The 144,179-nt window shown below is 39.5% G+C and overlaps 1 protein-coding gene across 2 annotated transcripts; it reads right to left on the bottom strand.

Moving 5' to 3' along the window:
* Positions 1–86,461: 86,461 nt before the first annotated feature.
* SLC36A4 (solute carrier family 36 member 4) lies at positions 86,462–137,825 on the bottom strand. Of its 2 annotated transcripts, none has more exons than XM_039222362.1 (11): positions 137,693–137,825; positions 122,926–123,049; positions 121,434–121,524; positions 120,164–120,252; positions 119,020–119,115; positions 116,854–116,938; positions 111,437–111,664; positions 109,441–109,539; positions 103,056–103,225; positions 94,189–94,358; positions 86,462–87,755 (listed from the first exon to the last, which is right to left on the bottom strand). In XM_039222362.1, exons 1-11 carry the CDS (start codon positions 137,742–137,744, stop codon positions 87,448–87,450), a joined length of 1,512 nt encoding a protein of 503 aa, XP_039078293.1. In that variant the 5' UTR covers positions 137,745–137,825; the 3' UTR covers positions 86,462–87,447. The 2 variants fall into 2 exon arrangements, with proteins under 2 accessions (XP_039078293.1, XP_039078294.1); XM_039222363.1 differs by lacking the exon at positions 137,693–137,825 and adding an exon at positions 137,441–137,521.
* Positions 137,826–144,179: the final 6,354 nt, after the last annotated feature.

Raw genomic sequence — 144,179 nt, 5'->3', positions numbered from 1 at the left:
AAGGATATGAACACTGTCATTCACTATTGTACAAATGCAAGTTTTTAGAAAATATTTGTAAGATAATTTTTTAGCACTTATCAAAATTTTATACATATATGTCTAACAATTTAATTTGTGGAATTATCTGTAGCATTTGATATAATAATGTATAATATCTTCTTATGTGTAGTGCTAAAAAATTGGATTCAGGTTAAATATATATCAACAGAATCATGGTAACATAGAAAGCTGTACCTACAAATTATGGGATACTGTGTTGGTGTTCAAAAGCATAGGTAGATCTATATACAACATGGATTATTACATAGAGTGAAGTGAAAAACAACAGATTGAAGTTCCCTGTATATTATATCTTCTATGTACATACATATGTTCATCTATTTATAATGTGTATGTACGTGATACAAAGTATGAAGGTACATTTACCCAACTTTTGCCTTTGGGGAAAGGGATGGATTGTAATTGTACGGAGAGACCCTCCATGTTTGACTTTATCTACTTCTTTATTGTTTTTTCTTTCCAGCTTGAACATGTCTTATGTGGGGGAATAACAGCTAAAGACAAAAACAAAGTTTGTAAGTGTACCACTAGCTAGGACTCTTGTGATCTATCATGGTCTCACTGAACAAAGACGGCTTAGCCACAGCCAAAGAAGACAGAGAGAACAGGGCCTGGATGAACTCCCCAAGGCCACCTGTGCTCATGGGGAGGGGGGGCGCGCAGAACAAGGCAGACGTTGTTGCATTAATAAGACTGGCAGGAAGTACACTCAACGCCTAGAACCAAGTATTCAGGAACAATGGTGAGAGGTACAGGTCAAGGCTAAGAGCCAGTGTCCACAGTCCCAGAGATTTACAGAATATCCTCACCCCAAGTGGACAGGAAACTCGAATGTGGTTGGCAGTAGAAATCAGAGGCCCAGGCAAAAAAGTAGGGGGTAGGCCTGAGCCCCTATGTTGGGCCATTGGAAATAGCAAGAACAAAAGAGAACCTTCAGAGCGCTCATCAACCTGAATCAGGCATGGCAAAGCCACAGCTATGGACCCATCAAGAGAAACCCCGGGGTGCCTGGGTGGTTCAGTCAGTTAAGCCCCTAACTTTGGTTGAGGTCATGATCTCACAGTTTGTGGGTTTGAGCCCCATGTCAGGCTCTGTGCTGACATCTCTGAAGCCTGGAGCCTGCCTCAGATTCTGTGTCTCCCTCTCTCTCTGCCCCTCCCCCACTCACACTCTGTCACTCTGTCTCTCAAAAATGAAGAAAAGTTAAATTTTTTAAAAAAAAAAGAGAGAGAAAGGCAGACCCCATTGTAGAACAGTGGTAAGATATCCCTTCACATAAATCATGACCACTGACCAGTGTATGGGGCAGGGCCAGGCCTACATCTGAGTGTCACGTGTTCTGAACTCTGGGAAAGAAGGCTGTGGACAGGGCACACAGGCAGGTGCTGGTGCCATTCAGGGTAATGGAGAAAGTGCTACAGACCTCAGCCTCCTAGGAGGATCTCTTAAGTTGTACAGTCAGAAGGTGTTGGTCTAGATTGTGGATCAAACACAGGACTCCGCAACACAATCTGAAGAAATATGAGAAATAGTGCTGATGCAAACTGAGGGTTTCTAGAATTCCTGATAAATATTCCTCAGAAAAGGCTTCTTATGTTGTGGGTTGTTAGGAATTGAAAGATGGGTCACACATCTCCACCTGTGGTCTAAGCCCATCGATCTTGGCGGTTCTGTCTCCTGAACTTTCCGGAAGCCAGTATCTACCTGTAATTGATGGAGTAGCAAACAAGAGGAAGAGACATTGGTGCTGTCTTAGATTTATGACCTCTTTTTTCACTCAAGGTAAGAACTCCAGAATTCAGAATGCTATATTCTTATCTGATGCACGGGACTAGATTAAATGTTGAACTACATGATAGATGAAGCTGAATTAATTAATGTCAATCCTCATATAAATTGCTTATGATGAGAAACAATGAAATTAAGGAAAGTAGATGTGATTCATCATTATTCCTCTTCATTTAACCCAGCTGAGAGGTGGGCCAGAGGAAGATGTGTCGCATCAGTGAGAAAAAAATGGACAGACTTGGTGATACATTTACATTCATTTCCTTCTCAGAGCTGTGAGGAGTTGTTCTCATGAACCTAAAGTTCATATTTCGTGTACACACAAGCTCCATGCTTTCATTTAAAAACAATTTGACTTGTTTTGTCTGGTTCATTTTTGACTTGTTTTGTCTGGTTCATTTTAGCAACACAAATTTGCATGGAAAATCAGGGGGAGTTTTCTATGACTGAAATATTAAAGCTTGAACACCTATCTGGGTAGGTCCTGATGGGATGAGGTCCCCTGAAGCCTGGAACACAGGACAACATGGGATTCAGTCTTCTTCCAACTTTGCTCACGTGCATTCAGAAATCAAAGCCAGACCATTCCCAGGAAACACAGAGTCCGGTCTGATGATCAAGTCCACGGTTCTTTCCTACTCACCATCTTCCTGTTCTCTGTAAGGAATGGGTGTGCTCAGTGGCAAAGCAAAGGAACATCCTGACTTAGAGAGGTTCCAGTGTGCAAGACATCACCCAGGAATGTCAGAGAGGAGAAATTCCTTCAGAATGCAAAATTGTAGTTTGCCGATTTTGTCGCCAAATGATATGCAACCGAAATATTTTTTAAATTCATTAAATGAGTACATACAGGTTAGGTCTGTTGGGTGTAGAAGACACCAAAGTGAGTAAGTCAGGATTCCGGTGCTAGAGAGATTAATGATCAGGGCGATAGACATCTGAACAAATTATATGGAAAGTGAAAAACAGAGAAAAATTAAAACGTTGTGGGATCATATGCTTGTGGGAAGTGGAGATGTCGTCCCAGAGAGAATGCCTTCAGGCAGTGCTCAGGTTAGATAAAAAGTCACTGGTCAGAGGGAGAAGGGTGTGTGAGACAGATTGAAATGAAAAAGAAAGGCATAGAAGCCTGGAATGTATAGTCTGATTTTATGCCTATCAGATTGTCAATGATTAAAAAATGTATATGATACTGTGTGGGCAGCAGTGTTGGAAATAAGCTGTTTCAGGTCTGCTGGTACAAGCCCTACTGAGGACAGCGGGGCAGATCACTCATGATCACGAATGCACCTATGTGTAATCTAGCAATTCCTCCTTCAGGAAGTTGTCCTAAGGACACACTCATGTAAACTGTGATAGGTCAGTTACCGTAGCGTAGGTTGTGATAGCAAACTATGGGAAACAGTTTCAGCGTATATCACAGGGGACCAGAGAAATAAACTTCAGCACAGTTTCACAATGCAACACTACAGTGATATGAAAGAGTGAGAAGGTTCTGGGGCACCTGGGTGGCTCAGTTAGTTACGCATCTGACTCAATCTCAGCTCAGGTCATGATCTCATGGCTTGTGAGATGGAGCCCCACATCAGGCTCTGTGCTGACATTGTAGAGCCTGCTTGGGATCCTCTCTCTCCCTCTATCTCTGCCCTTCCCCCACTTGCACATGCTCTCTTTCTCAATAAAAATAAACATTAAAAAAATAAAAATTTAAAAAAGAACGAAAAGGCTCTTTATAATCAACATTGGAATGATCTCTAAGATGTGTTACTAAGGAAAAGAACAAACTATAGAACAACAGGTATAGAAGACGACTATTTATGTAAATAAAGTGGACAAAATAAAGAATAAATACAAACATTCAGTAATGCATGTATATAACATTTCTGAGAAAGCATAGGAAACTTATAAATGTGTTGCCTCAGAGTGAAACTGGAAGGTATGTTCCTTTTACTACCCCTTCTCCTCCTCCTCCGCCTCTTCTTCTTCCTCCTTCTTTTTCTTCTTCTCCTTCTCCTTTGTGTGTGTGGTGAGAATACTTAAGATCTACAGTCTTAGAAAATTTCATGTGTGTAAAACAGGATTGTTAATTATAGTCACATTTCTGTATGTTAGATTTCCAGAAGTTATTCATTGTGCATAACTGAAACTGTACCCATGACCAACATGTCCCCATTTCCCCCTCCCCCTAACCACCATTCTACTCTCTATTTCAATGAGTTTGATTATTTTAGGTTCCATATAAAAGGAGGACCATTCAGTATTTCTTTCTGTGTCTGGCTTACTTCACCTGGCGTAATGTTCTCTAGACTCATCCTTGGTGTCCCAATGGTAGGATTTCCTTTTTTTAGGCCAAATAATATCCTGTTGTGTATATATAGAACATTTCCTTATCTATTAGTCCATCAGCAGAAATTTAAATTGTTTCCATGTCTTGGCTGGTGTGAGTAGGCTGCTGTGAATGTGAGAATACAGCTATTTACTTGATGCCCTAATTTCATTTTCTTTATATATATCTATATATTTATTATATATCTATTACATATATAGATGTATATGTATGTATGTATGTATATATATGTGTATGTGTATATATAGATAGATGTATATGTATGTGTATATATATAGGGAGAGATGTATATGTATGTATATATATGTATATATACATACACACACACACACACACACCGTTCCATGACTTTGGGTTTTTAGAGAGTAGTCTACTGCAGGTGGGGCTGTGGGAGATGAGCCCGAAAAGGTTGGAGATGAAAGCATGTTACCCCAGCTTAAGAAGAGAGGCCTACTAGAGTGGTGTGTTGCGTTCAGGACATTGGCTTTGGTGGCAGAGAGACCTAGATTTAGAATCCCACCCAGCACTTCCTGGCTGCCTAGGGAACAACACCTGGCCCAGTTCTGGCCAAAGTAGGCTCTCAATAAATCCCTCTCCTCTTCCCTTTTTCCTTTCTTCTTTCTACTATGTCCTGGCTTAGCTGGATGATAGGGTGTTCACTGAGGCCGACTTGAAGAGGAGGGCATTTACCTCTATGGTTCCCAGTGCTTTCCCAAGCCCTTTTCTTGTAGTAGAAAAGGCAGTTAAAAAATGAGAACTGTTGTTTTAATTATTTGTTCACCAGGGGACACATTACCACAGTTTCATGCATCTCAGAGGGAGGTCTCATGAATCAATACGGCACAGAGAAAATAAAGTGAAAATGGAATTAAATGTGAGAAGGTAATTCTGAACACAGAAGTGCACTCAGATTAGCTCAGGCAATTCCATTTCCCACGGCCCTCATCATCAGGAAAATATCATTATCCTGTACTTTACTTCTTTCCTGGAATGACTAAGTGGATGAGCAAGGCTCAAGTTACCATGCAAGCAGTTTATCATCATGGTACAAAGAAGGACAGTTTGGTTCAGAATGTAGAGTGCTTTCTAAGGGGCCAAGGAGATGGGAGCCAGGTCTCGGGAGCCAGAGCCCTTCCTTGGTGGCAGAACATGGAGACCACAGGAATAGAAGCCCCTAACACCACCCTGAGAGGGGAATGAGAAAGGCTGAGAGTCCCAGGGACTTCCTCATTTATTCTGGTGGAAAGTAATAGTTTGGTTTCTATATTTTTATAAATTAGAAAGTGCCTCTCTGCTTCTCTGATTTCTTTCCTTTTGGTTTGTTCTTTCATTTACCCAACACATATTCATCAACTGCCTATTATTTGTTCAACATTGTGAAAGGCAACCAGGATACATACAAAAATAAGACAGTTCCCATCCTCGGGGGGTTCATTCCTTTGTATGTCCTTTATGTCCACTCCATCAAATTTTCATTCTTGAGTTCAGAATATCTTTCAGTATCAGCATCAAATATGCACACACAAGCAGACACACACACACAGCTGTTGCTGCTAAAAGTTTGCTAGTGTAAAAATAAAACCTTCAGCTTTTCTCTGGAGAAATAATCCCAAACCTCAACATGTGATAATAGTGGATCCAAGACTTGGTATGCATACCAGACTACCTGAACTAAGTGGTCGAATTTAGCATGATTGATAACCGAACAAACCGACAGGATGCACCTCTTGGTATAATTCAATGGGAAATACACTTTATCTGCATCTGAGACAAACCCAGAACCTGGGCATCCCACAAGACAACTGGTCTGGCCTTTCCAAAAATGGTAATGTCAAATGCGGTAACTGCCTTCCAAGATGGCCCCCAAGGATCCCAGCATCCTCGTGCTCATGCCCTTGCGTAGTTCCCTCCCACATTGAACAGGGTGTTGCAGAATTAACTGCATATGGTATCTGAGGCTTGATCATAAAAGACATTGCGGCTTCTGCCTTGTACCTAATCTGATCATGATTAGGAAGCTAATCATCATGACCTGAGAAGGATGCATAAATATTCCTATGGAGAGGTCTTTCGGTGAGGAACTTCCTGCCAGCCATTAGAACCATCTTGTCAGCCACATGAGTAAGCCATCTTGGGAGTGATCCCCCAAACAAGCCTTCAAATCACTGCATTCTCAGCTGAAATATTGACTATCTCATGTCAGACTCCAAATCAGAAGTGTACAACTAAGTCATTTTCAAATCCCTAATCCACAGCAACTACAAGATAATAAATGTTTGGAGTTGTTTTCAGCCAGTAAGTTTTGCGGTTATACAGCAATTTATTATTGTATTATACAGCAATAGATGACTAATACATCGTGAAAGAAAATAAAAGGCAAAGATTTAAAGGAGACCAAAGGAACAAGACAATCAAAAGTGAGACATAGCTTTTCACGGAATCCCGGAAGGGGGTTGGGGTACCTCTAGCACCATATTTGGAGGATGATTGGGAAAACTTGGATGACATTGAATCAACATTAAAGTTTTTGGGTGTGATAATGGCATTGTGGCTAAGCAGGTTAATGGTGTTGTTCTTAGTAGATGCAGGCTGAAATAGGTGAATTGTCATGACATTGCTAGTACTTCATACTTTCCAGTATAAATTTATAGAAAGGGATAAAGTAAATGTGATTAAATGAATTCTGGTGAAAGTTATGTATTTATTGTTCTATTCCTTTGATTTTTTTTATACACTTGAATATTTTCAAGGTAAAAATTTGGGAGGAAATGTGCACACCACTTAAGCCAGTAATTACTTGCCAAGGACTTATCCTAGTGATGTAACTAGAGTTAAGCACGAAGATGTAACTGTAAGAATTTTTACCATCTTTTTATAGTAGTCAAAATGTAATTTTTACATGGAATTTTTGTGTGATTCTTTATATTTTTAGCTCTACTTTAAATATGCCCCCAAATTTAAAAATTCATTTATCAACTCTCTAAATATTTAACCAATAGAAGGCTCTTTAAATTATATCAATAATACGGAATACTCTTTCACCATCAAAAATGATGTTGGAAATGAATATTATCAATATTTTTTTAAAACCTAGTCAAGTGAATAAAAAGCACATAATAAATCAGCACGGGTAGCATGACCTTATTTTTGGAAAATGTGTGTGTAGAAAAATCTGTAGAAGGCTAATTCCACGAGAAATTCCACCACAGGGTTGTTTCTGGGTCATGCAATAGTGGATTTTTTTTTCCTTCTTTTTACTTGTCTGCATTTCCTGATTTTCTTCAATGAACATGCACTGACTTTGTTATAAGGGGGAAAAAAAGGATTACTGGTGTTTTGAAAAGATGGAAGTGGTGTTTCATTTTGGGGTCCTATACTCGTACACAAACTGGCTGCTATCTCCCCAGGAAAATCAGGTTAACTTCTGTCATGTTGAGGACACGAAGTGTAGACATAGAGGGAACCTTGGTGAGGTTAGAAAGAAAAGTCCATTTTCCTTAACAAACTGACATACAGGTGAGTCCTCACCAACCCCAATGAGTAGAATTTCTTCTCCATAGTTAAGCTGGACAGTTCAATCCAAAGGTGACCCTTCCGTCCTACCTGTGACCTTGCCCCAGACGCTGCTGTCTCAAGGGTCCCCTTTTGGGGGTCCCTAATGGGGTCCTAGGTTTATTCTACGTTCACTCCCTCTGTACTTCCTCCTGGAGGGCCCCCATCCTGCTGACCCCTCTCCTGGACCACTGTAATTCCTGGCGCCCCCTCGTTTGCACACTGTCCTTGGCTTTCACTGCTGCTACTGCCTTCTCCCGAAGACTACAGGGCCCTCTCTCCCCCTTTCCCAGAAAGAAAAAAAAAATAACTTTCACCAAGGCTCAGACTCAGATCCTTTTCACACCAGCTCTATCCCAGCTTCTTAGCCCAGGAGCTGAGCCAAGAAGGGCTCTGAGTCACTGAGATTTCCAGTCTTCGGGCTGAGATACATCCATAGCTGGTACAAAGGCGCGCAAACCTGACAGTGTCCCTCACTTTGCCCAGTCCATGGGGAACTTGCCTTTCAATTCTAAATCGTGGCACAAGTTTCCAGCCACTGGAGACACATGCAGATTCCCTGGAGTTAACATCCCTGACCTCCTGTGTGCAGTTCAGGCCTGAGAGCTTTGGAGTTGTCAAAATCCCTTCATGTACACTCTCACCTTTCGTCATCATGACTACTGGGAGGTCAGGTACTCCCATTTGAGAGAGGAGGCACTCTGGGCTCAGCAAGTGGTGGTGATGAGACCCTCCTTGAAGGAGCCTCTGGATGCAAGCATATGGGCTTTTCAGCTGGACCTGAGTGCAAATCCTGACTCTGACATCTATTCACCACTGGGCATTGGGTGAGTTGTTTCATTATCCAAGTCTCGCTGTTTCCTTAGCAGTAAAATGAAGATAAAAGTATGTAGCTACTGGGGTTGTGATGAAGATTACTGGAAAAGGGTAGGTGCTCAGTAAATTTTAGCTTTCACCCCTCCGTTCAGAGTTCTGGCTACACCATACAGTTTCTCTTAACAGAAACATTCCAGGCCCTTCAAGCCCGGAGAACACCACTCTCATTTTTGATGAGATATGTTAATGACAGAACAGTTCATTGCTGGGAAATGCAGTCACAGTTTGAATTCCTATGAACGCTCCTTAATTCTAGCACGAGCATATGCTGCTCACAGCGGAAGTCACCTGGAAGCCGGGGGCGCAGCTGTGTGGACCATTAGTTAGCTGAGCTGCCAAGCTGTGGGATGTCAAGAGCAGAGGCAAGGCTGACTTTGAAACGGGCGGGCGCAGGCTTGTCATCCATCAGAGAGCAGTTGAAGGACGACAAGCAGGGATCCAACAGGTTCTCTGTCTCACGCAGGTCCTGGAATACTGCTAACACCACCATTAAATTGCTGTGCATTTGCATAGGTTATTTCCTGAGGGGAATTCAGAGAGACCACCCACTCTGCCCTTGGGGGTCCTGGGAGGTCTGTGAGGAGGCCTTCAGGTGGTGTTGGCTGAGGGATGGGTGGGTGATGGGAGGGCCTTGCAAGTTGACATATCCCCCGAGGTTTGCCCTCTGTCCCTTCCTGGGGGGTGAGGGGGAGGGGAGGCTGCTGGCTGGCCCTGCAATGACCCAGGTTTGGGTTCAGCTGGCCTGCAGAACAGCAGGTGGGGCAGAGAGGCAACCACTAGATGCAGCATTCTCCGGGCTTCCGGGCCAGAGCCTAGGTAGCAGTCTGAGTCTCATCTATAAATCAGATGAGAATGGATAAGGGATTAAAAAACCAAGCAGGTGGGGAATTTCAGAGAACTGACATGTGATGGTGCAGTGGATGGAGAGAAGAGGAGCTTAGAGAAATTGAGCCAGAATTCAGGGATGAGCTGTAACTTTTTAAGGGTCAAGACTGAGCCTTTTTAAGGGTCAAGACTGAGCCATGACCAGTTAAGGAACACAAAAGAAAGGGCATTATTTATTTTTATGTTCCCAGCGTGGTGCCTCATACATGGCCGTGACTCACCAAATTCTGTTAAATGAATGGATTCGTTTAGGGAAGCCAAAGAAAAAACCTTATGTTTCTCCTGAGACCTGGTGAAAGGGGCCACTGTGAGAAAGTCTTGTCCTTCCTCACCTCTGTAGGCATAAAGAAAGAAATTCAAGAGATTATTTTTATTCTTTTCTCTGAGCATTGGGGTCTGTCGTTAATCTTCCCAGATAAAAGAATAATCTAAAAAAAATATCTCTGGTCCTCACCAAGGATAAGTTCTTACTTCTTTAAAGTGGGGCCAGAATTCTCCTAAAATATGCTCAGAGCATTGAAGAGAATGGATTAGGGAAAACAGGATAAATACTTCCCCCTTGCTCATCTCGGGGCTGTAAATTACTATGTAGACCGTGGGCTCTGCCTCTCCAACACTGCCATGAAGCCACGGCTAGAGGAGAAATACCACCTACTCGTGTTGTTGGGGCAGTGTAAGGTCACGTGACATATGGGGGTTTTGCTTTTGATGAAAAGCTCCCAGTTTCCCCATGGGATCTGCTTTGGCTAAAAAGGGGTGCACAGAATGAAGCATCGGAGTCCGGCACAGACAGGTTTGTAGAGAGAGCTATCCCCGAGGCTTTTCCTCCCTGGACTCTGGCAATTTCTTTTTGTTTATTTATTTTTTATTTGTTTTAACCAAATTCCAAATTATTACACAAAACCGTCTTGCGTTACTGTATTAGATCTGATTCATCTCCGGCCTGCCTAATCTTTTCTGATCTGAAGTATGCAATAAAATATCCAACCTTTATAGAGTGTCGACTCCATGCCAGGTGCTTTGTGGATTGCCTTTCATTTCATTACAAGCCTGAAGATAAGTATTATTAACATCTTCATTTTATAGGTTATGGAAGTAAGGTTCATCAATCGCTTGCCCAAGATGATATGCTAGTACATGGGCAGAAAGAGTTGGACACCAGTATATTTCACTCCCAGCCCATGTCTTGTCCAGATTATAACATACTGCATTAGCCATTTGATGAGAGGGTGCCTTTGAGGCCTTCACCAAAGTCGCTAATGGAGATGCTGAGCTTGGGGCCAGGGCCTGGGACCCAGCACCAGTTCTGCCAGCTCTGAATCTCCCTCTGGGTCACCTTCTTGGCCTAAGGCAAATGGTCTGAATGTCCCTGGTGCTTTGCTCCTAGTACAGCTTTCTCCATGCTGATGACAAAGATATCACAGCACTTTATGCAGGATCTTGCCCTAACAGATGTCCCTGTTCCCCCTACCTTCCTTATCCATTGGTTCAACTTAACTCCTTTGTTAAAGAAGGATGTTAGATTTGCCCACTATGACTTGTTACTTAAAGAAATCCTGTTAAAACCTGTCATCAGGTTTCCTCTTCCGGGTTTATATCCCCGGCTTCCCTTTCTCTTCCTTGTCTCATTTTACTAAGGATTTGAGGTGTCTTACAGGGAAAACCTATAACATAACGGGAAGCACAAATAAAGACTATTAAGCAGGACCATGGAGTAAATCAGAATAGGAAGACCAACCAGGGGCAGAAAATACAATCCAATGCATACTATAAAGGTTTTCATAGTTGATCTAGTTGAGCCTGAAGCGCTTTGAGACAGTCCATGACAAAATTCTTACCACAGTGGGAAAAAAAAGTTGCTTCTGGATTCTCAGGAGGGAAAAAAGCTTTGTTTAGTATTTAGTTTTACCAGAAAACGTTCACACTCTTGTTTTGTTCAGAGTACTAAAAGCAAATATGCTTACATTTGACTCTTTCCAGAATCCTGCTTGGAATTGACTTTATCCTTACCTGCTGGAGGCTTGCATAATCCACTTTCTTCCTCTTTATAAAAGAAAAATGGAATTAATTCATCTGGTTTCCAGTACTTTCAACAATGTTTACAAGTCTGCAAAGTGGCTTCTGGTGCTCCTTAAAATCAAGGGGGACATTTCCTATAAAAGAAAAGAGAGTGACTCTTCTGACTGAAAAGGATTGTACGATTGGGATATGCATCCATTCTACAAATCTGAGCACCTGTTATATGTGGAATTAAATGATAAGCACAAACTTTGTATTAGTCTTTGAAAATAAAAGAGAACTTATCTTACCATCATATTTTATAGAGAAAATCATTTATTGCTTCGATTGGAAACACTGCAAATCTGCTTCTCTTTCAATTGTGAAATGTAACACATGCGACACACTGCTTAAAGTACACATGCGTGACTGAGTTATAATTATAAGGCAAATATCCGTGTAACTACTACTCTAGTCAAGAAAAAAATCTTGGGGCACAGGGCAGCTCAGTTGGTTCAATGTCCAGCTCTTGATTTTGGCTCAGGTCATGGTCTCCCAATTCATGAATTCAAGACCCCTGCATCTGGCTCTGTGCTGACAACACGGACCTGCTTAGGGTTCTCCCTCTCCCACTCTCTCTGCTCCTCCCCTGCTCATGCATGCACCCCCCCTTCTCTCTCTCAAAATAAATACATAAAATAAATAAACATTTTTTAAAAAGGAAAAAAATCTTGTCAACACCCCGGAAGCTCCCCACGCGCCTATCTATCTATTCTCCATCACAAATGTCTCCACCCAAAGAGTTAACTACTACATTAGATTGTATAATAATCATTTCCTTGCTTTTATCATTTTATGACCAATGTATGTAACCTGAATAACATTACTTAGTTTTGCCTCTTTTCAATCTAATGCGAAAGGAATCATACTGTGTGTCTTCCTTTATGCCACGATCATCCATGCATCCTGGTGCGCATGTGCACATATTTTGCTAGGAGCAGAGCTGTGGGGACTTTGGTTATGCGCATCTTCAAATTTCCTAAATAGTATCCAGTTGTTTTTCAAAGTAGTGGTGCTAGTTTATACTCCCTCTCCTGGCCACCGTTTGGTAATGTAAGATACTTTAATTTTGCCAATCAGGAAGGTATGCAATGTTATCTCCTTAATTTGCATTTCCCTAAAAACTAACTTGTTGAGCGTCTTTTATATGGTTATTATACATTTGGATCTTCTCTTTTATATACTACCTATGGAGGATTTTTATCTAATCTTCTATTGGGTTGTTGTTTATCTTTTCTTACTGACTTGTAGGAGTTTGCCAAATATTCTGCATTCCGGTATGTTCTTGGTTTTATGTGATAAGAATAACTTTTTTCTCTCTTTGGCTTGGCTTTTTATTCTCCTTAGGGTATGTCTTCTTTCCCCCCCTGTTTATTGTTGTTGTGGTAGTGGTTTGTTGTTGTGTTCGTTTTTTGAGGAACACAAGTTCTTCATGTGATGTGGTCCAATTTTTCAACCTTTTCCTTTATTATTACTTTTTCACCTCTTGAAAAGAATCATCCTATATTCCTTAGAATCTTGCTTTCCCCCGTGGAATCAACTTTGTGTATGGTATAAGGTAGGAGTGCAACCCCATTTCTATTCATATCAGCATCTTGCTGTCTCAGCACCATTTTTTGTACAGACTGACATGAACTTGCAGTGCCTCTTCTGTAGTATCAGTGTTTCTCTGCCCACATATTAATAGATTTATTTCAGAGTTCTCTACTGTTTTACTGACCGATTTATCTATCTCTGCACTAAACCACATTTTCTTAAATATTGTAGCTTTAAAATTAGCCTTGATTTCTGGTAGATCAAATTCTCTACACTATTCTTGACCATTTTGGGCTCTCAGCAGTTTCCATAAAAATCTTAGAATCATCTTGTTGAATCCTACAAAAATCTTGTTAGGAATTTGGAATTACAAAAGTCTCTAGACAAATATACAGAAAAATTTGCATCGTAACAATACCGAGTCTTTGAATTATGATTATTTGATGTATTTAGATTTATTTTAATTTCTTTCAGTAACATTTATTCTTTCCTCTGTAAGTTCTTGAACATAATTTATTAGGTTTTTGTTTTTTTTTTTTAAGACACTTCATGTTTTTGAAGTAGGAAAACCCAGAAAATCCTGCTCCATGTGTCCTTTGTACCTTTGTGGTTCACAAGTTGGAGCCCCGTGTTGGTCTCTGTGCTGACAGCTTGGAGCCTGGAATCTGCTTCAGATTCTGTGTCTCCCTCTCTCTGTGCCCCTCCCCAGCTTGCGCTCTGTCTCTCTATCTCTCAAAAATAAATAAAAACATTAAAAGGGAGAGAGAGATAGACAGAATCTGAGGCAGAATCTGAGCTCTCAGCACAGAGCCTGAGGTGGGGCTTAAACTTGGGAACTATGAGATCATGATCTGAGCCAAAGTTGGAAGCTTAACCAACTGAGCCAACCAGGCGCCCCACAGTATCATTAGCTATAGTCACTACACTGTATGTTATCTCCCCATGATTTTTTTTATAACTAGTAAGTTCATACTTTTTGCCCCCACTTGATGCATTTCACCACCACCCCCATCCCCTGCTTCTGGTAACCACCAATCTATTCTTCCTATCTATGAGTTTGGTTTGTTTGTTTGTTTGTTTGTTTTATTTCACGTATCAGTGAAGATCATTTGCCTTTGTCTTTCTGACTTAGTACAATACCTCACAGTCCATCCATGTTCTTGCAAATGGCAAGATTTCCTTCTTTTGTACCTTCTCTCTTTTTTACTTTATGAATCTTGTTAGGAATTTGTCAGTTCTATTAGTTTTACCAAAAAAAATCTTTCTGTTATATGTGTGTTTTCTATTTTATTAGAGTTTTTAATATCTCTTTTTAAAATTCCTTTGGGTTTATTTGACAGTTTTTTTTTTAATGTTTATTTACTTTTGAGAGAGAGAGCAGGAGAGGAACAGAGAGAGAAGGAGACCAAGAATCTGAGAATCTGAAGTAGGATTCGCACTGACATCAGAGAGCTTGACTCAGGGATCATACTAACAACACCGAGATCATGACCTAAGCTGAAATCAGACGCTTACCTAAGTAACCCAGGTGCCCCTATTTTGCTGTTTGAATGCTTAGATCTTTAATTTTTCAGTTCCTTTATTTTCTGAAATTCACATGAAAAGAATAAGTTTTCCTTTGAGTCTTTTTTTAGCTGCATCTGAAGTTCACTTTGTTGTATTCTTCAATTTTCAGTGTAAAATATTTTCTAATTTCTGTTATGATTTCTTTGACTCATGAGTTATATGCAATATTTACAATTAGAAGGAAAGTTGGTCCACATAATCCTTTGTCTGTATTATATTCCCTTTTTAGTGCCTTCTGAAATCCAACAAGTATTGGTTGTCTCTCTCTCGATTAAAGTATCTTTCTGTCTCACCAATAGTCTCAGGGTGTTGAATAGCAAATTGTTGGTTCTCCAAGATATTTAGTTATTTAACTACAAAAATTTCATTTACTTTCATAGAAGTGCAAAAGTTAATCATGTATTTGTTAAAACTATAAAACTTGTTAAATATTTATCTTAAGGAACGTCATTTGTTTACTTAGATTGTTGGATATATTTGTTAAGAAAATTGATTTTGGGGGTTCCTGGGTGGCTCAGTTGGTTAAGCATCCAACTTCAGCTCAGGTCATGATCTCGTGGCTCATGAGTTCTAGCCCCATGTCAGGCTCTGTGCTTGCAGCTCAGAGCCTGGAGCCTGCTTTGGATTCTATATCTCCATCCCTCTCTCCTTCTCCCCTTCTCTCTCTCTCTCAAAAATAAATAAATGTTAAAAATTTTTTCAAAAAAAAAAAACTGATTTTGCTCCAAGCCTTAAATGCACTCAGCAAGTCTACTATTAATTAACTCACTATTTTGTATATACTGAGTGGTTTCTCTCATTAGCAAGAAAATAGCAGATTCCAGTGAAGATCTTTCTGCATCCTGTTTGAAATAAAGAGCACCACTGGCAGACTGCAGTTCAAACACAATATGAAAATTCTTTCTTCCCCAAGAAGGTCAGTACATTTGAACAACAGGAGATAGAGAGTGAACATGACAGGGAGGCCCCTGACCTTACAGAGCCGACATTCTCGAGCAAGGCTGGCAAACTACAGGCTGCAGGCCAGATCTGCTCTTTCTGCTCTTGTTGGCTGCCTGGACAGGCACGCACAGGGTGACCTTGGAAGCCCTACGTGACCATGGCATCTCTCTGTTTGGGCCCTTGGTTGATGGAAAGGAGACACCCTCCCCCCTTCCCATGAATGCAAAGCAAAACTCTATTCCGTTATGCTGTTTACATTTTAGTAGTGTGGACACACCAGAGTGTGGGTTCCAGATGGCAGATGATATAACAACACAATGGGTAGGGCAGATGCGGGGGAGGGGGGGCAGCAGCAACAGGTTTTGGGGGACATAATGGTGACCATGTGTGAGACAATGCAGCTGGTAGACAACAGAGAGGTCTGTCGGGAGCTCAGGTGAGAGTTCCTGGCTGGAGAGAATTGATGCGGAGTTGTCGTTATTCTAAAGATAATGAAAGCCCTTGGTGAGTGGGAAGGCCCACAGGGCGGGAGCACATTTCTTCTCTCTCTAGATACAGAGCCGACGTGCAGCCTCCTATTGTGGCGTTCTGGGTCTTTAATTCTGCAAGTGCTCTCTATTCTGGAAAAGGCTTTTTGCCGCCCTCTGAATTGTACGAAAAGGTACATATCTCCTTTGGAAATGTGGAGTGACTCTTCTCCTTCATTACCAGGGCCTGAGCAAACAGGTGAAGCAGTAGCTCTGACTCGAATCCCCCCTAGGAAGGACTAATGAAAACAGCTGCCTTCAAACACTAGGAGATGCATAAACCGCCAGTGGGCAGTACTGCCTGGTGGAGCGAGGGAATCGGGCTCAGGCATCCACCAAACTCATGAAGATAGTCTTCTTCCCAGTGGGGTCGGGGTGGCGGGGGAGTTCTGCTGGTGGGCTGCTGGACTGAGCAACACTGTCAGGTAAACACATTTTTCTGACTGATCAACAAGGTTAACCTGCAAATGGATTTATTCCATATTGTTAATACTGAAGGATTTTAAAATAAATCATCATATGGAAAATATACTGGATTTTTTAGAAGTATAAAGTTTTCACAAAGTTCTCAGCACTGACCTTTGAGATTCTGACCACTGCTGGTGATGCAAATATGTGTCTCCCTGTTCCTAAACCACTAAAAATTATAAATGTCCCAAAAGAGAGAATAGTACTTAAAACCCAACAAAACGTTCCATCAGCATACTTATCAGTCATTTTGGACGTGATTTTTAGAATGAAAGGCCTTGTATCTATAGATCCCAGACATAGAAATCCATCAGCAAGATTATTGTGGGAAGGTTTAAAATAAGTACCAAGAGTCTCATTTTTGCTACAGTCTAAGTACTGAAAACAGTCTAAGTACTGTTTTCATCAACTTTTGGGGGGAAGGAGTAGCAATTTTTATTACTCTGTTTTGTCAACCGTATGTAGGGGTACCTTGTAGCATGTGAGGATAGAATCCTTTGATTCAAAAAAAAAATAACGGATAAAGGTTTTCCAGCACTACCATGGGTAGCGTAGTTCTAAAGACATATCCTGTTAACCACTTACTAGGGCAATGTCCTTGTTATCAGGATCATAAGTTGTATTAAAAGTCAGAGAGTGTAATGTTGGTCTCCCCTGCAGCATTTAAGAAAGAAGCTTTCTGGGTGGGCTGTGTCTCTGGACCTTATAGCGCGACTCCAACAGGGTTCAAATCTTCAGAAAGAAAACAAGCCAAACAGACCCCTGGGGGGTGGGGGTGGTGATCTTATTTGGGGACATTAGAATGAGGGGCACTCTGCTGGCTTGAAATTGCTCAGATGCTTCCTTATTGCTCAGGCCATGGTAGAGGGGTCCATTTCTGACAACGTAGCTAAGACTCACAAAGATATAAACGGTTCGGGTGGTAACTAAGCTGGTTTTGGGAAGGAGAGATGTGCCTCTCAATGTATGATTCATGTTTGCCTTCATGGGGCTGACTGGAGCCCAATTCCTTTCTCTTCACTGTAGGGCCACATGCCCAACTCATAGCCCCACCACGTCACCCCAAGTGATTCCTGCACCTCACCTTACCTGGGCCTCACAGCAACCTGAGGCAAGCATTTTGGGAGTGAATATGGTGGCAGTCCGTACGTGTTTGAATCACGCATGGTGGGAAAGTGTGGAAGGTTTTTCACTCCGTCTGATTACACCTACCACACAAAGAAAAGTAAAAACATATTATTTTTGAAGGTCAGTAGGAAAGTATGCCTAAAATTGGCTATGTATACTTAAAACATTTTTTAATGTTTATTTTTGAGAGAGAGATAGGATGTGAGCAGGGAAGGGGCAGAGAGAGAGGGAGACACAGAATCCGAAGCAGGTTCCAGGCTCTGAGCTGTCAGCACAGAGCCTGATGTGGAGCCTGAACCCGTGAACTTTGAGATCATGACCTGAACCAAAGTCGGACACTTAACCAACTGAGCCACCCAGGCACCCCTGTGTACCTTTTTTTTTTTTTAAAGAAAACATATTTTTTGACATATACTCCTGTCATCTATATGATAGTGGCGGTTAGCGTACAAATACACAAGAAGCCATAATAAAACAAGGGACAGTTGCCAACACCACCTCAAATCCTCCCCTAGGTGCACAAAAATGTGCAAGTTGATAAGTCTGCTAAGAGTTGGAAATTGTGACACAGGCATGTGTTATTGGAAATTTATATATAATGTATGTATGTAGATTGTGACATTGGTGTACTATGGCTGAAATAAAAAACAAAGAATGAAAAAAAAAACCCAGCCACTATACTGTTAACATAGCATGGCTACCATCCATCTTTTTTTTTTTTTTTTTAAGTTTATTTATTTATTTTGAGAGAGAGAGTGAGAGAATGAGCATGCCCAAGTGGGGGTGGGGCAGAGAGAGAGAGGGAGACAGAATCCCAAGCAGGCTCCACACTGTCACCTCAGAGCCCAAAATGGGGCTTCAACTCACAAACTATGAAATCATGACCTGAGCCAAACCAAGTGTAGGACATTTAACTGCCTGAGCCACCCAGGCACCCCCTGTCTTGAAGGGAGTGTGTAGATGCTTAAAATAATAGAACTGAAGTTAGAGACACAGACTTTTAGGAAGATAGCAGATGATGTTAAAAGGAAAATGCTTAACAATAGTCAAAGTATGGAAAGAGCCCTAATGTCCATTGACAGATGAATGGAAAAAGAAGATGTGGTACACACACACACACACACACACACACACACATACACACACACTGGAATATTATTCAGTGATCAAAAAGAATGAAGGGGCACCTGGGTGGCTCAGTTGGTTAAGCATTCAACTTTGGCTCAGGTCATGATCTCGAGATTCGTGGGTTCGAGCCCCATGTTGACAACTCAGAGCCTGGAGCCTGCTTCAGATTCTGTGTCTCCCTCTCTCTCTGCCCCTCCCCCACTCATGCTCGATCTCTATCTCAAAAAATAAATAAACATTAAAAAAATTTAAAGAAAGAATGAAATCTTGCCATTTGCAACAACATGGATGGAACTAGAGGGTATTACGCTAAATAAATTTAGTCAGAGAAAGACAAATATCATATGACTGCACTCACATGTGGAATTTAAGATACAAAACAAATGAACATAGGGGAAGGGAAGCAAAAATAATATAAAAACAGGAAAGGAGACAAAACATAACAGACTCTTAAATATAGAGAACAAACTGAGGGTTGCTGGTGGGGGGAAGGGCTAAATGGATGAGGGGCACTAAGGAGGGCACTTGTTGGGATGAGCGTTGGGTGTTATATGTAGGAGATGAATCACTGCTTTCTACTCCTGAAATCATGATTGCACTATATGCTCACTAACTTGGATGAAAATTAAAAAATAAAAATAAATAATCATAAAAGGACAATGTTGGGGCGCCTGGGTGGCTTAGTCGGTTAAGCGTCCGACTTTCGCTTAGGTCATGATCTCGCGGTTCGTGAGTTCGAGCCCCGCGTCAGGCTCTGTGCTGACTGCCAGCTCAGAGCCTGGAGCCCGTTTCAGTCTGTGACTCCCTCTCTCTCTGACCCTCCCCTGCTCACGCTGTCTCTCTCTCTCCTAGAAATGAATAAAAAAACATTTAAAAAAAATCTTTAATAAAAGGACAATGTTTAGGAAGTGTGTGTCCACCAGCCCCGAGGATTTGGTTGGGGCACAGCTCCTGCCTACTTTATTTTATTTTATGTTTTGCTCCCCGAGAGCCATTCCCAGAACAAAGAGCATGTCTCTGAATCACAGAGATCATTCTTCAGACGGACACAGCCTGTCGTGGCACCTACTGCCAGGGGTTGGCCAGCCTTCCTGAGACCCTGAGGACATGGTCCATGCAGTTCCCATGGAGAAAGCAGCGGAAACACAGGGATCTGAGAACATGCAGGATCTGTGCTAGGGAGTCCAAAGTAGCAAAGAGGAAGGATGGGGAAGTTTAAACGATTTTCCTTTTTTTTTTTTTATTTTTATTTTATTTTATTATTTTATTTTTTTTATAGTTTATTGTCAAGTTGGTTTCCATATAACACTCAGTGCTCATCCCAACAAGTGCCCTCCTCCATGCCCATCACCCCTCTTCCCCTCTCCCCTACCCCCAACAGCCCTCAGTTTGTTCTCAGCATTCAAGAGTCTCTCATGGTTTGCCTCCCTCCCTCTCCCCACTATTTTTCCCCTTCCCCTTCCCCATCGTCCTCTGTTAAGTTTCTCCTATTCTACATATGAGTCAAAACATATGGTTAAACGATCTTCCTTTTTAAGGGAACTGAGCATTTCTATGTGAAACTTTTATAGTGTTGAATATAATCACGAATTCCATCCTCTAAAGCAGACACTATACTTTACAGAGCCCATTGGGAGTTTTTAGAGACTCACTGCAGAGCTGAGCCTAGAAGTTTATACCCAGTTCCAATTGTCAAGAGAAGTGAAACAGCCACTGTCCTCACGCAAGCCAGAATGCTGTGAGGTTCCTTGTTGCAGAGTCACATCTTGTTGGTTTTAGATTATGAAGATATCGTAATGGTGGTTAAGAGTAAGAGGAGAAGGGGCATCGAAATTTTAAATCTGTCCTTTGTCCTAAGGTGAGTCATTAAATGTAGCCACCAAGACATGCACTAAAGTCATTAATAATCACACACAGGGGCGCTTGGGTGGTTCAGTCAGATAAGCATTGACTCTTGATCCAGTTCAGGTCATGATCTCACGATCCTGAGATAAAGCCCCTCATCTGGCTCTGTGCTGACAGCGCAGAGCCTGCTGGGGATTCTCTCTCTCTCCCTCCCTCTCCCTCTGCCCCTCCCCAAGCTTGCACTCTCACTCTCTCTCTCAAAATAAACATTAAAGAAATTTTTAAAAAATAATCGCACACATGTGGCCACTTTGAAGTTTCTTTTCCACCTTTTTCTTTGTCCCTCACAGTCTTCATTACAAATGTTTGCCTATTGCTGCACTGCAAACCTTGAGAATTCATTTTCCCTTTTTTCAGTAAGTAAACCTGGGTCCTCTTACCTGTCAAAGTTAACATGGCCGCTCTTCCCAGCATTCAGTGCGGTACCGTTGGTTTGAACACTGTCCTGTCTTACAGCTGTAAAACTTGGGGCCTGCAGAAATAAACGCTGAGTGTGATGCCCAGGCACCAATTCACTACAACGTTCACCTGAGTAAATTACCTTCAGATGAATCTTCCTTAAGAAGCTGAAGACCTCAGGGCCACACATGTCAAAGACATCTGCTCTAACTCATGTCGTGGGACAGCCAGGTCTAAAGATGTTTGCTCTAGTCCATGTGGGGCATTTGGCATTCTTCCAACACCTCTGAATTTTCAAGGGGACATGCCCTAAGGAGGTGAAGCCTGATAGTTACAAGCTCCCAGACTTCTCACTCAAGTTGGTATTGGAAGGATTGGACCATGTTCAAGTGTACCTCTCCAGCAGCAATCTTATTAATATGCTGGGGGTTCAAAGCAAATACTCTTTAAAGCAACAGTCCTAAATATATTGTATTTACTGTCTAATAATCTCACCTCAGCCTCCTGCTTACAGCAGACATGGGGAACACGATCTTCACAAAACTCTGAGGGAATGCCTTATGCCTTTAAAATGCCAAATTTCAGGGGCGCCTGCATGGCTCAGTCAGTTAAGTGACTAACTCTAAATTTCAGCTCGGGTCATGATCTCCTGATTGTGAGATTAAGCCCCATGTTGGGCTCTGTGTGACAATGCAGAGTTTGCTTGGGATTCTCTCTGTCCTTTGCTCTCTGCCCATCCCCCCCACCTCAAAAGAAGTGAATAAATAAATATTTAAAAAAATAAAAAAGTAAAATGCCACACTTCACGTCTCGGGAGCTTTATCTGTCACTTCGAAAGTGGCATTTACTCCTGCACTATCCTACAGTACACCAAGTCCCTTCTATGGCTTTATATACATAGAGGGGTAGGTTGGTTGATCTCAGCCTGGGTGCAGTAAAGCGCAAATATTAGCTTTCCACTCCTCTGCAAGAGCAGGGCAGGAAAACATGTCCATTACCGTGAACATAGTTTGGCCTTTTTCAGATCAAACTTTGATAGGCAGCGATACACTAGCTAGTCCCTTTAATTCTGGGAAAAACTGTGTGTGTGTGTGAGATAAAACTAGTGGAACAGAGAGTTAGGATGTTATCAGAAGTCTCTAAGAGATCTGTCCGGAACTGGCAGTCTTTCCACAGTGAGCATCCCAGTCTTTCCCAATCATCCGATCTGTGGACCTGCAATATTAAATGTGGCGAGGCAGGGGCTCTGTGAGCATGTTGGCATGGGCCCTAGTGAAGGTCAAAAAAGGCCTCATCAAATATGTCATGCTAGCTACCGTCACAATCCTTAAACTTACTCAAAACGTATTCTGACCAGGGCAAGAAAAACTACCTGTCAGTATCATCACCAGATACATAGTTCTTTTTATTACCTGCCTGAGACAAATTACAGACACCTATGTAGGCCAGATCGGTGTACTCCATCCATGCGTGCTTCCTTCTGGAAGCTTCCATGGTCTTGACTAGTTGTCGCTGCAGAGGCCTCTGGGTGAAGTAGATGCACTTGAAACTCCTCAACATATTGAGCAGGTGTCTGTACCCAGCTGGCTGCTTCTGAGAATCTCAAGGACGTGCTCATTCTGGGACGCCGAAAGCAAGGTAATCTTGCAGCAATCTGTGGTCATACACTTCTGTACTCAGCCATGCCTGATGGCATGGAAATTACTTATGTGGGCATCCCCCAGACAAAGCAAAACTACAAATCATTTAGCTCTGGTCATCTTGGAGACTGTCCTGGAGACACCGAGGGATAAAATACTTCTAGCAATCCAACCGGATCTGCATTTTATTTTATTAATGTTTATTTTTGTGGAGGAGGGGCAGACAGAGGGGGGCAGAGGACTGGAAGGGGGTTCTAAGCTGACAGTAGCGACCCTCATGTGGGGCTCGAACTCATGAACCACGAGATCATGACCTGAGCTGAAGTCAGACACCTAACTGACTGAGCCACCCAGGTGCCTCCAGATCTGTATTTTAAATAAAGGTGGGTGCTGACTAAAAGTATAATAAATAAGACTCCTTAATGTTAGATGCTTAACGTTAGCATGTTCTGTTATTTCTCTGGTTCTGAGAATTCTGACCAGCTGTTAGTGGAATATAATAAGAAGTTGTATCTGGTGAACTGCCATCGGATGAAGCAAATGAAGAATATACCTCTACTTCCTCTTCAGAGGAAAATATGATTACTAGTTGTGTCTACTGTGTAGACCTGTGCTGGCCAGTGCAGTAGCTACTTGCCACGTGGGACCCCTGAGCGCTTGGAATGTGGCTGCTACAAGGTGAGATGTGACATAAGTGTAAAATACACACCAGATTACAATAATATAGTTTGTTAAAAGTATAAAATGTCCCACTAATTAATTTTTACATTTATTATATGTCCAACTAATATTTGGGGTATATTTTTAAATTAGACTATATCATTACACTTAATTACCTGTTTCTTTTTGCTTTACACATTTGTTTCCTTCTTTTGCTTTTAAAATATGGCACTTAGCAAATTTTAAATTACAAATATCACTTGCATTTGCAGCTCACATTAAATTTTACTGCACAGCACCAATAAAGAAATCCCATCCTGCTCTGATTGAATAGCAGGGGGAAGAGACACTCCGCAGCTGTGTTCTAATATGTGCTTTGGTCTAACAGTGTGGGCCAAAAGAGGAGATGCTTAGACTTGTCTTTCCCAAGGGCCAGTGTACCTCCTGCCCAGAGTTGTATAGTAGAAGCACCACACACGGCTTACACATCCAGAAACCTCAGACGATGTGAGTTGTTGCTGCAGAAAAAGCTTGTGCTTCTGCTGAATTAGATGCAGCAGTGTAAGCAAGGTGAGCAAAGTAAGCTGGGAGGCCCGAGGAGGGTGAGGGGCGTGCATCCGGTATGTTATTAAGGACTTGGGCTGCTTTGCCATGAGACCTGGCACAGGCAGCTCCTGTCCCAGGTGGGGACATTTCCATCATGGCTTTATCATCTGACAAATTCCATCGTTTGTCCTGAGGAAACACAGAGGCATGGAAGGATGGGCGGCTTCCCACACAGGCTCAGCTGTTGAATCTGGGGAATTAAAAATGATTCTAATGTTGAATCAGTATAGCTGCTAATATAAGAAAAGCCTGACATTCTATAAAAGGAAAGAGAGAATCTTTATGCATCCTGATTTTCTTTTTTTTTTTTAAACAAAGTGAAATAACATGGGGGAATATGTGAGCATGAGGAAAGAGAGGAAAAGCACCCATAAAGAAACACGAGCAAAATACCATGAGTCAGCTTGTGACGGACCGATTAGAATCTCCTTTATTATGATGGTTGATGGAACTCCTGTCTGGAGGTAGATGTCTGTAGGGAGTGGAAGATTGGCAGTAGTAGTCTATTTTTTGCGCCAAAACCACTTGTTCTATTTAAAAATAAATAAACCATTCTGTTATTCAGAGAGGAAAATGCAATATATTTTTACATTCTGGGTAATAAAAGATAATTCCTGCCAATGTTAGTATAAGAAATAAACATTGTTAAAAACAACTGTGATATAGCCATGTGTTGCAGATTGTGAAATATTTCTGTTCTGAAATGTTAACTTCAGAATGCTTGAACACAGATTATGAAGGCTTTGGGAAAGCTATTATTTAGGCAAGTGTCCAAATAAGTGAAGAAACAAACTGACCCACTGCCTTATAGAAATGAGCTTGCAGGGGCTAAAATTTGCAACCAATATGAAAAACCAATGAACCACAACACATCAGATAAAAAAAAAAAAATCTGCAAACCATAATGACCCTCAAAAAGGGGGAGGGACAGAGGAAGTTCTTCTTTACAAAGTTAATGAATATAAAAGGAATCATGGAATTAGAATCAGTAGTTTCCAGCCTCCATTATAAAAACTGATTAAGGCAACCACCCACTGGCAGGGGTTACTGAAACGAGGAGGTGAAGTTTGGTTGAGGAAAAGGAAATCTGCGTGGTGCTGGCGTGTCAGCCCACAGATTTCTCACTAATGTAACGATGAGAATATGACTTTGTAATGAAAGAATCTGATGACTGCCCCCTCAATCAAATGATAAAACTCACTAGTCATGGGACGCTGTGGTACACTGGGTATGCGATGTGAAGTATAAAGTATGAGGAAGACAACACTGTCTATGAAGTATTCTGGCCAAAAATGTTTATATCCAATTGAGCCTAGAACCGCACCATCCACTCCTGCCCCGTGTGGCTATTGAGCAATTGAGATGAGACTGGTCTGACCTGAGATGTGCCATAATGTAAAATCCTGGATTTTGAAGACTTTAGCTAAGAGTATAAAATCTCATATTGATTACATGTTAAAATGGTAGTATTTTGGATACACTGGGTTAAATGAAACATATTATTAAAATAAATTTCATCTGCTTATTTTGCTTTTTAAAGGAGTAGCCCGAATGTTTTCACAGCTGTATCAAACTTCAATACTTCAAAAGTCTTACCAAATTAAAATTGGAGAAATTGACATTTGTGCCTTTCTCCCCACTCGTGCTTGAACAGACCTGGACATAGACGATCACTGTAATTAAGTGACAGCTCGATACAGGTCCCTTAAGGGTGGCAAATGTTGCTTTGCCTGATAGGTCAGGCTCACATTTAATTAAGAGATGGAGTTATTGACTAGGCCCCCAGAAGCTCCTCCATTAAGATCTCCCTTCCTGATCTTACCAGACAAGAAGAACAGATCGCCATTGCGATAAACCTTTATCGTTGCCAGTTACATACAGTTCAGGGGGGAAGGATCAGATATTCCTGCGAGTTGTACTTTGTCACAGATGCTTTTCCTCGATGCACATGTGTGTGTGCTATCTCAGAGATGGCCCTCTGACATGGTTCATTTACTGGGCTGTAGCACATTTAAAGGTCATTGTCACTATCTGTGATGTGTGTGTATATGTGTGCCCAAAACATCCTGAGAAAAGTCCATGGAGTGATGGTGTGGCCCTCCATGGGAATTCTCTACAGCTTACTATCATCTTCTCCTTTTGCTGATGCAATGTTTGAGTCTTTTTTTTTTTATATAAAGTCCCCTTCTAAGTTTCCTCTTAAATTCTGTAGAAGTTCCATCCGACTTTGATCAATTTCTTTACTGAACACAGTCCTTTAGAAATTCCTCAATCCTACATCCACAGTCATACTTTCTAATTGTCCTCCTGTGCGACCTAAAAATAACATTCCTTTCCAAAGAGATACGGCCTTTCAAAATAAGCCTGGAGGCTTCTCCCCACCCTTGCCTCAATCACCCCTGAGGCTCTGTAAAGTTGTATCAATCCCAAACCAACATGAGTCCTTTCTCGCCTTTCTACAGTTTTCAATCCCTGTCCTCTTTTCAGAAAACCATTTGTTTCTCTTGAATAGACTCCTCGCTCAGGAGTCACAGGTGCATCTTCACAATGAAAATGAGAAAGAAGAGTTTGTCTATTCAGCACTGACCTGGGGCTCCTAGCTGATGCAGCAAGACAAGGGAAATATATGCACAGTGTGAAGATCATAAAGGAAGAAGTAAAGCTTTCATTATCACAGATCAAATAATTCTTTATAAAAATCCAAAATGCATATATGATTAGACAAGTTATCAGAATTACATAGTGATTTTAGCATGGTCATTGAACACAGGACAGTATATAAAAATTGTTTTTCTATGTACCAGCAATGAAGAGTTGGGAAATGAAAATGCCATTTACAATAGCATTGAAACCCACCAAATAAATAGGAATAAATCTAACGAAAGATACACAATACCACTGTACTGAAAACTATTGACCAATACAGAGAGAAATGTCCATTTCTAAATCAATGGAGAGATTCCCTCCAAAAAGGTGGAGAGAGGGGTAAGATAGGCTCTTCTTTACATATATAAAGTTAATAAAGATGAAAGAAATAATGAAATTAGAACCAGTAGTTTCCAGCCCCCATTACAATAATTGCTTCAGGAGAGAGCATCAGCACACATTGCTAAAATCAGTAGGTGAGATTTGGTTGGGGAACACGATATTTGCATGGTGCCAAAGTATCAGCAAATGGGAAGATTTCAATATTTTCAAGATGTTAATTATCTTCAAATTGATCTATAGGTTCAACGCAAACTTTGTCAAAATCTCAGCAGGTATTTTATTGAAAATTTAAAAGTTGATTCTAAAGTATTTAGGGAAATGCAGTGATCTAGAATTGCCAAGAATTCTTTGAAAAAATAAAGGACTTGCCTACCACCTTTCAAAGCTCATTATAAAACTATAATAATCAAACAGTCTGTATTGCTGTGAGGATAGACAAACCAATGGAATAGACCAGAATAGAATAGAGAGTTCAGAAACAAATCTATCCTTATACAATCACTTTATAATAAAGACACTGCTGCAGTTCAGGAGAAAATATGGTCCTTTCAATAAATGTTCCTGGATATTTGATCTATTCTTTACACTGTACACAAAAATTAACTTCATATGGATCATAGTACTAAATGCTAAAGGTAAAACAATAAAAATTTTGGAAGAAAATAACTTTGTGACCTTGGGGTAGACAAAATTTTCTTAAATAATACATAGGAAGACTAACCATAGAAGAAAAGATTTATTAGTGCAACATCCTTACAATTAAGAACTTTTGTTTCTTAAAAAAACACTATTAACGTGAAAAGTCCTGATGAGGGGTAGAAGCAGAAAAATGTTCACCTCTAGCCAGGAAGGCTAACTTACAGAGTCCATAGTTTGGGTAAAGATCAAATATGTACTGGTTCCTACATTCTTTTTTTTCTTTTCTTTTTTAATGTTTTTTTTTTTTTTTTTTTTTTTTGAGAGAGAGAGAGAGAGAGAGGAAGGGAGAGAAGGAGACAGAGAATCCGAAGCAGGCTGGGCATTGTCAGCACAGAGCCCAACATGGGGCTTGAACTCACAACTGTGAGATCTTGATCTGAGCCGAAATCAAGAGTCGGATGCTTAACCGACTGAGCCATCCAGGAGCCCCTGGTTGCCACGTTCTTAAAGGTCTCACGACTGCCGCTACAACTCACCAAGAGTTAATATCAAAGTGAGTGATAAGCACCAGGGAAATCTTGAGAAAGTAGTTTTACAAGTAGAAATTCTGAGACATTTATCATCTAATAGTCTCTGCCCATCCCCTCCCCCTTGAGCACTAAGCCTAGAACCACCATCTCCACACAGCAGAAGGGTAACTCTTTCTGCCCACAGGTCCTGTCCCTGTGCTGCTTAAATGAATGTGCCAAGTTGCACCATGAAACATCTTCAGAATTCTTTCCCGGGGTGTCTGGTTGGCTCAGTTGGTAGAGCACGTGCCTCTTGATTTCAGGTTTGTGAGTTCAAGCCCCATGTTGGGTGTGGAGCCTACTCAGAAAGGAAAAAAGAATTCTTTCTTAACCATCTTGCTCAATGATCCCAGAAGAAGGTATTTGCAATAATTATATCCAATCAAAGACTTATATCCAGAATACATAAAGAACCCCTAGGAATCAAAAAGGAAAAGACAAACATCTCAATATAATAAATGAGCCAAGACTTAGGCTCTTCACAAGAAGAGGATATCCAGATGGCCAAAGAGCATTCAAAAAAGAGTCAGTTTCATGACTTTTCAGAGAAATGCACATTAAAGCCACAAGATACAACTACACATCCAGCACAATAATGCAAACAAACAAACAAGGAAACCTGAGAATTTCCAGTGTTGATGAAGATGTAGAGCAACCGGAACACTCCTATTTCCCCAAACTGGAAACAATACACATGTTCATCATCAGGGAAAAGGATAATTGTGTACATTCATACTGTGGAATACTACATAGTGAAGGAAAAACCAATGAGGGCTACACACAACATGGAAAAATCTCATAGACAAGAGAATAAGACAAGCCAAACTAAAAACAAACAAACAAACACACAACAGGATTTCGTTTAGATGAAGTTCAAGAACAGGTGAAATTAATAAATGCTTATAGCATTCAGAACAATGGCACTGCCTGCAGGAGGGTGGATTGACTGGGGCACCTGGGCGGCTCAGTCGGTTGAGCGTCGGACTTCTCACAGTTCGTGGGTTCTAGCCGCGCATCGGGCTCTGTGCTGAAAACTCAAGAGCCTGGAGCCTCCTTTGGATTCTGTGTCTCCCTCTCTCTGCCCCTCCCCTGCTCACTCACACACACTCTCTCTCTCAAGAATGAGTAAACTTAAAAAAAAAAAGAACAATGGAATTTCACTGAGCGCTGAAAATTTTTTATATCTTGATCTAAATGGTGGCTACATGAGCATTTACGTGTGGAATAATTCCATGAACTATACACCTAAGATGAGTGCATTTTACTATGTTCTTTGTACCTGTAATACAAAATATTTTTTTTAAAAAGCAATAAAAATCTACATGGTGGAGTTGGTGCCTACCAGGGGAAATTTTTGCATATACAGAAACATTTTAAAGACTGTCTTCATTTTGCTGTAACTCTCCAGAAACACAATTCGTCTAAAGTCAGAACAAACTCACTTGTTTTTAAACAAGCTTAAGCCTGTTTAATAACCATCTAATTGAAGTATTTCCCAAAGAGAAGGACATTGGAGACTGTCTACATGGACAGCTTCTCTCTTAAAGACTGTATTTTTGTTGTGGCCTAAATGCTATGGCAAATACTGCCGTTAGAAAATGCCTTTTGGCATTTTGCCTTTATTTGCCTTTATTTCTTGCTAGTGGAACCTCAATTTTGCTTGGTGTCCACCCGTTCTCAATCTGACTTCTGAGAGGGGGATTCCATTTCCTGCTCCAAGACAAATCCTGGTTCTCTGAATTATGGAAAATTCCCATTCCCTTGGCAGGATCTGCTGTAGCGGTGAGCATGTGATATAGTTCAGTTCCATCATGTGTGAGAAGAGAGGTGCTTTGTGTGTGTGTGTGCGTGCGTGTGTGTGTCTGTGCATGTGTGTACGTGAGTGCATGTGTGTGTGTGTGTGTTGGAGAGGTGATTCTAAGAAAGATTTATTGTTCCTAAGAAGATCCCAGAAGGGGAGTTCATTTCTGTCTCTAGATGGTGTTTCTGGGACTGAGTATAGCTTGGAGCTGTTAGTAGCAACCTTGGTGAGACCCAGTCCTGAAAGAAAACTGATGTGGAGGATGTGGATATAAGGTCTCTGAGGCTTTATGAACTTAAAGCTTGAGTCATGCCTCCTGTTCTATCTCTGAACTTTTTTTTTTTAATATTTTTTATTTATTTCTAGGAGAGAGAGAGAAAGACAGCATGAGCAGGGGAGGGTCAGAGAGACAGGGAGATACAGACTCTGAAATAGGCTCCAGGCTCCAAGCTGGCAGTCAGCACAGCCCGACGCGGGGCTCGAACCCATGAACCGCGAGATCATGACCTAAGCGAAAGTCGGACGCTTAACCGACTAAGCCACCCAGGCGCCCCCTATCTCTGAACTTTTTTGTTACTTGCAGCCAAAGTCGCCGTCGTTGACAATGAGAACTATCTGCCATTTTAGATTTGTCTCTTTAGGTGTTGGTCATTAGATTCCAGCCACCCTGGCCATTTTAAGTGCCTCAAACTTTTTATTCTTCTTTTCGCATTAGGACCTTTGCATATGCTTTGGCTTTTGCCTGGAATATTCTCCACCCTCCCTTACCCCTTTTGCTACTTAGCACATACTCATCCTTCAGATACCAGCCCAAGCATCATTTCCTCAGATAAAGAGCCCTGATTCCTCAGAGTAGGTCATGTGCCTTCTGATCCCCTTTTCTCTCACCCTGTATAGTCCTTCATACACCTTACCATGTCCCAGTTTTCACACAGAACCTTGTTCAGGTTGTAGTTGTGCATATAAAGGAGTATGTCCTGTGGGTGAAGCATGAGGTATTTGGCAACATACTGTTCATATTTGACTTGTTTTCTCACTCTTAAATTGTTCCAATTATTATTTAAGAGCTGAGATGAGTTTTGTCAGAGCCCTCACAGACTCTAAGCCAATCAATCACCTTATACTGTTACAGGAATCATGATGTGATGCATGTTTTGATTGCATGTGAACATGAATTCTTTTTTTGTAATGTTTATTTATTTTTGAGAGAGAGTGCACACCAGCGGGGAGGGGCAGAGAGAGAGGGAGACAGAGGATGTGCGCCGAGAAAGCATAGTCTGCCGTGGGGCTCAAATTCATGAATTGTGAGATTATGACCTGAGCCAAAGTCAGAAGCTTAACCGACTAAGCTTCCCAGGTGCCCCCGAACATAAATTCTCTACAGCCTTGAACCCTTGCATCAAGATTCCTTAGGGGCGCCTGGGTGGCTCAGTCAGTTATGTGTTCGATGCCTGATTTCGGCTCAGGTCATGATCTCACAGCTGATGAGATCAAGCCCCATGATCTCACAGCTGATGAGAGATTGGGCTCTGTGCTGACAGCATGGAGCCTACTTGGGATCCTCTCTCTCTCTCTCTCTCTCTCTCTTTCTTTGCACCTTCCCTGCTTGCACACACTCTTGCTCTCTCTCTCTCTCTCAACATAAATAAATTAAAAAAAAAAAAAAAGATTCTCCAGATGTGTGCATCTTCCTGGAGCCTCGCAGCAAAACCTCTGCCAAAAGGGCGGCTGAGGTTGCTTGCTGATTACAAACCATAAGCCATTGGATGGAACTGGCACTTTGACAAAGCCTTGAGTCTGGACCTCAGGAGGGCTCCACTGCACAGCTAGAAGAGCAGCTCTGTGAGACCCAAAACAGACAGAACAGCATTTTTCTCTTTTCAGCTTGCTACACGACTTCCTCGATTCCGGGACTTTCACCTCTGTTCTACTTCGTTCAGCTACTTCCTTTCAGCCTATGGCTCCATTTTCTTCTGAAACTGGTCCTCTCTATTATCTCAAATTGCATCCCCTTCCTAATTAAACACAACTTCTGACCTTCCCCCTCAAACACTCATAGGCCCCCCAGGGAACTGGACCACATTCCCTCCATCTGACAGCTTCCCTCTGACAGTACAGCCTTCTCCTTTCCCTCCTCTCCTGCCTGTGAGGTATATGTGGATTGGTGCATGGATTGCAGATGGGTGACTTGTTGACTGAGAGACTCATTTGCTGATTTAAGAAAATATTTAAAAATTATAAATACAGGGGTGCCTGGGTGGCTCAGTCAGTTAGGTGTCCAACCTCGGCTCATGTCACGGTCTTACCGTTTGTGGGTTCGAGCCCCACATTGGACTCTGTGTCGACAGCTCAGAGCCTGGAGCTTCACATTCAGTGTCTCCCTCGCTCTCTGCCCCTCCCCCACTCACACTTTGTTCTCTCTCTCAAAAATATTAAAAAAATTTTTTAAAAATCTATAAATACATATCTGTAGATGGTGATGGTTGTTGCATAATATGCACATATTTCCACCAAACTGTACACTTAAAAAGGGTTAAAATAGTAAGTTTTATGTTATGTGTATTTTACAGCAATAAAAAAATGAAAAAAAAAAAGAAATAGGATGTAACAGAAGTAAATGGTAATAGACCAGATGAGGGGCACCTGGGTGGCTCAGTCAGTTAAACATCCAACTTCACTTCAGGTCATGATCTTGTGGTTTGTGGGTTCAAGCTCCATGTCCAGTTCTATGCTGACAGCTCAGAGCCTGGAGCCTGCCTCGGAATCTGTGTTCCCCTCTCTCTCTGCCCCTCTCCTGCTCGCACTCTGTCTCTCTCTCTCAAAAATAGATGAACATTAAAAAAATAAAAATAATAGAACGGAAGAGAGAACATGTTTACAAATTATGTTTGTTTTTAGAATGCTTTTATTACAAGTAAATGAACCCAAAATTAAGATGGTTTTTTAAAAAAAAACAAATAAAAATAAAAACTAAGCAAAAAATAGTAAAAGCACCACTCAGCTCTTTGTTAAAATGCTCAAACCAATTTCATATGCGGGCAGTTTCTAACCGTGGCTTTCAGGTGGTTGGTTGTGTTCCCTGTGGAGTGGAATACAGTGGCTTAGAAGGCTTGATTCGAAACACAAACGGGCACTGGCGAGTTCATCAGCTGGGCAGGAATTTCATTTTGTGCAGAGACAAAGACGAAAAAGAAACTTGTGTTAGAAACTGCACTACAGGTCAGTCTGCCTTCAGCCTTCGGAGTATTGGGAGAGACCACGGGTCGGGAAGGATGTCAGAATATGTACTCCCGGTGTGTCCTGGGAGAAAAAAGACTGTATGAGCAAATTACATTAGTTTCCTCGTTGGCACCTGAAGTCTGTAGTTCAGTCATTTTTAGAAGAAAGGAAATTTTGCTGTATTTACAAATGCCGAAACTGTTCTTGCCTCTGGAACCCCAGAGGCTATTATTAAAATGATAAATTCCCAGCCTAGTAAAGTAACATGACACACTGGGTCATAATAAGGAATGTGTTTTCAGAATAATGCATAACACGAACTTGTTTACTCCTGAATCTGGTATCAAGACTGTTTTTTTTTTTTTCTTCCTGGGTTTAAATCCTGCCTGTTTTCTGGGGAAGACTTTGTCCTACACTCCTGAAGATATTTTAATTCATACTTTCTTGGATCCCATGGTTCCCTTGAGGGATCGATCAGCCTTTGTTCCAAGAACCCCTCAGGACCCTGACCAGATGAAGGAAGTGACGAAGAGACTGAAGTTTGACCCCCAGTCTTGCCCTAGACCTGGCCTCTGCCCCTCTCTGGGCTTGCTGTCCTACGGAAGGGTGGTGGTGATCCTTACTCAGCCTGCAGGTGCGGTGAGCAGAAAATGCGGTGCAGATGAAAGCACACTGCCCAGGGGATGATCTGAATACCCAGGAGCTGCTTTGTATGGAAGAAGTGCTCCAGCTCCCCTCTGCAGCCCTTGGGCCCAACTGAACATCCCCAAGGGCAATCATAGTAAACCACTAGGGTGTGACAGATATTGGGGGAGCGGCGGGGGGACACATGGCTCCTGCATTCAAGGAGCTTAGAGTTTAGCTGAGGAACGATGACACATGTATGTGAAAAGTTTCTGGCAGGAGGAATATGATTGATGCCTTTGCCAGGTGTATTACTTTGCGAGAGCTGTCATAACAAAGTACCGCCGTCTGGGTGATTTAAACAAGAGAAACTGACTTTCTCACAACTCATTTAAGGTCCTCATTTTAACTTAATCATGTCTTTAAAGACCCTGCCTCCAAACACAGTCACATTCTGAACACTTGGAGGTGGGGAACTCGACCTGAGAATTCTGGGGTGGGGTAGACAATTTATCCTACAACACTTCGTTTCCAAAAGTTATAGAATCTCTAAAGAAATTGCCTAATCGCATCTCTTCCATGGATGTCTAACAGGCAAACTGAACCTGACTTATCTAAAACCAAGCCCCTGCTTCTCTGCCCTGCTTCTCCGTTTCTGCTCTTCCTTGAGTCTCTTTCTTCACTCTAAATGGTACCACTCACCCCCATTCACTATCCTCTCGGTGGGCCTGATTACATCTGAAGTCGTCTTTTTATTTCCTTATGTGCTTTTTGCCCGAATCCATGAACTTGAATGCCTGATGCATAATAGGCACTTGGAACATGTTTGCTTAAATGAATTGTCAAAATAGCTGGTGTGTGCATGGAGAAGGAGATTCCTGTGGGCTAGGGAAAGGAATGTAGGGTCCGTGCAGGGGTGTGCCGGAGCTGGCTTCACCCAGCTCACAAGCGCCTATTGTCCAATTTTCAGTTGTTAAATACAGCTGTGATTAAAAAGTAAGTTGAATAAAGTTATAGCTAAACTATACTGAAAATAATGGTGATAAATATTTGACTCACCATTTCTTAGCTATTTCACTGTCTTTTACTATTATCTATGCTCTGGAGGTTGCTTAACTTCATCGTATCTAATGATAGAAATAATTTAGAACTGTGTGCAACTGCTCGTCCCTTCCAACGATTCATCCAGGGACGTCACATGGGTAGACTGAAATTGGCCATGGTGGGAATATTTACTCTATGGAAATCGGTAAATGCCACAGATCAGTTTGCCTGCTTGCTGTGTGTGTGTGTGTGTGTGTGTGTGTGTGTGTGTGTGTGTTGGTAGGAATTGAGGGAAGATGGGGAATGGAACCACCCTAGAGGGCTTACAGTCCTAGGCTCAGGGGTTTGGATTCTATAAGCAATGGAAGACCACCAAGGAATTTTTGGTAGGTATGTGATGTGATAGGGCAGATAGTAAATGCTGAGTGAACATCCAGAGAATAGAATGAAAGGGGTAATTTTAGTATAGGAAACACTATCCAGGGGCGCCTGGGGGGCTCAGTCAGTTCAGTGTCCGACTGGCTCAGGTCATGATCTCATGGCTTGTGGGTCTGAGCCCCGTGTCAGGCTCGACAGCTCAGAGCCTGGGGCCTGCTCTGGGTTTTGTGTCTCTCTCTCTCTCTCTCTCAAAAATAAACATTAAAAAATATTTTTAAAGAAAACAATCTTCATAATTCTTTCTATGCTTTACCAAGTCTTAAAGAATCTATGCAATCATTTCAAATGTGTGGGTGAAGGTGCTCACCAGGGAGGAAAGTTATTCTTTCAGCTAAAACTTCACCAGATCTTTTTGAACTGAATGAAATCAAACCAAGTCTACCTTTAGGCTGTAGATTGAGAACTCCTCTGTGAAGAGAGAAAACTCATGGAAAAACTAGAGCCAAAATGTGGGGCAAAAATGATCAGTTTCATAACATTTCAATGTGATTAACCATATTCACTAGAGAAAAGTCAGCATGACTTTTGCTGCCAATAAACCTGTGACTATAACTCCTCCACTGACCTGAAAAGGTGAGCTACTGTGGTTTTCAGTATATTTACGAAGGGGGTGTATGTGTGTGTTTCTTTCCACAGTTGAAGCTCATTAGCAGCAGCTGAAAGTAATTAGAGGGCTAATTAAAACAGAGTAATGAGGTGACTAAGCACAAATGATATGGTCCTCATTGTTACCCATTCAATGATGTTCTTTGTGTCTCATCTGTGGTTGGGGAAGAGCATGTGCTCTGCTCAGTACAAAGGGGTCCTGCCATTTTTATTATAAAAACATCACAATTATGCACCTAGAAAGAAACTGCTGGAAGAAGGTAAACTTGCTGTCTCTCCCTTTCCATAAAGTGAATGATAAATCTGACAGTGGGAGTGGTACCTGGGCCCTAATGGCCAATAGTCCCTTTCTGTTATAAAGACAGGCATATATGGAAAGATAACAAGTTAAAAGCTAAGGGAAGGACACAAAGACCTTAAAAATTACACAAGTGTATTTTTGAAAGGAAAAAGAAAACATAAAAGCAATATGAACGCCTTTGTCCAGAAGGACATGTTCCATCTCAAAATAATGAGAAACTAAGAAACTGTTTTTGGTTACTTTTCAGCTGAGCCCATTTGGTAATATTGAAAGGGCCTGGTAAGAAGGGATTATATTGCAAACATTGTTTTTCTGAAAATGATGAGTGTAGTAGAGAAAATCACACCATGAGTTCAAATTTCAAAACCAGTGTTCACATATACATTTCGATAAAAACCTGCCAGGCAGTTTGATGGTGATGATGAAGAGGATGTTCCTATTAAGATGTCCGTGGAAATGTATAGAATATGACCTAAATACAGAAACCTACCTGTTGTAAGACTCATTCAAAACCAGTAAACACACTGCCGATAGGGAACTCTGATGGAAATACCAACGAATAGTGTCTCTTGAGTTCAGCCAAATATGCCCAGTTATTAATCTACTACAAGGTGTTTTGAGTCTTAAATTGTCTTGACAAGCAGAGTAATCCCTGATGAATGGTTAATTTAATCTATCTAACATAGTTCAGGAGACCTGATAGATTAGGAAGATTGTCATCTGCTCTCACTATCAGCAGAAACTGTGCCTAATCACACTCTCTGCCTCCCATTCGGCCCCAGCTTTTTTCCTCATGGCTGTCAGTAAAAGCTTTGTCACATCCCCATGACACAGCTCTTTGGTTTGCTTCCCATTCCTTGATCATTGTCAGCCAGTAGGCACGCAAGTCTCGCTCTCTTCCTTGGCCCTTCGCTCACAGTATCTTCTGACATCTTCCCTCCAGTTTCTCTTCCCAGCCAGAGCGAAACTATGCCAAACTGCGGTTTTTAAAAGAACTTTGTTCTTTCGTGCTTTTGCATACCTACTAGTCTATTCAGAAAGGCTTCCCCCTTGAGGCGCCTGGGTGTCTCAGTCAGTTAGGCGTCTGAGTCTTCACTTCAGCTCAGGTCACGATCTCATGGTCTGTGAGGCCCATGCGTTCGAGCCCCACACCAGGCTCTGCACTGACAGTGTGGAGCCTGCTTGGGACTCTCTCTCTCTCTCATTGTCTCTCTGACCCTCCCCCACTTGCTCACTCTCTCAAAGAGTAAATTTTCTAAAAAAGGCTTTTCATTTACTTTTTCCCATGCAAACTCCTACTCATACTACAAGACTCAGCTCAAGTAACATCTCGTCAAGCCTTCCCTTATTTTGCCCTCTCTCTAGCCTGAATTCTCAAGCACCTAACTCTCCCTGTGTTTTCTGTCTCTGGCCCTAGGTTGTTGAAGACTTGAGATCTTTCAAAATTCAACAAAAAGTATTTACTAAATGCCTCCTCCCATCTAAGAATTACTCTGGGTGCTGAGGATACAGCCATGAATAAAGCAAAACCCTGTCCTCACAGAGTCTCCGTTTTCCCCAGGAAAGGCAGTTTAGAACAAACAACCAAATACAATGTTAGCATTTCCTAACATTAGTAAACAAAGATCTAGGAACATTAGATTCAGAAAAGAAGCAAGATAAAACCTTCAAGATTTACACCCTAAATTAACCTAAGACACCTTTCCCAATGATCCTATTTTCACTGTAAGGAAAACGAAGGCAGAGAGATGTGTGTGGCTTTGTTGGAGGGAAGTCACACAGTTTGTTGGTGGCAGAGTTGGATCCTCAGCCTCATTCCCTGACTCCTGGCTGAGTGTTGTCTCAATTCTTCTAAAACATGACAACTCTCGGGCCACTCATTTATGGTACAACCTTGACTGTGATCAGGATCTTTTTTTCCTTTCAGCTTTATTGAGATATAACTGACATATAACATTGTGTCTGTTTAAGGCATACAACATGTTGATTTGATATTTACGTGTTGCAAAGTGATGATCCCTGTGGCATTAGCTTATACTTTGATTGATGTCACATTATTATCGTTTCTTTGTTGGGTGAGAAGATTTAATACGTACTCTTCGAGGAACTTTCAAGTTTATGATACAGGATTATAAATGACAATGACCATGATCTACATTAGACCACTAGAACTTATTAATCATACAGCTGGAACTTTGTATTCTTTGATCAAAATCTCCCTATTTTCTCCCTGGCCAGCCTTAAATAACCACCTCCCCATCACCGTTAGTAATCTCTACGTCTATGAGTTTGGCTTTTTTTGATTCCACATTTAATTGATATCATGGTATTTGTCTTTCTCTGACTTGTTTCAGTTAACATAAAGCCCTTTAGTTGTATTCATGTTGTGGCAAATGGCAGGGTTACCTTCTTTCTCATAGCTGAATAATACTCCACTGTTACATATATACTGCAGCTTCTTTGTTCATTTGTCCTTTGTTGGGCACTTAGGTTGTTTCCATATTCTGGCCATTGTGAAAGATGCCACCCTGAACAAGGTGGTGCCTATAAAATCAAGTCAAAGTGGATTAAAGACTTGAACATGACACCTGAAACAATAAAACTCCTAAAAGAAAAGATAGGGAACAATCTTTTTGACATTGGTCTTGGCAGTGACTTTTTGGACGTGACACCAAAAGCAAAGGCAACAAAAGCAAAAATAAACAAACAAGACTAAGTCTTTTCAATACTAACTGTGTAAGGTTATTTGCATGAGTTCAAGTATGCAGACCAAAGCCCAGCTGATTTGCTGAGCTGTGGTTTAGCCAGAATGATTGGCTTTGTGTTAAATCCACTGCTCTAGAAGGTCACCTAGTTTCTAGGGGAGAAACTAAGCTAGAAGGTAGCACTCTGAAAAGGTAGCTGCGTTTGCTGTGTCTACCCTTTTCCTGACTTTAGTTTTGGTTGTGAAAAATGCTGACATGACAGATAAGTCAGAGATATATATCTTGCAGGGATATCTTTTTCCTCATAACAATGAGAGGTGGTTGTGAGAGACTTCTCACATGGTGGAAATGAAACCTGAATGGAGACTCATACTCGGCATTCCCTTTCTGAGTCAGTGATTTACATCATCTCTGTGAGGGTTTGGATGTGCAACTTAGTAATAAAGGTAGAGAAGGAGATAAGCTCTCAGGGCACCTGGCTGGATTTTTTGGTGGAGGGTGTGACTCTTGGATCTCAGGATAGGGAGTTCCAGCCCCACACTGGGTGTAGAGATTAGTTAAAAAAGCAAAATCTTTGGGGCACCTGGGTGGTTCAGCTTGAGCTGAACTCTTGATTTTGGTTCAGGTCATGATCTCACCATTGTGAGATCGAGCTTGTGTCTGGCTCCATGCTTAGCATGGAGCCTGCTTAAGAGTCTCTCCTCTCTCGGGCCCTCCCCCACTCACACTCTCTCTCTCAAAAACAAATTTAAAAAGTAAATGCAAGAAGGAGGAGGAGGAGGAGGAGGAGGAGGAGGAGGAGGAAGAAGCAGCAGCAGCAGCAGCAGCAGCGACAAGGTCTCACCGTGAAGCTCTTGCTGTGTCATGTCTCTGCTTGGAATACCCTCCTTACTCTGCTCATTGAGCCAAATGTATTCATCCTTCCAGCCCCTCCTCCACAGTGTGCTCAAACTACTCTAGTCTTCACTAAGCCTTCCTCCCTCTGAATTACTGATCCTTCCTAGTTCTTAGAACATAGTTTTTGTTTTTATTTAAAACAAGGTGTCTTAACTTCAGCGCTGTTCACGGTTTTGGCCAGATAATTCTTTGCTGTCCTGTGCCTTATAGGATGCTTAGCAGCATCCTTGACCTCTGTCCACTAGATCCCAGAGCTCTGCTCCCAAGTCATGATGATCAAAAACATTTCCAAGCATTTCTGAATATCCCACGGAGAACAGAATCATACCAGATTGAGAAGCGTTGACTAAAATGCTCATACACTGGGACACCTGGCTGGCTCAGTCAGTAGAGTGTTCAACTCTTGATCTCGGGGTTGTGAGTTCAAGCCCCACGTTGGGTGTAGAGATTACTTAAAATAAAATCTTTTAAAAAATGAATTAACTTAAACTCTCATACCTTTATTAATAGCAACAGCTGCAACAGGTCCATGGGAGCTTATGTACTAGGTACTTTGCTAAGCACTTTACATAGACTCCTGATCCTTAGATAAGGAATATCAGATAAAGAATACTAGCCCCATTTTATGTAAGAGAACACTGAGACAACTTGCTCTAGGTCACAGAGCTAAAAAGTGCTAGAGCGGGGATGCAAAGCAGTCATTCTGACTTTAGGACCATTGCTAATCCCAGAAATGCCAGGACCAGCTGAGTAATGCCCCTTCCTCAGAGATCTAAGTTACTGTTTAATAGGAGCTCTTCCTTAAATTCCTAAATTTTAATAATCCCAACCTCTCTCCGTGGTTTCCCCAGCCCCAGGTAATAGCTACTTCCTGCATTTGCTACCTCTGTGATATCTTATTGCTCTTTTTCTGACTTTCAGCTACCTAGTTAACAATTCTTGATGCCTAGCTAACAATCCTTTATATAAAACCCTGTTAGAAAAAATAACTGGTGTGATTCCTATATCGTGACTGGACCCTGATCAATACAGACATTCCCAAGTGCTTGTCAAAGTTCATTGCTAAGTACCCCCAGAGGAAAGAGCAGAACAGAGCATATTTATTTTACATAACTCAGATGATTATCGTATATATTCAGAGCTTTGAGTATACCTTCTGGATTTGGAACATTTATCAAGAATGTTAACATATCTGACTTTTTGTATGTGTATGACAAGATCATGGAGGGAAAGAAGAGACTCTGGTACAAGCAATGATGGAAATGATTTATCATCCAATTTTATCCTGCTTTTCATGTGGGGCCTCTGAATATGCAGGCAACAGGCAAACACAATATACTGAAGAGGTCAACTGAATGTGTATGAAATGAATTTTAAAGAAAGGTACATTTCATACGGCAATAAACTACTGGCAAGAAATTAAATGGAACTAGGAGCATGGGAGCTCCTCAGGGGAGCTTTGGATCAGCACACGAGGGAATTTCTTTAAGAAAAGAAATCAATGGGGAAGAGTCTAGGATGATAAATCCCACCAGTCCGTTTTGATTAACAAATGCTGAACAAACGTGAGAGGATGTGAACGTTAATGAGTTTTAGTCATGGAAAGAGCACACTTCATGCTTCTATCCCCAGTGTGACAGTTTTGATATCTTTTCCAGGTACTGCGCTGTGCCTCTGGAAGGTCTGAGGGCTTCAAGCACACAGTTTTTGTAATAATCCCCAACTCGATTCAAAAGGCAAAACGTATGCCCAGAACATCCTAAATTATCTTGAGCCATTCTTATGTTAGCTGCTCCCAGGGGTTTTCACAGCTCCCTGTAGGACTAAGTACCTTGTGTCGGAGAACCTGAGGCTGACACAGAGAGCCAGCTTCCTGAGGGGGGCCCCAGTCTCTCTGACTTGAGTCTCAGGATCTCCACTGCCCTGACAGAGACTGTATACCCATCAGGGGCCCTTTGCTGCTCGCACAACTATTTGGACTCCCACAGGGACCCTGTTTCTCTGAAAAAGGACACTTCTCGGTGGATTAGCCAAGGTTTCCCCCACTCTTCTCAATATTTCCATAATATTTATTCTTCGCCTTTAGAGTGTGACATTCACTAGGTTTCACTGTTCACAACTCGACAATTCTCAGGGATGTCTCTGGGCTTCTATACTAAGGACAAAGGTCTGTGGAAATCTGGGCTTACTTGAATTTTCTGCACAGATTCTAATAAGATTCATTAAATAAACAGATAAAAATCATGGTCTAGGGGCGCCTGGGTGGCTCAGTCGGTTAAGCGTCCGACTTTCGCTTAGGTCATGATCTCGCGGTTCGTGGGTTCGAGCCCCGCGTCGGGCTCTGTGCTGACTGCCAGCTCAGAGCCTGGAGCCTGTTTCAGTCTGTGACTCCCTCTCTCTCTGACCCTCCCCTGCTCGCGCTGTCTCTCTCTCTCTCTCCTAGAAATAAATAAAACATTAAAAAAAATTAAAAAAAAAATCATGGTCTAGAGGAAAGGGCCTTGGGATCTTGTACTAACACTATCACCCGTTAGTTCTGGAGACTACCTAATCTGCCCCAATTATCTCAGTTGTAAAGTGGGAGAAACACTATCTTAAAAGTCCTGAGCTCCTCCTTGGAGAAATGGCTGATTCTTGAGCTGGAGTAGGTTATAAGATGAGCCTGTAACATTTCATAGTACCAGCAAATAAGAAAGTAGTAAGAAACAAACAAACAGATTCCTTTTCATGTGAAAAGAAGCAAACAGTTTTTTCGGTTTGTTTGTTTGTTTTTATGGAGAGAGGACAGGACTATTTGGATAAGTTGTGTCCCTGTTATATGCAACCAGATGTGTCAGCAGAAATGAGTATATGGTTCTGATCACATCAAATGAGTTGGTCAGTTCACTTCAGCCCAAAAACACAAACAAAAAAAATCCCATCAACTAAATGTACAAAACAAATTTGTTGTGTGAGCACCACATTGAGCAGTTATACACACTTTTTTTGCTTCAGTCTTTGGCCATATTGTGCGGGGTTGGTTGTGAGCCATTGCTCAGGGATTGTATTTGAACTTCCAGGACTGATGAGGGGATGCGAAGGTCCAGCCCAGAGCACCATGCAGTCATCAGTGGCTTCTTCCATTCTTCAATTCTAACAGCCCTACAATGGGTCTTTTTTTCTTTTTTTTTTTTTTTTTTGAGAGAGAGAGAGAGAGAGCGAGCGAGCAAGAGTGCAACCAGAGGAGGGGCAGAGGAAGAGAGAAAAAGGGAGAGAGAGAATCCGAAGCAAGCTTCTGCCCAGTGCACAGCCTGACACAGGGCTCGATCCCATAACCCTGAGACCATGCACTGAGCCAAAATCAAGAGTTAGGCACTCAGGGTGCCTTGGGGACTCAGTCGGTTAAGTGTCTGACTTCAGCTCAGGTCATGTCTCACAGTTTGAAGGTTCAAGCCCTGCATCGGGCTCTGTGCTGACAGCTTAGAGCCTGGGGTCTGCTTCAAGTTCTGTGTCTCCCTCTCTCTTTGCCCCTTCCCCACTTGCTCTCGGTCTGCCTCTCTCTCTCTCTCTCTCTAATGAACATTAAAAAAATAAAAAAATAATCAAGCACTCAACGGAATGAGCTACCCAGTCACCCCTGAGCTACTTTAAAATCCTTTAAAGAAATAGGTGGAGTATAACTACATTTTTTTCATACAGTTTGGTTAAAATTACATAATATTTTGAGGTGACGGTGTCTGTCCTGAAGGATTACTTCAAAATAATAAGAACCGTTCTTATTACTCTGGGGAATTTCCCTTTTACACCATCTGTTTTACGTTTGTCATTCAGGAGACAGCATCGCAAACTTCTCCAGAAGTGATGAAGTGAGATGACGAGGAGCTTCCCTGCAGAGTTGTGCTCCCAGATTTTTATGTGATTTTTCTAGAGAACAAGCATATCCTAACATCAATAAATGGCATTTATTTTCCCAGCTCAGGAATGAATCAAATATATTGCTGTTGGTGATGATCCAACTGTCAAATACTGTTTCAAATATTTCTTGGTCTTCTTCTATGTTTTTTTTTTTTTATTCACGGTTTTATATTTGAAAACAAGATGATGGTAATCCAAGCTTTGAAACTCCATAAGGGCCTTGACACAGCCAAATAAATGTCTTTAAAAAACAAGCTTTAGAGCTCATAGTTAGAAAGGTAGAGAAGTGGAATGACCCACTTCCCCGAGAAACTAAAAGGTAGTGGCTACGAATACAGAATCATCTTTGTGTTCCTTCTGGTAGAAAGTTAATAGTTTGGTTTCCAGACAAGTATAATGATTATAAGATTTATTGTTTTTTCATTGCCAGCCATTGCGCTAAGAGTTTTGCCAAGTTAGTTCAAACTTCATTCGACGTACTTCATACAGATTCTATGTTCTACCAGCCTCACCGAGTGCTGCCACGCAGCTGAATCTGAACCAGTTACACCATCACCTCTGTCACACAGACACTCGGCCCTCATGCTCTCTTGCTCCCTTTATTAAAAAATCTGCCCTTAAAAAAAAACAACTGCCCTTATCTATGTTTGACTAGATGTCAAGAATTGTAGAACCCTTTTTAATAGTTCTAAGAAGTCATTAATATGTTGTATATATGATCACTTAGTTTAGATGTAACAGAACTTAAACTGAATTTATTGGGTGTTTTTTTTCCCTCTGTCTCTGTCTCTCTTTCCCTTTCTCCCTATTTCTCCCTTTCATTTGTTGCCGAAAGCCAAACTCATTGTTAAATTGTATTTTACAAAAAGAAAGAGAGGGGGGCACCTGGGTGGCTCAGTCGGTTAAGCTTCCGACTGTGGCTCAGGTCATGATCTCACAGTCCATGGGTTCGAGCCCCACATCAGGCTCTGTGCTGACAGCTCAGAGCCTGGAGCCTGCTTCAGATTCTGTGTCTCCCTCTCTCTCTACCCCTTGCCAGCTCACACTCTGTCTCTCTCTCTCAAAAATAAATAAACATTCAAAAATTAAAAAACAGAAAGAGAGAGAGCAGGGGAGAGGGGCAGAGAGAGAATCTCAAGCAGGCTCCCCACCTAGTGTGGAGCCTGATGCAGGACCCAATCCCATGACCTTGGGAACATGACCTGAACCAAAATCAAGAGTCAGTTACTTACCGTCTGCCTAACCGACAGAGTCACCGAGGTGCCCCAATTCTGATATTTTAGATAAACCACCATTTTGTTATCTCTGGCCTGTACTGGTTCAAAATAGATATGTTCTGGTAATCTTTAAAAATCTAAAGCAGAGGGGCATCTGGGTGGCTCAGTCTGTTGACTGTCCATGATCTTGTGATTTTTGGGATCACACCCTGCATTAGGCTCCAAACTGCTTGGGATTCTGTCTCTCTTTCTCTCTGCCCCTCCCTTGCTTGTGCTCTAAACAAACAAACAAACAAACCTAGAAAAATCTAAAACAGCACAAAGTTTTGTTTATTCTTTTTTTCTTTTTTCTCTTTTAAAGGTTTGTTTATTCTTAAACAGAGTTAAGATTATCCAATTGAACAAGCTAAGACCTTAGCTTGTTGAGACATTCACACAGTTAGTAGCTGACAGATGTGTAACTCAAACCCAGATCAGCCTGATTAGGACACCTATGTTTCTGACCAAAAAAAGCAAAACCTACATTTTACAGAATTTATCATTTGTAAATGTATCATTTATCATTTTACAAATGGGATGATAACAATAAATAACAACACTGAGAGCTAACAACTGTTATAGCACAATGTCTTATCCCAATGAAGTCATTCCAAGTTCTTCAGTTAATCTCTTGGGCAAGTCACAGGAGGGCTGAGTTACCCGCCAGCTGCAAATCAGGGAACAATGATTTAGAAGTAGTCGGATTTACTATACCAAAGAAAACCGTCATCACTTATGCACTTCTATCTGTCTCTGTTTCCCGTTTCTTTCTTTGTCAGTTTTTTATGTTGACCTCTTAAAATTTTTTATTATGTTTTTAAAATTTTAATTCTAGTGTAGTTAGACTACATATATCACTACATATATCACTATATTGTAGTGATTCAAAACTTCCATACATCACCCAGCGCTCATCAGTGACAAGTGTCCTCCTTACTCCCCATCACCTATTTCCCCCATCCCTCTACCCACCTCCTCTCTGGTGGCCATGAATTCGTCCTTTGTTGTTAAGAGTCTGTTTCTTGCTTCTCTCTCTCTCTTTCCCCGCTTTGTTCCTTTGTTTTGTTTCTTAAATTCCACATATGACTGAAATCATATATTTCTCTTTCCCTGACTTATTTTGCTTAGCATTATACTATTTAGCCCCATCCATGTTGTTCCAAATGACAAGATTTCATTCTTTTCTTATGGATGAGTAACATTGCATTATATATGTATATACACCACAACTTCTTCTTTCCATTTATCAACTGATGGACACTTGGGCTGCTTTCATATCTTGGCTATTGTAAATAATGCTGCAATAAACGTAGGGGTTTGTGTATCCCTTTGAATTAGTGTTTTCACTAATTGGGGCAAATAGCCAGTAGTGCGATTGTTGGATCATAGTGTAGTTAGGTATTTAATTTCCACACTGGAACTTCCACACTGTCCTCCACAGTAGCTGCACCAGATTGCATCCCTACCAACAGTGCACGAGTGTTACTTTATCTCCACATTCTCGCCAACACCTGTTGTGTCTTGTGTTTTTGAATTTAGCCATTCTCACAGGTGTGAGATGATATCTCACCATAGTGAAATTTGCATTCCCCTGATGATAAGTGATGTTGAGCATCCTTTTATGTGTCTGATAACCCTCTGTATGTCTTCTTTGGAGAAATGTCTGTTCATGTCTTCTGCCCATATTTTAACTGGATTATTTGTTGGTGGTTTTTGTTGTTGTTGTTGTTGTTTGGTGTTGAGTTGTGTGAGTTCTTCACATATTTTGGATACTAACCCTTTATCAGATATGTCATTTGCAAATACCTTCTCTCATTCAGTAGGTTGTCTTTTAGTTTTGTCGGTTGTTTCCTTTGCTGTGCAGAGCTTTTTATTTTCATGTGTTCCTAGTACTTTTACTTTTGCTTTTATTTCCCTTGCCTCAGGAGACATGTATCTAGAAAAATGCTGCTAAGGCAAATGTCAAAAAAAATCACTGCCTGTGCTCTCTTCTAGGATTTATATGATGTCAGGACTCACATTTAGGTTTTTAATACATTTTGAGTTTATTTTTGTGTTTGGTGTAAGCAAATGGCCCAGTTTTATCCATTTGCATGTAGCTGCCCAGTGCTCCCAACACCATTTGTTGAAGAGGCTGGGTTTTTTTCCCCCATCGCATACTGGTGCCTCTTTTGTCAAAGATAAATTGACCATATAATCAATGGCTTGTTTCTGGGCTCTCTATCCTGTTACATTCATCTATGTGTCTATTTTTGTATCAGTACCATATTGTTTGGATTACTATAGCTTTGTAATATAACTTAAAATCTGTAATTGTGATAGCTCAAGCTTTTTGTTTGTTTGTTTTGTTTTGTTTTTGAGAGAAAGAGAGAATGTGCACTGGGAAGTGGGGGGCAGAGATAGAGGGAGACACAGAATCTGAAGCAGGCTCCAGGCTCCAAGCTGTCAGTGCAGAGCCAGACACAGGTCTTAAACTCACAAACTGAGATCATGACCTGAGCCAAAGTCAGACGCTTAACTGACTGAGCCACCCAGGTGCCCCTGTTTTTCTTTTCCAAGGTTGTTTTGACTCTTCAGGGTCCTTTGTAGTGCTGTACAAATTTTAGGATAATTCGTTCCAGTTCTGTAACAAATGCTATTGGTATTTTGATAGGGATTGCATTAAATCTGTAGATTGTTTCGGGTAATATAGACATTTTAACAATATTTGTTCTTCCACTCCATGAGCATGGAATATCTCTCCATTTGTTTATGCTGTCTTCAATTTCTTTATTCAATGCTTTATGGTTTTCAGAGTCTAGTACTTTATTATACAGTATTTATTATTATACAGTATTTTATTATTTTTGGTGCAACTGTAAATGGTATTGGTTTCTTAATTTCTTTTTCTGTTCCTTCATTATTAGTGTATAGAAATGGAACAGATTTTGTATCTTGCAAACTTACTGAATTCATTTATCAGTTCTAGTAGTTTTTTGGTGAAATCTTTAGACTTTTCTGTGCATAATATCATGTCATCTGCATATAGTGAAAATTTTATTTTTCACTTTTTTTAAATCAGTTTGGATGGATTTTATTTCCTTTTCTTGTTCTATGGCTGTATCTAGGACCTCCAGTACTATGCTGAATAAAAGTGGTGAGAGTGGACATCCGTGTCTTGTTTCTGATCTTAGGGGGAGAGTTCTCAGTTTTTCACCTTTAAGTATGATGTTATCTGTGGGATTTTCATATATGGCCTTTATAATGTTGAGGTATGTTACCTCTGAAACTACTTTGTTGAGGATTTTTTTTTTTCATCATGAATGGATGTTGTACTTTGCCAAATGCTTTTGTCTGCATCTATTGAAATGATCACATGGCTTTATCCTTTCTCTTATTGATGTGATGTATCACATTGATTGATTTGCTAATATTGAACCACTTTTGCATCCTGGGAATAAATCCCACTTGATTATAGTGAATGATTTTTTAAATTGCATTGTTGAATTCAGTTTACTAATATTTTGTTGAGGAGATTTGCATCTATATACATCAGAGATATTGGCCTCTAGTTCTCTATTTTTTAGTATCTTTATCAGGTTTTGGTATCAGGGTAATGCAGGCCTCATAGAATGAATTTGGAAGCTTTCCTTCCTCTTCTATATTTTGAAATGGTTTGAGAAGAATTGGTATTAACTTTTCTTGAAATGTTTGGTAGAATTCACCTATGGAGATATCTGGTCTTAGACTTTTGTTTGTTGAAGTTTTTTGATTACTAATTTAATTTAATTGCTGTTAAATGGTCTCTTCAAATTTTCTATTTCTTCCTGGTACAATTTTGGGAGGTTATATGTTTCTAGGAATTTATCCATTTCTTCTAGGTTGTCCAATTTTTTGGCATGTAATTTTCCATAATATCCTCTTATAATCCTTTGTATTTCTGGGTGCCAGTTTTTATTTCTCTTCTTTCATTTCTGATGTTGTTTAGTTGAGTACCCCCCCATTTTTGTTTTTGTTTTTGTTTTTTTTTTATGAGTTTGGCTAGAGGTTTACCAAAGAACCAGCTTCTGGTTGCATTGATCTGTTCTATTTTTTTTTTTTTAATTCTCTATCACTTATTTCTGCTCTAGTCTTTATTATTTCCTTCCTTCTGCAGTGTTAGTGTTTTGTTTGTTCTTTTCCTAGCTCTTTTAGGTGCAAGGTTAAGATGTTTATTTGGAATTTTTCTTGCTTCTGGAAGTAGAACTGTATTGCTATAAACTTCCTTCTTAGAACTGCTTTTGCTGCTGCATCTCAAACATTTAGGACTATTGGGTTCTCATTTTCATTTGTCTTCCATATTTGTTAAATTTCCTCTTTGGTTTTTTTGGTTGATGCATTCATTGTTTAGTAGAATGTTATTTAACCTCCATGTATTTGTGCTCTTTCCAGATTTTTCTTGTGTTTGATTTCCCATTTCGTACCATTGTGGTCAGAAAAGATGCATGGTGTGACATTGATCTTTTTGAATTTGTTGAGACTGGTTTTATGACCTCATATATGATCTATTCTGGAGAATGTTCCATGTGTGCTTGAAAAGAATGTGTAGTCTGCTGCTTTTGGATGGAGTGTTCTGAAAATATGTGTTAGATCCATCTGGTCCAGTATGTCATTCAAAGCCACTGTTTTCTTAATTGATTTTCTGTTTGTATGCTCTGTCTGTTGTTGTAAGTGGGGTGGTAAAGTCCCCTAATATTGTTGTATTATTATTGAGTGCATCTTTTATGGTGTTAATTGTTCTAAGTATTTGGGTGCTTTCATGCCGGGTTTGTAAATGTCTACAATTGTTATATCTTCTTGTTGGATCGTCCCTTGGATGATTGTATAGTGTCCTTTGTCCCTTACTACAGACTGTGTTTTAAAGTTGATTTCTCTGATATTGCTAACCAGGCTTTCTTTTCACATCCATTTGTGTGACATCCACCACCTCACTTTCAACTGCACACATCTTTAGGTCTGAAATGAGTCTCTTATAGGTAGCATATAGATGGGTCTTCATTTTTAGTCCTTTCCATCACCTGATGTCTTTTGATGGGAACATTTAGTCCATTTACCTTCATAGTAACCATTGATAGGTATGCATTTATTGCCATTTTATTACTTGTTTTCGTAGTTATTCTCTGCTCCTTCCTTCTCTTGCTCTCTTCTCTCATGATTAGTTGGGTTTCTTTAGTGGTACACTTGGATTCTTTTCTCATTATTCTTTGCATATCTATTACCTTGCATATCTGTTTTTGCTTTGTGGTAACTATTCAATTTGTATATAACATCTTCTGTATATAGCAGTGTGTATGAAGTTGATGGTCACTTAAATCTGAACCCATTCTTTACCCCTCTCTTGCCCACATTTTAGGTATATGGTGTCGTATTTTATATCCTTTTGTTTTGAGTCTCTTAGCTGATTTTTACAGATATACTTATTTTTACTGCTTTTGTGCTTCCTACTTTCCTTACTCTTACTTATGGTCTTTTCTTTCCACTAAAAGAACCTGATTTAACATTTCTGGTAGGGCAGATTTATATGTCATGAATTCTTTTAACTTTTGTTTGCCTGGGAAACTATTTAGCTATCCTTCTATTCTTAATGATAGCCTTGTTGTATGGAATATTCTTAGTTGAAGATTTTTTTTCCTGTCAGCACTTTGAATATATCATGCCATTTTCTTCTGGCGTACAAAGTATTTGCTGAAAAATCCACTTATAAGCTTATGAGTTTTCCCTTGTATGTGACTACTTTCTTTTCTCTTGCTGCTTTGAAAATTCTCTATCACTATTTTTTTTTTTTTTTTGCCATCTTAATTACTCTGTGTCTTGGTGTGGACCTTCTTAGTTGTTTTTGCTGGGGGATCTCTGTGCCTTCTGAATCTGTATTTCTGTTTTCTTCTTCAGATTTGGGAAGTTTTCTGCTATTATTTCATCAAAGAAGTTTTTTGCCCCTTTTCTTTCTCTTCTCCTTCTGGGATCCCTATAGTGCAAATGTTATTATGTTTGATAATGTCATTTAGTTCTCAAAGTATATTTTCATTTTATTTATTTATTTAAAAGTTTATTTACTTAGAAAAAGAGATGGGGGGAGGGACAGAAAGAGAGACAAAGAAAGACTATCCCAAGCAGGCTCTCTGCTGTGAGTGTGGAGCCAAACATGGACCTGGATCTCATGAACCATGAGATAGATCATGACCTGAGCAGAAACCAAGAGTCAGATGCTCAACTGACTGATTGACTCATGTGTCCTTTTTTAGGGTATCTATTTATTTACTTATTTTTATTTAAAAAAATGTTTTTAATAGTTTATTTTTGAGACAGAGAGAGACAGAACATGAGCTGGGTAGGGGCAGAGAGAGAGGGAGACACAGAATCTGAAACAGACTCCAGGCTTTGAGCTGCCAGCACAGAACCTGATGCAGGGCTTGAACCCACAAACTGCAAGATCATGACCTGAGCTGAAGTCAGACGCTTAATTGACTGAGCCATTAAGGTGCCCCTATTTATTTACTTATTTTTAAATTTTATTTATTTATCTTGAGAGAGAGATTGCGGAGGGGCAGAGAGAGAGGGAGAGAGTTGAAATATATTCTCATTTTGCATAATTGTTTTTTCTCTCACCGCAGTTGGAATACTTTCCATTACTCTGTCCTCCAGGTCACTGATTTGTTTTTCTGCTTTGTCTAGTCTGCTATTGATTCCATCTAGTGTATTTTTAATTTCATTTATTGTGATCTTCGTCTCTGACTGGTTCTTTTTTATCTCATTGTTAAGGGTCTCACTCACTCACTTTTCTTAAGTCCAGTGAGTTTCTTTATGATCATTACTTTAAATTCTCTGTCAGGTATATATAACTTATTTCCTTATTTAGGTCTCTTTCTATGATTTTCTCCTGTTCTTCTATTTGAGACATATTCCTCTGTCTCCTTATTTTATCTAACTGTCTGTGTCTGTTTCTGTGTAGGAAAGACAGCTACACCCCCTGTGCTTGAAAGCAATGGCCGTATGAAGAACTCCTGAAATGCCCTGCCATGCAGTGTCCCTTGTTCACCAGAATCTAGCACTTCCGCTGAGTCTCCTATACGATGCACGTGCCCTGCTATTATGGGTGAGGTACTTTTTCCTTCCGTCCAGTCATTTCCAATGGCTCTCTTTGCCTGTTGTTGGCCGTGTTGGATCCCTGTGGTTTCAGTGGGCCAGTCTGGGGCCACCTTGGCCTTGGGCTGAGTCAGACCAAGCATTTGCCAGACATAGTGGTACCAGACTACAGGGTGCTTTCCTTGTGTTATCTCCTGAAAAGCTTTCATGGCTGGGCAGGGCCTGTAGTCTGGCCAGTTGTCTGCCTCCAGCCTAGTGCTGGGTCCTCCATCTGACTGGTGTCTGTGGTTATCTTTCCAACCCCTCAAAGCAGGAGTCACTTTCGAGTGGTGCTGGCCACTGTAGGGGCTGCCTGCAGCACCGCCCTCTGTGGGCTCTGGCCAAGGTAGTATTGGACAGGGCGATTCCCTGAAGTACAGGATGGAGAACAGGGTATGGGGCAGGGGTGCTAGAGAGTTTTGAGTACTGCTGTTTCTCTGCAGGAGGGGCTCTGCGGCACTGGGACTGGGGCGGGTTACCCCGAGGCATGGACTGTGGAAGCACAGCATGAGAGGTGGAGTGGCTATGCCAGCAAGTAAGGTAGTGAGTCCCGTAGGTGGCCTTGTGTTTATGCTGGGGGCCGTGGAAGGGAAACGCTAGTTCCTTTGTTCCCAGAAGACTTACCGGGTGATTTCTGTCCCTCTAGACACGTTCTGAGATTAGCAAATAATTCATCCTAGGTCTGCCCCGGGTGCCTTTCAAATTGCTGCTTCCATGCGCTAACGCTGTGGGCTGTTTGCTGTGCTGTCTCTTTAAGGGTGGGTATACAGTTTTCTCCAGCTCACGAGCTCGAGCTCTCCCAGAACTGAGATGCTGACTTTTTTTTTTTAAGTCCAGGTTTTAAGTCCCACTGTTTGTAAGAACCCCAACATTTGGCCCTTCTCATTTTCAAAGCCAAATATTATGGGGATTCATCTTCATTGTGTGGGTTTCCCAGCGTTGGGGGCTATTTCTCTCCCCTCTCTGAGCCCACGGTCTGCCTCACTCCTTCAGGCAGCCTCACCAATACCTTTAGCTCCCAACCACATCTCTGCCCTCCTACCCTCTTATGTGCCCTCTTCTCTACATTTAGTTGTGGAGTTTATTCTGCCACTCTTTAGGTCGTTTTCTGGGTTATTTACCCTGATATGAGTCTTATCTAGTTGTATCCATGGAACTAGGTGAGCTTTAGGGTCCTCCATCTCCGCCATTTCCCCAAAGTCATACAGTAACCATCTCCCATACTTTGCTCTGAACTTTGAAACTTTCCAGCAAAATATATCCCCAAAGGGCCAGCTCATTTGACTCTCATTTCAGATTGTAAGTTCATAAACAAGCATTGTTTTAGATCATTTGCCTTCAAAAATTAACAATGACTCTTTTCTCTCCCATTTATTTTTCTTCTTTCTACTGGTAACTATTATTCACTTATGAACTATTATTCACTTATCCATTTGAGTTTTCTTCACCCAGGGAAAACATCAGGTACTTGATGCCATGAGGCTGTTGGCTTAAGAGACCTATTTACTATCCTTTGATATTAGTGATATTGCTGGCTACACAGTAGAAATGCTGTAACTTAGGGGCACCTGGGTAGCTCAGTCAGTTAAGAGTCTGACTTTGGTTCAGGCCATGATCTTGCCGTTTGTGAGTTTGAGCCCCGTTTCTGGCTCTGTGCTGACAGCTCGGAGCCTGGAGCCTGAAGCCTGCTTCAGGTTCTGTATCTTCCTCTCTCACTGGCCCTGCCCTGCTCATTCTCTCTCTCTTTTTCTCTCTCTCTCTCTGAAAAATAATCATTAAAAAAAAAGAATGTGGTAATGTAATAGTTTATGTAGCATTTAATTAAGAAATAAAGTGTAATGAAATGTGGTTTATAATACTCATTAAACATGCCCTGCAGAGTCTAGCTGGTCTTCTGATATGCATTTTCATCTCATAATACATGTCTTTTTAATGAACTCCAGCCCCCGAAAATGTTTGTCAAACTTTTTTTTTTTTTTTTTTTTTTCAATTTTAATTTCCTAGTGAATTAGTATTTCATTAATTGTGTTTATCCTTGAATAAAATTCCAGCTTCTGGGTAATTTTTTTATTTTTTTTTTTTTTTTTTTTTACTTCAGCTCAGGTCATGATCTTATGGTTAGTGAGTTTGAGTCCCGCATGGGACTCTGTGCTGACAGCTTGGAGCCTGGAGCCTGCTTCGTATTCTGTCTCGCTCTCTCTCTGCCCCTCCTCCACTTGTGCTCTGTCTCTCTCTGTCTCTCAAAAATAAATAAGTGTAAAAAAAATAAAAATAAACAATACTGTCAATAAAGAAAAAACAACCCACAGAATGGGAAAAAATATTTGCAAATCATATATCTAACAAGCGACACGCTTCCAGGATATATAAAGAAGCCTTCCAACTCAAGAAATAAAAACACACATCTACAAAAACTTGTACGTGAGTGTCCACAGTGGCATTATTTATAAGAGCCAGAAAGTGCAAACAAGCCAAATGTTCTTCAACTGATGAAAAGATACACTGGGCGCCTGGGTGGCTCAGTCAGCTGGGTGTCCAGATCTTGATCTGGGCGCAGGTCATGATCTCATGGTTCCTACAGTGGAGCCCCGCATTGGCTCCCGGAGGTCAAGGGTAAGACTGAAAACTCCAATCCTCTAATCTGTGGTTGGCTCCACCAGCAACCAGCCCCTATCCTTAGCTACTTTCCAAAAGTCACTTCAATAACGTAACAAAAGACATCTTATATCACTCTCAACTCTTAGGAAATTCTCTAGGCTTCAGAAGCAGAGTTTCCAGGAACCCTGGGGGAAGAACATATATCACAATATTGCGGTATGGTTTCCACTTTAAAGTTTGTTGCAACTTGCTATATTACCCATTAGATCTATCTGCAGCTGTGATGTGCAATGTTCCGGATATGTCCCTTAAATCATTTATCATGTGCAAATCTCTGATAGCCGTAGTAATTAGTGTGTAACTATTCTGTTACTGAGATCGGTATTCTAAATCTTCCATCATAATTGTAAAGTTATCAATTTCTGCTTGTAGTTCTATCAGTGTTTGCTTTATGTGTTTTGGGGTCATGTTATTTCATCCATACAAATTTAGAATCATTACATTCTCCTGGTAAATTGAACCTTCTATCATTATAAAATGTCTCTCTTTCATCTCTAGTAATGCTTGTAGCCTTAAAATCTATTTTGTCTGATATTAGTATGCCACATCTTTTTTCTATTTTTTGTTTGTTTGTTTTTATGTTCAGCCTTCAGCCTCTGTGCATTAAGCTATGCCACTGGTAAGCAGCATGTGTTTGAATGGTTTCTTTAACGTCCGATTTTTCTGGTCTTTTTTTTAGTGTACTTACATTCAATGTACTTACTGATATATTCAAATTTATATCTATCCCATATATATTTGTACACACATATGCATGTATGTTTATTTGTCCCATCTATTTAATATTACATCTTATTTTTTTCCTTTTTAAAGTTCATTCTTTTTTATAATTCTTTTGTTTTCCGATGTTCATTTAGTAGTAATATATTCCTTTGCTAGTCTCTCAGAAACTATACAATGAATCCTTGAATTATCAAAATCAAGTGTTAATTACTAGTTATCTTCTTCCCCAGTAAAGCAAGGATCTTAAAATAATTTAACATTATTTACCTCTCTCAACTTCTGTGCTTTTGCTGATGTATATGCTAATATATGTTTAAACTTTTTCTATCAATCCTCCTTTCTCCTCCCTCCCCTCTCTCTTTCCGTCCCTCCCTTTTAGCTTTCCTCTCCATTCTCTAACACATGGTTATTTGTCACAACATATTACTATTATTTTTACTTTATACAAACAATATTCATTTACTGATATATTTGCCTTTTTCCATTGCTCACTATTTTTTCCAGCATTTGTAGACTTCGTGAAAGGACAATAGTCTTTTTGCCTTTAGAGTCTGCTGATGATTAATTCTTTCCGTCTTGTATATCTGAAATGCCTTTGTGTCACTTTCATTCTTGAAGTAAATTTTTGTTAGATATAGAATGCTGGTTGATGGCTTTTCTTTCTGCCAAATTGCCTATTTTGACTTTCATTGTTTTTTTGTTTTTTTTTTTTTGAGAAGTCAACTCACAGTCTTAGGCCCACTAATTCCCTGTTTGGGCAACTCCCCATCGCCTTCAGGAGAGGACTTTATTTTCATGACTTTTTTTATTTAAAAAAATTTTTTTTCTTTCTAAATGCTTATTCAGTTGAGAGAGAGAAAGAGAGAGAAGGGGAGGGGCAGACAGAGAGGGAGACAGAGAATTCAAAACAGGCTTCACGCTATCAGTGCAAAGCCCATCATGGGGCTCAAACCCACAATCCATGAGATCATGACCCCAGCCAAAGTCGCACGCTCAATTGACAGAGCCACCTAAATGACTCTTGAATTGTATCTTTGTTTCCTACTTCTGGATGGAGCTGCTGGTCTACTGATAGTTATTTCATCCTGCCCCAACGCAGAGGTCCTTTTTAAGAGGTCATGTCACTTTTTATTGTTCCCAGGTCTTGGTGGAAAGTGTCAAACTTGTCTTTTCTCTTTGTGAATGTAGTAAGTATGGCTTATTTTAAAGTTTGGATTATTATTAAATTAGTAATATTGTCTGGAGTCACTGCCTGTCTGTTTCTATTGTCTATTGTTTCTGCTGGCGTTTGTTCTCATGGTCTCATGTTCTCGAATGCCTGGTTAGCAATGATTTTGTGCCAGGCATAGTATTTGAAAAAAAAATGTTTGAGTCATATTTTAAAGCCTAGAATTGTGTTATCTTCCTCCCGAGAAGATTTTGGTTTGCTTCTGACAAGTGCTAAGTGACCTTACTAATCAGGATCATTTTAATCCAGCTCCAAAGACTAAGATACCTTTGTCATCCAGTTATTTGGACTTGGTGTTCAAGCCCTGCAAGGACTGGCTTGCTTCTTCCTTATTCTTATGCTTGTGGAGTTTTCCTAACTGGATTCAGAAATGAACACAAATCCCTTCCCGTGAAAGAAATAATAAGATATAAAGCCCAAAAGCTATCAGTAGCAGTATTTCCTGCCATGTAGGAAAAGCAATTCTCACCAGAAAATGAGGTTGACGTGATGTCAGCCACATAGTAATCATAATAATAGCTAATGCTTGTATGGTGTTTACTACAGACTTGTCTGTTTAAAACACTGCTTACATCAACTCATTTATTCTAACCACAACCTCGAGACAAAGATGGCAAGTCCTTCTCTTGTCTGAGGCCCCGGCTCGAGACGCTTCGAGTGCCAGAGACCCCTGCTCTTCCTGTAAGAGTCAGCGACACTGAAAGGTGAGTTTCCTCATCTTGCAGCCTTGTGTTTGCTCAGACGTTATAAGCTGCCTCAGGAGTGACCCCTAATGTCCCTTGTCCTATCTCTGCGTCTTATGGCTGCCAGCTCTATCTTTTTCGTAAATAATGGCATTGCCTGCCAACCTCTTCATTTCTGTCTGTCGAACTAGCTGCCCCTGGCTGCAGACGCTGCTGCAAACCTTTCCGGAGAGCACACTCAGAGACCTTGTTGGGTTTTGTTTGTCTGTTTGTTTTGAAGAGGTAAGTGGTCCTGACTTATACAACACCCCCAGAAAGGCACTTTATAATTCATATTTATGGCACATAACACAGTATGCTAATCATAAATGAAATTATAAAGACACGAAATCCCTCATGATCCCATTACCTTAACAGTTCTCGCACTTTTTCTGTCATTCTTACAAATCGTTTTGAAAACATGGCTGCCATCATTCCACGGATGCATTAACTGTGCTTTCCAATGAATTTCTATTTCTCAAGTCACTGATTAGGAGCCTCCAGTAAAAAAGTGGTGGGTACATATCAAAGAGCCATGAGAATTGGTCCTTCTTAAGGGTGGATTAAAGAAAGTGAAGAAGTGAAGTCTGCAAAGGAATCAAAACTCATCCAGTCTCTGCAATCTGTCAAGAGCCTAATTTACTTCACCTGGTGTATGACCGTCAGTCTGGCCCAAGCAGCCCCAATCTGTGGCACACTCATGCTCAATTATTTTTTCACTCCATTTCATATTTTATTTTTGGAACAAAGCAGGATGTAAATAATATCTAATTGCTTTTAATTAATAAGAGATGAATCCCATTTAGACATTGACATTCAGAAAGTTACACACTTATGAGTGGCAAACCTGGGGTCTGCCGCCTAGACAGAAAGACAAAAAAGAGTGCTGTTTAATCATTATCACTTCCTCGGCCCCCAAAGTAGACTCCTTTAGAGTGCCCCCAAACAAGGCTGTCAGACTTAGCAAAGAAAAATACAGATCACCCAGTTAAATTTGAATTTCAGGTGAATAAGAAGTTAGTTTTTAGTACAAGTATGTCCTGAATACTGCATGACAATCGTATCCCCACAGCCCACATTGAAAAGATGGGCCAAAGCATTGTGCCAGGAGATGCCACCCTGGCCACACAGCAGTTCATTCTCTGGCTTTCTATAACTAGCTAGCTAGCTAACTGACTAACTAACGGCATGGGAAGTGTGGGCAGAGGGACTTGAGCATCAGAGCTGGGATCAGAGGCTGCACCATGATGCACCAAACCGTATCCAAGCTTTATCTATGGGAGTGTAAACAATGTTTTTGCAAAGAGGAGCAGAAGCGCAGAGAGAACTCAGGGTAAGAGGGTGTGAGGTCGCAGAGAGCAAGGCAGAGAGGGCAGTGCCCAGCAGCTTCCCAGCCCCCACACGGCACAGCTGTCTATGTTATAGTCAGCTCCAGAAGATCCCTCTTTATTTATGCTAACATGAGAGAGTTCCTGTTCCTTGCAAGCTGAGTCCTGACTCGACCTCCTCCCTACCTCATGGGAGCTCATGTCGGTGCCATGGCTCAGCTTTCCAGTGGGTCTGAAAGGTGGGAGCCTCCACGGCCTTTGTGAAGGACTGCGGTAGGCATTGTGTGCATGTGGGCACCATGGGGAACACCATCTGCTTCTTTTCTGCTCACCCTTCTAGAAATTTAAAGTTCAAGGCACTCAGACCTGCAAACCAGATTTGTCAGATAGACAGAAGAGGACCAAGGAAACACAAAAGGCCAGGGAACTTTCTGGAATGTGCCTAGAAGTAGATCCCAAGGAGTCATTTATCAATCCATCTCTATTGGTCCAATCACACGCATATGCACTCACACATGCATGCATCTGCACAGGCACACATGCACACACAGTGTACACCTAAGTGTTACACTCTCTTGCATGCGCAGTGGCACACACACACACACTTAACACACATACACAAACACAGGTGCACATGTCAGCACATGCTCCAGCCATTCTTTCCCCTCCTTTGCTTCATGTTTATATGTTTATTACCATTCCTACCCCTCCCCCCCCCCGCCCTGCAACACACACACACCAGCTCCTCCGCATGTATTAGTGAAGGACAACGAAGAAACCCAGGAGTCATGACAAGATGAAGTCCTTCTCAGGACGCAAAATGGTCCAAAGCAGAGAGGTGCACACCGGTTGGAGGAGGCTGGAACTTCTTTTAAAAATGCCTATCCTGGCGCGTCTGGGTGGCTCAGTCGGTTAAGCATCTGACTTTGGCTCAGGTCATGATCCCATGGTTGGTGAGTTCAAGCCTCGCGTGGGGCTCTGTGCTGACATTGTGGAGCCTGCTTGGACCCTCCCTCTCTCTCTCTCTCTTTCTGCTCCTCAACCCCCTCCTTAAAAATAAATAAGCATTTAAAAAAACATGCCTTCCCCAAGGTCAGGTCAGGGGTTCTTTTCCAGGGTCAGGATATCAGCAGACACTTAGCATATGCACTTCTCTGACCACTAAGGTCTCCTTAGAAGTGTCTTCACTGCAAAGAGGCAGGATCTCAAGTTATTTTCTCTCTGTCCCAAGAATGCAAATCAGCCAACACAGATAGCATCAAAGCCCCAGGAGCACAGTGTTCTTTTTCTTCCTTGCTTTCATCCAAGGTGCTTAAAACCCAGGGGCAAACTACCGCACCAGGGGAAAAGTTCATGCTCAGCTAGCAATCGATTTCAGATCTGACTCCTAAAACTGAAGCTTTTGCTCTCTGACTGAAGATAAACAGGCCTTCCCACTAGTAACTGCCCTTAGCTCTAGGAAGAAATGCTCACAAAACTCACAGCCAGCATCATTCTCTTTTATTTATTTATTTATTTATTTATTTATTTATTTATTTATTTATTTGTGTTTGTTTATTTTTGAGACAGAGAGAGAGAGAGAGAGAGCGAGCGAGCAGGGGAGGGTCAGAGAGAGAGGGAGACACAGAATCCAAAGCAGGCTCCAGGCTCTGAGCTGTCAGCACAGAGCCTGATGCAGGGCTCAAACTCACAGACCGTGAGATCATGACCTGAGCCGAAGTCAGACTCCTAACCGACTGAGCTACTCAGGCGCCTCAGCATCTTTCCATTTATACTCAGGGCTTCACTCAGTCACTCCTAGATCTATGATCTCACTTGACCTCACAGTTTCCATACAGGTGACTTAGTAGACATGTAAAGGGCCCCCAGCACCTGCTGTAGACCCTCTCTCTTGCTTACTGTACCTAGGTTTCTACTCCAGCCCTTGCGGACGCTGTACTTGCAGAGACTCGCCTCCAGGACACAAGCCCAGATAACAAGAGCTGAGCAGCACATGCAACCATGAGACTCTGCATCGTGCTCATTTGCTTGAGACTTGGCACATGCTCTAAGGGACACCGATCTGGATTCCTGCTGCAGTGCTGGGGCGGAAGCCATGCCTTCCCTCCTTCAAGTCTTGAATCAGAGGTCACACAGCTTCCGGCCCTTTGTGATCCATTCATCAATAGGACAGGTACTCCTCCCCGCAGAGCAGGAAGAGGTGCAGAGAAAGTGCAGGAACACTACTGAGCTGCTGGATCAGTCACCCCAATGCCTAGTCTCTGGATTTTCCAGGTGCACAGACTAGCAAATCCCCCTGCCTGTTTATCCTGGTTTGCACTGCATTTTCTATTACGTGCAACTCAAGACACATGAATGTGAAATAGTGAAACAATGAGCAAATATTCTAGTGTGGCCATTCCAAAATTGCTGGTGTGTATGCATGATACACCTTAACATTGTGCAGTGTGCAACCTGCACAATGACACCGCATGGGCCCTGGCATTGAAGCAGTTATCTACGTTAAAGCTGCATTCAGAAAGCAAATACATGTTTATATTTAGACTACTTATATTTGAGTGATTTCAGCAGTGGACTCATAGAGATTATATCCCCATTCATTCATTTATTCATTCATTTAATCATTTAATACAATATTATTATTGAATGCCTAAGATATGCAAGTCCCTGACAAGCAACGAGACAAGGTATTGCCCTCAAACTTTTATTTTTAAGAGAGAGAGAGTGAGCGGTGGAGAGGTGTAGAGAGAGTGAGAGAGAGAGAATCTTAAGCAGCCTCCATGCTCAGTGTGGACCCCGATACAAGGCCTGATCCTACAACCCTGGCTTCATGACCTCAGCTGAAATCAAGACTCAGATGCTTAACCAACTGAACCATTCAGGCACCCTTGCCCTCAAACGTTTATACGAGGGAAATTAATCATAAAGAAATTAATATATAACATAAGGGCAAATGATGACATCTGACTCTCGATATCAGCTCAGGTCACCATCATGTCTGTGCTGACAACTTGGAGCTTGCTTGGGATTCTCTCTTTCCTTCTGTCTCTGCTCCTCCCTCCTCTGAGCACATGTGTTCTCTCTCTCTCTCTCTCTTTCAAAATAAATAAATAAATAAATAAATGTAAAAAAAAATCCAAGCGAGTGGAGATGATGGCTTCTGCAGTAGCAGTGGGCACGTGGCACTCTGTGCTGACAGTGAGGAGCCTGCTTGGGATTCTCTGTCTCTCTGTCTCTCTCTCTCTCCTTCCCCTGCTTTCTCTCTCTCTTAAATAAATAAATAAATCTTTTTAAAAACTATAAAGTGGAGTTAATAGGAACTGCATATGCATTGGGCAGAGGCCCCGAAATAAAAAGAAATGGAGATGGGACAAAGCTAAGGGAGAAGCCGGGCTGCTTGAGAGGCAGGGGAGGCTGGTCTTTCCAGATCCTTCCCGCCCTGCGGCGCCTGTGCCCTGAGGTTGGAAGAGGTCTCCGGGAGGGTCTTCGAGGCAAGCTTGGAGAATCTGTGTACGACGGACTAGAAAAGAAGCCCGGCTTCCCTGGGCTCCAGCTCCACAGACCGTCTCAGTGCCTTGCCCTCCAGCAGTCCTAGGAGCCGAGTGAGCTCCTCCCTGTGCAGAGGGTTTCTGCTCTGACTGCTCATTCCGAGGACACTGGGGTGGAAACAGAGGAGAAAATGAAGATATGGGAACCAGGGGCGGAAAAAGAATCCTTTGCTTTTACTAATAAATAATTCACTTCTTAACGATTTTTAAGTAGCACAAGCAGAGAAAGGAAGAGTAAGAGCCAAAACAAACCCTCCAGAGCAACACAACTAAACAACTTCAGGAGGGGAAGAGAGGCTCTCTCACCTGGAGAACTGCTTGGCCAAGGTCAAAGCCACTCTAAGGCCGTCTGAGGGTGCCCTGACTCCTCCTTCGTCGGGAGGGCCAGTTCTGATCATCTGGCTGCTACAATGGGAGCCAAATGAGGGCCACATCCCTGCTCCCACCCAATACCTACTACAGAAGGAGGCAGCCCTCAGCACTGTGGCTTCTCCCCCTTCCCATGGAGCAGTCAGGAGGGCTCCTCATAGGCCATGACTCTGGGAGCGGGGTGATGCTGGGGTCCTAATATAAAGCTGAAGGCATGGGGCGCCTGGGTGGCTCAGTGGTTGAGCATCTGACTTCGGCTCAGGTCATGATCTCACAGCTTGAGAGTTTGAGCCCCGTGTTGGGCTTCTGTGCTGACAGCTCAGAGCCTGGAGCCTGCTTCCGAATCTGTGTGTTTGTGTCTCCCCGTCCCCCTCAAAAATAAGCATTGAAAGAAAAAAAAAAAAAACAGAAAGCGAAGACAACCACGGTTCTTATGGGGATCGTTAGAACAGATTTTGTGTATGTGTGTGAGGACTGTAATGTTGAAGCTCTTTCTCCCTGGACACTCATTTCCTAAATCACACTAAACTAATAACGTGATCAACCCTAATGATAGCTACTCTTCCTACATTTAGTGACCACTGTCTATGTGCCAGGCACAGTTAAGTCATTTCCTTACATCAGTTCATTTTGTCATCCTGGCAATTTTGTGAAGTGAGTGTCATTATCTTTATTTCACACATACTAATGCTGGCCTACATGTATCCGAATCTTCCCACCTGCCAGGCACTTTGCAAAGGCCGTGAGCTATAGCTCACTACAGCGAAAGTATTACTCCGCTCCCCAGATCACAGAGGAGGAAACATACTCAGAGAAGTGAAGTGACCTGTCCGAGGTCTTATAAGCATCCGGATTGGGCCTGAGATGCCCAGCAGGGTTCCCCGGAAGGGCTCACATCCTGGGACTTCCCGGCCATCACAGGCCAGAATGAAGGTGCCCAGGAGGCCTCCTCACGGGCTTTGTGGAATTATAACTCACATACCATCCATTTCACCCATTTACAGCATAGCATTCCAAGGCTGTTAGCATATTCACAGAGTTCTAAAACCAGCCGTTTAGCGGGTTTTAGAGCATTTGCATTTCTCCCAAATAAGCCTCCCGTACACGCCCCTGCCCCCGGGGTTCTGTAACCCCACAGATCCAGGCCACTGCTAGCCTGCTACTTTCTTTTCTGTGAGTCTCTGTGTTGGATACTTCCTACATGCGGAATCATACAATAGGTGACTTTTTATAAATAGCAACGAATAGTAACAAAATAGTAACAGAAGTTTAGGCACCAAAAAGAACATGATGTCCTTTAATGTTTGTGGAACTGACATGAATTTTTGTTTTAAATTCCATTTTACCAAAGCTGGCTGAAAACTTTCATCGACTTTAAAGAATACACCCTTCAGGTGGAAATCTTTTTTTTCTTTTTTTCAATGTTTATTTACTTTTGAGAGACAGAGACAGAGTGTGAGTAGGGGAGGAGCAGAGAGAGAGGGAGACACAGAATCCAAAGCAGGCTCCAGGCTCTGAGCTGTCAGCACAGAGTCCATTATGGGACTTGAACTCACTAACCGTGAGATCATGAACTGAGCCGAACTCAGATGCTTAACCGACTGAGCCACCCAGGCGCCCCTGGAAATCTTGTTGAAATGAAGATTCCAATTCAGTAGGCCTGAGGCAGAACCTGAGATTCTGCATTTCTAATAGGCTCCCAGCTGATGCTGCTGTGACGTCTGGCCCTGGGATGGCAGCTAGAGACGCGCCTGAATCCTGAATCCACATCCTCCATAGACCCAGCAGGCTACACCTATGTATAGAACAATCGCTCCCGAAGAATGGAAGAAGAAACAAGGGCTGACCAAACAACTTCTGCACAACAGAAGATAGGAGACCACCTAGAGAAGGGAGAAAGAGACGCGCCAGGTGAGGAAGAGAACCCGCCCCTGACACTGCTGACTGCAGTGGAAAGGGATAGTACTGAGGGTCTGGGAGTAGATTCGTCCATCCTGGGGCACAGAAAAAAAGATGAGGTTTGAAAGGACAGCTAGAATATAAAGAACTGGCTCACCACCAAACAGTGGGCGCTAGAACTCTCTCTAGGGCAGACGGGGCTGGCGAGCGCCAGGTTTCCCTCCCTTTCCACCTTAATAACATGAATTGGAGCAGGGGTCCAGGGCCCCTGGCCCTGGAACCTCCCTGATGCCCTGGGGCACAGAAAAAGCAACTAGGATATAGAGGAACTAGACCTGGAATCTTGCCAGTGGCTGGGAGCTGCTGGAACTCTCTGTGGGGTGGAGACACTGGCGAACACCGCAGTTTATGTCCCCCTCCGCCTTGGTAGCATGGACCGGAGCAGGGTCCAGGCAGCATAGTCCCTGCTGCCTCAGTGAGCCCCGGGCCCCCGGCCCACCCAGCTCACACCATCCCACCAAGATGGCTTCAGCACAGTGCACACCAGGACACCCCCCATCAGCACAGCACACCCCTACAGCTCCAGCGGTTCACCAAGGGGACAAGGGCAAAGCACCTGGCACACTCCAGGCCCACACCACTGAGGCACCAGCTGCCCCCCATAGGGTGCCCTCTGCACAGAGCACCCTCAGGCAGCCCATGCCTGCCTCCGTTCCAGTCACCCCACCAGGGCACACTTTCTGCCGAGCACTGCAGGACACCCCAGCCTGCACCCACTTCAGCTTGAGTTGTCCTGTCAGGGTGCCCTCTGTGCAGAGAGCCCCCCACAGGCATGGCCTCCCCATGATCAACACTCGATGAACTTGCATTGACACATCACCAACGTGCAAAGTCCGTGTTTACGTTAACGTTCACTCTCTGTGTTGTACATTGTATGGGCTTTGTGAATGTGTAAATGACATGTATCATCATTATGATATCATACAGAGTCAAAAATCCTCTGAGCTCTGCCTGTTCTTCTCCCTCAATCCCCAAAGTCTGGCAACCACTGATCTTTTTACTGTCTCCATAGTTTTGGCCTTTTCCAGAATGTCACATGGTTGAAATCATACAGCCTTTTCAGACTGGCTTCTCTCACTTAGTAACATGCATTTAAAGTTTCTCTGTGTCTTTTCATGCCCTGATGGCTCATTTCTTTTGTTGTTGTTGTTGTGTTATTACTTTTATTTATTTTGAGAGAGAGAGAATTGGGGAGGGACAGAGAGAGAGAGAACCCCAAGAAAATCCCATTCCAAACGCACGGCTCAAAATCATGAACCATGAGATCATGACCTGAGCCTAAGTCAAGAGCCTGATGCTTAACCAACTGGGCCACCCAGGTGCCCCAATAACTCATTTCATTTTAGTGCTAAACAATACCCATTGCCTGGATGTACCTCAGTTTATTTATCTATTCACCTACCGAAGGACATCTTGGTTGCACGATTCAGCATTTTTCATGTCTATAACTGTATATGCACATCCAGGAGGGAAAGAAACGCAATGGGCGCTGCTGTGAGGAGCACTAAGGAGCCAGAAGCGGGGTCCTGGGGGAGTTCCCATTCATTATCTCTGTGCTGTTGGTGGAATCAGAGACAAGTCTGCCTGAGAGACACAAACTGACAATTCAGTTCAGTTCTGCTCACAGAAAAGGGGGCTCCTTTTCCAGTATGTCATTCTTGCCCTTCCTGCTGGATGACATACCCACCTACCTGCACCTCCCGCAAGTGACAGAAATCACGGGAAGGAGAAGAGTCCAGAGAATCCGTCCCTCACACAGGCTCCAAGATCTGGTCTTCCCTGGCCTCCTTGACCCCCCCTAGTTAGGATGAGAGGTTGATGAGTAATAGTGAAATGTTCTTTCATTATAGCTGGGATCAGTTTTCCAAAAGTGGAAATGGCCCCCCATCAAACAGTGAGAAATGGCAAGTAGGTAAGTGGCAGAGCTATGAAGGAAAGGAGATTGTTTCTCAAAAGTTTTCCACCTCCGGGGGCCTGGGAGGCTCAGTCCGTTAAGCATTCGACTATTGGTTTTGGCTCAGGTCATGATCTTGCGGCTTCATGGATTCAAGCCCCGTGTCAGGCTGTCTGCTGACAGAGCAGAGCCTGCTTGAGATTCCCTCTCTCTCTCTTTCTCTCTCACTCTCTCTCCCTCACTTGCACTGTCTCCGTCTCTCTCAAAATAAATAAATAAACTTAAAAAATAAGTCTCCCACCTCTCTCTCACACACACCGCTTGGCACATCAGCCCTGAACTCAGAAACCCCATCTTTAACCTTCCCCAGGCTCTTCTATCAAAATGTCCAATGTCTTCTTGACTTTACCTGGGTGTTAGAAAAGAATTACTTGGTTCATCAGTCACTGATGAACCTCTGATTTCCTCTAAGAAGTTAGGGTTTTTAGTGAGGTATTTTATTTAATAATCCAGAATTGTTTATTTTTTTCAATTTGTTATTTCTTCTTTTTCTTAATTCTTCGGTCAAAAACCACTCTGAGTACCTACCATATGCTAAGTTACTCTAGGTGCTAAGAATATACACAGGTGCATATGTAGGTGCAAGATGCAAACCTTGCTGTCAAAACAGGTCAGTGTAGTAGGGAAGGATGTTAGAGGAGGTAGTGGTGGGATTCAGGCCATGGAAATGAATGTAATAAGATTTGGAGTTCTGTTTTGGTACAATTGTGGAAAAGTGAATAAACATTTGTCTGAACTATACAAAGAACTTTTTGTAACTTGTGACCTTGTATGTCGGGATAGCAGCAGACATTGATGCCTTTAGGATATCTGAAGCCAAGAAGTAAGCATTTCCCAGATCTGCCTTCCCCATTTGGCTTTCTCACTAGCTGAGCTAAAACAAAACAAAACAAAACAAAACAAAAAACAAACAAAAAAAAACTATGCCTTGATCTTAGCTCTTACAGGCCTCCTGCTCATGTCTGAAGTCTAAGTTATGCTTACAATCTGATTTAATAGTAGGATTTTTAAGAGTAGTGAATGATAGAATATAATGCTACTTAGCATGGTTTGGGGCACATAGTAAAGACATAAATAAAAGCTGGCTGAGCAAATTACTGTTTGTTAATTAGGGGTGCCTGGGTGGCTCAGTGGGTTAAGGGTCCAACCCCCACATTGGGCTCTGTGCTGAAAGCTCAGACAGAGCCTGAAGCCTGCTTCAGATTCCGTGTCTCCCTCTCTCTCTCTGCCCCTCCCCTCCCTCAAAATTAAATAAATATTTTAAAAAATGTTTTTAAAAAGAAAAGGAAATTAAAATGCATGGAACTTGTATTGCAGACAAAAGAATAAATTCATCCTAAAGCAAGTAAGTCAACCACATGTCAATAGTTTAAGGAAATTGCTTCTCAGGTGCCCCTGAATGTCCTCTTTAGGCTACTTGCATTAAACCAGAAGAGGTCACCTTCCCAGTCATCTTCCTAGGCTACTATGGCTTGACTCACTGAAATGGGAGAGCATGTTTTTTTCATTACAGAGGTAAATAATTGATGGGAATAATTCATATCTTTAAAAAAAATCCCCGTTTTCATTTGCTACAGTATATTCTCTTTGTATGTAAGCAAAACACATTTACCACATTTCCATTTAGTTAATAGTTACTGCATTTCTATTTGTTGCCTTAGATAACCAAAATGAAGTGATATTTACAATATCATCCTCATGATTATGAAAACTTATCTGTTTCATTTTATGTGGTAAAAAAAAAAACACAACTAAACACAAGCTAAGAAAGAGATGTGATTTCTCAGAGGGGAGGTGGGAAGGGTGGCTGGGTGAAATAGATGATGAGGCGTAAAGAGTGCACTTGTGCTGAGCACTGGGTGACGTATAGAATTGCTGAATCACCATATTGTACACCTGAAACTAATATAACATTGTGTATTAACTATACCAGAATTAAAATTAAAATTAAAGAGATGTGATTTCTTTCTGTGTACTTTCAGCAAATAGGTTCTTTATTCCGCCTTCCATAATTGTGCTAAGGCTGCATTATAGTTTTTATTACTGTATAGAAAACCTTAAGATTTTGGAATGAGGGAGAGATTACTGAATATCCTTTCAATGGAAGGCTGAAGGCTCCAGAATTATTTAATTCCATATAGAGGTGACTCTATCTAGGCTCTTTTACAACTCTGTAGAGGTAGAGGTTAACTTAATAGCAAACTGACAGCAATGCAAAAAATTCTTGTCTATAAAAATGTAAATTAGATGTGCTCCATTGTAATAAAACCAACTATTGCTCTATGCACAAAACAAGTTTTGCAAATTCATTTCAACATTTGTTTGCTGCATTATAATTTGTGCATACAATGAGTTAAAATCTTTGACACATGTTCATTTTCTATCTGAAAGTCATGATTCTTACCAATTCTTGAAAATTACCCTTTGACATCCCATTTAATCTGCACAATTTTCAATTAGTTAGTAATTGTACTGAATTGTAAATTCAGCAATTAGTAAGATGTGGAATAGAAATGTGGCCTTTTGCCATTTTTGTTGGCATAGCAAGACAGGCACAAAATAAGCTGGAAAATGCTGGCCTAAAATCCAACCCAAGTAGTGATAAGTTTCTTTCACCCAAATTTCCAATTTCTTTGATAGTAATTCATGGGCTTGTCTGCTCAGCCTGTTGAGAGTGGTTAACAGGTAAGCAGGCAGCAATTGTCATGGGGTGCTAGAAAGAGCTTATATAATAAAAAGCCATTTAGAATGAGACCGATATCAGTGAGTAGCTGAATAACTACAAGGCTTTGCAAAAAAACAAAAAAGACAAAAATTAACTATTAGGTAAGCTTGGTTACAAAACATTGTATGGTACATAGCAAAATGGCTTTTACCATACAAAAAGATGTATAACACTTCCAAAAACAAAACCAAAGAAACTAAGTTCTCACCAGATATATAGCAAGCTGTACTCTGGTAAGCTGATGGTGGTCAGTGCCGAGGGGAGACATTTCCTAGAACATCAGAACACACCAGACAGATTGCCAAATGGTCAGGTTCAATGCAGAAATCCTGCTGTAACACAGCACTTCATAGTATGTTGGCCAGAATGAGGAAACGGGAAGTATTTGTTGAATGAAGAACAAATGAATAAACCTGGTGACCATCCTCAGGAGTCAGAGCTTCGTGATCAGGTCTGCAAGCCATGGAGTATATCAACTATGGTTTGGAAGGCTAAGTGTTTCATGCATGTACCCATGTCTGCTAATATCCAGGGTAGTTGTGAAAACATGATACGAATTTGCCTAAAAGGGCTTAAGTTATTGTATTTTTTTTTTTTTGGTATTTGCATTTTTCCTATGGATAAAAGTAAGAAGTATGGCAACTATAATGAGGTAACGTCATTATAGTTTTAAAAGAGAAATGTCATGTTCAAAAAAGTCTGAATTATCATTATTTCTTCAAATATGCTAAGCCCCACTCTTCCTACTCACCTTTTAGGTCTCTATTATACAAACGTTAGATTTATTGTTCCACTAGCCCCTGACATCCTGTTAACTTCTTTTCCACCTCTTTTCTTTCCTTTGTTCAGGTTCGCCATTTCTGTTCTGTCATCAAGTTCACTGATTCTTTCCTCTGTCGTATTCATTCTGCTATTGAGTCCACCCAGTGAGTTTTCCAAATGTCCGTTATATTTTTCTGTTCTAAAATTTCCATTTTACTCCTATATCTTCTATTTCTTTGCTGAAGCTGTTTTATCTTTTGTTTCAAGAATGGTTGTAATTGCTCATTTTATGGTAGCTTAAAAATCCCTCTCAGCTAATGCCAATATCTGTATTATCTCAGTGTGTCATTTGTTGACTGTCTTTCCTAATACAAGTTGAGATGGTTCTCGGTTTCACAAGTGATTTTTTATTGCATCCCAGACAGTTTGGACATTATGTTGTGAGATCCTGGATCCAACTTTTCTTTTCTGCAGGTAGTCATCTTGTTTAGGTGTAGCATACAGGTCTGGATGGGGCTGGAAGGTTAGTTCCCTGTTTAGTCCCACTAATACCTTCTGGTGAAACTGAAGCAGTAACTCTCACTGTCTCATTGCCTTTGGCAAAGCGTGGAGATTCTGCTCCCCATTGGGCCTCTCTGATGGGGGTGAGGATGGAGGGATCAAGAATGTCAACTAGCTCTACCTTGTTCAGTCTCAGGTTCCCTGGTGGGGTAAGCAGAGTGCCCTTGGATAAATTCTCTTATATCTTTTATTTTTTTTCTCTTATATTTCCCATATTCTTATCCTCTTTTTCTTCATGGTCTGGGAGATTTACTTGACTTTAGCAATTCTTCTGTTGAATTATTTTATTTTTGACAATTATTTTTAATTTGTATACTTTGTCATTTTTCACAACATCTTATTATCGGTTTGTAGCAGCAGTATATTAACAAATCTTCCTAAATAACACTGACTAGATTTTTTTTTAAAGTACAATCTGTTCTCAGAATTATGTCTATTTTTTCTGGGCTCATTCCTGCCCACTCTATATGTTGTTTACATCTCACAGCCATATAAGAGAGACAGCATTACTATCCCAATTCACAAAAGAGGAAACTGAGTCCTAAGAGAGTTAAGGAAGTAACCTTAGGAGACAATGCTTGTAAGTAGTGAAGCCAGGTTGAAAACCCAGGTCTAACCAACATGAAACCCCATGCTCCCAACTAATATAGGACATATTATATTTGATTGCTTCTTTGTGGAGGGAAATGACACTGACCAGTTAAGGATCAAATTAATTATCAACCTATGACAGTATTCAACTTTAATGAATATAGCTTTTGGCATTTTTCAAAAGTCAGACAATGAAGTAGCAACTTCTTAGGTAATTATGTGAATGCTTCCAGGCAGTTCTACTCTCCTTAAAAAATGTCAGGAGACAAAAGAAAGGAGAGAAGCTCAAAGTGGAGCAGGTCAGATGTAAAAGAGAAATTCCCACTTGTGTAATAGACATGGAAATGCTTTACTGGAAGAGGGAGTGCATAATCTTAAGATGTCCACAAAAGGTTTAAAGATTTCAGCCCAGAGCAAGAGGATTGAGTTAATTACTTATGAAAATCTTAAAGGATTTTCATTATTAAGGACATTTTGAACCAAAGTTCAGATCCTTGAAAATATATGCCTAAAATCGTTTTGGCTATAATAAGGGAAGACCAAATTTGAAAACAATAACGGGGATTTTGTTTATTTATTTACTTTAGAAAATATTTCTTTCCATCCAGAAGCAGAGAGTATGTGTTGAATGTCTTTATAAAGTTTAAGCAACTTTTATTCTCAATTACTTCTGGCTTTGTTCATTTCATAGAAGTCAGGTGACCTTAAGTCTTGCTAAGCCTCACTGTGAAAGACCTTCAGACAATGATGCTTGTGGGTGGCAATGGTCAGCTACCATTGGCAAAATGGCAATCAGAAGTAATTTGAATAATTCTAGAGTATTTTTTTCTCCGCATTGGATGTCCATTAATGGAGTCTAGTAGAAAGGCAAAGTAGCACAGTAGAGCAGCCAGCAAGATATAAATCCAAGGAATGAGACAGCACTATCGTCAGCTTGCCAAAGGACACAAGTTCTCAGGGGTGAGAAGCTGTTGGAAGTAAGAATGGGGACCTCCATCTGTTTCTGCTAGTGCCACTCTGGGCTCTCACATAGAGAGCTGCTTATGTTAGGCTACCGAGCTTGGACACCAAAGGATGAAACTGGAACCCTCCAGAAATAAAGCAGCATAATCAACGTAAACATAAAATGATTGCACAATGACCTCTTACATTTGTTGTTTCTGAAATTGCAAGCAGATCACTAAGCTAAAAAGTCTACTAAAAGATTTTTAGGAGACACAAGCTTATTCTAAAATTTGTATGATAAAGTAAAGGTACTAAAATAGCTAAAACAATTTTGTACAAGGAAAATAAAATTGTAGAAATCAGTATACCAAGTTTCAAGATGTATTCTTTTTTTAAAACGTTTATTTATTTTTGAGAGAGCACAAGTGGAGGAGGGGCGGAGAGAGGAGGACCGAGGATCTGAAGTGGGCTCTGTGATGACAGTCTGATGCAAGCTCGATGCAGGGCTCGAGCTCATGAACCCTGACAGCATGAACTGAGCCAAAGTTGGACACTCAACTGACTGAGCCACCCAAGCACAACTCAAGACATATTCTATAGCTACAATAATCAGGGCAGTGTGGGTGTTGGTGGAGGAACAGAATCATAGATTAGTGACCAGAATAGAGAGCCCAGAAATAGACCCACAGATAATCCCAAATGATTTTTAACAAAGGCGCAAAAGCAGTTCAATGGAGGAAAAATAGGCTTTTCATGAAATGGTGCCAGAGTAATTGAACATCATGGCAGGGTGGGGGTCCAGGGGTGGGGGTGGAATGGATCTTGACCTAAGTGTTGCACCTTAAATGAAAACTAACTCAGAATAGATCATGGACTTAAACGTAAAATATAAAAATATAAAACTTTTTTAAGAAGTAAGAGAAAGTCCTTAGGGTCTAGGTCTAGGCAAGGAGTTCTTAGATCTGAAACCAGAAGCATGATCTATAAAAGAAAAGATTTATAAATAAGACTTCATGAAAATAAAAACTTTGCTCTGCAAAATACTCTGTTAGAAGGATGAAAAAGCAATGTACAGTCTGGGGAAAACCACATCAGGTGCAATCCACAGAGGGTTAATCTGTGATTTGGTGAGGTCTGAACTCTGATAGCTATTTTCTTGGTTTGGTAGTTTTTTGGTTTTTAACTATTATCTCCAGAGGCTTTTATTCTCATACTGTACTAAACTATGCTTTTTACTTAAAAATATGAAGCTTTCGGTATTTACTTATACTCCTATCATAACTACATATTTAATGCTATTGTAATTTCAGGAGATTATTTCTCCTTAAGTAAGCGTGGAGACTCAAAATGGCAAGTTTAATTGCTGACTATCTTTTTAATGAAAAACGATAGCAGGTTCTATTTAGGAGTTGTCAGTATTGAGTATCATTCTTTACCTCTACTTCTCAATTCATCAAATGTTTCTTAATACATTGCTGTGTTCAGAAGGGACTTTTAAAAATTAGTTGTGGCTGCATTCCATGGATGTTGCTTTCTTGGTTCTGACCCTTAAGGTTCAAAGAGGAAAAGTACATGCAAATTTCAGGAGTGAAATATCGTTCTATTTTCTCTCCATTGCTGATGCTTCTCCTCTCTTTGTTTGAATGGTAAAAGCTGAACAGACTGAATTCCTTTCGACTTTTTTATAATAACAGTTGATCTTCAATCATTGCCTCCTTTTAGTTTCCCACGTTGAGGCCCCTCAGTCCTGATCATAGTGCTAGTGAGATCAGCAGTCCAGCTTTCCGTCTCTCATATGAGTCAATTGTCTCCATGAAGGGAATAGGGAGGAATCTGTGGGAAGAAATTTTGTCCTAAATGTGAAGATTGCATATCTGACTCTCTCTGATGGTGACTGCCGAGCTGAAAATGACAATGTGTGGCTAGCTCAGTCCAAAAGCATGGCTACCAACTTCTCTGTCTTGTTTTTATTTATTTATTATCATTATTATTATTTTGAGAGAGAGAAGGACAAAGGGAGAGGCAGAGAGAAAGAGAGAGAGAGAAGATCCCAAGCAGACTATCAGCACGGAGCCTGATGCAGGGCTTGAACTCATGAACTGTGAGATCATGACCTGAGCTGAAATCAAAAGTCAGACACTTAACCGACTGAGCGACCCGGGTGCCCCCTCCATCTTCTTTACCAAGCAAGATACCTTTTAGGACAGCAGAGTGTGACTGTGTTTTCTCACGTGTCTGTAGTTTAACCCAATTTGAAATCCTTAAATTCAAAATTGCTTGAATGTATTGTGCTATATTTTAAAAATTCACATGCTTTTTGGATCTTATAGCAAAACTGTTTCTTGTTATTTTGTTTTTTAGTATAAAATCATACTTTTTGTTACTGTCTCCAGCTGAGACTTGCCAGATGCGTACCAATGCTGTTTTATCTTCTTGGGCATACACAATGCCTCTACAGTAAAACCTTGGATTACAAGTAACTTGTTCTGCAAGTGTGCTGCAAGAGAGCAAACATTTCTAATTAATTTTAACTTGATAATTGATATCAATAAAAGATATCAATCTTGCAACACGAGTAGTATGGAAAGCTGAACATCACATGATCACAACTGAGCCAATGACTCTTCTCTTTCTCTCACTGCAAGATTGTGGGTGATTGTCTCCCACGATCAGGACACGATGTTTGGCAGAAATTAGTAATTTTTCAGGTGCTGGAAGGTGCCCACAACTGGCACTAGTGTCTTTTTTGTCACTTCAAGCACCTATGGACAGTCCTTTGCTTTTCCATACAAGAGTGAGCTTAGGAATGCTTTGCTTCATTCTAGGTGAGGCTGCCTGCAGATATGGACCTTTCCTCTGCTGCCTTATTGCCAGTTACATTAAATACAGTATGTGGCAAGAGTTTATTAACACTGTGCTGTAGTCAGCATCTGTGCAAACTATAAATATACAATGGCCCCCATGCAGAAATAGATTCTATTAAGCCAATAGATAACAGCGATTCCGTTAGTGATAGTGAAAGTCATCTGACACAGTAACTCTCCTCTCTCTTGTCCCCCTCACACCAGCCATGAAGGTTTGTAAAGCTAAGTGCAAGTTGTTTCTTTTTCTTTATATTTTGTATTTTCTTCATTATTTTGTGTTATATTACCTTATTGTAATCATTTTTATATGAATATTTTTGGGTTGTGGAATGAATCATCTGAGTCTCCATTAATTTTATGCGGAAATTTGCTTTGATACACAAGTGCTTTGGATTATAAGCATGTTTGTGGAACGAATTATGCTTGCAGACCAAGGTTTTACTGCATTTCCAAGCTTTTCTTTCTTGCAATTAGTAACATGGGGCCAATTGATTAGGTTCTAGGTGAGGGGACGTGGGTGGCAGTGATGTACCCCTCTTGTAGGCCTGGCCACAAAACTCCATACACAGTAGCCTGTGCTTCTTTCCCTTCCAAGGTGACCACGGAGGTTATGTGTTTAGTATGGTAGTGACACAAGATGCATTGAGCCGGGATCCCAGTATTTCCACCTGGAGAAGAGGGGCCCAATGTACAGCACTTTGTGACTTTGGCAAGAAATAAACTTTTATTATGTGAAGTCACTAAGACCTTAGGGGTGGTTTGTTACAGCAGCTGTATTACTTGCCCTGACTAAAGCACCTTTAGAGCAATATTTTCCTACCAGCTACTCATCATGATGTAGTTTCATGGACTTAAGTTTGAAATGGACTGATTTGAAGATAATCAGATTTAGTATCTAGGTCATCTCTCTCTTCTTTCTTGTTGTTATAATATTTCTAGTCCTCAGGCTCACAAAAATATGTGGATACCAAAAATAGTTGTCCCTTTTTTTTCTTTTTTTTCCCCCTCAAAGTTCAGTGAGCTCTATTAGGGTAATCATGAGAGAAGATGTCCACAATACTGTGCAAAAATGCAATATCTGGGGCCCAGTTTGGGTTGAACTTTTGGCAGGCGAATCTTCTTGCTGAGAGGAAACTCTGTGTTTCATTTGGCAGATTTAAAGGTTTCTGACCTCTTGTTAAACTAACCTGTCTTGGTTTTTATGGAAAATGGTGATCAATGATCCAATTTATTTTATGCTAATATGATCGTTTCCCTCCTTTATATAGTTGTCCCCTCTTGTTCGCGAGTTCACTTTCCAGTGTTTCAGTTCCCCGCAATCTAGGATGTCCTGGAGGCAGGTCACCCTCCTGATATATGGTATGAAGGTCAGAGTAGCCGAGCACTACCTCACCATGCCTACGTCATTCACCTCGCTTCATCTCAACACAAAGGCGTCATCACAAGAAGGGCGAGTACAGCACAATAAAATATTTTGAGAAGGGGCACCTGGGTGACTCAGTCAGTTAAGTGTCTGACTTTGGCTCAAGTCATGATTTCACCGTTCCCAAGTTCGAGCCCTGCGTCAGGCTCTTTGCTGACAGCTCAGAGCCGGGAGCCTGTTTCAGATTCTGTGTCTCCCTCTCTGTCTCTGCCCCTCCCCAGCTCGTGTTCTTTCTCTCTTGCAAAAACGAATAAACATTAAACATTTTTTTAAAAAATATTTAGAGACAGAGAAACTACAGTCACATAACTTTTATTACAGTATGTTGTTGTAATTGTTCTATTTTTTCATTAGCTATTGTTAATCTCTTACTGTGCCTATCTTACAAATTAAACTTGATTTATATATACTATATGCACATATAGAAAAAACTATGTGTATATATATATATGCATATATATATATGTATGTATGTATAGGATTCGTTACTTTCCACAGTTTCAGGCATCCCTTGGGGGTCTTGCAATGTATCTTCCTTGGATAAGGAGTGGGGGTCCTATTGTATTTTAAGAGTCTTAAAAGATTCAATCCTCAGGGGCACCTGGGTGGCTCAGTCAGTTAAACATCAGACTCTTGATTTCAGCTCAAGTCAGGATTTCATGGTTGTGAGATCGAACCCCTGTTGGGCTCTGTGCTGGGTATGGAGCCTGCTTGGGATTTTCTCTTTCCCTCTTTCTCTGTCCCTGCTTGCATGCACACTCTCTTTCGCTCTCTCAAAAAAGTAAACTTAAAAAAAAAAAAGATCCAATCATCTCCATATTTGTCTTCATCAAATGCGAATCCTAGGATTTGTAACACTCCCTCCTTTGTACCAGTTCTCAATATTTATTTCCAATTTTCCATGGCCTTGGCAAGAAAGAAACCCTGGAGGGTTCTCTTTTGCCACTGTCAGGCTTTGTGTATCCTAGACAATTCCCGTGACACCCATCCCACCCACAATCTCTCACCAGAGCTTCTCAAATTTTTATCTCCAAACTACTTAATGGTTTCCTCAGTGTACTCTTGGACCATTAACTTTTAGTCAATAGAAAGACACATAAGCATTTAAATCATAAAAGTGGAACATAATATTGATGGTAAAAATAATTGTTTCATGTCAGTGGGAGAGAGATATCTCATTGCTAACCTTTCACTAAGCTTTGGCTCAATTAATTCAAACATTAACTTCTGTATGCGGTTATGTGTCTTCACTGCCTCTTCATTGCTACTAAATTGGAGGATTAAAATTAAAATTATAGATGATTGGGAATTTCAGCAAGTATGTGATGGCTATGTCTGATAATTCTGGATGTTCAGGTCAAACATGAACCCAGAACTAATAGAGAGATTTAATAAGGTGTGCCTTGAAAACTCTTCAGTCCACAGGGGGATTGAAACCTGGCAGTTTGGGTCCAGTTATGGGAAGTGACAAATATATTCCTAATCCACTCTTTGCATTGCATTCTGTTGAACAATTCTTTATGTTTTATTGTAGCATCTTGATGTGGCTCTTCAACATGCCTAAGATTTTGTTGCTTTGTTTTTTCTAACGAGAAAGTGACCAAGGCATTTGTACCATATCTTGTTTTGTTTTGTTTTCATCCTGACACCTTACCTGCACCATTGAAAATTGGCAATAGTTCATCCCCGCAGTGATAAATTCAGGCTTGTCAAGATAATGGAGGCTATTGCCGAGATAGCACACATATTCGAAATGACAGAAATGGTCATTATTGGCATTACCAATGTCATGGAAGAATTTCCCCACCCCTTAGTTCACAGCTCCTGAGAGCAAATTTCCCTCTGCCAGCCAGCATTTGTCAGTGGGGAAAGCAGTGTCTTCTAGTCACTATGCACTCCTTGGCAGAATGTGCTAAAGATGTGTACAGGCAATAACTGTAAGCTGATCCTACTATAATTTTCACTATTTCCTCAAACATAAAATTGCAATCAGGAGGCACTATGATAGACGGCTAATTAATCTCTGAAAACCAAGCAAGGGTGTGGATTTGCATTTAGAGGCTACTCTTCTAATCTTGTAAGAATCTGGGCCTCTGTCAGAATGGAGCACAACACATGTCCAGTCTATATAATGGTTCCAAACTAACTTAAAAATCTCTTCTCCCGTTATGGCTTTTTTGTATTACAATAACCAACAGTCATTGAGCACGTCCTTCATATATGTACTATACATATATACTATACAGCATTAGCTGAATGGTGAAATTGCTCCCAGCATGCCTGTTTGATGAGTATCTTCCACATCATGTACCACTGATATTATGTGATTTACGACACTTTTATTATTTATTTATTTAGAGAGTGTGCAAGCCGGGGAGAGGGGCAAAGGGAGAGAGAGAATTTTAAGTAGGCTCCACACTCAGCATGGAGCCTGACATGAGGCTCTATCCCACAACCTTGGGATCATGACCTGAGCCGAAATCAAGAGTCGGATGCTAAACCAAATAAGCCACCCAGGCATCCCCCAAAACTGTCTTTTAAAAAAAATTTTTTTGGGGGCGCCTGGGTGGCTTAGTCGGTTAAGGGTCCGACTTTCGCTTAGGTCACGATCTCGCGGTTCGTGGGTTCGAGCCCCGCGTCGGGCTCTGTGCTGATTGCCAGCTCAGAGCCTGGAGCCTGTTTCAGATTCTGTGTCTCCCTCTCTCTCTGACCCTCCCCTGCTCACGCTGTCTCTCTCTCTCTCTCTCCTAGAAATAAAATAAAAATATTAAAAAAAAAATTTTTTTTAATGTTTATTTTTGAGAAACAGAGATAGTACAAGTTGGAGAGGGGCAGAGAGAGACAAAGATAAAGAATCCGAAACAGGCTCCAGGCTCTGAGCTGTCAGCACAGAGCCCGACGTCAGGCCCACACTCACAAACTCCGAGATCGTGACCTGAGCTGAAGTCAGATGCTTAGCTGACTGAGCCACCCAGGTGCCCCCAAACTGTCTTTTAATATAGATACTGACTAGTCATTAACATTGGGTGACTACTCTTACAAACCTATCCTAAAGAAGGTGACCTGAATTGTGTGAGGAATGCAATCTTGAGACCTCTTGTCTTTTCCAAGTGGCAAAATTCATCTATTATGTACTGAAAATTCTGATGGTGGTCCTAGAGCACACTCTGTTTTCTGTGCAAATAACACACATGGGTGAGGTCTCATGAAAGAGAATGTATGAAAAAAATGAATCTTCAGTTAAATTAATTTTGATTTCCAGATATCCATCGCTTTTCTTATTTTCACTTTTCATTTTGAGCTATTCTACAAAACGATCATCTTGACAGTAACTTTCCCCAACACTTATAGATTCCCATTCTTTTTTATTTTTTTAAAAAATATTTTTTAATGTTTATTTTTGAGAGACAGAGTGAGTGAGACAGCGTGAGCGTGGGAGGAGCAGAGAGAGAGGGAGACACAGAATCTGAAGCAGGCTGTAGGCTCTGAGCTATCAGCCCAGAGCCCAATATTGGGCTCGAACTCACGAGCCATGAGATTATGATGTGAGACGAAATCAGACACTTAACTGAGCCACCAGGCGCCCCTTGTTTTTATTTTCTTTTCAAGTTTTTATTTAAATTCTAGCTAACATACAGTGTAATGTTGGTTTCAGGAGTAGAATTCAGTGATTCATCACTTGCATAAACCACCCAGTGCTCATCATAACAAGTGCCCTCCGTAGTACCCAGCATCCATCTACCTCATCTCCCACCCACCTCCCTCCATCAACCCTGAGTTTGTTCTCAATCTTTAAGAATCTTTTATGGCTTGTTTTTCTCTCTTTCTCTTTTTTCCCCTCCTCCCATATGTTCATCTGTTTTGTTTCTTAAATTCCACGAGTGAAATCATATGGTATTTGTTCTTCTCTAACTTATTTCACTTAGCATAATACACTCTAGCTCCATCCACGTTGTTACAAATGGCAAGATTTCACTATTTTTAATGGCTGAGTAATATATTTTACATATTATAATATTATACTATATACTATATATATATGCGCCACATCTTCTTTATTAATCAGTGAATGGACATTTGGGCTCTCTCCATAGTTTGGCTATTGTTGATAATGCTGCTATAAGGTGCAAGTACCCCTTCATAGATTTCCATTCTTGATTTTTACTCGGGTCTATATATGGCATATACTGTGATGCACTTGACAATAGGCAGCTTCTCAGAATAGCCAAAGAATACTCTCCTTTGTGAGAGGGTTCCCCCAAATTACTGAACACATGACTCTTACAAACAGGGAACCTTTAGGCGTCAGAAGTTCAGGAAAGTACTCTCAGATATCAAGACTAGATGTCATACTTTAGACAGATACTTCTCTTTATACTTTTTTAGACAGAAATGGACTACTTGCATTGTAGGTCATACGTAATCTTTTAAACAATGAGTAAAAAGTATAACCTCTAATTTTTTTCCTACAAAAGCCAATCTGTTCATGTAAAACATGAAGACATCAAAGCTTGTGAGGAAGGGTTTTCAGCCTTTTCCTGCTTATTAAACTTCACATGTACTACCAGGAAGTCCTGAATGTGTTCTTAAGGTTTGACAGCGTCATAGGATTTTCTATAAGACACTCAGAATTGGGGCTCTTTGCTTATAGTAGTGCAGCCTGCTGGGTTAGCATACAGAAGAGGGTTGGCTACAGCCATTAAACAAATAGGCATGGGGTACAGGGGACAGTATATAAAGCGTGACTTTTCCCTTCTGCTTGGAGACGTTATTATGTGCCATACCTCCAATACGGGCTTTTCCTTGTTATTTTTTTCAATTCATACGTTCATTCAAGAAATAATTTTTAGGCATCTACTATGTGCCCAGCCCTCCTCTAGGCACTGGATTTTCAGTACTGAAGACAACTAACAAAATCACCTCCTTCGAGGAGCTTATATTCTCTAAGGGTGAGCAGAGAAGAAACCAAACAATGAATACATATAGCATACTTATAGAACCCCCAGGGTAGTGGAGAGACACTGGACTATCAAACCATGTGGAAAGTGTGATAATAATCCCAAGGTCATTTGCTAGCGTGACAGAAGACACAACTCACGTTGGACAGGGGAGAGGATGGATAGGAAGGCTTGCTGATAGAAGAGACACACAGACTGAGTCTTACCGGTAGCTAAGTGTTGGCCAGGAAAACACAGTGGTGGAAGTAGAAGGAAACTGTATCAGCATGACGTGGTGGAGTCGTGCAGGTGGAAACAGAATACGTGCTGCATGTTTGTGGGGCAACCAGCACGTGGGGGTTACTGTAACTTGTAGGGGAGGCAGGGAGACCTGCTGGTGAACCACATTAAGGAGTGTGGTCTCTGAATAGTTGAGATTGGGGAAGGAGAGAAGATTTAAGGTAGGAGAGTGATGATTTCCAATTTCCTAGTACCTATTCTCTGCGCTTTAGAGCACTGTGAAGAGCTCCACCTAAGAACCTGTGGGTCTGTGATCTGAAGGCTCTCCTTCTGCACTGTCCAGTTTTTTTTTTTGTTTTTTGTTTTTTTTTTTTTGGTTTACGTTCTTGTTCTGCTCTAGACCTGTGCAGCGTGATCAACACTCGACTCCCCTTTCCTCTCTGCTTAGTGCAGATTAGGCAGGATGTGTGTAGGGGGCAGGGGGAGTCCTGTGTTCACTCCTCATTCTTTAACCCAGATCAAGATCCAGGATGGAGGAAAACGAAATTACTCCCTAATTCCTTGGCAAGACTAATGTTTCAGCTTTCGTTTGAGGAGCATTCTGCCATCTGGTACCAGTGAGTTCTGTGCTTCATGGCACCAGAAAATTCTGAAGACCAAAAGACCTGATTCCCTCCTGCCATTTTAAGCCTTCCAACAAATTTACACTTAAAAGGAAACTTCAAATCAAACCAGTCCTTTGACATGTGAACCCCGTCAATTTATGTGCAAAATCTTGAGGCCACGGTGCATATGTTAGAGCCACCACTCTAAATCTTTTGCGTTAAAAAACCTAAAATTAATTTTACAAAGTGGTCATATTTCATGTTTTCCTTCAGCAAGTATTCTACGGGGCTTTCATTGCATTTCTCTCTCTCTGTACCTCATTCTATCCCTACTGTATGTTTATGGTCTTCGTCCTTCTGGTCCTTGCTAAGAGCATGTACTCCTACTAAGGTTTTATAACTTTATTCCTCTTTATTTCTCTCACAACCCTCCCTTTACTATCCATTTAAAAATAGTAAAACCCACCTTTTTCCCTAACACTGTGGTTCCACTATCTGTCTTGTCTAAGTTCAAAAGCATTATTTTTACAGAGCTGCAATTAAAAATTTTATGTATTTATTCTTTCCAAAATTATTAATCTTCAGTATAATGATAGTGTAATTAATGCAATCTTCATTGTATCCTAGGTGAATATATCACAATTTATGATTTCCTTATTGTTTTCCATATTACTGAATATGTAGGTTGTTTCCAAGTTCTCACTACTAAAGCATAATGTTGCTGATGTTTCTCTTCTGATGCACTATGGCGTGCTTTTACCTAATGTAATCCTCACAAGTGCAGGATTACTATTAAAGGTATAAATATCTTCAGGATCTTTGATATGGGGAGCTGGCACAATGCAAGCAAAAAAGTGTAAGTGATACATATTCTCGACCTAAAGAGAACAGGACATTAAACCACAGAGGCAGCAGCAGCGGACTGTTCATTCTGCGTTTACTCTGTAGGAAGTTCAGGTCACGGTTCTGAGTATGTCCCTTCATTTCTCATCAATTTCTGCTCGCAAATCTTAGAGGTACATAATACCAATTTCCAGCGCTGAAGATCACACATGACAAAGAATTAACCACAAAGACTGATTAAAATGTTATGATGAGAATATAATACAAGTGCCATATTCAGCTTATGATACTTGTCAATAGCATTTAACCTTATAAAAGACAAATTCATTTAAAAAGGCATTTGCAAGCAAAATAAGTGCATTTTATTGAAAATTCAGAAGTTACAGTACTTTAAAAGTTTTTTCATATAATAAAGAAAAATAAGTTAAAAGAAAAAGAACTCAAGTGCAATGATAACTTAGGTTTTCAAACTAACAAAATCATTTTGAAAAACATAAAAATCCACAGCTTAATTTACTCACAGCATAAGCATGTATTTTACTATCTGTTACCAAGAAAACGCTAATGGAATGATTTTTGGAGTGATCTTTCAACGTGTCATCTTTCTGGACCCAATTTAAATGGTATATTAATATCTAATTCAATAGATTACTGGTGTGTGTATACCTAAGAACTAGCTAATTTTGATATGAAATTTTAAGAATGAGAGTGAATTTTCATTTATCAGAGGGCAATAAATAGCATTTCTAGTCATTTCTTAGGCATGTTTTCTTATCTTCTAGGTGAAAACTACCCATGTTCATTAAGGCGTTTAGCCAAGTGAGCACTAGCGGCATAAACAAGATTGTCCACAATAAAGCGTCAATTATTACAGTTGGCCATTTCATGTTAGGAAGTGTCTTGTTCCACCTTTTAAAGTTCTCAAATTTTCTTATGAAGGACGAAGCTAGGTAACCCAAAATGAATACTCATTTTAAAAAACACATTTTTTAACGTGGTCTGTATTTTTGCCATTTTTTTTTTCATTCCTCAACAGAAAATATTGATTAAGCCACGGGTATTATTTTAAAATTTGTTATATTATTTCCATTATCTCTGTTCTGTACCTTCTCCTTTTTAAAGAAAGAACTGAGGTGAACACCTAACATGGCTATAGACTATCCTACACAAATGTCCTCTCCAGCTGCTGGCCTGGCACCTGCAGTGAGCAAGGGCCCCAGGTAAGCTAGAGGCAGACCTGCGCTTTGCCACAGCTAGAAATGGAACTAATGTGGAACTTTAATAGTCCAGTTAATATTTTTATAATGCTTTGCAATTAGACAGCTTTCCTGTAACTACTCTGAAAATACTGAATGAAATTAGGCCCGGTTAGGAAATTTACAACATGCACATTGCAATAAAAGTCTACAAAAATGTTAATTTACGTGTATTACCTAGGTGAGAGGCATAAATGGTTTTAATAAAGGAGAATCCAGCAAGGACAGAATTAAAACATAACGTGGCATTCGTTAATACAGCGCACTCTTTTATTTGCTAACATCATACCAATTGGTCTTTACTCAGGAAAAAAACCCCACTAGTTCTTATTTAATTGCAGAGAAATATGATCATGTGGGGAAAAAAAGAGCATCTGATACAAAATGTCTAAAAGCCAGCGTTCTGACAAGTGGACTGTGGAGTTGGGAAACCCTTTGGAATATAGGGAGCCTACGATGATAGACTTAGAGCAGAGGTCAGCAGAGATGAGTGAAGCTCTCCCTTCTCTCCCCTACCTCAGAGCGGAAAGAGCTCTCAGGCACCTGACTGGCTTTCAAAGAGGAGGGCTCCTGACTGCAGAGGTGGGTGAAGCGCCGAGGTCGCCCTAGCCGTCATGGAACAGACCTGGACACCAAATACACAATTTGACAGGTGCGACCACCACTCTCACCTTTCCAGGCCCCCAAATAAAAGCAACAGCTGGTCTAATCAAACTATCTTCTCCAAAAATCTTTAGAAACATTGTGTCTCACTAAAACTAAGTTTTCAGAGGAAAAATATGGCACTGATGTTTTTTGCAAATAACATGCTTCATCAAAAATCCTTAAAACAAGAGTGTGTGCATGTTTACATCTAACTAGTTTCTTGTTAAGAATTAAAACTAGTCTCTCCCTATTTAGCCCCTCTTTCACCATCTCAACTTTGCTCTCATATTTAAAGTGTTGATCATTTAGTGAACTAAGTACTGGATGTCGATTCAACACTTGCTACATAAGGAAGCCTGGCTGATAATGCACTCCACGTTTTGTTCATGCTAAAGTTCATTTATTGCTATCATCAGCTATTCGAAATTCACTTAGTTTGATGAATAAGGAAAATAAACAGGTCAAAGTATAAAAATAAAATTTCATGCATAGACTAGAAAAATCTGAAGATACCTGACAAAATAAGTGCTTTCTATTAAGTAATGGTTTTCAAGTCATTTTATACCAAGTTATATATTTCTTTCAAAAAACCTAATTTATTCCTAGAAACACAATTATATAAGTTTCAATGACAATTACTTTTCCTATAACTTCTTCCACATTCTCTCAGTGTGACTCAAAGCTCAACATAACACATTTGATATAAAAGTGTCACAAAGAATTATTGGTGATATCTAATGTAAATGTTTAAAAAAAGTTTGATTCTTATGAATTTGTACAAAAATAAAGCTTCTGATACTTTGTTAGGACTGTATTTGATGACTCATTAATGATGTAAAGCAAAAAATTACTTGAACTAAGTTCACATTTACATATAAAAATATAGAATACATATACTACAGTGATCTTGATCTTGTAGTATTACAAATTACCAGCCTGATTAAAAATGTTTTAAAGTGTGAATTTTTAAAAAAAAAAAAAAAAATCAAGATTCCTAATGTGTTAAACTTAAAAGTTTTCATTTTCCATGTCAACTGAGCTTGTTTTGGTTACTAACTGGGTTTGACGAATATGAAGTAATAGAAGGTATTTCTCTGGAAGAAACCTGTAGTGTCTCAATATGTAGTAGAGAGTCTATAATTGCCTTGATTTTTTCTCGGCATAAATTTCCTTTTTTTTTTTTATTCTGCCCATTCAGATCAATAAAAGGCTATAATCAGGAAAGCCACCGGGCTGGAAATAAATCACAAATCCTGTATTTTGTCAGATCTATTTTCTGCCATTAAGAAAAACGGTGCCTACAAACCCTAAAAAAGAAGAAATAATGAAAGTTCAAGCCACAGACAGAAGGGCTGGGCACCTTCTACTACAAACAAACAAACAAACAAACAAACAAACAAACACACCTTCTTTCTCTTGTTGAGGTTTATGTGCCTGTAATGCGTGCTTTTGAGAGTTCTCTGATTTTATGCTCAGGTCACATATATTACTGAAAGATCATTGGCTTTCCGAGTTTTAAAATATAATTATGTAGATGCAACACTAAAGGCTAAACTGAACATAATTTGTTTTTCTTGGATGTGATGTGAACAATAAATCCTGAACTGGGGATCCAAAGATCAGGTTCTCTTGCTTGATCTCAAAGCTGAGCGGTCTTGACCACCTTTCTGGACATCAAGGGAATTGTGCTGGATAACCTTTAAAGTCTTTTTCAAATTTGACCTAGACACTAAAACAGGACCTCACACAGCACCTCATAATTTTCATTGTGCAGATCAACTACCATCATAGAATAGTGCAGAACAATTCTGGTTTAGGGATTTCTGATGCTTACATTGGAATTTTCTATCCTTGCAGGGGTGAATCGTTAAGTATTTGGCTCTCTAATAAAAACACAATTGAGATATTTTTACATCATACACAAAGTACATGTTGACACTCACTGAGATGGTCTGAAGATTTGGGTTAACTATGTCCTCTGGTTCTCTTGTTGATGGAATTTTGTTCTCTCCTCAGCAGGGTGGGGAAAGATGAGCATGGGCATAAAAGAGAATCTTGGTTAGAGTATTTCTGATTGAATGAAGAACAGTGGAAGTCTTTTATTCTTTAATTCTTCTACATTTTAATTCATAAAATTTTCAAAACTAAAACTTTTTGAAATTATTATTAATACTCAAAACCAAGAATCTGTCATAGTTTACCACTAATGGTCAAGAATTACAGTTCACTACCAAAATGTCATTATTGTGCCAAAAGAAAAGAGAGTTCCGTTCTATTTTTAGGTGTATGGCAATGGATTCTACCAGTTCTTATTTTGATCATTTCAGAACTCAGACAAAAGGAGAAGAGTCATAATTCTGCTTCTACTATTTCAACCCAGACGTAAAGCATGTTGAATTCAAATTTAGAGAAGGACTTGGTGGAGTGCCAGCTCTAACTTTGGGAGTAGGATAAATAATTTCTTCAACAGTTACATAGGTACCTAAGAAGAAACCAACAACACCAGTGAACGCTATAGAAATATTTTTCAGGATCATCCATATATTGTAGTGTTCCTTAGAAAATGTAAGAATTTCAACCAAAGGTGGCAGGATCAGAGCCAATGTGCTGCTGCTCACAGCTCCAACGAAGGAAATCACAATATCTAAACGAGGAATCAGAATTGCTCCAGCACCTAGAAAATGAAAATACGTATTTTATTTAAATATTTAATAGTTAAATGAGCACTAAATGTAGATACATAGAACTTTGGACTGTGAGTAACTTGTTCTGCGAGTGTTCCACAAGACAAGCAGACATTTCTAGTAAATTGTAACTTGATAAATGAGCAACATACTGCGATGAGTAGTATGTGATGCTGAATGTCACATGATCACAACTGAACCAATAGTTCTTGAAATTTGCTTTGATATACAAGTGCTTTGGATGACACTCATGTTTCTGGAATGTATTATGCTCACAAACCAAGGTTTTACCGTTTTGTCAAAACTTTAAAATTAATGCAAGTAGGCACTACGAAATTATTGCCTGTTGAAGAATCCATCAAACACACGAGGAAACCAAAACAGTGAGTCATATTTCTTGAACTGTGACTTTTCAGCAGTTTCTTATATAAACAACTTTTATACCTTTTCTACTCTACTTTCTTTTATAACTTTTCTAAATTATTTCAAAATTAAAAATTTTAAAAAATTAATGCACTACTACTACTACTAGTCGACAGGATTTTCTTCCAAACTACTGGCAGATTTCTGAAAGTTCGGATCTGGCACTTTGGTGATCCTACTTACCCTCATCTTACCAAAGGTATCAACAGAAGATCTGTAAACCCTAAGACTCCTTCTTCTGTTTCAAAATGTCCTAAAGTGATCCACTGAAGGCTGAGGGTTTGGAGCGGCCACCAGAAAAGACAACGGACTGTGCTCACATGCAAGCTGTGGCGACCTCGTCAGCCCTGCCACCGCGGACGACTCCGCCACCACAGTCCCAGCTTTGAGGACCCCATAGACTCTCCATAACTTGTCTCGTAAAGCTACCATTTCTTTTTATCCCTTTATTTATCCCTCCCTACCATTTATTCCTCTTTTTTTCTAAGTTTACGTACTTTTGCTTCCTCATTTCTAGCCTCTCTGTCTCTTGCCGACCTTTCTGTGGTGTATATATAATTTAACTTGGGCTCTTTGCAATTAAGTATTCAGGGTGCAGTCTACTGATTTCTCCACTTTTTAACTTTTAGGTTATGGGTTTTTTTCCCCTCCCCTCTTCTCTTTGTGATTCTCAATGTTTTCCAGGAGGACATGGGATTAGTTTGGAACTACTAGGTTTCTCAGAAATACCTGTTATTTCCTATTTAAATTCTTTTCAAAGCTAAAACCCTAAAAGCCATTTTGAAATTATAAATCTAGCCTCATACCTAGAGGACTGAAGTGTAGCAAACTTTCTTAAATAAGATAAATGACTTTGAAGAAGTTGAAACTCTAAACTAGTAATGCTTCATAGAGCGGATTCCCTGTGGAATGGACGCTTGTTATGTTCTCTTAATGTTTTTCTCAAGGGCACTATAAGCATAACTCCCAAACACAATTAGGACCTTGCAGATTTCAGGGACTACATCCATTTCAGGGAGACATACTTCTACCTACTAGTAGCAGATGGCAGTATAAAAGGAAGGCTGGATAAGCATGACTAGAACATAGCCATCTGAGGAGTCTTTCATTTTGGAATTCATTTTTCCGCATTAATGTTTTTCAATAATCCAGCTGTTACTAGTAAAAATTAAGTGAAATTGGTTGAAAAAGCATATGGAGGAACACTACAGGTTTCTAGAATCTATTCATTCAGACATTTATCAAACACTTTTAATCATGAAATTTATCAATTAGCTGAAGTCATCCTTTATTTCTGCCCTGATTTTTATTATTTCTCTTCTACTGGATGTGGGGTGTTCTTGTTGCTCTCCCTCTAGTTCCTTTAGGTGCACTGTTAGATTTTGTACTTGTGCTTTTTCGAATTTCTTGAAATAGGCCTGGAGTGAAATGTACTTTCCTCTTAGGACTGCCTTTGCCACATCCCATAGAGTTTGGATTGTTGTATTTTCATTTGTTTCCATATATTTTTAAATTTCTTCTCTAATTGCCTGATTGGTCCATTCATTCTTTAGTAGGGTGATCTTTTTTTTTTTTTTTTAATGTTTTATTTATTTCTAGGAGATAGAGAGAGACACAGCGTGAGCAGGGGAGGGTCAGAGAGAGAGGGAGTCACAGATTGAAACAGGCTCCAGGCTCTGAGCTGGCAGTCAGCACAGAGCCCGACGTGGGGCTCGAACCCACGAACCGCGAGATCATGACCTAAGTGAAAGTCGGACGCTTAACCAACTAAGCCACCCAGGCACCCCTAGTAGGGTGTTCTTTAACCTCCATGTTTTTGGAGGTTTTCCAGACTTCTTCCTATGATTGATTTCAAGTTTCATAGCATTGTGATCTGAAAGAGTGCATGGTATGATCTCAATTCTTTTATATTTATTGAGGGCTGCTTTATGTCCCAGGATGTGATCTATCTTGGAGAATGTGCCATGTGCACTTACAAGAAAGTGAATTCCATGGCCTCAGGATGTAGAGTTCTAAATATATCTGTCAGATCCATCTGGTCCAATGTGTCATTCAAGTCTATTGTTTCTTTAGTGATTTTCTGTCTAGTTGATCTATCCATTGCTCTAAGTGGAGTATTAAAGTTCCCTGCTATTAGCACATTCTTATCTATAAGATTGTTTTTGTTTGTGATTGTTTTATATACTTAGGTGCTCCCATATTTGGTGTGTAGACATTTATAATTGTTAGTTCTTCCTGATAAATAGACCCTGTAATTATTATATAATGTCCTTCTTCATCCCTTGTTACTGTTTTTCCTTTAAAGTCCAGTTTGTCTAAATATAGCTACTCCAGCTTTCTTGTGACTTCCAGTAGCATGATACATATTTCTCCATCCCCTTACTTTTAATCTGAAGGTATCTTCCAGTCTAAAATGTGTTTCTGGTAAACAGCAAATAGATGGATTTTGGTTTTTTATCCATTCTGCTACCCTATGTCTTTTGATTGGGGCATTTAGTCCATTTACATTCAGTGTTATTATTGAAATATATGGGTTTAGAGTCACTGTGTCATTTGTGGGATTCATGCTTGTGGTGGTGTCTCTGGTGTCTTCATTCCTTGCAACACTTCCCTCAGAGAGTCCCCCTCAGGATTTCTTGTAGGGCTGGTTTAGTGGTGACAAATTCTTTCAATTTTTGTTTATTTGGAAAGACTTTTCTCTCTCCTTCTATTTTGAATGACAGGCTTGCTGGATAGAGGATTCTTGGCTGCATATTTTTTCTGTTCATCACATTGAAGATTTCCTGCCATTCCTTTCTGGCCTGCCAAGTTTCAGTAGATAGGTCTGTCACCACTCTGATAGGTTTCCCTTTGTATGTTAGGCCCCTTTTCTCCCTAGTTGCTTTCAAAATTCTCTTTGTCCTTATGTTTTGCCAGTTTCACTATGATATGTCGCGCAGAAGATCAATTCAAGTTACGTCTGAGGGGAGTTCTCTGTGCCTCTTAAATTTCAACATCTACTTGCCTCCCCAGGTTGGGGAAGCTCTCTGCTATAATTTGTTCCAGGACTCCTTCAGCACCTTTCCCTCTCTCTTCCTCTTCTGGGATTCCTATGATACGGATATTGTTCCATTTGGTTGTATTGCTGAGCTCTCGAACTCTTCTTTCATGTTCCTGATTCAATTTATCTTTTTCTCAGTTTCCTCTTTTTCTATAATTGTGTCTTCTAAATCACTTATTCTCCTCTCTGCCTCTTCAATCTGTGCATTGGATGCCTCCATTTTATTATGTATCTCATTTATAGCATTTTTTAATTCATTGTAAGTATTTTTGAGCTCCACAGTGTTTGTACAATAGTTTCTCTGATGTCTTCCATGGTTTTTTCAAGCCCAGTGATTAATTTTATGACTATTGTTCTAAATGCTTGTTCAGTTACGTTGCTTATATCTGTTTTGAGCAGTTCTTTAGCTGTCAGCTCTTCTGGAATTTCTTTGGAGGAGAATCTTCCGTTTCGTCATTTTGGTTAGTTTTTTATCTCTTGTTAATTTTAAAAGCTTGTTGTACACTCTGCCTCTGCAAGTTCTGCTGTATTAAAGAGGGCTCTTTGACTGTTCAGGGCCTGTCTGTTCAGGAAGTGTTCTTTGAATGGTGTCTCTTGGTTTCTCTTGTTGAGAGTTTGGTTGTTTCCCTACCTGTAGCAGTATTTGGGACTCTCCACCATGTGTACTTTGGCTTGTTTTTTTGAGGGAGTCCCAATCACAGGCAGGATGCGGGGACCTGGAGCACAGTGAAGCGAGGCTTTAAGCAACGTTCTTGCCAGAGCAGGTGTGGGCAGGACAGGCACCTGAAGTCATCTTTTTTTTTTTTTCTAATTTTTTAATGTTTTATTTATTTCAGAAAGAGAGACAGAGAGACAGTGTGAGCAGGGGAGGGTCAGAGAGAGAGGGAGACACAGAATCTGAAGCAGGCTCCAGGCTCTGAGCTGGCTGTCAGCACAGAGCCCTACGCGGGGCTCAAACCCACAAATTGTGAGATCATGACCTGAGCCGAAGTCGGACGTTTAATGGACTAAGCCACCCAGGTGCCCCTGAAGTCATCCTTTAAAGATTATATAATCGGGCGATTGGGTGACACAGTCAGTTAAGTGTCCAACTCTTGATCTTGGCTCAAGTTACAATCTCATAGTTGGTGAGTTGAAGCCCCATACTGGCCTCTGTGCCATCGGTTGGGATTCTGTCTCTCCTTCTCTCAGCTCCTCCCTGCTTGCTCATTCCCTCTCGCTCTCTCTCAAAATAAATAAACTTTAAAAAAGGCTATATAACCAGTAGATATTTGCCAGTAAAAAATGGCTTGAAATGTTATTTGATAATGCTATTAGTAAACAAGGAAGAGAAAAATATATACTTTAGGCATAATCAATATATAAAAACTCAAAATCACAGAAACAGTAATTCAAAGGATAGTCTGGAATACAGGCAATTTATTCATTACAAAAATTTACTATAGGATTGCTGTAAATAGGTAGCCCTATGTCATTTACAGACAGGTATTATGAATGAATAGGTCTATTAAAAAACAATTAAGTTTATTCAGTATTTGCCAACTACGTTACAGAGAAAAAGAAGGTATACTTAAGGCACAAAGTTTCCTCTCATAAAAAAAAATCCTATTTTAAGCCCATTCTTTGTAACTGTAGGGCGAAAAAAATATCAAAAGTATTAAATCCCTTTAATGTTTTTCTCAAGCTCCTTCAAGTGAACTTCAGTAATATGAAAAGGAGAAATACTCTCCGAACTTAGAGTCTTACATCTATGTTAAAAGGGCTTTTATTGAAATCAGTCCTTTTATGTAGTAGTTGTCAAATCAATAAAAACAATGTATAAGAAATATTTCAAAATGTCTTAAAGTACTTTTTTCCTACTGAATGTTTTATTAGTCTTCAGAGTAAGGGCTTACTGACTTCACTCCTCAATACGATTTTTGATGATTATTGTTGATATAATTCACTTAAATGATTACTTCGGAAAACAGGTTTCATCTCCTTTTCCCAGCTTCACTGTTTCTTTACATCTAGGCATAAGCTCCAACCCAAGTTGCTCACCGCAATTTACAGAGTTGCCCCAAACTTCTAGCTCTCTCATTTCGCTTATCTTTAATGGACCAAGATGGTTATTCACATCTTCCACAGAAAGCTGACCCATTTCCAACGGGTCATTCTAGGTCTAGGCAATCCCATTAGTTAGTTCAGTGTTACGGTCATCTTATATTTGTGGTTACAATAATACTCGTGACAATAATAAGTGCTGGCTACTTTGTTAATATTCTTAAACTCTACAAAAATGCCATTAAGGAAATCTTCATTTCAAAGTTGAGCAAAGAGGGGCTTGACAATGCTATGTAACTTGCCTAAGGCCACCAGCAGGTGAGTGGTAGGTTTGAGCCGTCTGGTCAGTGAGACTCCAAAACTCATACTATGTCTACTGTACCACTATCATACCACAATCAAGCTCCTTCTCCACAGGTCTTGTGATTAGTGCTTTCTGGTGGAGCATTTTAAATTGTGAAACGTTATTATGAGGTTATATATGCCTTCAAATAATATATTAAATTAGCCACTGGAATAATTAAAGACCAAAACAAAATAAAACCCATTTCTATAGGTTAGGTTCTTATAAACTGTTAAATACACAAAAGTTCGCTTAAATAAAAAACCTGAGGAAAATGAAAACCAAAGTAAAATGTGTATGAACAATATAAGTAGTCCCTTATTCATCTGATTTAGATATATTTTAATCATCGCTAATGTAGTTTTCAAAATAATAATTTGAGTTGTTCTTTTAAGTGTGATAGGAACTGGTTTGTGTTTTTCTTATATAGTAGTAGAATAATGGGATTTTAACCCAAAAAGTATCTCAGCTAGGTGAATGAAATTTTTAAAAAATTTAAAAGTATACTTTAAGTAGCTTAATTATAAGTAATTCAACCAGAAAAATTATGATATAAACATGTAGCAATACTTACACGTAATACTAACCAAGAGGGACCTTACTGCAAATTCACAGATTTGTTTCCATTTAGCATGAAATTTGGATGTGATCACAGGGATGATGATCTCTGCCGGAACATAGAACTGAATTGAATATGTCACAAAGATGCCAAAGGAATACAGAATTTTCACTGATTGATATAACCTGTTAAAAGAATATTTCAAAATTCAGTGATACTTTTCCCCCCAGACATATTGAGGTATAAGTGACAAAACTGTAATATACATAAAGTGTAAAACATGATTTAAGTATGCACTGTGAAAAGATTCCCATAATTGAGTTAATCAACACATCCATCACCTCACGTTTGCCTTGTTTTTTCTTTTTGGTGAGAACACTTTGGTTCTAGTCTCAGCAAATTTCAGTTAAATACTACAGTATTTTCAACTATAGTCACCACATTATACATCAGATCCTTAGAACTTGTCTTACAACTAAAAGTTTGTACCCTTTTGTCAAACTCTTTTTTCTATCCACCAGCCCCTAGGAATCTGGCTTTCTTCCTTTTACCTTTAATGTTAAGATAGGTAAGAAATCCAATACAAATGTAGGCCAGTATCTTACTAATTAAACACTTGTGTATATGTAAAAAAAAAAAAAAAAAGCCAGCTGATCTCTACTAAATTTCTAGATGACAGATGGACAGTTCATTTTGACAAGCCTAGAGAGCTTGAATGTGGCAATGCAAAGATTTCATAATCTTTCCAAATGTTGTTGGAAAATATTTCATTTTAGGCTAAGCCAATGTTTTAAAAAATTATTTGATGTTTATTTTTGAGAGAGAGAGATGGAGGAGTGTGAGCTGGGGTGGGCAGACAGAGAGGAAGATACAGAATCCAAAGCAGGCTCCAGGCTCTGAGCTGTCAGCATAGAGCCCGACACAGCACCTGAACTCCCAAACCACAAGATTGTGACCTGAGCCAAAGTCAGCCACTTAACCAATTGAGCTACCCAGGTGCCCCTAAGCCAATGTTTTAAAGGCTAGGCTGAGTCCCATGAAGACCTAATGTTTTTTTCTCAACTTTCTTTTAAAAACTGAGCATACTGTTGGTCTTTGATATCTTATTGATCCACATATAAAAGAAAAACTTCACATTGAACTTTGAGTTATATTCTCCTTGCTTAAAAATCTTGGTATCTATGTCATTAGTTGCAGAAATATCATCATTCTTAGGTCCAAAAAGAGGGCATCTAAATGGTTTCAACTCGCAAAGTTGATTACATAGGAACTCCACTTATACTAAGTTACATTAATAGGGAAATAAAGTCATTAGGCTGGGTTGATGCCCAGTGCTTCAAAACAGCACAGAAATTTTCAGTTTTATAAAAATCTGTAGATTTCTACATTGCCGACAGCGTCTTGTCAAAATCAGTATACATGTCCCGATAGAGACTTTGGTTAACTGCCTTTTGTGTGGCCAAAGAACACTTTTAAAATGTTGATTGATAGTGGCACAGAGAGAAAACACAGAATCATAGGACTCAGAGCATTATTCAATCTACTCTCTTACGTTACAGATAATAAAATTATGTGTTGTGTTTTTTTGAAATTTTGAATATTTTACAATTAAAATAAAAAAACCATTGCTCTTGTATTCTTTAAAAATAAAACAAAAACAACTGGAGAGGAGGCCATGGATGGAAAGTGCCGCATTAGCCACATCATCTTTAGGCAGAAGCATCACTGACAGCCCCAATCTCCCCTTCAGAGCCTTGCTTTCCCGCCTGCCAGGCCTATGCACAGGGAAGAGTGTGTCTTCCTTAGGAGGGAAAATACAATCATTTTAAAGGGATACAAAATAGTCCACTTTTGGCAAAGGAAGTCCTCAACATTAATTAGGCTTTAAGCTTATTTCCGATGTCTTAAGGCTTATAGTAAAGATTATCAACAATTCTCTAAACTGTGGCCAAGAAAGAAGGAAGTCAGTAAGTCTCCTTCCATAATATATGCATCACAGGAGTAAGGGGAAGGAAAAACAGCCAAGTAGAAAGAGCTTTGAAAATACCGCAAACAACGTAATTAAAGAAAGAAGGAACTCCTTAGGGCTAGCAACAATAAAATCGTAATACTGAAATGATTTCAGGATTTACTTCTCAGCTTGAGGCTTAAAATTTAAATATGAATGGTCAAATTATTGCAATGTACAGAATAGTGGAAAGACTCCTGCTTCATTTATTCTGATATGTAACTGTAGACAATTAAATGAATATTCTTACCAGTTTATTATCAGAACATTCCTTTTGTTCAAATTATCTTTTAACTTGTTTTTAAACGTGGTTAACAATATATTTTAAAATACATCATTATGCATATAGGTATAATTACTTTTCTATTGATTTAAAACAAGTTATACATGCTAAGGATCTGGTTATTATTAATGCCAGTCAATAATATTGATTATATGCAAATAGTATCATTTGGTATTAGAGTTAATGGAAAATAAAATGATATGAATCTTTTACAGGCTAGTATACTTCTAATTATCAACCACAGAAGAGTAACATAGAAATAAGAGTGTTTAAGAAAAGCACTGCAGTTTTTAAAATCAGTTGTTCCATTTTTACTTCTTTTCTAAGAATCTACTCATTTCTGTGTTTGTCATCTATATTTTCAATCACCCTAAACTATTTTTCTCTAATCATCTTTTCAATAGATATTATCACCTTTTTTCTTAATTTGGTTGTAAGCAGGCATCTATGTACCAAGTTTTAGAAATGAAGACTTTAATAATCTACTCTTAAACTGTATCTCCAAAGGACAAAAACTTTAAGTTACAGGAATTTGTTTTGAAGATATAGAAGAATGTAAACAACTTTTCAATAACACTTAATGCACACTACAAATTACTGTAAAACTCACTGCCAAAGTTCTTGAAAGTTAGAGACTATGATTTATTCTCCTCTGTATAACCCCCACTGCGCTTAGCAGTTCACAAATATTTATTAAGTAAATATTAATAATAAAAAATGGATATGGATAGGTAATTCTCAGAAACTGTATCTATTCAATATCACAAATAAAAATACTTCAAAGAATAAAATAATTCTTGCTGGAAAACAACATTTATTATACGGTAGCAAAGAAATTTAATATCTTAGTAAAGAACATAAGTGTTTTTTTTTAAATAATTACTTTGCAGTCAATATATGAAATCTATGAAATCAGATTAGGGAGCAACTAAATGTTCCAATGAAAACATTAGTTTTAAAAACACGGCATTTCAAAATTTTCAGAGCTTCTATTCTTTTCCCCACATTGGCTAGCAAATCAATACTTACCCTAAATTTACAGCTAGGAATCTTAAAATTTTTGAAAAGACAACCTGGGAAATCGCTGCTGACTGCTTCTCTTTCTTGCAAGGCTGAATACAAAAAGCTATGCCTGGAAGGACTCTGATAACTCACTTTCCCTCTTAGACCCTTGGTGATACTCGGGCTAAGAATCTGATCTTAGTTCTGTTAAGAAGAGAAGTCTGAGGACTAGCTACAATCCTTACCAAGAACCTCACCTCATGCTAAGCTGAAAAATAATGCAATAATGGTTTTTACTCTTCACAACTACACTGAATGCTGTAAGCCACTCAGCTTTTATAGCATCTTCATTAAACTGTTAAGTATTACAAGGAAGAGATTTTTCATCTGTTCACTGCTAGTGCCTGGAACAGTACCTAAAAGTCCATAAAAGGCATACAATAGGTATCCGTGAGATGCCCTTCATTTTGAATTTAATATAACTAATAATAATCATTATGATGAGAAAAGTCAGAGGCAGTTTGGGCAGGCCAAGATTCCCAGTTACAGGCAACTTTAATATTGGAAAAAATAAGTCTGTCGCATAATTTTGAGAGCCACTAAAAGTTGTAATGAGGAAAAAAAAGAATTTGTGAGGGAGAGGACAGAGAGAATAGTCTAGGATGTATGAATCTTATTTTTCCAGTTTCCTTCAATTTATTTCTCTTACTGCTTTTTTATTGTACCCTTTGGTGAGCCCATTCTTGCCTAAATATTTTCATTGTAGGGAACAAGCTCCTCAGATCTCACTCCCTGACTGCCTGGTAGGATCCATCAAGACACAGCTTGATTACCTGCCGTTACTTGTCAGCTAGTTCCCAGAATATCCGTGCTCATAGCTCATGTATGCTACCAACATGGGCTAGACTTGGGGTTTATTCTGTTTGGGAAGGAAAATGAAGAACCAGTTCAATTATCTTAATAAATTAAAATGCCTGCCTTAGACCTTTCCTGTTCTTATATGGTCTTCTCTATTTTTTTTAAAAAAAATGTTTATTTATTTTTGAGAGAGAGAGAGAAAGAGAGCATGAGCAGGGGAGGGGCAGATAGAAAGAGAAAGACACAGAGACAGAGTTAGAGAGAGAGAAAGAGAGAGAGAGAGAGAGAGAGAGAGAGAGAGAATCCTAAGCAGGCTCCATGCTGTCATTGCAGAGCCTGATGAGGGGCTTGATCTCAGGAACCATGAGGTCATCACCTGAGCTGAAATCAAGAGTTGGATGATTAACCTACTGAGCCACCCAGGTGCCCCAATCGTTCTTCTCTATTTTTTAACTGAATGTTTTGTATCCAATACATACTTCACAAAAAATGCCACATGTGGGATAGCAGAAGCACCTTACTGCTTCTCAGTATTTGTTTGTATGAAAAGCTGATACCTTTGATGTTTCTTAGTGGAAGTGCTATGCGTGCTGAATGAGTAACATGTAAATTTATTCTAGGCCAGGATTTTTCAAACTCTAATCATGACCCATTAATGGGCTATGATATTAATTGAGTTATGAATATGTTTTTTCCCTAATATATAGACTGGAATAGAGAATATCAGGGGATACCATATGCAGAAATATGTGTTTTTATCTAACCTTATACTTAACATTTATATGTGTATGGGCAGTATATACCATAAAAACTCATATACACACAGACACACAGACACTTAATTCTATGATGACTTTTCTATAAAACATTACCCTCTCTTACTATGGGCTATAGTGAGAAAAGGTATAAAGTCACTACCTGGAACCAAATAAGAAGGCATGGTAACTGCTAGGGAAAAGGTAAAGGGGTATGGAACAGACCTCGTGTTTCCAGCTGGTAAAAAGCAAGCAAAAGAACAAAAGTGAACAAAGGAAACCACAACACAAAGATATTTGTTCCTACAATGTATATACCATCACTCACAAGGACACAGTAAGACAGAACTCACATAAATACTATTTGCTATCTTAAGTCCTCTTGTGAACTTGTTATACCGCCACTGATGCTCAAATCTCCATACCTTCAACCTTCCCTTACAACAATGACACGAACTAGAAACCATCATCTGATGGCTTACATTCCAAAAATTGCTATCAGAGCAGGTAGAGAGACCCATAATCTAAACACAGTCACCCGGAAGATTTTACAATGATGTCGCATCCATGCTCCAACATAAATACTGTTCATCTGCTGGTTTCCACATTCTGATATTTTCTTCAGGCTAATTTCATGCACACTTTTCCTACTTAGGACTTCTATGATGGTAAGAAGAGTCTATAAATTAAAGCAGTACACAGCAATTTATGTCAAACCCTGGGACCACTGTGTGAAGAACGGCATCTACATAAAGTGATATGAAAAACCCTTCATATCGATCCAGACAAAAAGAAACACCCTTTTATGATCTGGGCTATGTTACCATCATGGCTTTATTTGTATAGTGTTTTTAAATCTGGTATCCAAAAGATTATTTCCTCTTGGTTATTCTGCTTGCAACAGCACCGTGCCTTTGCACTTCAGACGACATACTAACTCCTGGAGGGTGGCAGCATGCTAGGGCTTCTCAGAGGATGGGCTATACACAGTGGGTCGCTTGAAGTGTCAGTTTCAAATGTTTTTTTTGAGGGAGAACTATTTTTATAAAAAGCAACATCAAGATTATGATTATGTAAAAGGTCTACTTTTTAAAACACAGCATGAGCTGATGCTATGCTTGAGGCAGGCTATTTGGGCAAGTCTTTGCTCAAGACTCCCAGGAAAGCACTTTTTTCTTCTTCTCTCCACTGCTATTTAGGTTACGTTAGTGGAAGCCTTGGAAAAACACTGCTGAAACATCACTCAACTAGGACTAGTAGTGGTGCCTTGGTGATACTATCAGGTAACACGGGAAATGCTATTAAACCTAGAATCCTATTTAGCAAACATTTACTAAGGGTCTCTTAAACTCTGAGCAATGTGCTAGATCACAGAGATACATCATAAGTCTATAAGATGAAGGGTTCCTGACCTCATGGTGCTTATATTCTAGCTCAATTATCATTAAAATACATTCTTTGCTTCAAAATCTAAATTTGATACATTGCACACTACTACTCATAACTAGTTTTAAAAGATGTCACCTTAGTCAATAAACAGTTAATAACTTGGAGCTTTTCTAATTCATACTTGCTTTATCCCAGGGCTGCTTTCTAATTCAGTATTTTCTGGTAGTAATGCCCCTGCATGACATCAGAAGCCCTTTACAGCTCCCCTGAGCTAGCAGCTACGGGTTTCCTAGGCTGTTGCAACAGCCATCGGCTTTTATACTGACAGTAATGAGTACACTGCGCATTCTCTGACTTCCTAGGCCAATATCATCCGAAGCACAGGGAAGGAAAGGAAGAAGAGACTCAGAGAGAGCACAATAAGAAATCTTAGATATAATCCCATGGTCATTCTGGTCCAAACTTCTCCTTTTACAGAAGACTACCACTGTAAAAAGACATGCGTCTCCTCAGCAGTCTTTCACAGCCTTGGCTATTGTTCTAACTGTCCCAGCTGCTGAGACCATAATGAAATGGAGAGTAGGCCACACAAGTCTTGTCTCCACAAGGAGAATAAACTACCCAACACAAGTTACCTAAAGGTGAATGACAAATCTTCACTTGCTTTCCGTTCTCCCCCAGATCTTTATTTCTTAGGATACACATACTAGCCTTTCTTCTAAATGAAAAGCTGTTTACTTAGCTTTCTTGAATAGAAATGATGATGCGATGGTTCCTTTTTATTCAAGACTTGTAACTAATTCTGTTCTAATTGTAAAGTCATAGCAACTGGGGATAAGGGGAGCGTGGGAACGGGATGTGGAAAAAGGGAAGGATTAAATAGAGCTACTGCAGGGACAGTATCACCCCGTGGGATTTAGTGAATAGCAGAAGCATTCCTTACTCGTCCTTCCCAATGTTCCTTAACTATGTTCTTAACTCTCTGGGGACAGGAACACCTGAACCCGATGTGTGTGCTCCCACTTCAGTCCCTTCCCTCGGGGAAGAATTCTGAGATTGTTTCCACCTAATTTTAGTTTTGACATTAAAAGTCATTGTCAACTTTATTTATAAAAAATTAAAAATTTTTTTTTAACATTTATTTTTTTGAGAGAGAGCAAGCATAAGCAGGGGAGAGGCTGAGAGAGGGAGACAGAAGATCTGCAGCAGGTTCTGCGCCATGAGCACAAAGACTAATGTGGGACTCGAACTCTGGACTGTGAGACCATGATCTGAGCTGAAATCATGAGTTGACCTCTTAACTGACTAAGCCACCCAGGCCCCCTGTATAAAATTATTAAGATTTACTCTAAATATTATTCTAAGTGCGGAAAAATATCAGTTTTCTAGACACAGTATCTGAAAAGAGGAACTAAGATACTATAATTTTTAGCCTGATTGTCTTATATTAGCGTATAAGTTGCTAGTCCATATTAAATCATTACAAAAAGAAGCATATTTGGAAGAAACAAAATTATATAATCAACTATAACATAGGTTAATAAAATAAATGCTTAAAATTATGTATCTTGCTTGTAGTCATGTCTCTAGCCTGAAACAAATGTATGACATTTGAACATGTTTCCATCTTGAAATACATTTATAAAATGTGTCATGGCTAAAGCAGAACTAGAACTTTAAAAAATGAACACACTGCATATGCGTCCCTTGTGCAGCCTGGAAACTATTCTAGGGATATTCTCTCTACCACAAATGGCTTCCTCTATGCATTTGGTCTTACATTTTCGACTCCAATAAAAACCCGAGACGTAGATGACTACTGAATGGTAGACAAACAAGAAGCCAGTCAGAATATATAATATTTTAAAATATTTCAAGTTTCACAGACTTCTATCCAAGCAGCTCTAGAAGTGTGACATTAATTAAATCAGCAATTTAATATTTATTCTTTGTATTTATCAAAACTAAGGAGTTATCTTCCATTTTATAAATAAGGGAGCATATCTACATGGTAATCAATACCAATGCCTTTTTAAAATCTCCAGGGACCAATCTCTGGAAGAAGGAAAAACCTAAATATTGCTTAATTTTGCAGAATATGGTTCTAATATTAAGATAATATTAAGATGCACCATATTATTTTTTTATAATGAGTCCTACCTGTGTTCTAAAAGGACCTGGGGTATGTACAAGATTAAAGCTGACCAGTAAAACAGTGAGGGTCACAAGTGACGGGTTTTATTACTTTATCTGGAACCGAGAGTGTTGGATTTTTTGGCAGCAAGTATATGTATTACATTTTTTATTACAGTGAGTCCATATTAAAAGAATCCATGTTTTATTTTATTTCATTCAAATCTGCAACACCCTACAATTTTTAATCTTTTTAAAGAATCCCCATAGGATCTATAAAATACTAGATGGTCTCCTCTGAAGATTATGAAAAAATTCTAGGTTATACAAATAAGAAATCACAATAAAAATTTTAAATGTTTAAACCATAAATCCAAAAATATCTTTGTCATCAAATATTGGTAAGCAACATCTAGAGAATATACAAGCTAGGAAGAAAATCAGGTCTACCTACCATACATCCTGGGGAAGATTTAAAGTTATGCTGCCTTTAATTTCATCATGGAAACACATGTATCCTAAGGTAGCTAATGTTACATACAAAGTTGTAACAATTCCCATGCCAATATTCAATGCTTGGGGGAAGCGTTTTGATTCTTTCATTTGATTTTCCAGTGGAAGCACCTGAAAAGAGAATGTAGGTAATTCAGAACGATCTGTCTTATATTTACACAAGTATTCTTCTATATATACAAACTAATCCTTCTATAGCTTATATGCAAATTTTATTTCCTTAAAAAACCTTATATTTGCTGAATATTTTTCTTGGTGTTATATATATTATTTATACTACAGATTTTTAAATCCTTTAAACAAAAACATCTGAAATCACCTCTTAGTAGGCAAACCTGTCAGGTTTTTGTAAATAAACTTTTTATTTTGGAATAATTTCAGATTTACAGAAGAATTGCAAAGATAAACAGAAAACTTCCATACACCCCCAACCAGTTTCCCCTACTGTTAACAATTTATACTACCAAAGTACATTTGTTACAACTAAGATCCAACATTGGTATGTTACTATTAAACTCCAAATTTTATTTGGATTTCATTAGTTTTTCTACCAATGTCCTTTTTCTGTTCCAGGGTCCCTTCCAGGATGTCACATTGCATTTTGTCACCATGTCTCCTGTGTCCTTAGTCTTCTCTTAACTATGATGGATTCTCAATCCTTTATCATTGTTCATCATCTTGACAGTTTTGAGGAGTACTGGTTAGGTATTTGGTATAATTTCTCCCTACTGGGGCTTGTCTGATGTTGTCTGATGTTTGGACACTGGGATTATAGGTTTTAGAAGAAGATATCACAGAAGTGAAACGCCCTTCTCATCACACACACTATCAACACGATTTATCACTTGGTTATGGCAGTGCCTGCCAGGTTTCTCTGCTTGTAAAGGTCTTTTCTTCTTTCTCATATATTCTGTTCATTGGAAGCCAAGTCACTATATGCAGCCCATAATCTAGGGACTGGGGAGATTAAGCTATACCTTCTGGAGGGGAAGTACCTACATAAGTGATTTGGGAATCCCTCTATGTACATATATTTAATTGCTCAGTTATATTAGCATGCATTCATGTATACTGTTTTATACTTTGGGTGTGAATCCAAAGCATTTATTTTGTTGCTCATATTATTCTATCTTTGGTCATCATGATTAGGTTCTTGTATTCTTTGTATTCCTTTGACATGCCTCTGTTCTTTTGTTTTTTGAGCACTTCCATACTTTTGGGCACTACAAAATGCTCCAGACTCATCTTGAAAATCCTTGTTTCAACCCCAGAATCAGCCATTTCTCCAAAGAAATTTGGTTCTTTTGTTGTAGAATAGTACTTAGAAATCAAGATCTGGGTGCTGAGTGGACTTAAAGTGACTGTGTATTTGTGCTTTAGGACTTCTCATCTGATAGTGCTAGGAAATACATGTGTAGGTACTAACCTATGTGTATTCATGTTATAACTGCTTCTGTGTCCACCTGTATCTACTGTGTGTCAATTGGATGAATAAGTTATTTTTATTATGTAAAAACAAACTTAAAAAAAAGAAGAAAAAGGCTAACTGAAGAGTTAAGCTACTTTAGGCAAATCTTCAGAGGTTCTGGCCATGTGATCTGATCATACAGTAAAAGACACTAAGAAACAGTTAACAGCAATTATTTACTGAGTTCTTACAATTTACCATTTTTTATTGAGATAAAATTGGCATATAACATTATATTAGTTTCAGGTAGACAACATAACAATTTGGTATTTGCCTATACTGCAACATGATCTCCACACTAAGTCTAGTTATCATCCATCACCATCAAAATTACAATTTTTTTTGTAATGAGAACTTTAAAGATTTATTCTCTTGAAGACTTTCAAATATGCAATAAAGTATTACTACCTATAGTTGCCATGCAAAATTGACAAACCTTTAGCTAGACTCACCAGTTAAAAAGGAGAGAGGACACAAATAAAATCAGAAATGAAAGAGAAGTTAAAACTGATACTACAGAAATACAAAGGGTTGTAAGAGCCTATAATCGACAATTATAAGCTGATAAATTCAACAAGGGTAAATTCCTTGAGATATATAATTCCAATTCATATACCATGAAGCCATAGAAAATCTGAATAGAAAGATTACTAGTAAGGAGACTGAATCAGTAATCAAAAAAACTTCTAACAAACAAAATTCCGGGGCCAGATGACTTCACAAGCAAATTCTACCAAACATTCAAATATGATTTAATACCAATCCTTTTCAAATTCTTCCGGAAAACTGAAGAGGAGGGAACACTTCTAAACTCACTTTACGAGGCCAGCATTACCCTAATATCAAAAGTAGACAAGGACACACACACACAAAAAAGAAAGAAAATTATAAAAAATATCCCTGATGAACACAGATGTAAAAATCCTCAACAAAATAGCAAACTGAATTCAACAACACATTAAAAGGATCATACATCACAATCAAGCGGGATTTATTCCTGGGATGCAAGGAGGTTTCAGAATCTATAAATGAATCAACATGATACACCAAAATTTATCCTTTTATTATAAAGGATAAAAATCACATGATGATCACCACAGATGCAAGAAACACACCTATAAAATTCAATATCCATTCATGATAAAAATACTCCACAAAATATTTACATGGGCAACATTACTCGACATAATAAAAGGCCATATACCACAGGCCCACAGCTACTATCAACTCAACAGTGAAAAGCTGAAACTTCTCTTCTACGATCAGGAAAAGTCAAGGATGGTCATGTTCACCCTTTTGTTCAGTTTAAATGCTCCTTCAATTCTAAATGATAACCTTTCCAGGTAAAGTATTCTTGGTTAGAAGGGGTTTCCCTCCCCCCCTTTCAGCACTTTGAATGTATCATGCCACTCCTTTCTGTTCTGCAAAGTTTCTGCTGAAAAATCTGTTAACAGCCTTATGGGAGTTCCCTTGTACATAACAAGTTGTTTTTCTCTTGCTGCTTTAAAAATTCTTTGATTTTTGACATTCTAATTATAATGTGTCTTTGTGTGGGTCTCTTTGGCTTCAGCTTATTTGGAACTATCTGTGGCCCTGGATGTCTGTTTCCTTCCCCAGGTTAGGGAGTTTTCCAGCCATTATTTCTTTGTTATTTTTTATGCCTCTTTTCCTCTTTCCTCCATTGAGGACCCTATAATGCAAATGCTATTCTGCCTGATGTTGTCTCATAGGTCCCTTAAGCTTTCTTTACTTTTTCCATTTTTTTTTTCTTTCTCCTGCTCTGTCTCACGCAGTGAGTTTCACTGCCCCATCTTCGAGGTCACTGATCAGCTCTGCTTCATCTGGTCAGCCGCTAAACCCCTCTAGTATATTTTCCAGTTCAGTTATCACATTCTTTAGCTTTGTGACTTCTGTTTGGTACTTATATTTTTCTTTCTCTTTGTTGAAATTCTGTGTCTACCCATTCTTCTCCGAAATTTCACCAGCATCTTTATGACCATGACTTTAAACTCTTATCCAGGTAGATTACTCATCTCCATTTCATTAAGGTCTTTTTCAGTTTTGTCTTGTTCCTTCATTTGGAACACATTCCTCCATCTCATTTTTCTTGACTTTTCATGTTTGTTTCTGTGTATACATCTCCCAGTCCTGAAGGAGTGATCTTGTGTAGGCGATAAACTCTTTCATTCAACCTTGACCTAGGTCTGGGTTGTCTCTTGAACTTTTGTGATTGTCTAAGTAGCCTGATTTAATCTTAAGACGTTACAGTTGTTGAGGGTATGCCAAGACCTGCCAGTGTTCCAGTGTGAGATTTTAGTCAGTACCAAGTTTCAGAATAATTGAAAGCTGGATTCTTGGGCAGCAGCGTTTAAAGTACGGAAATACACAGTCCTCTAAGGCTATAACTGTTAACATTGCTGATCTCTACAGGAGAAGATCTGGAGGGGTCCCCTGGACAACAGTTGCAAAAATGGAGGCTTCAGACAACAGTATAAGCTCCTTTCCAACATGTATCGCCAGGCTGTAGCAAGGCCAAGGGAGGGCACAAGATGCTATCTCTCTGTCTGTGTCCCGAGACTGCTTTGGTAGCCTCAAGATGCGCAGCAAACCTGAAGCCTGTCCCTCAGGTTACAGCTTCAAAACTTGTAAATAAGCCTTTTTCGCTGACAGACTAGGGTGCGTTTCAGTCAGCTGTCTGTGCAATGCCCTAGAAATGGCAGCCTGCCAAGAACCATCTTTCCCATTGTTACAGCCCCATGGGGCCCTGGAACATAAACCCTCCTAGCCACCAGGGCTAGGGAGCAAGGGGCGTCCCTGAGTGGACTATACTGCCCACAGCTTTGGTATGGCAGGGGGAAATGCTGGGGGCAGAGCACGCCCACCAGCATTAGCAAGGCGGAGGGAGGCTGCGGTGTTTGAGAGTGACCCCTGTGCCAGCACCACAGAGGGGGACTGCCAAAATGTTGCCTACCAGTGCCTCCATCCCCGGAGAAAGTCCCAACATGTCCCTGCCCCTCCAGAAGATTCTTTAAGATTTGCAAATGAATCTCCTCCACATATAATCTGGGCACTTTTCAAACTGCAGCTTTTATGCTACGTTCTGGGGCAAGTGAGTCCATATACAAGCCTTTTAAAAAGGAGTTTCTCAGGTCCTACAGTCCTTTGGATCCCACAGATGTAAATCCCCAGTGCAGGTCTGAAGGGTTGGGGTGCCTGATGTGGGGCACAAACCCCTTGCTCTTCAGGGAGAAGCTCCCTATATTGGGTTGCTGCACTGGGGGTGGTGTTTCTGGTGAGACCACCCCTCTGTGTCCCCCATTTGTCTCCATGGGGCCCTTTTATCCTCTGCTGTGGAAAGAACTCTTCAGCTAGTGTTCAATTCTTTTTTGGGGGGGATCATTCCATATGCAGCTGTTGACACAGTGTGTCCTTGGGAAGAGGTGAGTTCAGGATTCTCCTACTGACATCTTGGACCACTCTCTGCCAGGTATTTTTCTAGATGCTTTGCATGCAGCATCTCATGTGGTCCTCACAATAACACTATGAGATAATAATTCTAGTAATATCTGCACTTTTGAGATGATCAGGTCCATATGGGAAGAGTAATTGGTTAACAGAAGAGAGAACAATTTGGATGCTGTAAAGATCACTCAGACCTGAAATAAAGGGCAACAGTGAAGAATGGTGCCAGTACCAACAGAAAAGGAGAAAGGGAAGGAAATTCACATTTCATAGGCTCCTTCTGTGGCAAGCAGCATTTGGGTGTTTCAAATGTATTTTCATTTATGGGAAATAGGAAAGAAAAATAAACCTGCCTTCATTACTGATGGAATGGGGGAACCAGGGACAAAGTGAAAGGAACTGCTCCGATGTTTACCATCCTGTGAAAATAAAACTAGAAGTAACAGGGAAATGTGAAAGCGAAGCTGGTTTTGGATAAGACAGTCTATGTCGTACTTTGAAGCTGCTGAACTTAAGATGTCAGAGGAAGAACTTAACTGGAAATGTCTGATAGTTAACTAGAGTTTAACTAGAGACATAAGTGAAAACCTGTATTTATTTCTGTTAACGGTGATGCGTGGAACTGTAAGAATATGTGAGAATTCTCTAGGGGAGAATTTGGAGAGAGCAGGACCCGAACTGAAATGCTGTAACATTGTCCTCTAGATCTATTTTGTCTGTGGTTCACATAGATGTGTATAAGCGGTTTTGCTCCTATACCAAACTATCTGACAATGAAACATAAGCTACAGAGCCGAGAGCGATATTCTATTTCCCCCGAATCTACCCATTCCAGGCTTTAAATAGACTGGAAGCACCTTGAATGGACATATTTAAGATCTTAGAATCCTCAGGGTGCTGGTATTTCTTGGTATCAGCTTTATGATAATATAATTTCTCAAAACAAATATGACATGTGCAAATCTTAAGGGAGAATTTATATGTGGTTCTTCTATGTAATGGTAACTTTGTAACAATTTCAATTCACTTCAAATCATCTAATCTATAAAATATGGTGTTTGGGATCTGTCTGAACATAACTTCGGCTTGGCAGATTAGATGGAATACAGATAAAACAAAGTCGGCCTGGAGTTGATTTTTAAAGCTGGGCAATGCTTATATGAGAGTTCATAAGACTATTCTCAAGATTTTGTTATCAGGCTTGAAATTTTCCTTAAAAACATTAAATATCAGCTAAACTATAATTCGAGTCTATCCTACCAAACTGCAAACAGTGTTCTGGTAATGAAGACAATAGATATAAAAAAGAAAAATGCATTTTAAGTATGGGTTGACTACATAAATCTTTTTGTTGACTTAAAATTTTTTAAAATAAGAATAAAGAACAAATCCTTACCACTCCTATGCCTTCAAAAGCAAACACAGCAGTACCAAAAAAAAGTGGGTATTTTTTCCAACCAGCCACTATTGGAAGGTTGTGAGGATTTGGCATATTCTGGAGAAAGAAAAAAATAAGAGAAGTTACATCTTTACTTATTTTAAACAACGTAATATGAAAGTGTGAAATATATACTTTTGAGCTTCACAATGACAAATGTATGTTATAAAAGTGAATAATTCTTTCAATAGACACTTTAAGCATCCTATGTTAAACATAGCCAAGCTGTTAGAATTTTACTGCCAAAAGCCATTGTTTCCCCATGCCCACACATTCCACCTGAGCTCAATGCTCCTGATTACCTGTTTCCACCTTCAAGTCCCAGGCTGTTCACACTGGGTATGGCTCCTGGCACAACAGGAAATAACATAAGCATACTCAGTCTGAATGGAGCGCCATATAGTCAGTTATCACCCACTGCTCATGGTGTCCAGTGAAATTCATTTTCTACTCTGTTTTGCTCTTTCAGTCTCTAAGTTACCTGGTTCCTGATTTTGGCTTTCTACCTCATAACTCTGCTGCTTCCTCGTACAGGTCTCCTTCTGGTTGCAGTGTCTTATGCTTTAACCAGCCAGTTGCCATTACTTTTATTATTTGTATTTATTCTTTGTCCTGGCTTTGATTACTCGCCCCTGACCCACAGCCTTGTTCCAACTTTTGCTATGTGGAAACTCACAAGCTGTATATCCTGTTCAAGATCTCTGGTTCCACAGTGACTACATCTTCCAGCTACCCCAAGCCTGGTTCCCACTGTTTACCATCCTGTGTTCTCTGCCCTCCTTAATGTGAAATCGAATTCAAGGCCAAGAAAAGAGGATGAAAAAAGAAACTGAAGTGTAAAAAGCATATGGATAATGTGGGTAATAAAGAGGTCTAGAACATCTGAAGCGTAGGGAGACTTGTGCAACGTAACGGTGATACATGATGGAAAATACAAGTTATGGTCAAAATGAAAAGGGTATTTAAGTTTTCGGTCATTTGAGAATACCTAACTGGTATTCTCCCTCTCTCTCAAAAATGAATAAATGTTAAAAATTAAAAAAAAAAAAAAAAGGCTCACACTCTTCCCTCTACCTAAGGAACTTCCTTTCCTGCTCCACTAGTTCTTACATGCTCAGGTAAGGGGTCATGAACTACAGAAAGCCTTATGAGATGTTCTTGCCTGTCCTCTTCCATCTTACAGGCAACAGGAAAATGTCTACAGGTTTTACAATTCAGGGCGGGGGGAATGAAACACACCCATCATAACAGAGTTTGTAATAAATTGCCAATGGAGGTTTTAGGACAATTGTAATAGTAATATACAAGATGGACTGGATCAGGAAAGAATAGAGCAGGGATTCTTGACCCTTTCTGAGTCCTCGGCCCCTTTTAGAGATGAAAGCTATACACTGCTCAGTAGAAGAATGCATATATACATACAGAAACACTAAATCTTACAAATCATTTTAAGGGATTGGCAGATCCCCTGAATCCCATCAGCCAATTTTTTTTTAAAAGAATATTCTTTATAGGGTTAGGATCCCCTGACTTCGGACGATTAAATCAGCTGAGGTTGCATACTTCAGAGAGAGAGGTTACAGATTAGTAGACTGGCAGTGACTGGAAGTGGTTCAGAGGTGAAAGAAAATTATAAAATTACACCTCTAGACTGGTTCAAATCTTGCAATGTTACGCAGTTTACTGAGGCACTCCTAAAGCTTACAGCTCAATAGAGTAGACGTGACTATCTTCTGCAGCAATGTCAGAGAGCCCAGAAGCAGATTTAGCAAGATTCAAAGCCAGGCCTGAACACAAAGCCTGGGTGCTCCAGCTGAGCAGGACGCCCGTTTGCAGACTGTCTCCTGTGTGCCTCATAATGAAGTGGGGGTCTTTACATGCCATTACTTTTACGTCCAATGTAAACAAAGAATGAGTTACTAAGAAACATAGGTTAAAAACATGTTATACTTACCCTAACAACATACTGATATATTATCACAAGACTGACAGCCATGGAAAGGTTGGCGAGGAATGAAAGCACAAATAGATTCTTTAGCTCACGAATGAAGACCAAAAGAATTATAAATGGAAGAAAGCAAAGCATATATATCCTTAGGTCAATACTTCTTCTCTCACATGGATTTGATGAATTGGTACTATTCAAAAGGAACACTTTACTCTCCAGGAATCCTTCATGAACCTATACAGGATTACCAGGAGAATAAGGAAGAGGGGGAGAAAAAACTTTCATCAACTTATAAGTAACAAAATATAAAGAAAATTAACTATCTATACACTCTATGATGATTCCTTTACAATAAATAAAATGTTTATATTTTTTCAAGATATTCTAGCTTCCTAGAAATACATATTCATCTAATTTAAGGATAATTAAAATAGGACAATTCTTCTTTGCAAAAGAACTTCTTTTATCATACTGTAAAAAGAAAGTTCACTAGAAAATTATGAGGATGAATTTACCAACGTATTTTGAAGCTTTGTGCTCATGCTTCCAGCAAAGTCTCATTTTGCCTCTGTGATAATCAAAAGTGGAGACATACTTGCCTAGGAGGACCATATTCTACTCCAGATATCCTACTCTGACTTACTCTCTTCAGAGGAGGAAACAAGCTCTAAGTACCTCTTAGACATGCACAGTAGTCAAAATAAAGCTTAGAAATCATGGCCTAACTTTAAAGCTGTTTTATAAAACAACTTTATAAATTATCATCAATATCAAAGGGGCTCCTGGCTGGCTCAGGCAGTTAGAGCACACGACTCTTGATCCTGGGGTTGGGTTCAAGTTCCATGTTCAGTGTAGAGATTACTTAAAAATAAAATCTTTTAAATAAATAAATAAACAACCACTACTACCAATAAGTATTAAAAATCCACTAAATTTATGCATGGCCATGTGCTAGATGTAGATAAATTTTTGCTAGAGCAAAAAACTTCAATGAATCAATTTTAATCCCACCACTTCTATAAACCAACATTCAGTGTTCAAGATAGATACAATAATTTATAGTTTCCACATATTAAAAATTGTCTTATTCAATTAATCACATAACACAACTTACTAAAACAAAAATAACATTATGGAGGACTCTAAAAACACTCTTAAAAACTCACAGCAGAGGTATATAATATTATAATTTAAATAATAGGGAAAATCTATTTGCCCACAAACACTGTACCTCCCATTTGAACACAATGACATTATCAAGTCTCTAGATACATAAATTCTTAAGAACAAGATCCTATAATAACAATAGGAAGCATATTTTGAGTACTGAATTAAATATATACAACATCTCATCTAATCCTCAAAACAACTGTCTGAGATGGATGGTAGTATTAATATTAACTTATAGTTGAGGAACTTTAAGTTAAACTATAGTTGAGGTTTAAGGGAGGGTCTAAAAAACAAACTTACATAATATCAAGCCAGTAAGTGGTAGTTCTAGGATCCAAACACAGGTGGGAGACACTAGAATTTAGCTTGTGACCACTGTGTGTTAACTGGATCAAAACACTTCAATTTGGAAAGGGGGCCTTGCCCAATTAGCTCCTTGCCTTCTACATCTCTCTCTCTAAATATAATAAGTATTAAGAGGTCCATAAGTCAAAAGTCTAGAACAAAATTATAATGATTAGCAATTCAAGTGTTTAATTTTATACTTCTACCTGTGATAAACAATGTTTAGTATCACTACAAATATACACATCATCTTAAACTGCAGGCAATGTATTTACTAGTTTTAACTTTGATAGGCAATCTGTAAGTCGTACTGGACTAACAAACTCTCAGGTTATACCATGAACCATTTAAGAAATGCATACATCTTGTAACTGGCCATCAAGACTTTGTATTTTAATGTTTATTTGTTTTTTTGAGAGAGAGACAGAGTGCAAACAGGGAAGGAGCAGAGAGAGAGGGAGACACAGAACCCAAAACAGGGTCCTGGCTCTGAGCTGTCAGCACAGAGCCCAACGCAGGGCTCAAACCCACGGACCATGAAATCATGACCCAAGCCAAAGTCAGTCGCTCAACCAACTGAGCCACCCAGGTGCCCCCAAAACTTTGTGTTTTAGAATTTGAAATTAGAAGCAAAATTGGTAATTCACATTAGTTGGCTTTTAAAAATACATTTTATTTGTTGACTCATTTTCCCAATAACACAATTATTTATAGCCAAATGCCTCTGTATCAAAGAATACAGAATACTGCCAATAATCAGATTAGATAATGATCAACATTAAGCTCTAACAAGGATACCTGGCAAGAGAAAACCAGTTATACAACCAATTTTAAAAAGGGTTTTTGAATGGTGAGATGGTTGGGAACATGAAATTAATTCTATCACAAATATTTCATAAAATTTAGTATTCTTTGGCAGAAAAATGGTTATAAAAATTGTCAGGATTAAAAAAATAAAATAAAATAAAGTGTAGATACATACCCAGAGCAAGATTCAGGTAAACATTTGAGTCCTTTGGTGCCCTCTAGAGACAGATATTGGCTATCTAATAGGACTTCCTATGATCTCACATGTTTACCAAAATGCAAAACACTGAAATAAATATTATAAAATAAAATTACTAAATTCAGTTGTTTCCATTTAAAGCTTCAATTTACTAAAGTCTACTACTTATTAATTTTCAATGATTCAGAAATTTAATGGTTAAAATTCCAAAGGTAGATTATATTCAGCAGAGCTAAAATAAATACAAAATTAAAAAGCCTTAACACCCTATATTTGTATACTGCTTACATTTTGCAAAGGCTTTCACAAACTTTTTGTCAGCTGAGCCTCATGATAAGTTTAGGAGTAACAATGGGAGATTTTGTTATTATTCCCATTTTACATATAAGGAAACTAAGGCTTGCGCGGGGATAAGGAGATCTTGCCCAGTGTGTGATTTAAAACTGAGAGAGAAGCAATTTGAATTTGGATCGTCTGTCTTTAAAATCCAGGGTCTTAAGTATCACTATATCTTTTTTCTCTTAATATCATATCCCTTCCCCCCTCTTCATGCCCGTAAACACTACTTTATCTATCTGAAAGTTTCTAGAGCATCTTCGAGTAGGAACAGAGGGGAGCTACTATAGCCATGATGGATTAGAATCACTGGAGGTACTATCCATCCATTTTCTCCTGCCAACTGTCCACAGTGACTTGCAGGGAGCAGAAATAGTCCTGTGGCAGTTACAGAGGAGGAGGTTCACACATCTGTATGGCAGCTAAACCCTTACTTCTTTGATCTGATAACATATTGCACCTTTGATTTCATGTAGTTCATGTGGTAATAAACTTACAGTTTTTAACAGTAGTAGCAACTGGTAAAGCTATAATCAAACAGTGTCTATTATGGGAGACTGCTATAAAGTGTGAGAGAACAGGTGTGCAGAGCGTGAAAATCTCTGATGCTACTGTTTCAATGACCATCTGTCTGCTCTGCAAAGGGGAGGTGTTCACCATGGCTTTCAACTTTTCTCAAGTCTGCATGTCTTTTACCATGTTGCTTTTTACGACTCAAAAGGACTTTCACTGTTGCATCTTTGGCAGGCATTCTCCTCCCAGAGAGTCACTTGTTCTACCTGGTCTCCTTAGAACATGTGCAAATGAGTTGATTTCTTCCATTCAATTCTGGAAGCAACTGATAATATTTCATAGGAGAAAGTCACCAACCCTAAGCTTATAGACATTTATTGTATGCATTTATATCCTCTATGTCATATGCACACACATACACAACTAAAATCAGACAAGGTCCTGTCCAGTGATGAACAACTAATGTAACTGGCGGCAGCAGTGTGTCACAGAGAGACCTAGGTCTCAGTTTAATCCACATGACCTAGGGCACACTGCTCATCCTTTGTGAGATTCAGTTTACACATTCAAAAAATGAGTGTTGTATATTACAGAGTAGCGGTAAAAACTAAATGAAAAATGTCACACTTTATTAATACATGATTATAAGGCATTGTTGGCATTATTCATAAATTCAAATCAAGTTTGTTGGTGCCTCTCCTAGGACATACTAGAAGAGATACGTTACTATCATGTTGTACAATCCTGGAAAAGGATCATTTCCATCATATTTTATGTAAATGACTGGTAAGATGGTATGTCTTACCAGTTCTTGACAACAGAGTCTCTTGACTGAGTTAGTAATCAAAAGAACATGCAACTTGTGGAATTAAGTACTTGTAAGTCAAAAGCACATTGTCTATAACGATTAATGCTAACAAAAGCATCAACTCTCTTATTTATAAGGAAAGGTTGACTCAGTGAGCCTTTCCAACATTAAAAATCTAAGCTAGGGGCTTTAGGAAATTATGGCCCATACACCAAATCCAGCCTAACACCTAAATTCTTCAAATAAAGTTTTATTGGAATATTGCCATATATATACACTAATATCATTATTTTCTATGGCAAAGTCAAAAAGACCATATGGCCTGCAAAACTGGAAATACTTATTATCTGGCCTTTTCCAGAAAATTTGTCATTCCTGGTCTAAACGTAAAATGAAGCATACTTTATATTTAAAAAAGTGAGTCAAAGATATACTTATATATCTACATATAGATTCTTTAGAAACATATTCACATTATTATTTTTGCATTAAAATACCTACAAGCACTATGTCTTACTCTGTAAGATGTCTACTATTGTACAATGCACATATGGACAGTTAATAAATGTTATTGATTAAATAATGATTAAAGCAGAACAAGGTGTAATGTACTAGTTACAAGTTAAAGTGCATAAAGAAATGTGTTCTGGCTTTGTTTTCATAGGGGAGCTTTTTTATTTCAGTGCTTTGCATGTTTGTTCAAGTTGATAGTCAGTCTCTACCAAGACTGCAAACCACTTCCTTTTAAAGCGAACCCTTAAAATATGGAGAGAATTACAGAACACTACACATTTTGGACATGGTATCTTTTTAGACAATACCAATAATTACTGGATTTTAGTAATGCCCACACTTTACTTCACTTTTTAGGTTGCTGGCTAAACCATATACATTTACTTATAAAAAATTAATTTAAAAATATGCTCCCAAAACACCTGCTTATCTGATTTTGAGATCTAAATTTCAAATATGTAAGAATCAGTTAAATTATGTCCAGTTCTGATCTGACAGAACAAACACTATTGATATATAATGTCAAGAAAAGTAACATCAACAATAGTAGCAGAAAACAGTAGCAGAAAATCCAACTTACAAAAAATAAGACTAAAGGAAAATTTACAAAGGAACATGCTTTATGAAAGAAACACATTTTCATATTCAACCATGGCTTACTCAAAGGAAATATGATGCCAAAACTATGGAATGGGAAGAAACTGATGTCCATAACTGGAGAGAAATACTTACTTGTTTTACATTTTCAGCTAAGAAGACAATATAAACACTACAGAATCCCAGCTGGGTTATCACCAGGAAAAAGTCAACCACACTCCTGAAAAGAGACACCCACAAATAAGTATTGATAAGAGCTAAGGATATATTAATATATGTTTTCTCTTTTTAAACTATTTTAAAACATTTTATCATAGCTTATATTCTTTTCACTTCCTTAAAATTAGTAAATAAAATTTATTTTTCTACAAAGATCACACATTTATTATTAGTATGTGAACTAGTGAAGTATTACTCAGCAAAATGATGTTCCATTCAGTGAAAAGGCCAAAATTTCCCTATCATTTATTTCTGAAATTCAACAGTCTGGGCATCTGCTTATAAAATGATTTCATGAAAACATTTCATCTTTTAGATTAAGCCCATCTCCCCTACTTCCTGAGTTCTTTTTCTGATTAACCCAGTGTGGTTCCCAGCTCTCTTGGCTTCATGTCATTTGCAAATATGATGAGTGAGCATGCTCTCCACTATCCAAATCACTAATAAGAACATGAAATGAGAGAGCGCTGGGGGTGTGGCCCTAAATCATAAGACCAAAGACTTCTCCAGTAGCTTAGCTCTGAGTAAGCTTCAGTAGTATCTCTTAATGAGGTCCTTAAGAAAATTCCAGCCACAATGGCCCCTGGGTGGCTCAATCAGTTAAGTGTTTGACTCCTGATTTCGGCTCAGGTCATGATCTCAGAGTTCGTGAGATGGAGCTCTGCATCGGGCTCCGCACTGACAGTGGCAGAACCTGCTTGAGATTCTCTCTTTCCCTCTCTCTGTTCCTCTCCCTCTCCCACTCACTCTCTCTCTCTCTCTCAAAATAAATAAACATTTAAAAAAAGAGACTTCCAGCTACATAAAACAGTGTACAGAAGAGGGAAAGGGATGTCACCAAATTTGCATAGTTTGGGTACTGTGGTTAATTGATTTATAAATCTGCCTACATATTATTAATATGCAGCCCATTCTTCTCCATTTTGTCCAGGGAATGATGAGTGATTACAACAGCAGTCATCTATTAATTCATTACAGTCTTTGCTTGACAATCATTCTCAAGCTGTCAAACAATCTGGCCTACATATCTACAGGGCTTCCTTCTCTCATTTGAAACTGGAAGGGTCCTTGCCTATTTTCATTCTTGCCATAACTATAGCTCTCATGGTTCTTCAGGGATCTGCTTATTGTAAAGAATCTTAGTACCCTGAAATGAATTCAAGTTTCTTCTTTCTGATGAAATACATACATTTAAGTATTCCCTTAAGATCTTTTCATTAACCTTTGATTTTAGTATCTTACCAACAATCATTCCAGCCACATCTACCTGAAAGTCATTCTTCTTGACAGAAAAAATATACAAAGCTGCCTCTATTCTGGGGCAGAAAAAGGAAGAAGGTAGGGTTCTGGGGGCAAATCCTAGGGCTTTAGGTTGTCTTCCTCCTTCTTCTACTTGGCATATCAAGAACTCTGAGAAGCTCATAAATAAATGGAACTTCCTGAAAATCCCCAGAAAGGCCATATTTAACCATAAACTCTACTAGCACTGTTCTTTTCCTTCTTTTAATTTCCACAGCACATACCACTGCCAGCATTTTGTTGATTACCTATGCCTATTTTTCCAGTCCTGTCTTCATCTGGCTTTGATCAGCCATGTCTATCAATGATAAAGCTACATTTAAATGATAAGATAGTAAAATAAGATTGTTCTAAAATACACACTTCAAATGTCCTATGAGCATGTAAGCCAAACACCACAATTTTATCTAAAATAAAGAGACTGAAACATTTTTCTTGCTTTTTCTCCTTTCCTTAAAAAAATATTAACATGATTATATCATAGATTAGACAGATGCTTTATAATTATCACTTTATTTAAAATACTATGATAATTCTGTGAAGTAAGTATCACCATAAACTCATTTGATAACAAGAAAACTAAAAGAAAATAAGTCATTTGAATCGGGTCATAAAACTGAAAAACAGTAGAGTTGAGATTTGAACCCGAATTGTCTAACTCTAAAGATTATGTTTATTCCCCCAGCTTTATCATGCTTCTGTTCATGTATCTTGTCAAATTAAAATACTTGAAAAGTAATGTGATTTCAATAACTAGATATTAGAAACATAGCAAGTGCTTACCGTCCCCAGGCTGCCTGCTTCTGAAGACAATTCCAAGGACTTACTTCCATAGCAAAACTCACAGTGTCACTATAACCTAAAGTTGACTTTTTAAACCTGTAATTTAAGGACATACTACAGATGAAAAAGGCAAATTTTAAGTTGGTCCATAAATCCACCCCTTGAAAAGAACATCAAATAAGTAGGAAAAAAATAAATGCAAGGGTATACACTGACAGAGGAGTTTTTGAGATTTTCAAGACCTGTGTGCTTTAAGATATGTCTCATGAAATTTTAAATCTGTTCTTTTTACTAATATATTAGTTTTTATCTACCATTAAAGTTTATATATTTGGAGAAGTCATATGACATAAATATTTATGCTTCATTGATTTATATATTTAACTATTTCAATTATGTAAAAACATCAACTACATTGTTCATGCCTACCTTATTCATTCTTAGAAGAGCATTATTTTATGCATCTGCACAGGGCTTTACAGCGTATTTACACATAAACTATCTTATCTAATCCTTAGCCCCATAAGGTAGCTCTCATTTCCCCATGTTTTCTTTCCCACTTTTTTTCAAGTATCATTATTATTTAATAAATGACTTGCCCAAAGTTTTAAGAGCATTTAAAAACAACAGCAAAAAGGCTTAATTTTAGAATATTAGTTTACTAGAATAGGCAATATTTATTTTTTTAAAGTTAGTCCATTGTACAGTGGAAGCATTTCATGATACAAAACTAAAGAAAAAAAATATTGTTTTATTGACTATTTACCAACCCACATATCAGCAAAGAACACCAAAGGCACTATATCCTAAAATGAATTCCTAACAAATTAAAGACCATTACTCTGTAACTGAAAGTAGTGCTGCTGCCTCCATTCTTCCCAGGTGTTTCCTGATTTTTTTAAATATTTTTATATATATTTACATATTCCATTTCACTACTAAGGTTATCTTTTAAGAGGAACAAATATATTCTGACCAAATCACAAGAAATATTATCTTTTTCCATATTTATTATTGTAGACTTCTCTATACAACAGATTAGAGGAAATGCAGTTATTAGTTGTAAAGCACAAATAAGACTATCTTTTCAAATAAATACATAGCTTTAAAATAAATAAAATACACTTAACAAATTCACATTTACCTCTGACACAGAAAGTGACTGCACCGTACCAAAATGTGCATACAGTGAACAGAAATAATTCCTATAAACACAAGGCTGATTGGTCCAAGCTGTAGGGGGAAAATGTATAAGGTTTAAATATTTAAGTTTAACAAAAACTAAATTGCCTTATAAGCAATGAGACAATGGACTACTCTTTTGTGGGAACCAATTTGTTAGACAAAATGATTAGTCATTTGCATAAAGGAAAATTCATAAACTTCATTCTGAAAGAATTTCAGCAATACTTAAGGACACAGGACTCCATCTCATCAGCCTGCCTATCCAAACCCATGAGTACAGAGTGTAGCTCTGCAATATGCTAGGGCAGCACACAACATCACATCACCTCGGACAGCAAGTCTGTGACCAGCAGTCCCACAGTTATGATTAAATGTGACTAGGAATCATATCAGAATGACTAAAAAGCACTGTGCCGATCTGGGGCGGTGCTTGCTGAGCACTTACTTCATGGGGGGAGGTAGGCCGAGAGAAAGAGGATTTGAAAAAGTGGTGTATAAAAAAATTACAAGTATTTGTTTGCTAAAATCAAAGTAATGCCTGGATTATTGAGACCCTGACAAAATACTGTCAAAATTTATTTTTATAATCAGAAATGTTTACATTTCTCTAAATTAGGGTGGGCAAAGTCAAATGCAGGGAAAGGTGATAATTAACACTATTCTTAGAAAGCCGGTAAAGTTTTAAACCTCTGAAAAAAGGTTAAATATAATTTCATTACTTTGTAAGTGAATTCTCCCTTATCTAGATTCTCTGCAATTACAGTAATTGGTTATAACAATATTTGTTTTCAAAAGATAGTTATTCCTTTTCTTAACTATTACTCTTTATATCTGAAAACTACATTTCATTCTGAATTTTTAAAACTATAAAATTTCACCAATATAATATAAGCTACTCTATAAATACATCTCTCAATAGGAGTACATCGCTTAAATCTCTGAAAAATCCAAAGGAATAACAAGATATAACCATACTTGGAAAAATCAAACACTATTTTAGGATCTTTCTGTCAAGTATCATAAATATATAACTAAGCAGAAATTAAAAGAATAATTAATTCTTGTTTTTTATTAAATGTTACCATCACTGTTCACCCAATCTTATCAATACAATCTCACTGCCACCTGATCAGGTTATATGTAACTAGGCCAAAAATTAGCCTGCAATTTCTGCTGTAATCAGGACTGATGGCTGTAATTTAGCTAGAGGTTACAAAGCAAAGTCTTACCACTATGCCTGCATTTTTTATGGCCAATGGAAGCCCCAAAAGTCCAGTTCCAATATTTCCTTTAAGAAGATGCATAAGAGTTTGCACAAACCTGAAAAGTAAAAGTTGTAAGATTTAAACATTTTAGGAAAAAAGCTAATAAAAATCACATGATCATGGTGTTAGCATTAGAAGGGAACTGAAAATTAATCTAGACAAAGCATCAAATAGCACTTCCACACAACCAGAAGTTGAATTGACCAGACACCATATTTGGTTCAAGTTCAATCTTTGCCATTTAAAAGCAGAACACAGAGGATTATTATGGAGATTAAATTAGATATTTAAGTGAAAGTATTTTTGTACATATTAAATACAGAAAAGGTAATTTTCTCCTAAGATTCTTTGCTGTTATGACATTCAGAACAATGCTGAAGATAGAGGTGACTGCGGGACTCAGTCAGTTAAGTGTCCCACTTTGGCTCAGGTCATGATGTCATGGTTTGTGAGTGGAGCCCCACATCTGGCTCTGTGCTGACAGCTCGGAGCCCGGAGTGTGCTTCGGATTCTATGTCTCATTCTCTCCTGCCCCTCCCCCACCTGTCTCTCTCTCTCAAAAATAAATAAATGTTAAAAATTTTTTTTAAAAAGAACAAATGCTGAAGGTTATACAGGGCTAGGCTGATAAAAAAAAGCAATTTATTGACACTGTCTACTGTCATCATGGTACTAAACACACGGGACCTATGATTATCAACCTAACAAGGAGTTAATTAAAAGAAAAATCACACAAGTTTTAAAACCATGTGTATCATCAGTTAAGATAAATACTAACTAACATTTAGACACTGGGTACTCCCTAAGGAATTTCACCTAAGTTTCCAGGAAGCATTTGAAGGAAGTCTCTTGACCAACAGAAAATAAACTAGGAAGAATAGTCCAAATTTTAAACTTATAGAAAAACCCAAACATGCTTATCTAAATTTTTTTTAGTTTATACTGTTCTTTTCTGATCAATTAAAATGTAACTTTGCCTAGCAGTTAAATTACTATTAGAGTAAGAACTTACTCAAATCTATCAATGTTGACAAAATAACAGAAAGGGTTCTAAAAGGTTCCACTGCTTTCCTACCACCATGACTTTGTTTCACATCATTAACTCAGCATAAACAAGTGTTTACTACCTCCCACCGTCTAACTCCTAACTCCTAACCACTTCAGAAGCCGATGCTCTTAAAATTTCTATACTTTTCAACTGGCTCTCTTTTCTTGCAGGATGTATAGCATTTAATAAGTACTGCAGCAATCCACATCAACTGCAGCAGTTCCCACACACAGCTCTGTATTTTAGGTGTATTTCTTCTTTCCCAAGCAGACCATAAACACCTTGAGGGTAGGGACAATATCTGACTCATCGTGTGTCTTCTGTAGTATCTAGAAAAGTGCCTTACCTATAGATTACAAAATAGATATTAAAGGAAAAGAAAAGGACACATATAACCGTAACACTTACGAAATACCCTCTTGGCCATCTAGCTGGTAGTGCTTCTGAACAGGCAGCAGCTCCTGCTCATGCTCTTCATCTGATGTCCCATCAAAATTCTGCTCATTTATTAAGGGCCTCATTACATCCATATCTTTAAGAAGAAAAACAAAGTACTTCACTATGATTTTAAAAGTTGAGTTAAAGTGGTTAACTCAACCACTTTAAATGAATTTTTTAAATGAATTTTTTAAAACAAGGACATATCACTTGTACTCATCTTTACCATTTCCACCCTGAGTTAATTCACATTAATACTCTGAGTTTTAGTATATTTAAAAAACAACTAAAAAACAACTAGACTTATTTGCTGGATATTTTGTTTGGACTAAGCAGTACAAAGTGAAAAGCTTAAGTATTCAATGCAAAACGTTTTCTGCCTTGTCCTCTTGAGGTTTATAGCAAATGATCCCAGAATTATGAGATGAAAAAATATAAACAATCAAATGAATTTTTACCTCTTGTCTTCAAATCATACCGTATACATAAATAGTAATCACATTTTTAAATACTTTAAGGTATAAAGCCATTCCAATCTTTTAAATTTAGTATCAAACTATACTTTTATATCTAGCAGTTTTCAGCATGACTGGTGAAATTCTAATACAATCCATTAAGCTCAAATTTACTGACATGACTAATACGTATTATCAAGGTCTCAAGTATACGATTTTTAAAATAAAGCTTATTTACTTTGAGAGAGAGAGAAAGAGAGTGCATACATGCACACACAGGAGAGGCAGGAGAAGGAGAGAAAACAAATTCCAGGCAGGCTCCATGCGATGTGAGTGTAGAGCCTAACACAAGGCTGGATCACAGACCATGAGATCACGACCTGAGCCGAAATCAACAGTCAGACACTTAACTCACTAAGCCACCCAGATACCCTGAAGTATAGGATATTTAAAAGAAATAAAAAGTTGTTCCCTTCAAATAAACACAATAAATCTATGAAACAGAGAACTGAAGTAATCTAAATAATTTAATTAGGAATGACTGACATATAATTTTTTAAACTTTTTATTTTGGAATAATTTAAAACAAATTAAATTTCCAAGAATAGTACCAAAAAATAAATCCTCCTATATATCCTTTCCAGACTTACCAATTATTAACATTTTGCCATGTTTGCCTTTTCTTGCTCAAATGTTTAGCACTTTTTATGAACTGAGAGTAGGTGACATATATCATACCACTTTACCCTGAAGTTAGGATGTATTCTCTAGGAACAAGAAGAGGTCCTTGAATGTTCACATTATGGTTATTAAACTCAGTTTAATATTGGTGCAATACTTTAATTCATATTCCATATTCCAATTTCATCAACTGTACCAACAAAGTTCTCTCAGTAATTCTTTCTGGCACAGAATCATATATTGCATTTAGTTGAATTATTCTACTGGTTACTTTTGCCATTATGTCTTAATCCTCTTTTTTTTTTTTCTTCCTTAATCTTTTACTATTTTGTTTGTCAGGTTTTTCTTTTTTTGTCAGGTTTAAATGGTATCCTCTGGGGGCACCTGGATGGCTCAGTCAGTTAAGTGTCCGACTTCAGCTCAGGTCATGATCTCACGGTTCGTGAGTTCAAGCCCCACGTCGGGCTGTGCTGAATGCTTGCTCAGAGCCTGGAGCCTGCTTCAGATTCTGTGTCTCCTTCTCACAGGATCTGTGACAGTGGGGAGCTCTATCTCTCTCTCTCAAAAATAAATAAATTTAAAAAAAAAATTAAATGGTATCCTCTGAATTCCACCTCTTACCTATATAACAATTAATCATATTATTCTACTTTTGCCTTTCTTTTATTCTCTCATTTCTTAGTTGTGCTCTATTTTGGTCCTATATACAATGCTTTACACACTGTTATTCCAGTCATGACTCTGTCCATATCTAAGACTTATATATACAATTGATAAAATTAAATGCTTGCTCTTCATCCTCTGCCAAAGTGTTCTCAATCATCTCTTGGCTGGAAGAAGTTCATTCTTTTGGGGACTGTGATCACAATGACCTATAGGACTTGAGAAAACACAAATTGATGTACCTCACCCCAAAGCTTCTGATTCAGCAGGCCTGGGGTAGGCCTGAGAATATGTATTTCTAAGTTCCCAGGTGATTCTGATGTTTCTGGTCTGGGAACCACACTTTGAGAACCACCGCTCTAGTACATTCTCTGGGCACAGTATTTCCTAAGTTCTAGCATGCTTTACACTGTTTTTCCCCAGCCTTGATATGAAGAACAGCTTGATGTAACACCTCTGGCTCACACTTTCTTTGAGTTTCTTGCTTAACAGGCTACTCCTGAGAAGTATGATGCCAAACTAATTTTCTGAGCCATTACATACTTTGTCCTTTTTGCTTGAGGTTTCGAGGAAATTTTCTTTGTCTTTAAGATCTAATCGTTTTACTATGATATGTCTTCAGTTTAAGCATTTTGAGTCAATTTTCCCAGGGACACGGTGGGCCTTTTTGATACATAGATTTCAGCTTTCTTATTTCTGGACATTTTTCTTAGAATAGTATCTGTTTAGTCCAAATATTTTGCTTTTCTTTAGAGATGCCAATTATATGTCAGATCTCCTTTGCCTATCTTCCCTTTCAACCACTTTTTCTTTGACCCTTTCGATGTCTTTAACTCATTTAAATTCTTCTTTGAAATTCAATGACTCTTCTATATTTTTATTTCAATATGTTCTCCCTTGGACACCTTGTATTTTATTATTTATTTGTGAAATGCCTACTGCTAGGCATTTCATGGACAGGGATCCTAATTTGAGAGTATGCCTCCTGCTAGCAGAATGAAGTTCAGTTTATGTAGTGGATGATGTTGACTTACTAGGGTAATAAGGAGCAATTGGTATCTTTCTGGTTCTCTTTCATTTCTCCAGGATATTAAACCCCCATTGATTCCCCTGCCCCTTACTTTCTTCTATTTCTTCACCTCTAGGTATAAGAGGGACATCTCAGTTCCTCCCTTTAACTCCTCCTCCAGAACCCTCCCCACTTTCCCTGCTTGCAGCAGCAACAGGAACTCTTAATTTTGCTGTCTATTTCTTTGCTTATAGAAAATTTGAGGTTGGTGGTATATTGGTCTCCTACTAATGCTAAAAGAATAACTTCATGAATGGTTTACATGTGCTCCTTTTTGAATTAACAGTTTTTTTGGTGAGGACATGTAGAGAGATTACGATTTAGGCAGCCTCCATTATCCCAGTACTAACTGGAACTCATTACAACAGTTTTTCATAAGAGTAAAGTTATACTTTAAGATACTGGAAGATGCTTTAGCTTCATAATATATATTATTGTAATGCATTTTGAAATCAGAAAGTATGATTAGCTTTATTCTTTTTCAAGATTGTTCTTGGTATTGGGGTCTTTTTGTAACTAAAACAGTATGACACTGGCATAAAGATAGCCATATGGACCAATGAAACCAAATGGAGAACCCAGAAATCTATGTATATAAGGTCAACTGACCTTTGGCAGGGGTGCCAGGAATACACAAAGGAGAAAACCTCTTCAACAAACGGCACTGGAAAAACTGAATATCCACATGTACAAGAATGAAAGTGGATCTTTATCTCATTCCATACACAAAAATCAATTTAAAATATATTAAAGACTTAAATACTTGCAAAAGCCTCAGACATTGGTTTTGGCAATGATTTCATGGATATGACACCAAAAGCACAGGCAACAAAAGCAAAAATAGACAAGTGGGACCCACGTCAAAGTAAAAAGCTTCTATACAAGAAAAGAAACAACCGATATAGCGAAAAGTCAACCTACAGAATGGGAGAGAATATTTGCCAACTTTGCAAACTATATATTTGATAAAGGGTTAATTTCCAAAATATATAAGAAACCCCTACAAGTCAAAAGCAAAAACAAAAACAAAAAAAAAAACAAAACAAAAAAAACACCTAGTGATCCAATTAGTAAACTGGCTAAAGATCTGAACAGATAAAGAAGATACACAAATGGCCAATGGATTTATGAAAAGATGTTCAATGTCACTAATCAAGAAAATGAAAATTAAAACCACAATGAAATGTCACTTCATACCTTTAGGGTGGGTCATTATAAAAAAAAATAAATAAATAAAAAGGTGGGGCACCTAGATGGCTCAGTAGGTTAAGCATCTGACTCTTGATTTCAGGTCAGGTCATGATGTCACGGTTCACTGGATGGAGCCCCACCTTGGGCTCTGCACTGACAGCATGGAGCCTGCTTGGGATTCTCTCTCTCTCTCTGTCCCTCTGCCCTCCCTGTTCACACTCATTCTCTCTCTCAAAATAAACTTTAAAAAAAATGCTACAAATATTGGTGAAGATGTGGTAAAACTGGAGCCCTCATACACCGTTGGTGAGAATGCAAAATACTGCAGCTCTGAAGGAAAGCAGTACAGTGATCCCTCAAAAAATTGAAACCAGAAGTACCATATGACTCAGTCCCACTTCTAGGTGTCTTTCCATAAGCACTGAAACCAGGAGCTTGTAGAGATGTTAATACTCCCATGCTCAGGGTGGTGCTATGCACAATAGCCAGCACGTGGAAACAGCATGCACTGGCAGATACACAGTAAGAAGATAGGATATATACAATGGGATATTATTTATCCTTAAAGAAGAAATTCTGCAGTATGCAACAACATGGATAAACCTTGAAGACATGCTAAATGAAACAGGCTAATCACAGTTCAAATACCACCTGATTCCACCTAATTGAGGAATTTAAAAGAGTCAAACTCATAGAAACAAAGACTAGAGTGGTGGTTGCCAGTGGGGAGGGGGAAATAGGGAGTTGCTAATCAACATGTATGAAATTTCAGTTATGCAAGACGGGTAAGTTCTAGAGACTTGACATACAACATTGTGCCTATGGATGACAATACTATACTGTACACTTAAAAATCTGTTAAGAGGATAGATCTCATGGTAAATGTTCATACCACAATTTAAAAAAACAAGATATTGGAAAGTGCTTGAAAATAGTCTATTCTTCAGTCATTTAAATATTCCTCCTCTAATAATGTTACTAATATGTGTAAAATAAAATCCAATGAATTAACAAACATTCTAAATTAATGAGGATTTTCTATAATTAAAATTACCCAACTTTGCCTTTGGGTAGTTTTTCTAACCCTTGAACCTTCGGGACATTCTCCACAGACTGTTTTGTAGGATTTCCTAGTTTCTTGTTCTTCAGTATCAACAGTGACTCAGCTTACAACTGTGCACAGTGAAAATTTAAGTAAATTAAGTGTTTCTCTATATTAGGAGCTAGTGCTAGGGTATCTAACACACATTTACTCTGATATCTATTAATATTATAAATTATGTTCGCCTTTTGTTTGAACAGATCCTCTTTTTCTGTTACACTCTATACAAAGTAAATTGACACTTTATCTTGTAAAACCACTGCATTAGTTTGTAAGGGCTGGTATAACAAGGTACTACAAAGTGGGTGGCTTAAACAACAGAAATTTATTATCAACTCTGGAGGCTAGAAGTCTGAGATCAAGGTGTTGGCATGGCTGGTTCCTTCTGTGGGCTAGGAGAGAGGGTTCTGTGCTCCAGGCTGTTCTCCTTGCTGGTAGATGGCTATCTTCAAGTTCACAGGGTATTTTCCCTGATGCATATCTGTGTCCTAATTCCCCCTTATTAAAGATACAAGTCATACTGGATTAGTGGACCACCCTACTCCAGTGTGGCTTTATCTTAACTCATTATGTTTACAATGATCCTATTGTCAAGTAAGGTCACATTCTGTGGTAGGGAAGGTTAGGACTTCAATATATGAATTTAACTGACAACAATCATCGTTATTCACTGCATCACCTTTAAACAGAAATGTGTTAATATTTTCATTCCAAAATTTATTCCATTGCCTTTGCTGACTCGAGTTCATTTGCATTTTTATTCATTCAGCTATTCAAACTGTCATTATTTGAACTCTCCAATTTCTTTCTGCCACAGGATGTATTGTATGTTTTGCACATTACTAAGTACACTATTTAAGTTCTCCATAAAGATAGTTATTACTACCTAGGCGCCTGAGTGGCTCAGTCAGTTGAGTGTCCAACTTCAGCTCAGGTCATGATCTCACAGTCCGTGAGTTAGAGCCCCACGTCGGGCTCTGGATTGATAGGTCAGAGCCTGGAGCCTGCTTCAGATTCTGTGTCTCCCTCTCTCTGCCCCTCCCCTGCTTGTGTGTCTGTGTGCGCTCTCTCTCAAAAGTAAATAAACATTTTTAAAAGTTTTAAAAAAATAAAAAATAAAGATAGTTATCACTACCAATATTTTAAAAATTTAATAATCATCTATTATTTGAAGCATACTTCCCAAAAGATAACAGCAAGGGAAAGTCAGTAAAAAAAAAAAGCTTTCTCACAACTTATGATAAGTTTACTTTTAATGGCATCATCAGATCATTTATTTTTATTATGTTAGTTAAACCTGAATATCTAGAATTTTTAATATAATCTTTAAGTACTAGTTCTACTAGTTCTATAATTCACAGAATCAAGTTTTTAAAATAGGATTACAATGTACACTCAAATTCCCAACTAAAAGTTAGTTGGGCTCACAATTACTCTTAACAAATTTACACTTCATAGAAACTGTCTTTAATAGTGTAATGCCTTATAGTTTAAACTTTTCCCTAGTTCTTAAATTCATTATTTCTCAATTTTATTTGGTCTAGGAAACATTAAATATGACTGTGAAAAAACTTTTCATATATATTTCTTTGCTTTAAATCCATTTGTCTCTACCCTAACCTTTAAAACCTTAATAAAAATTTAAGTATCCCAGGAAGCTTCTCAAATAATGGTGAGATTAAAAAGAGCTATTTTTTTTAAATCTGAAACTATTTGAGATAAAAATTATTCTTAACAGCATTAGCTATTTAAGAAGTACATTTTCTAAATTGATTCTCATCTACCATTAAGGCAATATGACACATTATTAAGTAACCATATGCTTAAATGTATTTTTAAAAATTACACTTAAAAAATAACTCTCTAAATTTTTTCTCTGCAGTTTTAGCCTGTATTATTTAGGTAACATTACATACTAAGATATATGTATTTGTTAAACTAAGTAAACTAAGAGTAGGGGAAGCAGTCAGGTTTTAGGGCTGATTATAGTATCATGATTTTGAATCATGATTTGTTTGTATGAAGTTTGAATGATACAAGATAGTTACTGAATCTAAAGAATACATTAAAAGACTCCTAACTACAAATATCTGAGAAAGTGATATATACCCAAGAAGTGGAATCTTTAAAAGGTAAAAGCCCACTGAAGCCAGGATTTCTGAGGAAGAGATTTATTAATAGAGTCAACCAGTCATTTAACTGGTCATATAACTTTTAGAGGCTCCGGGTAATACTTAAACATAAAATGAGAAATTGTATTTTTGTTACACAGTTAGGCATACTGTATAGGAAAATGCAGTAAGATTGTTTTCTTACATCTAACTGTTCAATTTTTTAGGAGAGGTATTAGCATGGGCATCCACCCTGAGAATGAGGGGGGCATTCTAGGCTTGAGAATAGGCACCTGCTTGATTATCTTTAGGGTGATTTAATGTACATGTAAATGGCAGAAGATTAGCTGGAAAGCTTGAAAAGATTTTATAACTTGTGCTAAGGAATCTGGACCTAATCTTACAGGCTGCGAAAAACCAGAGAGAGAATTAAGGTTGAAATGATGGGATCCGCATTTGAGTAGTAGCGCCCTCGCAGCAGTGTCAAGGATCCATTGGAAAAGCAGCAGCCCTAAAGTCAGAGAGACCAATTAGAACACGGTCCAGGCAAGAAATTGGTGAGGGCTTCAAGTGAACTTGGTTCAAGAGAAAAGAGTGGTTATTTAGAGGAGAGGACAGAAACAATAAGACTCACTGACCAACCCATATGGAAGGTATGTGGAAGGAACGGAGGATGCTTCCTAGGTTACTGCCATGGAGAAAACTGAATGGATGCTGATGACTGAGAAAAGAAACACAGGGAGATAGAGCATGTGGCCCAGAGCCCATGATCACAAATATAAAGGTGTGGGTTGAGTCCCAATCCTGCCAGTACTAGCTCTGGGAATCTAAGCTAGTCTTATGACTTCAGTTCTGCCACAGGGGATGATCTCTCTTCCCTTAGTGGCATTTTTCTCTTGCGTCAGGCCTTGGCAGACGCTGCACACTCTCTTCTCCCACTCCCTGTTCTTTCCCTCCAACTCTGTCTAACCACCACACTTCTTGCTCATCGTTCAAGTCTCGGTTTAGACACTACTTCTTCCTAGTAGCTTCCTTAACCCCAAGTCTGGCTTAAGTCTCTCTCCTAGGTGTTCCCACAGCACTCTACAATGCTCCTGTAATACACTGTATTGTAATGGCCAGGTTTACTTGTCTGCATTCTCCTGAAGTGACAGAAGTGATGTCTGACTTGTCTGTTAGCGTATCCTCAATATTTGGAACACAGTGGATGCTCAGCAAATGAACAAATAAATGGATAAAAGAGAAAGCAGCATGCTAAGGAAGAAATAGGAGTTTAATTTTTAAATCACATAACCTGATATTATACTGAATGAGCAGTTAGAAACAGAAAGAAGGAGACAATTTGGAGCTAAAGATAAAGATTTGAGAATGACATCAGAATGTGGGTAATAAACAACTGGCATCAAAAGGCAGGATGATGTCATTCAGAGACTGTATGGAGAAGGGTAGAGCTGAAGACAGACTAATAGGGATCCACTAACCTTTTAAATTCAAGTAAAAAGATGGAAAAAGTAACTGAAAAGGAATGATCAAAGCCCCCAGTGAGTTTGGTACAAAGGTATCTAAAATTGTAAGCCAGAGACTAAGGTTTTCAAAGCAGTCTTGTCAAGAACCACAATTCCCTTCTTGTGAGCAATTTCTGGCTCAAGTTCAAGGAAAGCAGCACCACTAACCATATCCTTCTCTGTTATTTCACACTGTCACATTACTGTTACCTCTCTGATCTCATCTCCCAGTACTCTTCCCATTGCTCACTCCTCCGAGTGTTCACTCCCTGTCAAAGAGGGGGAGGTGGGGAGAATTTGTGTTCATCTTCTCTCTCCCAGAAACATTCCACTGTAGAAAATCAGAAAGAGGTGTATGTGGAAGTGGTTACTAGGATGATCTGGACTGAATGTTTGTGTCCCCATAAAATTCATGCGCTAACACCTTATCTCCCAATGGGATAGTATTCGTAGGTAGGGGCTTTGGCACGTAGTAAAGTTTAAATAAAGTCCTGAGGGCAGAGCCCTACAATGGGATTAGTGTCCGTGTAAGAGGACACTCTTTACCATGTGAGGACACAGCAAGAAGATGGCCATCTGTAAACCAGGAAGAGGGCTCTCACCAGGAACTATATCAGCTGGCATTTGTCCTTGGACTTCCCCACCGTCAGAACTATGAGAAAGAAACGTTTGTGGTTTAAGTCACCCAAGTTAACGTATTTTGTTATAAAAGCCTGAGCTGCATAAGACACAACAGATTCAGATGGCTTGCCTTCTGATTTGCTAGAGAAGAGAGGGGCAAGTACTGCCGCCCTTGTGCATGTGAGCACGGCAGGCAGAGCTCACTGCAGACGTGGTGTGGGGGCACAAGTCGACCACAAATTTCTCAAGAGCCTCTCTTTTTTTAAAATTTTTTTAATGTTTTATTTATTTCTGAGAGAGAGAGAGAGAGAAAGCAGGGGAGAGTCAGAGAGAGAGAGAGACACAGAATCTGAAGCAGGCTCCAGGCTCTGAGCTGTCAGCACAGAGCCCGATGTGGGGCTCAAACCCACGAACCACGAGATCATGACCTGAGCCGAAGGTAGGTGTTTAACCAACTGAGCCACCCAGGTGCCCCTCAAGAGCCTCTCTTGAGGGACTGCCATGGCCTCTCACCAACATCTACAGACAGGAACCCCTCAGCACTAAGGTCTGTGCCTTCTGATTAAATGTGCTCATAAAAGAGGTTGCAATCCTTTTTAATTCAGTTTCACAAATATTAACACCCAATATGTGTCAGGTATTATTAGATGCTGGGAATAAAGCAACTACTAAAACTAACAAAAATTCTTGCCTTCATGGAGCTCAAATTCTAGTGAAAAAGACAATATAAATAAATAAAATAGAAAGTACGCTAGTGTTAAATTCTAAGAAGGAAAATAGGGATTGGGAGGGGAGCCTGTGGTTTTACATAGGACAGCTGAATTAGGCCTCATTGAGAAAGTGGGATTTTAAAGAAGAACTGAAGGAGGAGGGGAGAGGTGAACCATGTGGTTATCTGGGGGAACAGTAATTAGGCAGTGGGAACAGCACAGACAAAGGCTCTGAGGATATAGAGACCCTGGTGTGTTCAAGTAGGAAGGAGGCCAGAGTGAGCAGAGAGAACAGAGCAAGGGGAAAGTGGGAGAGATCAGAGGTAACAGAAGTGACAGATGGTACGCAGCCTTGCAGACCATTCTGAGTGACACGAAAGCCACCTAAAGCAGTGTTGTACAACAGAAATATAATGTGAGCCACAAACATAATTTAAATGTTCTAGTATTCACATTTTAAAAAAATGTAACAAGTAAAATTAATTTTAATAATATACATTATATCACCCAATATATTCAAAATATTATTTCAAAATGTAATCAACATAAAAAATTACTAACAAGATACTTTACATTCTGTTTTTCATACTAAGTCTTAGAAATCCAGTGTGTATTTTACACATACAGCCTATTCTCATTTGGACAAACAACATTGCAAACACACCTATAGTTAAGATGATCACACTGGACAGCACAGCAACCAAGTTTTGTGCAGAGGAGTGACCCAATCTGATTTATATTTTAACCAGGGTTCCGTGGGTCTACCTTCTCATGTGTAAAAGGAGAGTAGTAACTTCTGCCTCACAGGGGTTTTATGATAATGAAATGAGGTAACATTTATGAAGCACAGAGCCTAGTCCTTGGCACATAAGCAGTCAGTAAATACTAGTTTTCATCCCCTTCCTACACAATGATACATTAGAAGCAAATCAGGCTTCACAGGATTTTAAATGTAAATTAAATTAATTACAAGAAATTAATTAATTTACTATCAACAATTAATAATTCTTAGCATTTTTGAGGTAAAACTATGCTATAATAGTGAGGAGGTAAAATATGGCATGCTGGTCAGAAGGAAATAGAGACCAGCAGAAGAGACAAATACTTAAAACCTAACATGGGCACGGGAAAAGCTTTAACAAAGTTAAGAAGGGTATAGAATAAAATCAGAACACTCATACAACATAATTAAAAGTTACAAAATTACAATTTATATTATAATTTACTATTGTTTGCAATGTCTTGCTGTAATTTCTGGCCAAGTACTGAACGGGGCAGTTCTAAAAAGTGCTATGTGATTACTATAGGTAAGAGTTAACAATGCCTGAGAAAGTAAAACACTATTAAGCAATGGATAGCAAACTACCTAAACACAGTTATTTCTATTTACAAATAGAAAAATTATAGATGAATAAGAAACACCAGCTTCGTTCAATATTATACACCATGCATGATATACCATATGCATACATGAATAGTGCAGAAAATTGGGACATTCTTATTTTAGGTAGTATTTGTATGATCTCTTAGACTGCCCAGACAATTATCTCAACCTCAATTTCCTAACCTAAAATCAACCTAAATTTCTAGTCGTAGTTAGAATGAAAGAAAATCACACTGATTTAGCAATATATCTTAAAACCTTAAAAAATGTTTATCCTTTTCACCTAGAAATTCCACTTCTGACAAGCAGGTATATAGAAAAAAGGATTACTGCACAAAGATGTTGAATGAAACATTATTTATGGTGAAAATTTGGAAACAACCTAAAAGTGCAACAATCAAGAAATTGCTAAATTAACTACAGGATCTCCACTTTCTGAAGCATTACGCTGACATTAAATTACAGTTTTGAAGTCTGAGTAAAACAGGGAAAAGTATATCATGCTGAGTGTGAAAAAGCTGGATAATCACAGTATGAATTCAATGATGCTTTAAAAAGTTGACTTAAAATGAAAGCAAGGAAACATATCAAAAATTGGAATAAGTTAACGACAGAGATGGAAGAGAGTTATAAACTCACATTACTTTTATAAATAAAAAAAGTAAATAAATCACTTTTGTTTTGACAATGGACAAACTAAAAGTAGAAATAACTTCTTTTAATATAACATACCGTGGCCTTCTAAATCTATAAACTACTATCTATGTAATACGGAAACAGTAACTGTCTTACTCATTTCTGAAGCAGTGAAAATATGCACAGCAAGAAACCTTCCAGAGCTTCCCGTTGCCTATGAAATGAAGTGTAGACCTTACGCTGTACAAATGGCTATTTATATAGCTTACTAAAATCTGTATCTTAACATCTCTACCAGTGCCTTTTATACAGACATCCAATTTTAAAATCTGCTCATTGCAGAAAGTAATATATGGTCATTGTAGAAAACCAGAAAATATATAAATAAGCAATATTTTAAAATTAAAATTATCTCACCAGCCAGAAATTACCACTCGCAACATTTTAAAGCACACAAAAATAGTCACTCCTGTATGTTCCCCTTCAGTCTCATGGCTTTAAGTACTATCTAAATGGTGATGACTTCCAAATTTGTATCTCCAGACCAGATCTCTCACTAAGTCTAGACATAAATCTAATTGTCTACCTACTTAACATCTGCTTGAGTATCCTCACAACATGGCAGCTGGCTTCCCCCCAAGTGAATGATCCAGAAAAGACAGGGCAAGGAACAATGCCTTTTCAGACCTGGCTTTGAAGTCATATCCATTATCACTTCCACCATCTTCTATCCATTGGAAGCAAGTTACTAAATCCACGCCACATTCCAAGGAAAGAAAATTAAGTCCCCCTCTTGAAGAGACAAACACCAAAGAATCTGGAGATCCTATAAAAACCACCATAACATATGAGTTGATAGCAATTTCATTCTTCTGGATACTCAGGGCCCTGGAGTCATCCCTGTTTCCTGTTTCACTCTCAACCCTCATCTAGTCTCACAGGAAATCATTCTGCTTCTACTTTTGAGTATATCCAGAGTCTAGCCATTTCTCTCCAAGCCCACTGCTACAACCATACTTCTGGAAAGGACATACCCATCTCTTTCCTGAATTTCAGAAAAGAAGAGTGAGATCAAGCCCCATGTCCGCACTGGGAGTGCAGAGTCTGCTTGGGATTCTCTCTCTCCTCTCTCTCTGCCCGTCCTCCATGCACACACTCTCTCTTTCTCAAAATAAATACATAAACTTTAAAAAATATATATATGGCAAACATCTTCCCATATTACTTTTAATGGCCTATTCACTATATGGTTATATCACAATTTATATAAACAATTTTCTTTAACTGGACATTTAGGTAGTCAGATTTTCTCAACTATAAATAACATAGTGAATGTCTCTTGACATAAATATTTGTTACATGACTTATTTCCTTGGGAAGTATTTCTAGAAGTAAAATTGCTGTGTCAAAGGATAGGTGCATATTTAAGGATAAATACATTACACTGCTCTTGCCAGCAATGCATGAGAATGTCCATTTCCCCACATCCTAAGATGTGTTATGAGTGAATTTAAAACAGACAAACCCGGGTTAGTATCTGGGTTATGCCTTTAATTAACTTAAAAGTACTATATCTATAAAATGGGGATAATAATAGCATCTACCTCACACAATTGTTCTGAAGATTAAAGGAAACAGTGCCTATGTAAAGCACTTAGCACACGGCTTGACACAAAGTAAACAATCAATAAAATGCTAAGTTTCTTTCTACCATTATTAGGACCTGAAAGAAATCACCTGCAAAGTGCCCTGCCCATTATTACAGGAACACGAACCTATTAATTACTATACTGAAGTGTTTCTTTAAAGTTCAACGTTAAATTTTTTTTAATTATTCAGCATCGAATTAAAAATATTCCTAAATATTATTCGTACAACTAGGGAGAACAATGACATGACTACCCCAACCCTTGCTTTTGTTTTCCTTTTGACAGCAGGAAACCATAAACAGTGTTGTACATGCCCTGTCGCCAAGGAGATAAGAGACAGAGGAAAACAGGAAAACAAACTTCGGCAAGCGGGCTGGCTACAGGTCAGCACGGCGCGCTCGCCACTCCTGGGGTGGCACCGGGTAAATTAAGGATTTGGCTGGGACTGGGAGCCAGGCTGCTGCCATCGATCGCAAAGCCTTAAAGCATCGCTGGAGGAAATGGGGACCGTCACCGCGCAGGCTCTCCTTTGCCTTTGACTTGTTTACACAACGCAGCCCACCACCAACACACACATACACAAACACACACACACTCACACACGCACGCACACCCGTTTGACGCCCTTCGTAGGCCGCGCTTTTCGCCGGCCCAGCTCTCGGGTTGGACAACTGGTTCCTGCGCCGGTGACATCCCGGGGTCAGTCACCTCCTCGAGCCTCGGCTCATCCCACGTTCCAGGGAGCTTTGCTCTGCCGGTTTTCAACTCAAACCCGTGCCAGACCCACGACCCCAAGAGCCCCGACCATTACAGGAAAGCCACCCGCGACGCTCCCGAGCCCGCGACGCGGCCGGCCCGGCGCCAGCTCCCGCCTCCCGGGCGGAGGCCGAACGCCGGCCCGGAGCCCCGGCGCATCCCGAGGGCACGCGGCCTCCGCCCCCGCCGGCACGCAGCACCCACCGAGCTCCTCGCGCCCCGCCGCCTCGGCCGCCGCCGGCGCCGCCGCTTCCATCTCTCGGGGGTCTCCAGGACGCCGCCGCCCCGGAGCGTGCTCCCCCGCCGCTGCGTGGCCCGCGACAGGCGGAGGCCTTCCCGGCCGAGCGCGACCCACGCCCAGCGCCCGCCTCTCGGCCCCCAGCACCCCACCCGCGCGGCGAGGAGCATGCGCAGTGACGCCGCGCGGCCCGCCGAGGTGCTGGCGCGCGAGGGGCCGGCCCGGGGCTCGCCGGGCGCCGCGGGCGAGAGGCGCTGGGGTGGAAGACGCGAGGGAGCGGAGTCCGGGCGGAAGAGGGCGGTATAACGGACCATAAGGGGCCCTTTGAAGATCACTGGCATGCGAGCTCAGAGCTGGCGGAGACCCAGGCCTGCGGTGCCTTGGAGGACTTTAAAAAGGTGACCGCGAATTTAAGTAGAGGGGCCCATCTAATTTGCAAGGCTTCAGCATTCTGGAAGGCACCGGGGAGAATGCAGAGTAGCAGGGGATGGTCCCCTCTCCATGCTGGAGCTCTGACTAGTGCTTGGTTGTCCGTCTTTCTATGCCCCTGTTTAGAGATTCAGGATGCACTCAATTTTAGGATTTAATTTACTCAGAGTTTCACTTTAAGGATTTTTCAGTGCCCTCCAAAGATATTTGATGTTAATCTCACGGCTGAAAGAAAAGTAAGGTTAAAAATAATTAGACTGATGTGTCAGACACTCTAAAGCACTATTCATAATTCTGATGACAATCGTGTGATATAGTTCTAATGTTTATATCCATTTTACAGATGAGGGAACTAAGGCCCACAAAGCTAAGTAACTTGTACGAGGACAGTAAACTAATAAATGGCAAAGACGGAATTCTATCTGCAGTCAGAGCTGGGGCTCTCAAACAAAATACAAACCTGACCTCTCAGGTGCGTGCCAATTAATATTTGATCAATCAATAGATGAAGCCAGTTTTTGGTTTGAAAGGAAAATATTTTAATTTTGAAATCACTTTCATATCTTTCATTTCATCGTTCTTTAAATTCAGGACACTAGACAACGTTTTTGGCCTTTTCCATTTCAATGGGGTCTTTTTAGGAAAGCCTTTTTTCCAAGGGGGTCTAGGTTCTGGGACCACTGATATAACTACATGGTGGTGTTGTTAAATATTTAAGATTCTGAGGTTAAAAAGGTACACAGTTACATAGGATCTACATCTCTCCTCCTGCTGCCTTCTTTGTAGGTTTTACTGGTGATAATGACGGCTTGCCAAAGCCATTTGTTTTCCTTCATGTCTACCCCCAGTCACTCACACACATACACATGCAAACCCCAAAGAAAGGTTTGATTTGAAATGTCCCTGACAAGTAACAAAAATGTATGGGTAGGTAGAGAAAGAAGAACTCTATTCCAGGTCATGGCTAGAGGAATAGTCTGTAACCTGCATTGATGGAGCGCTAGGTTAGAGATCAGTGAGAGAGAAAATAGGCATCAGACAGGTGATTGCCCATAAAATCATCCATTGTAATGAGAATACTTGGGACAGTGTTGTGAAAGAAGAACATTATTCTTTGAATGTTAAAAGGGATCAAAGCCATTGTCCTCTAATCTCAGCATCGGAAAGCAGATCTGGCAGTGTGGGGAAAAAAAAGGCTTGACCTGTAACACTGGCCTGGACTTTTTTGGAGAAGCCTGGGCTGAGGCAGGAACCAGACTCAGTGTCTTTGCAAAGTGATATGGAAATAAGCCAAATGATAGGGATGACCGTAAGATTCAAAGAATTATGGTTTTGTATCCCACCACCCCAAGAAGTCACTTGCTGTGACTTCTGCTCCAGGTCTTATAAATTGAAAGGGGTTATGGGGGAAAACTATATCAGGATAACGACATAAAGAATCTAATCATTTGAATGGCAACCCTGGCAATTCCTTTCTTTCCTTTCCTTTTTTGAACTTCCTGAATTATTTCCCGATCATTTCCTCCTTTGTAACCATAGCACTTTGTTTAGATCTCTGTTATAAGTCTTCTCCTCTTATATTATAATTACTTGAGTCTCACACTGTGCTGTGAACCCCTGCAGGAGAGAAGCTGTATCTTTGTCTGTGTCTTTTTCTCAGCGGGGCCTGGCAGAGTGCCCTGTTGTACTACTCATGCAAGAGTAGGTGTTGCAGGTTGTGGACTAGAGCATCATAGATACATAAAAGAAAATATTTAGAAATAGTTTAGGTATCCAACCACATGTATGGAGCAATTTCCAAGTGCCAGCGCTGTGCTAGATACAGGGGCTATAATGGCAAATAATGCCCATGTAGTCCCTGCCATCATGGAGTTCATCGTCTGGTGCAGGAACATGCGAAAGAAAACAACTATGCAAAATACTATGTAATTACATTGTTGGTGAAAAAAATAAGGTGGTGTTGAGGAACCTACTTTAGATTGTGTGGGCAGGTCAGTGTTCTCTGAGAGTATTTAAGCTGACACCTCAAGAGAAGAAGACATTGGCTAGGTGTATGTAGGGAGAAGAGCAGTTCAGGCAGCGAGAACAGCTTTCCCCATTTTACAGATGGAGAAATGGTGTGTTTTCAACATGCTGGTGTATAGCAGGAAACATCTAGATAGCGGTGCCTATTATACAGCAGTTGGATCCATAAAGTTTCTTCATGTGTAAAATAATTTTACAAACCTCACAGGGTGTTGTGAAGATTCAGTGAGATAAAGTATATAAAGCACTGGGGCGCCTGGGTGACTCAGTCTGTTAAGTGGTCCAACTCTTGATCTCAGCTCAGGTCTTGATCTCAGGATCATGAGTTCAAGCCCCACGTTGGGCTCTGCACTGGGCATGAAGCCTACCTTAAAAAAAAAAAAAGGGTATATAGATCACTAATACCTTGCCTAGTTCCTAGAAAGCATCAAAAATTACTAAGCCTATTAGTTTGAAACGCTTTGTTGTAATGGAGAAAGATGCCAATTCAAACTAGTTTAAGCCAAAAGGAGAATTTAATGACCCTAGGGTAGATATGTGACTAGCTCGAAAACAACTGATCCTGATGCCTCTGACACTTCATCTCCTTCTCCATTAATTGCTTTTCTCTGTGTGTCTGCTTCTGCATTTGTGCTAGTTTTTGCTGCAGAACTCCTCTGCTGATCTCAGGTTCACCCGGCAGGGTTTCCTAAGAATTGCGCATTTCTAGACCTTGTGGTTTGCATGTCCAGAAAAATACTGGCCTCTTTCTCAGTTCCAATTTAAAACTGTCCCAGACAAAACTTGTGATAGGATCAGGTCCCTACCCCAGACTGGGAAAGTGAGTGGTGGAGAAAGTTATACATCATGGTGGGTATTGAGAGAACCATCTGGATGACAGTGTGGAAAAGGGAACAGTTTTCAAAAGGAGGTGAGCAGACCACAGAAGCTGAGTAGATGTCCACTCTACTTTGATTCCTCTCTATGTAAAATATTACTCATTATGTATCTTACGGCCGTTTTATTTTCTTATGTATTCAGTGGATATAGAGACAAGCTTCTCACCATCTTTTAAATACTGGCTGCTTAAATGACTTCTCTATTCTGTTAATGAACCTAGGAAACATGATGACCTGAGTAAACATAAAATAAAAATAGAATGCCATAGGAAAAGAAATGTTTAGGGAACAGAAAGTAGAACAAAGAAACAAAAAGAAAAATAAGAGAATTAAAAGTTTCGCCCATCATATCTAAAATCTTAATGCAGAAATTTAAGGGCTAAAAGAAAGAAGAAAAAAAATAAAAGTAATAATACAACACAAATTCTCAGAATTGAGGGACATTTGTTACCTGATCAGTAGGATCCACTTAATGAGCAATACGACAGTTGAAAACAGACTTATGCCAAGACATACCATCATAAAATTTTAGAACACTGAGGATAATAAGAAGATCCTAAAATCTTCCTGAAATGACAACAAAGAAAATAAAAGGTCAGGGGGCTCACATTCAATCTGATACGAAATTCAGTAACCCCAATGTCAGAAGCCAGAGGATAATGAAGCACTGCATCACAAGTTCTCAAGGAAAACATATCCAATTTCGTATTCTGTATCTAGCCAAACTGTCAGTCAGATGAAAGGGTGAAGTCAACACATTGTAAGATATATGAGAGCTCAAAAGAGATTTATATAAGCTCTATACACAGAGTTTTATTCACTTCTCATGTCCCTTTTCTTAGAAAGCAGTAGAGGAATGCTCTATCAAAATTAAGGAGTAAACTGAAGAACTGGTTGACAGAATTGCTTTTATTCTCAGACTTACACACTTAATGTTTTTCCCCCAACATTTTGGAGCAATACATTAAACTTGTACTTGCAACATGTACAACTGAGCATACAAGGCTGTTATTGGACAAATCCTCTGGACAATAAGCAGACTGAAACATATTCATGAGATGTTTCAAAAGTTTATAAAGCTTGGAACATTTCTTAAAGACCTCTTGAATTATCTGCTAACCAACCCCCAAAGATGGAATTACAATTTGAAACCTGGTCTGTGTATTCTTTCCCTTTATTGTAATGCTTATAATTCCTATCTAGGTGTCAGGCAAAATACTATGTACCTTGTGATGTTCTCCGGTTGTCTTCCATTTTACCCTCCAGATCTACTTTCCCTCCTTTTCCATTTTGCTCTGGGCCCTGGAAAACTTCCCTGTAGAGAATGTTTCAGTGGGCTTTCTAAGCTCTAGCCTCCAACTAGGTTTGATGCTTGGAGGTAGTGGGAGGAGATCAGAAGAGGTCAAATTGGTAAGAAATTCATTCCTCTGGTGCCCTCCTATTGCTTGTATCCCTCTATGAAAGCCACAACTTCTATCAGGCAGCCCCCTCCAGGGTTCCTGTAAATGCTGCTTCCCATTGCCTGTCCAGGCTTAGAGGCAGGAATACTTCTTCTCACTGCCTGCTCAACGGCACTCCGTCATCCCCTGCTCGTTCTCCGAAAAATCTGCCTGCCCATCCCATTGCAAATGGTTCCTTTAATGGAACCCCTCAATTAACAATTTGTGTGACTGTGACTGTGTGCCATCTGTTTCCTAGAGGACTCTTGTAAATGCCCACACATAATCTTATTATTTCTCAAAAAAAAAAAAAAACCCAAAAGAACTTTAAGTATAATCTTCATTTCACAAGTGAAGAAAGTGAGATTAAGAGAAGTTAAGCAAATCGGTGAAAATCCAACTGTACTATCTCCAGAGACAATTTATTCAGGCAAAGGGAAATCACATTTCCATCCCAGAAAGTTCTCAAAACTTAGAATCCTATGGGCTTCATTACCACCTTGATAACATGTTGGGGATGGTTAGTTACACAGGCCAATAATTGTCAGTCAGGAGGACAGCAGTCACTGAAGCAGCCATGGCTTTGATTTTGGCCAGATGCTCAGGCCTCTGACCAAAAAACTTAAGCATGGTACATAGATGCCACCAGAGGGGCCCCTGTCACACGTCACTCACTCTGCCTTGCCATCTGTCTTCTCTAGCCCCTTCTCTTTCTTCAAGGCTAATTGGGAACAGAAGTTTCTATAGTCCTTCTCCTCCCATCCTCTCTTCCCCCTGTCCAGTCCCAGGAGGGCCCTACTGAGGATACACTGTCTTAGGGCAGGGCCATCAGCTTATAAATTCTCCGGGAAAAATTGTCCATCAGGCCTCCATTTTTCTGCCACTTGGCAGTGGAGGAGGGATGAGGGCTAAAAACAAGGGGTAAGATGATAAGAGCAGAATTAGGTTAGTTCAGTATAGTCCCCTTAAGTAGATTCTTGTTCACCTTTTCTTGATAGTCGTAGAGAAAAGGTAAGAAGATAGGTTTCACGTCACGACGGTCGAGTTAATTTTGTTAGAAGTAGTAACAGTAATCAACGTAAGAAGAAAATCTAACTTTCGTCAGGCCAGTCCCCATGCTAAATTCAGTTCAGCGTTGCCTCATTTATCCTGCACAAAAACCCTGTAAGGCAGATGTTAAATTACTTCCTTTTTTAGTTATGAAAACAGGCTTAAACAGACTAAGCAACTTGCCCAAAGTCAAGTTCAGCTATGACTCTTGAATGTATGCTCTACACCTCTCTGCCTCACAACCGCTTAGCCTGAGCTCCTGGCAGGTTGTGGGTGCCATTCCACACTGCTGACCACTGGCTAGTGGTGTGAGTTCGTCATTATAGCATGGTACATGTCTCCCAATCCATTCTCCTGTAGCTTATCAATGATTAGGAAGCTCATCAGGAAATCGAGTATCTGAACTTCTCCGTTGGGTCTTAACTCGGACATAAATGTCAGTGCTGACATATTTAACACTGTCCTCTGAAAATATTGCTCTTTGAAGAACAATAGAAAAAGTGACTTATGGAGAGAGAGGGCAAGATGGCGGAGAAGTAGGGAGCTCCGTACTTGCACTCGCGCCCATACATCACACAGAAAAGATCTGAAGCCATTGGAAACCTTACAAAACCTGAGAGATTGGGAGAAAA

Source organism: Hyaena hyaena, unplaced genomic scaffold, assembly GCF_003009895.1.
Source record: "Hyaena hyaena isolate Hyena2069 unplaced genomic scaffold, ASM300989v1 scaffold_1111, whole genome shotgun sequence".
Classification (NCBI taxonomy): Eukaryota; Metazoa; Chordata; class Mammalia; order Carnivora; family Hyaenidae; genus Hyaena; species Hyaena hyaena.
The sequence above is the reverse complement of the archived record's forward strand: the minus strand, read 5'-3'. Positions and strand labels throughout refer to the sequence as shown.

Excerpts from the sequence above, each read along its gene's own strand:
- SLC36A4 (XM_039222362.1), bottom strand. The coding sequence starts at position 137,744 with ATGGAAGCGGCGGCGCCGGCGGCGGCCGAGGCGGCGGGGCGCGAGGAG. Across the intron at positions 109,540-111,436 it reads TATATCAGTATGTTGTTAGG|AATATGCCAAATCCTCACAA; the intron begins GTAAGTATAACA and ends TTCTTTCTCCAG. Across the intron at positions 87,756-94,188 it reads CCTCTTGGTTAGTATTACGT|GTGCTGGAGCAATTCTGATT; the intron begins GTAAGTATTGCT and ends TTCATTTTCTAG.